This window comes from Aquarana catesbeiana, linkage group LG01 (assembly GCF_042186555.1).
Source record: "Aquarana catesbeiana isolate 2022-GZ linkage group LG01, ASM4218655v1, whole genome shotgun sequence".
In the NCBI taxonomy this organism is placed as follows: Eukaryota; Metazoa; Chordata; class Amphibia; order Anura; family Ranidae; genus Aquarana; species Aquarana catesbeiana.
The window spans coordinates 602,388,935-602,533,113 of record NC_133324.1 but is presented as its reverse complement, the minus strand read 5'-3'; the positions used below and the strand labels follow the sequence as shown (position 1 = coordinate 602,533,113).

Here is a 144,179-nt window from a genome sequence, read left to right as displayed (position 1 = left end):
ACACAAAATTCATCCTTTCTCTCTCTCCCCTCCCATCAAAAGGAGATCTGCCTTGTTTACATAGCTCTCAGTTCTGTGCGTTTTACCGACGATTGGCAGGTGCCGGAGAACATCCGGTGCCTGGCACCCGCAGATCGGCTTCTGCTGTAAATAATCACAGCAGCGGGCTGCCGCCACCATGCGTGCGCCCTCCGCAGGTGGAAGTGCAGAATCGCATGTATGTACGCAATGCTGCACAGTAAAGCCGCCCTATAGCTGTAAATCTGCTTTGGATCGGACAGCAAGTGGTTAAAACCATATCTCATCCCAAAAACAAAAATTAAATGTAATGTATGTGGTACATATGCATATTTTTTTGCCTTTATTTTTACCTGGTGATTCTACCACTACCACACTTTGTCCTAGGATGCCAACACTCCCTCACCATACTGTATTGGGACAGAAGAAGCAGGATAGGACTACGGGGAACTTCCTGTCTCCTCTTGTCTGTAACAGATGGACAGGGTCCTGTAATAGCATAGTACCCAGCATAGTATCCACAGGAAGGCAAAAAAAAAAAATAAACCCTTATAAAAAATGTTCCAATTTGCCCCAGTGGAAAAAAAAAATATTCCAGTTCCTCTAAAGCACTCAAATAATAATGTTAATATTCAGTTATATGCTATTCATTTAGCAATACATCCAGCTTTTTTTTTTTTTTTTTTAAATCAATATGTCCAGAGCTTGTTCCTGATGTAGCCTATTCCCCATTTTAACAGCTCTTACTTTGAAGAAGTTCTTCCGTATACATGGTTAAAGTTTATTTTTCTACAGAAACAAAGAGTGTCAGTTTGTTCTTTGTAGTGACCACAAAGTGAAGAACTTTGCACCAAGTTTAGTATACGGACCATTTATGTATTTATACATGGTGATCATATTCCCCCAAACACTGGCACTTCTCAAATTTTTTTAATATATAATATATATATTGTGTGTGTAAATTTGCTGTCCCCTCAAAATAACTCAACACACAGCCATTCATGTCTAAACCGCTGGCAACAAAAGTGAGTACACCCCTAAGTGAAAATGTCCAAATTGGGCCCAATTAGCCATTTTCCCTCCTCGGTGTCATGTGACTCGTTAGTGTTACAAGGTCTCAGGTGTGAATGAGGAGCACGTGTGTTAAATTTGGTGTTATCGCTCTCACTCTCTCATACTGGTCACTGGAAGTTCAACATGGCACCTCAAGGCAAAGAACTGAAAAAAGATCTGAGATCTGAAAAAAAAAGAATTGTTGCTCTACATCAGTGGTTCTCAACCTTTCTAATGCCGTGACCCCTTGATAAAACTTCCCAAATTGTGGGGACCCCTAACAGTAAAATTATTTTCGTAGCGTGGGTGTGTCAGCACCCAAGGCAAGACTAGTAATTTGCGCCCCTAACCCATGGACATTTAGCGCTCCCTGAGTCCCTTCCACTCGTACATTATTAAAACCCTTATGGTACATTTTAGAATGTACCACTCTTTCTCTGTGTTCTCCTTTCTTTCCCTTTTATCTCTCTCTATCCCAATTTCTTGTTTTTTTTTTCCCCCATCCCTCTCTCTAGCAGTCTTTCTTGTTCTTTTTCTCATTCTTTCTCTCCCTTTTTCTTTGTTCCTCCCCCTCTTTTCCTCTCCCTTCTATGTATTCTCTATTTTTATTCCTTCTCTTACTCCTTGATGGAGGGAATGGGATGAGTGGCAGTGCTGGCGGGGAGTTGGGATCAGCCAACTTAGGTTCTCTTGATGAAGGTCATCTGCTGATCTGAGAACTGTAGTGAGGACTTTTAATGGCAACTATAATCACAGGTAGTGTTACTCACTGTGTCTCCGACTTTGTGGTGTCTCATAGCAGTGACACCTATGCCGAAATCAGGAGATAAGGTCTCTTCCAGCCCCTCCCACTTCACATTCCTCACCAGTCAGCTAACCTCTAGTCTCTGCCCCCCCAGCCATGCCATGAACTGAATGGGCAGCTGCGAAGAGGCTGAGTTGAAGTCTGCGGGCTTCAGGGACAGCCCTGCTGGGCGGCCGCAAAAAGGCTGGGCGAGCGGCGCGGGCTTCAGGAACAGCCCAGGATTCGGTGACCCCTGGCAAATCATCATTCGACCCCCGAGGGGGTCCCGACCCCCAGGTTGAGAACCACTGCTCTACATAAAGATGGCCTAGGCCAGTGATGGCGAACCTTGGCACCCCAGATGTTTTGGAACTACATTTCCCATGATACTCATGCACACTGCAGTATGGTTGAGCATCATGGGAAATTTAGTATAACAGGACAGGTTCCACTCAGAACAGGCCTTGCCATAGTTAACCAAAGAAGTTGAGTGCACGTGTTCAGCGTCATATCCAGAGGTTGTCTTTCGGAAATAGATGTATGAGTGCTGCCAGAGATGTATGAGTGCTGCCAGCATTGCTGCAGAGATTAAAGGGGTGGGGGGGTCAGCCTGTCAGTGCTCAGACCATACGCCGCACACTGCATCAAATTGGTCTGCATGGCTGTCGTCCCAGAAAGAAGCCTCTTCTAAAGATGATGACTCTAGACCTAAAATCTATTGAGCATCTGTGGGGCATCCTCAAACGAACGGTGGTGGAGCGCAAGGTCTCTAACATCCACCAGCTCCGTGATGTTGTCATGGAGGAGTACTCCAGTGGCAACCTGTGAAGTGCTGGTGAACTCCATGCCCAAGAGGGTTAAGGCAGTGCTGGAAAATAATGGTCGCCACACAAAATATTGACTCTTTAGGCCCAATTTGGACATTTTCACTTAAAAAAATTAGAAAAATGTGAGGGGGGGGTGTACTCACTTTGATGAACCTTACGCAACAAGTTTTTTGCATTTACAACAAGTGATATACAGTATTTCTCTTCTTAGGGTGCTACACCAAAGGATGGCCCTAGTGCGGGCTGCACTATTGTTACTGCTTTTCTTTCCTTGGCTTTGGGACATCCTGCTCGCCAAAATGTGGCAATGACTGGAGAGGTGTCTTTGACAGGAAAAATCCTACCTGTCGGCGGTATCAAAGAAAAAACTATAGCCGTGAGTATGAGATAAAGTACCTCAAAACTTCAAATTCCCATTCTCTACTTTGTATCACTGTGACAGTAGAAACATTCTGAAGATCAGCTAATGTCTTGTGAACCTTAATGTGTCTAGTAAAATATTTTACAGTGGGAATGCAGCAGTGTTAGAAGAGACAAGCAGATCAAAGATGAGAGAACTTTGTTCCAGATATAGTAAAAAGTCAACCATACATACACACACTTGTTCTTTTTATATTGGATTATACTTAAAACTGGTTTTTAAAGTGGTTCTAAAGGCTCAAGGTTTGTCACCTTAATGTGATATTAAAGCCTTGTGTGTTTGTGTGTTTTTTTTTTTTTATATAATAAACATGTGTATATACTTACCTCCTCTGTGCAGTGGTTTTGCACAGAGAAGCCCAGATCCTCCTCTTCTCTGGTCCCTCGCCAGAGCTGCTGGCCCCTCTCTCCTGCCGAGCAGCTGGCTATGGGGGCACCCGAACCGCTGCTCTGTGTGTCCATTTAGACATGGAGCCGTGGCCCCGCCCCATCTCTCTCCTCTTTGGCTCACTGACTTTGACAGCTGCAGAAGCTAATGGTGCCTGCTGCTGTCTCGGCCAATTAGAAGGAAGAGCCTGGGACAACCAAGATTCTCGTGCAACATCGCTGGATTGAGATGAGGCCCAGGCACGTATTAGGGCAGCTGCTGCACACAGAAGGTTTTTTATCTTAATGCAGTAAGATAAAAAACCTTCTGACTTTAGAACCACTTTAATGCATTCTATGTAAAAAGCCTTCTGAGTGCAGCTCCCCCCATATACTTACCTGAGCCCCATCTTGACTCAGCGATGTGCATGAGAGCAGTGCCTCTACCGGGTTTCTCTTCTCATTAGCTCACACAGTGCTGTCAATGAGGAGAGAGCAGGGGCAGGGTGAATGGACACACAAAGCGTGGCTCTGGAGCCCCATAGCAAGAGGCTTGCTTTGGGCGGCACTTGGCAGGGGGGTGGAGCCAGGAGTGCTGACAGGGGACCCAAAAAAGAGGATCAGGGCTGCTCTGTGCAAAACCATTGCTCAGAGCAGGTAAGTATAACATGTTTCATTTTAACTCTTTCCTTCAGAATCACTTTAATTTGTGGCTATGTGCTGGCAGGCTGAATTATTCATGATTTGTTTCTTGTACATGATCTCCTACCACACCTCTACCCACCGGTGAAACAAATTGTCTCTACCTCTGCAGTTATTCTTTGTAATGTAAAAATCTGGCATTGGCAATTAAATATCTCATAAATGGCTTCACCACAGACCTTGGGCACCATAACAAAAGAAAAAGTAAATTCCCAGAATTCAGGTGTAGACATATATAGATGTTTTGGCTACCCAGCAGCAGTCAGCCTTTTTATATGGTGATATCTAGTACTTTATAATCACAGAGATGCAGCATAAAATCCAATGGCACCACATCCCAATACTACATGTATACAAAAGGAAAGGAGGCAACAAAGGCTAAGGATTTTAAAGGTGCCAAAAGAAAATCTAGGACTTTTAATTAACTCCCTGTAGACTGGTCTCTGTTTAGACCCTTTTCACACTGGGGCACTTTGCAGGCGCTACAGCACTAAAAATAGCGCCTGCAAAGCGCCCTGAAAGAGCCGCTGCTGTGTCTCCAGTGTGAAAGCCCCGAGGGCTTTCACATTGGAGCGGTGCGCTGGCAGGACGGTAAAAAAAGTCCTGCTAGCAGCTTCTTTGGAGCAGTGAAGGAGCAGTGTATACACCGCTCCTGCCCATTGAAATGAACTGGGCAGCGTGGCTATACCTCCGGCTGTAGCAGCGCTTTGCGGTGGTTTTAACCCTTTCTTGGCAGCTAGCAGGGGGTAAAACCGCCCCGCTAGCGGCCGAATACCGCCACTAAAACGGCGCTAAAAATAGCACCGTTTTACCACCAGCACCCGCACCGCCCCAGTGTGAAAGGGCTCTATGTCTGCATGCACTGGGTCCAGTCATAGAAAAAAATTGCTCATTAGGCATGTTGTTTATAATTAATTGGGAAGGGGTAGGGGAAACAAGTTCCTGGGTTAGGGTTACGATTTCAGTCAGTCTTTTAATGGCTTTTAACTCGAAGAAGAGCATGTTTATAATATATATATGTCTTTGCAGGCTAAAAGAGCCGGTGTCACCTGTATCATCCTACCATCAGAAAATAAGAAAGATTACTATGACCTGGCTGATTTCATCACTGAAGGACTAGAGGTGCATTTTGTTGAGCACTATAAAGAGATCTATGACATTGTGTTTCCAGCTCCCTGATGCCATCCTTATCCAAGATCATTCATTTCAGTGTAAACCACTGGAATAACATGCTTGATATTGCTGCTGTGCAGCCCACATTTATTATGGCTTAATTTACTCTTTGCCTTAGTGCATATGGTATTCAATTAGAAAAAAATTAATTATAAAAACATTTTAACTACAACTTTGTACTGAAGTAATGGCTATTCTGTTTCTCTCGATCACTGTGTGGTAAATGAAGAAAAGTAGGACCAAGATTGTGCTATTTATGAACCAGCATCTTAATAAATATATTCGTTTAGCCATTTTTCAGACTGTGGTAATCCTTCCTTAGTCTAACGTTTTATATATTTCTTCTGCAATACCGGTTAATTGGATAAAAAAGTATTTAACAATCACAATGTTTAGTTTACTGGGAAAGTGTGACATTATGCCACCCCCACTCCTCTTCTTTTGCTTGGATTGTGTTTGACTTGAAGCCAGTAGTTGCAGTCACAGGCTTTACCTGCATTGCCACCTGATGGGAAATGTTGGTATTATACACAATTCAGATTTAGTGGTTCTTTGTATCCATTGCTATAGGACCATGGGAAAATTCCCTAACCATGATCAGCACAGTAGATACTTTGCTGCATACTGTATGCAAATGAAAGTGACTCCTAAAACCATGATCTACACCAGTGGTGGTCCTCTTTCTTGAACCAAGAAGCCTCAAGTTAGGCCCTCAACATCACCAAAGGACTGCACTTAAAATTCTGTGAATAATCTGTGTCAGAGACAGCAGACACACAACAGGATATAGTCAAAGACTATGGGCATGGTACAAGAGATGGTCAGAGACTGTGGACATGATTCAAGAGATGGACAGAGACTGCAGATATGACACAGGAGATGTGGAGAGACTGTGAACATAATAGAGGAGATGGTCGGAGACTGCAGATGTGATACAATGTGTATCATAATACAAAAGATGGCCAGAAACTGTGGACCTCTGGTACAGGAGATCTTCAGAGACTGCAGACATGATGCAAGATATGGTCTGACTGTAGACCTGGTACAGCAGATGCTCATAGACTGCAGACAAAGTACAAGAGATGTTTAGAGACTGCAGACATGAAAAAGGAGATGTTCAGAAATTGAAAACATTATGCAAGTGATGGTCAAGACTGGGGGCATGCTACAGGAGGCTGTCAGACTGTGAACAATAATATAGGAGTTGTTTGGAGACTTCAAGACATTACATGAGATTTCTAGAAATCACTGCTATAACAAGCCAATAGGGAAATGCAGATTAGTATCTGCAGGGGCCCCTAGGGCTGCACAAAATGTGCCACACAAAAAGAGCCACAGGTTGGACACCATGGGGTTGATTTACTAAAACAAGAGCAAAATCTGGTGCAGCTGTGCATGGTAGCCAATTGGCTTCTGCACCAGATTTTGCACATTCCATTTTTAGTAAATCAACCTTGTGTCTGGACAGTGAAGTCATGTGACTTGTAATATCACAACGGCAGAGGATCAGTCAACTGCCTCAACTATAGTTGGGACAATAGCTATGTGAAAAGACCAGAAGACTACACTTAATCTGAATACAATAAAGTTCAAAATTGGGCATACAATCTTGATTAGTTATTAAGACAAATGTATAAAGTGCTGGTAAGCGTATAAAAAAAAAAGCATTTTAAAAGCATGGAACCATGGTTACATGCTGTGGGTCACTACACTTTGGGCCTGATTTACAAAACCATAAGTGTTTTTAAGAAAGCAGCCAGATTGTTGTGGGGCCAGCCTGGAATGTGACCTTTAGGTACTAAGCTCAACAATGTGGTGCTTTACAGATTTGTGTCTACTGGTAAATTCACCACAGAGCGTGGTCTAAGTCCAGAGCCATGCCATGCCATGCCTCAACACTGACCCTATCTCCTGTAGAACCATTTTTAGTAGGCTGTGCAGGTTGAACACCAGATGCTACCTCATTACTTGGACCATCAAATGTGGTCAATTTCCTGTTTATTGCCAGTTTTGCTGCAGAAAGGGCAGTTATTCCTGAAGTATTGAGTACAGACATCCACTGGATTGGGTGTTGTGTGAGCGCTCTGTACTCTGATGCTGAGCATTGAAGAAGCACCTTCCTACTGTTTGCAAGAAACATGCAGGACTCTATTCATCCCTGCTGCATGCTTCCAGTGACTCGGTCACCTTCAGCTGCCTGAACCTACACCTGCTACCCAAGCAGCTGGGTTTGTATTCTTCCGAGTCTTAGCCTATGTACACTGAGTTATGTTACCTTCCGAATTGTGATACAATGTCTGATTGTAGACAAATAGGGAACAGTCTTGCTGTACCAGGTGCCTCCAACTCACATTCCACTAAGTGTTCTGGTGCTGCATTCAGTGTGCCCCCTGAGGTTCCTAGCACTAACCGCCTAGAATTTTGCTGGAGTCTGTCTTCCTTAGATCCATCAGGAATGGATGTTCCTTCTGCTTAACCCAAGGAGAATTTCACTGCAATCATGCAGGACTTTATGGGCCAAATAGTACTGATTGCTGACTTTCATGGCAGAAGCCATAAGCAGGCTACCATGCTATGCCTTTGCCTGCAGCATCTCTATATCAGTGTTTCTCAACTCCAGTCCTCAATTTGCCCCAACAGGTCATGTTTTCAGGATTTCCCTCAGATGAAATGGCTGTGGTAATTACTAAGGCAGTGAAACTGATCAACTCACCTGTGCAAAATAATGGAAAGCCTGAAAACATGACCTGTTGGGGTGCCTTGAGGACTGGAGTTGAGAAACACTGTTCTATGTGATCTGCCTGTAGCATTTGTCTTTAAGCCTTCAGACACTGATCCTATCTGACGCTGAGTCTGTAAAGTCCTTGACAAAAGAACCTACATCTGAGGAGTGCCTGTCTTCTGCTGTTAGTCCTGAACTATAAGAGACCATCTTATCTTTTATTAATGTGGTACGTAAAGACCCCAAAACTCAAACAGCCTGTAGCCTTTGCCAGTGCCATCCCAGTCTGGGCTTCTGAAGACCACCAAGACCTTTCCAAAGCACCCATTGTTTGAAGTATTCCTTTATAAAGACTGGGAAAATATATATTTGGTGGTTTTAAGTTATTTTCTGGCATTAAAAAAATGATTTTAGCATGTTTGTGAAAATTTCAAAATTGCCCAAGTAGGTAAGTGGTTAAAGGTATAGTGGAACCTTTTGAAAGACTAGCAACTTTTTTTTTTTTTATTTACCTTCTGACTCGGTTTGCGAGTGTTGTCTCGCAAAACGAGCAGGATTCAAGCCAATAGGGTGTGCAGTACCGCATTCGGCCAGAGGTGCGGGGGAGCCGGTGACACCCGGAACGGTTCAAAGCCGTTCGGAGATACTCCATTCCGGAGTATTTTCGAGCCTTTCCGAGTTCAGCCAAGCTGTCCCCGAGTATTTCCGAGGCTCTCTGGCCCCCCCACCACCTCTGGCCATATGCGGTATTGCATGCAATAGAAGTCACTGCGGAACTAATTTATCTTTGTTTCTATTGCCTTCTATGGGGAAACTCGCTTTGATATGCGAGTGGTTTGGATTACAATCATTCTCCTGGAACAGATTATGCTCGTAATCCAAGGTTCCACTGTAATTATAAATGTGGCACTTTGAGTGACGGTGCGCACCATCGTCCGCAAAGATTTGGGTAAGCGGAAGATGTGATCCTGGTTTGTGTCGCATAAGCTGCAAAACGAATGGAAACCTGTGGAGATTTCATTACCATGTGTGACCAAAATCCGTCCTTTCTGCAAACCATCATCACAGGGGATGAGACCTGGTGCTACCAGTTCGATTCGGAATCTAAGTGGCAAGCAATGAAATGGCATTCACTCCCCTTATCCGCCGCCTGCAGACTTCTTTCTGTTTCCCCGCTTGAAGAGCATCATGAAAGGCACATGTTTTGCAGATGTGGCGGCAATCCAAGACCGTGTGACCGTGGTTCTGCGATTGATTCCTTAAGAGACATTTGCTGACCATTCACTGTTTTTTTTTTGTTTTTGTTTTTGTTTTTTTTTAAGAAACACCTTGTATAGTGATCTGTTTTGCCCCCCAATTTTTTTTTCTTTTTTTTTAGGTTAAATTTATAGTGAAGATAATGAGCTTTATTATTAAGACTTCATCCTGCCGATAAATTGTCTGATAATGTAATATTTTTATAGAGTGTATTTTTGTTTGAGACCTAGCATCCATCGATTACTTTCAGCCAAATTGAACACCTTTGTGGAGATGTACAGTTTAAAGGGTAAGTTCCCCTTTGTACACTTTTTTTTTTTCTTCTAAATTCCAGCTCCCCTATGCACCAATGTAGCATTCATGTACTTATTTTTGTAAAAAAAAAAATCAAAAAGCTTTCCTTTAAATCTACATTCACTTACTTTTCTTGTCCTAATCCATGTTTCCACTAGTAATGTCTTTCTTCCTTACAGACTGTAGGTCAGGGATATGCAATTAGTGGACCTCCAGCTGTTGCAAAACTAAAAGTCCAATCATGCCTCTGCCTCTGGGTGTCATGCTTGTGGCTGTCAGAGTCTTGCTATGCCTCATGGGAATTGTAGTTCTGCAACAGCTGGAGGTTCGCTAATTGCATATCCCTGCTGTAGGTCATGATACAGGAATGAGTTGACCAGATGACTTCATTAACACACACCCTGCATCATCCACCTTCTCATTCCCAGCTGCATGTTTCATTTAAACTGAAATGTAATCAGTGATCACCCATCTCACTAAATACACAATCAGACTGTATAGTGTATGGCCATGTTTATACACTTATAATTACTCGTTGCGCTTTCAGTGCCATTAATTCTTAATGGCACACTAAACACAGAAGCAAACACATATTTTGCCATGTGAAAGAATGAGGGGCAAATGCTGCAAAACGCACAGTAAAAAAACACGCAACCACCAAAATGTCCCATTACCAGATGTAGTGCAGCCAAATGAAATCAACAGGCTCCCCTATGTGTGTCACAGGAAAAGCGAGACACAAAATGTGCGCTCCCACTATGCTAGAAAGTGAAATTGGTGTGATAACACGAGAACAATGAGGCTCCATTCACATCTGTGCCTTTCCTTGCATTTCAGAAATGCCCTGCACCAAAAATCACAGTAAAAAACGCTCTAAGTGCCACTCTAAAAAAAAAAAAAAAAAAATTCTGAAGCTTCTTTGGGGCGATTGCTGTGTGTAGCACCATTCAGGTGGATGGGCTGCCCTATGTGTGATGAGTGAAAATGCTCCAAACTGCCTCATCTCTCCCCTTCCCTACAAAAAAACACATGTGGGAATGCGAGTTCCCGCTATGCGGAGTTGTGAACGGGGCTTACACTATGTAATCTGATTGTATATTTAGTGAGAAGGGTGATCACTGAATTGATTGCATTGGGTGGGTGGATGATGCAGGGTGTGTGCTAATGAGGTCAGCTGGTCAACTCCTTCCTGTGTCATGATCTCTAGTCTGTGAGGAAGAAAGACATTACTAATGGAAACGTGGATATAGACAAGAAAAGTAAGTGACTGAAGATTTAATGGAAAGCTTTGATATGTTTGCAAAAAAAGTACATGAATGCTATATTGTTGCATAGGGGAGCTGACATTTAGGGGAAAAAAAAGGTGAACTTACCCTTTTAAATAGTATATAGAATGATATAGTGGAGTAAGCACTTGACATGGTAAAGTGTGTTGGTGGGCTCACCTCTTCTGCTGCATTGTATGTATTTTATTGAATTTCTAAACGAAAGAAGTTGATTTTTGCTGGAGTGGATCCTATTTCCCTGCATACATTTCAGTTGAGAGTTGGACTAGCACCTAGAATTCTGGCAGTTTGTAGTGGACGGACCAGGATCATTAATATACACCGTTCAGCCATAAGAATGTGACCACTGACAAGCAAAGTGAATAACATTGATTATCTTGTGACAATGGCACCTGAAAGTATATAGCAGGGATATGCAATTAGCGGACCTCCAGCTGTTGCAAAACTACCCAAAAAGTCCCATCATGCCTCTGGGTGTCATGCTTGTAGCTGTCAGAATCTTGTTATGCTTTATGGGATTTGTAGTTCTGCAACAGCTGGAGGTCCGCTAATTGCATATCCCTGATGTATAGGATATATTAGGCAGCAAGTGAACATGTCCCTGAAGTTGACGTGTTGAAAGTAGAATGGGCAACCATAAGGATTTGAGCAACTTTGATAAAGGCAAAATTTGTAATGGGTAGACGACTGGGTCATAGCAACTCCAAAATTGTAGCACTCATAGAATGTCCCTGGTCTGCAGTGGTCAGGACCAAAAGTCATCAAAAGATGGAAAACCAGTGAACCGTTTACAGGGTCATGGATGGCCAGGCCTCATTGATGCACGTGGGGAGTAAAAGCTTGCTGTGTAAATTACTGAAAGTTTGTGTTACTAAACCCAGAATCTGCATTCACTATATCTGGTCTACCACAGTATATGGAAATGCAATTATAGTAAATATAAATACCTTTCCGCATCAGCAGTATATAGAAGCCTTGTATCAGTTCCTAGTAAAGCTTGTGGGGGTTTTCATTCTCCCCTGATCCTCTGTCTAGACAGTGCTAATTGGCCCTGTGCTGATCACATGCATTCTCCCAAGAAAAAAAACTTTCTACCACTACACACCAAACTGAGCAATGTGCAGCCCATCCCATGGCTCTGTAAATATCAGGTACATTTTTTTGGAGACTTGATCAAACAGCCTTTATACACAATGCAGAGGATTAACCCCTTAGCTTCCAGTGAGTATAAGCATGGATTTACTGCATATACAGACTGATTTTACTGTTGTGCATTTAGTAATACTTTAATGCTGGTTCAGATGGAAAGGTGTCAGAGCACACAGTGAATCAGTTTGTTGCAGATGGAGCTGTGTAGCCGCAGACCAGTTAGGTTGCCCATGCTGACTCATGTCCACAGCTCAAAGTGCCTACAGTGGGCATGTGAGCATCAGAACTGGACCACAAAGCAATAGAAGAAGGTGGTCTGGTGGAGCACTTTTTTTTTTTTTTTTTTTAACATTTGGATGACCAGGTTTCACGTACCTGGGGAAGAGATGGCACCAGGAAGCAGACAAGGCAGTGTGAGTCTGTCTAGTTGAGTCTATGCCTCCATTGTTCCAGGCTGTTTTGGCAGCAAAAGGAGGGCCTGCTCATTGGGTGGGTGATCATAATGTTGTGGCTAATTGGTGTATATTTTTAGTGTCCAGATTGTTTTTAAATTTGAACACCAACAAATTTCTGCAAACTCATGGGTGAAGATCTCATTCTACAGGATTCAGCAGCTGAGAGTTCCCCTGCCAATTTCTCACCCCTGGACACAACAGAGAGGGCTGGAACATAAAGTTCTGCCCAAGACAAGATCCTCCACAGCAAACCCCAAAAGCTTTTGGTGAATATCTAAAATTGGGATGTGTAAGTGGTAATCAGAGGAATTTCCTGATATCAATCCACTGATGCCCAGAAATCACCACCCTGGTGAAATCCCTACTGAATTTCTGTATCTTCAGGAACTTGAGACCCTGGAGGTCCAGAATAGGTTAGCTATCTGTTTGGATTGGGAAACAAACAGGTTGAAAGCCATGAGACCTCTTTCTGAGAACCTGGAGGTCTGCGTCTTCTTGCAAAACTGGGATGTAGGGGCTTTTTGCTTACCATAGGAACTCTGTAGGTGTATACAGTATGTACTATGACATACTGAAGCAGAGCATGATCCCCTCCCTTTAGAGGCTGGGCCGCAGGGCAGTATTCCAACATAACGACCCCAAACACACTTCCAAGACAACCACTGCCTTGCTATAAAAAAAAAAAAGCTGAGGGTAAAGGTGATGGGACTGATCAAGCATGTCTCCAGACTTAAACCTTATTGAGCATCTGTGGGGCATCCTCAAATGGAAGGTGGAGGGGCGCAAAGTCTCTAACATCCACCAACTCCGTGATGTCATCATGGAAGAGGACTCCAGTGGCAACCTGTGAAGCTCTGGTGAACTCCATGTCCAAGTGGGTTAAGGCAGTGCGTGAAAATAATGGTGGCCACACAAAATATTGACACTTTGGGCCCAATTTGGACATTTTCACTTAGGGGTGTACTCACTTTTGTTGCCAGCAGTTTAGACATTAATGGCTGTGTGTTGAGTTATTTTGAGGGGACATCAAATTTACACCATTATACATGCTGTACACTCACTACTTTACATTGTAGCAAAGTGCCATTTCTTCAGTGTTGTCAGATGAAAAGATAATAAAATATTTACATAAATGTGAGTACTTTTGTGAGATACTGTTTGTTACAGACATTCCAAAATTTGTTCACAAAAACAGTGCAATTTGCAGATTCGTATCACATGCGATTCAATTCTGGTGCAGCATAAACAAAAAAAAGTATCCTGCACAATTTTGGTGCGATTCAAGCCATACAGAATGAATGGTTTAAATCACACTGCTGCAGAGTTGCACGTGATTTCCACATGGATACGGTGTGCTTCCTGTTCAAATTAGGGTTGTCATGATACCACTTTAAGACCGAGTACAAGTACCGATACTTTTTTTTTTTTTCATTTTTTTTTTTTTTTTTTTTTTTGTAGGGGAGGGGGTGGACGGAGTCTGTTTTTTATTTTAATTTTTATTCTTTTTTACAATTTTTTTTATTATTATTTATTGCAATACTTTTTTTTTAATCAGCCCTGTTAGGGGGCTTTGGTGAGATATCAGGGGTCTTAAGAGAGAAAGAGACCGAGGATAGAGATTCCCTAGATCCTTTCTCTGCAGCCTCAGCTGCACTGAAAATGGATGGAGAGAAGACAGCGGCTCCTCTCCATTCATAAACTGAGATATCATAATCACAGGTTACAATGTTTCAGTTATGTGAATGGACAGAGTGATAACTGACTCTGTTCATACAGAAAAGGAAGGCGGAGGACATGGAGAGGGACAAGGAGGAAGAAAGGAGGGGGACACCAGAACGGAGGGGGCATGAAGGGGGACTGTCAGTGGTAATCGTGTGTGGGGGAGTTACAAGCACCGGTCACTGGGGGGGGGGGGGGTTGGGGAGAAATCGCTATCAGGACAACCCTAGTTCAAATCAAATGCAGTTCCCACATCAGTGTGAACTGCAACTAAGAGCTTGGCAAATATACACTGGAGGTTGCAGAGCTGCTCCCATCAGACAGAAGGATGCCTTAATGAAGGCTCCTTATCTGTGGAGGTCTTTAAAGACCAGGGCCTCATTTCAGGGATTTATTCAAGTAGGAAATGGCCGTGACAACAGCTGAAGAACCCCTTATTTTTTTTTAAGAATTCCAATGGGAACACCTTCTCTGGGTGAACCCAATCCACATATACAACTTCATGCAAGTGACATCGCACTGGAAAATATTTGGTATTGTAGGATAATTGTTAGAGACCATATGGCCATCTTTATGCCTAGTTATTACACTACTCTGTCTGTAGCAATACATGGTCTCTTTATGCGGCAAACACAAGAGTGTTGAAACACAATTTATGATCTGCATAATGTGTGAAAGGCCTTGCCACAGGTGTCATTTCCAGAAAAGAACCATTGTCTAAGAATTCCTGAGAATAATGATTACCAAAATATAACCTCATTAGGCAATTATGCTACTATATTCAGGTGAGTAGAATTGTATTAGCAAATAGGAAGTTGGAGAAGTACTGTACGTTTGTGCCCAATTGGGGTATAGTGGGAGAGACTTTTGTTTGTAGATTATTCAGGTTATTTAAATCTGTCCAGCTATGCCCTGTGCAGGCCTTGCTGTATGTACATCATGTTGTAAGTGCCTCTGGCCAACACATTTCATCCTACTAAAGCTGGCCATGGATGGATCAAGTCCATATTCTTTAAAACGTAGGCATGATGGGACAAGTCCCTTTAAATGGGAGATTTTTTGGATAACACATTTGATTACCTAACATATTCAAGGTTGAATGATGGCCATCAGCACATATAGCAGAAGGGAAAAAAATATATATGTAAACTGAAGGTAAATATTGCAGCCAGGGCTGGTTTTGGTAATTGTTAATGGGCTATTTATTTTTGTACAAATAGGAGATTGGGAGCGTTAGTAGTGACAACTCGGCAGGGCTAATACCACTCTGTCCATTAACTGTTGTCTGTTGGCCTAAAGCAGGACCTAAGAAAGTGGATTTCTGGCAGATGAGATTTTTAAGCCAGAACATTAAATTTAGAAAGGCAATTGTACAAGCTCACTGCACAGCGTTATAATAAAAAAAATACAGTTTTGAAACACACAACCCAAAATAGGGATTGATTTTTTTAAAGGTTTAATTATGGATGTCGCTTTACAGTTTAATCTTTCTTGGCTGCAGCCTTTCTCATGGCAGCCAACACATTGCTGAGTTCTTCTCTCTTTCTCTTGGCCCGGATGTGAGTTCCAATCTGAAATGAAAAAATAAATAAATTGTAAAAGCTGTAAGGACTAAAATGGTCAGATTGTCAATGAATGGCATTTTTTTTTTTAAAAAGCTGCAAACTCAGACTATACTCAACAAAATTAAGATTTTTTTTGTCATACTTACCTGTAAAATCCTTTTCTTTGAATACATCATGGGACACAGAGTTATATTCATTACCTACTGGGTTATATTTCGTCTCCTGGTGAATGGACACTGGTAGACCAAAGGTCTTCGTACAGGAAGTGATCCCCTATATAACCCTTCCCATACAGGAAATACTTCAGTTTTGTAGCAAGCACTGAATCATCAAAAAAGAGGGGGTATCTCTGTGTCCCATGATGTACTCAAAGAAAAGGATTTTACAGGTAAGTATGACGAAAAAATCCTATTTTCTTATACATCATGGGACAGAGTCAGGCCAATATTAACCACTTCCCTACCCGCGTTATAGACATATGATGTCCACAGATGGGATCTCCCATCCTGGGTGGACGTCATATGACGGCTTCGGGTTCCCGGCCGTCTAGGGGACGCGCGCCCGCCGCGTTGCTCGGAACACCTGTGCGTGTGCCCGGCGGCCACGATGGCTGCCGGGCACCCGCGATTGCCCGTTAACTGGGCCGGACCGTGGATCTGTGTGTAAACACACAGATCCACGTCCTGTCAGTTGTGAGGAGAGCGATCTGTGTTCCTAGTACAGCGGAACACTGATCGGTCTCCTCCCCTTGTACGTCCCCGCCCCCTACAGTTAGAAGCATTCCCTAGGAAACACATTTAACCCCTTGTGTCCCCCTAGTGGTTAACCCCTTCACTGCCTGTCACATTTACACAGTAATCAATGCAATTTTATAGCATTGATCGCTGTATAAATGTGAATGGTCCCAAAAATGTGTCAAAAGTGTCCGATGTGTCCGCCATAATGTCGCAGTCACGAAAAAAAAAAAAAAAAATCGCGATCGCCGCTATTACTAGTAAAAATAATTTTTTTTTAAAAAATGCCATAAATCTATCCCGTATTTTGTAGACGCTATAACTTTTGCGCAAACCAATCAATATACACTTATTGCGATTTTTTTTACCAAAAATATGTAGAAGAATACATATCGGCCGAAACTGAGGAAAAAATGTTTTTGTTTTTTTTTTAAATTGGGATATTTATTATAGCAAAAAGTAAAAAATATTGTGTTTTTTTCAAAATTGTCGCTCTTCTTTTGTTTATAGCAGAAAAAATAAAAACCGCAGAGGTGATCAAATACCACCAAAAGAAAGCTCTATTTGTGGGAAAAAAAAGGTTTGGGTACAACGTCGCACGACTGTGCAAATGTCGTTTAAAGTGCAACATCGCAGAAAACAAAAAATTGGTCTGGGAAAGAAGGGGGTGAAAATGCCCTGTATTGAACCAGTTAATTACCTACTGGGATGTCCCAGAGCAATAGCCTTGAGGGGAGGGAGACACCCTGCCAAACAATAGCCATCAGAACTTATACGGCAGCCTGCAGTACACTACAGCCGAAAGCCGAATCCTCGACTGCTCGAACATCCACTTGATAAAATTTTGTGTATGCACTGAAGACCAGGTAGCAGCCTTACAAATCTGAGCCACAGATACCCGATGGAGAAAAACCCAGGAGGTTCCTACACCCCTGGTAGAATGAGCTCTCACCCTAAAAAGGAGGAGCTTTCTGTTTCAGACCGTAGGCCTGAATGAACAATTGGCAATGGAAGTCTTGGAAGCTGCCTGTCCCTTCTTGGGTCCTTTTGGTAAAACAAAAAAGGCGTCTGAACCTCAGATCTAGACAAGTAAACCTTGACTGCCTGGACAACGTCCAAGGAATGCAGTCGTCTCCATTCCACCGAACGAGGCTGAGAGGAAAAAAGAAGGCAAAATAATGTCTCGATTTAAATGAAAGGCTGACACCACTTTTGGCAAAAAAGGATGGAACAGGTCGTAACACAACCCTGTCGTGGTGAAGGATCAAATATGGTTCCCTGCACGAAAGGGCCGCCAACTCAGACAACCCTTCTAGCCGAGGTGATGGCCACCTTGCAGACACTGGTAAAAAAAAAAAAAAACTGAAGTACTTCCTGTATGGGAAGGGTTATACAGGGGATCACTTCCTGTCTGAAGACCTTTGGTCTACTAGTGTGCATTCACCTGGAGATGAAGTATAACCCAGTAGGTAATGAATAGTAGCCTGTGTCTCATGATGTATAAAAAAAATATAGGACTTTTTATTTACTTATTTTCTTAAGAGTCCATTGAGGGACACAGGAATTCAGTTAGACCCCTTTCACACTGGGGCGGTTTGCAGGCGGTATTGCGCTAAAAATACCGCCTGCAAACCGCCCCTAAACAGCCTCCGCTGTTTGTTCAGTGTGAAAGCCCGAGGGCTTTCACACTGAAGCGGTGCGCAGGTAGGGCGGTGAAAAAAGTCCTGCAAACCGCTTTTTAGGAGCGGTGTATTCACCGCTCCTGCCCATTGAAATCAATGGGACAGCGCGGCTATAGCCGCGCTGTACGAGGGATTTTAACCGTTTTTCGGCCGCCAGCGGGGGTTAAAACGGCACCGCTAGCGGCCGAATACAGCTACAAGAACGACGGTACAGCAGCGCTAAAAATAGCGCTGTTGTACCGCCGACGCCCCCACCGCCCCAGTGTGAAAGGGGCCTTACTGAGGTTGTACTGCCACCTACAAGAGGTGGGTAGGACAATGACAAACAGAAAATTGTAAGCCAGCCCCAGTCAAACTCTCCTCTACCAATCGTGCCTTAGTTTGTCATAAGCAGTACCATGAACTTAAACAGGAGTGGGACCTGTCTCTTCCTCAATAGACTCAATTGGAAATAAACTTTCAAGTAATGTGATGGAGCACGTTGAGAATTACTGCAATTGTGTGTTAGGCCCCTTTCACACAGAGCAGATCCGTTAGACAGACTGATTGCTCAGCGGGGGAATTGCTCCGTTGATCCCTGCTGAGCAGGCGGATGACAGGTCCGTGTCTCTGCTCACTGTGCAGAGACAGACCTGTCAGACCCTGCTCTCTATGGGGAGATCGGATGAAAACGGACCACCTGTCCATTTTCATCTGATCCGCTGGATGGATGGCGAACGTATCGGCACCCGTCTGTTTTGAGCGGATCTTGTCGGATCGGATGGCAGGCGGGTGTCAGCGGACACATGTTCGCTGACATCCGCCTGCCCATACAAGTCAATGGGTGGCCCGCTTGGATCAGCCTGAAAAACGGGCAGGCGGATCCGATCATGTGAAAGGTGCCTAAAGAGTGAGTGTGCCCTTGTGGTCAAAAAGTCTTGAGTGGACATAGGAGGTCCCAGAGGACAGGGCTTAGGACTCAGCCCCACCTGATGGAGCTGAGGAAGACTAAGAAGGCTCAATAACAATGGGAGTACAGGCACTGGTTCTACCAGTGCTGCAGCAGTATGGTGCCTCCTATCACTGACTGGCAGAAAAGAATGCATGTGCGACACTCCACCCAGCAGTGGAGGTGTTAACCCTTAATGTTAAACATTACCCCAGTGAAAGTGAAACTTGCAACGGCACCCAACATGCAGCTAGTGAGGCGATTTTCAATGCCTCAAGCCCAAACAGCCTTACTAAGCGAGTCTTCAGAGGCAGGGCAACACCTGAGGCTGTGTCATAGCTCTAGACCCAAATAGTGCACTGTGCTAATTTAATCAGTACATTAAGGTCTAGAAAGCTCCTCAATGCAAAGCCAGTGCCCAAAGATCACATTCCAGACTAGGCGCATATGCCCAATCCAGCAGGATCTGGGTAAAGCCTCAAAAAGCTAGGCTGAGGAAACAGCAATCAGGATAGCTGAAATTTAGAAAGGACTAAAGAAGCCAGCATAAAATACATTTTCCTTAGCATAGCTGAAGAAAAGATGTCCATTCTCCCAGGACACTAAAACTGAGGCATGCTGGATAAAGGAAGAGATATGCAAGGGACTGGCTTATGATTATTTTGTTTGTCTGTGTCCAATCACTGTAGTTCACACAGACACCTTGGGCTGCAGCTTGGGTAGGTTGGATTTAGGTGCATATCAGCTCCTGGATGTCTTTTAGTACAGATTTCCTATAAAGGCCATCTGTCAAAGCCCCTAGCCTTACTCCTGGGCTACATATAAATTCAAGGAAATTATTGCATTTTAGTAAAAATGAGATTTAGTTTCTCTACTCTTCTCCTGGATAAAAGCATGCATTCCTAGCAGTTTCCACCCAAAACTTCACAACTGTATTCTTCATGACAAGGATTACTGCACCATTTAAAACATAACCCCATTAGATGTGTGACATGCACAGGTTAAGATAAATCTCTTACCCTTTTTTTGATGAATTTAAGAGCTCTTTTGTCCTTTGACACCTTGAGCAACTCCATGGCACGTCTTTCATATGGAGCAAAGCCACATACTTCACGGATCATGTCACGGACAAACTTGGTGTGCTTTGTCAGGCGCTGGAAGACAAATTATTGCAGACCTTATTAGACAGAATACTACTAAGCTGAAAACAAATATCAAAATGACCATTTATGAAACTGCTAAATTAAAATGGTTACCCATTGGCAGTAGGAAAAGCACAGGACTTGTCAGAAGGTTTAACAACTGGAAGGGCAATTTCATTCAGGGATCTGCAGCTGACTCAAGTTTAGGAATGAGCTTCAGGTTGAACATGCATTCAAATGCATTCCAAACAGGTGTATCCACAATTCGGCCAGTGCACCCATTCAAACCCCAGCTTCTGGTTTTAAACAAAGCAGCCAAGCTTCATACATAATGTTATTGGCCAATTATAGTCAAGGCAGGTCATCGTGATTGACAAGAATCTACATCTCTGGAGGACATGGTTGGCATTGAATACTCATCAGGGGGACATTGAATACTGTTTTTTACCCCAAATAAAGGACTTTGCCACTGAGACTTGTAACTTTTTTTTGGGAAGGAGTAATAAGAAAAAGTATAAAATGTTGGGATGACAACTGTACATGCTGACCATGTTTTATGTTAAACCTTAAAGAATAACTTCACCCTAAAGGGAAAGTTCTGCTTTATGGCCACCTCTACCGCATTTGGAATATTAAAATGGTTTTTGGGATCGGGTATTTCATTTTAAATATGTACCCGCTCCCACTTCCACTCAGATCACCTAAAAGATCCAAGTGGCAGTTCGAACCCCCCCCCTTTGCTCACAGCCTTCTGGGAGATGTCACAGGTCTCAGAAGGCTGTGAGACCGCTCACACATGCACAGTGGAAAGCTGGCAGCCAGCTTCCCACAGTAAACATGGCAGCGCTTGGCACCTGAAGACCAGCAGAGAGCCGGCCCGGTGAGCACAGCACTGGATCCTTGGATAGTTAAGTCCTAGGTAAGTGACTTAACCCTTTTCTCTCTATGGTGAAAAGCCTCCAGAAATGGCTACATTATGAAACATGGTCTAAAAGGTGGAGTTAGGCTTCACAAAAGGAACTTCCCTGGTTTCCAAAAACACAACACACATACTTTGATGAGTCTACATTTCACAGGAAATATAAGCTGGCAGATATACTATAGGGGAAGCAACTTGGAGGGAAAAAATAAAAGGGGCACATCTGATGGTCAGGATTCTACTTGAGCTTTAACTAAAAGTGAGTTCTTCTGTAGTCTAGCTTGTCCAAGGGAAATAGTCACATAGCTACATTAAAAAACCTTCGCTAGCAGGCCTAGACTTCAAATAGTCCAGCGATTATATACTGCAAAAAAGAAATTTAGGTTATATGGGCACAGTCATCTCCCCAGACTAATGCTTTCACTCACCAAGCATCTGCACCTGAAGTCAGCCCATCACCTTATATATGCCTCTGCCACAACACTACTCAGTTTCAGCAATGGAGACAAGGATACAAGTCTGCCTTTTTGCCTGCATGTGCAGGAGGTCTTTATTCATCTTACACCACATGAAAATGCTTGTTTTTCACAATCATGGAACATTGAATTTTTCTACCATCCAAGCAAAGTGTAACCAAACCCAAAAAGGAGACTGTAATTTATATACTCACCCCTCTCCTGCGAGAGTGTCTAGGCTTGGAAACATTCTTGGTCACTGGATGGCCTTTACTAAGGCCTACAGCCATTGGGTATCTGATAGCCATTCTGCGGATAAAGAAACATATTTTAGTTTTCACATAAGCGATATAAAAACACAGAATCCCTGACTTTTACAACAAGTCAATGTCACACAAAAATGGCTTACCAACATTGCAAGTGTATCCATGTAACCAACCAATCTGATGTATTCCCAAAACATACCAGATCCAGTTGACAAACTCTACCAGCACTAAAGCCAGCCATAGACTGAGCAAATTTATTTACTGTAACCAGACATGTGTTACCAGGGGAATCCATCCCCACCAAGAGAAGACAGTGATTTTTGCTAGTGGCTTTAACAGCCACCTGCAATAATCACATGTAAAATTCAGTAGGATGGTTGTACCAAAGTTGATTGATCAACTTGGGTGCATTCAGCCTGACTATACATGGTTCAAATCTTGGCTGGTTCCGGGAGATATCCTCCCTGTTGGTACATTGTATTCTAACAGCTGCAACTGCTGATGTCAAAATACACTGATCAGTGGCTGCAGCCTCCGATCAAGAACATTTTCCCCTAACAGCGGAACGCTGATCAAAAGTCGCCCAGTTCCACAGCGACACCCGTCCTGTTCTGCTTCACTTCAGTAGGGGATCTGTTCACAAATCCCCTGCTGAACAGATTGGACATCATGGCCTGTGTGAACGGACTCTTGGGAGTCCATTAACACCAGTCCCCAGCTGTTTCCTGTGCAAGCTGGTGTCAACTGTGTACCAGCGGTGAGAAGTGTAGTAATGTGCTGTGTTAACATGTTGCACGGTTTACTTTTGTTCTGTTTTTTTACACTTTGAGTGTGTACAATGATACCAGTCATTTACCGACAGGGGTGCTTACAATGATCAGCGTATATATTCATGTAAAACTTTTATATCCTAAAAAAAAACTGCTTCGTTAAAGAATAATGCCACTTTTGGGTGTTTTATGTACATTGTAGGGATTTTAACAAACCTTGTTGCAGATTCCTATCTTTTATTAGTCTGAAGAAATCCCTGTGCGTTTCTCTGTGCTGAGCGAGTCTAATGGGAGTGCTTTCATAATCAACCAGCTGCTGCAGTTTTAGGGCTCTAATGAGGAAAATTGCTAGGTCTGCATTCCTTTAGACGTGATTTGCTATTGGGAGTATCTTCCCAAAAATTAAATTTTTGTTGCAGGTGATGCCAAAAATCTGACTTGTATTTTAGTGTAGACTTCTGGGAAAATCAGTGAGCCAATTACACTAGGAAATTACATATCTGAATCTAAATCTTTTAGTGCACCCAACTACCTTCTCCCCACATTGACAATGCCAATGTCCAATGGTGTCTCTGTTGCTCCGCCATCCAGAGTGGAGACACTCTGTATATTGTTGAAGAACTACAGGACCTTGCCCATCTGTTACAGGCAAAAGGGAGTACCCAATAATCCTGTCCTGATACAGTGATCAGTGAGCGTTGTCATCCTAAGACCCCTTTCACACTTGTGCAACTTCAAAGTCACGCGATGCAGCCGCGATTTGGGATCAGTACTACTTTATATGACTTTACAGGGTTGGGGTTTACAAATGCTTTGACCCTCAGCTTGTGCTTACAAAGTCGTACTGAAATCGTCTCTATTATTCAGGTACGATTTGCATGCTACTTGAGGGTTTAACATTGAGGTCTATGGGCATCAACTCGCATGGAAGTTGGACCAAAATAGTGCAGGGACTACTTTGAAGTCGTGCCAATATAAATGGTAGTCATTGAAAATCATGGAGAATGACTTGTCATGCGATTTTGCAGTCCAAAATCGTGGGACAAGTCGTATAAGTGTGAAAGGGGCCTAAGGCTTATTAAAAGGGGGCTCCCAGATTGCGATAAGCCCCCCGCCCGCAGACCCCCGACAACCAATGGCCAGGGTTGTCGGGAAGGGGCCCTTGTCCTCATCAACATGGGGGCCAGGTGCTTCGGGGTGGGGGGGCCGGGCCCCCCTGCCCCAAAGCACCCACCCCCCACGTCGCTCGTAGCCACCCCCTTTCCTGACCGGCCAAGCTGGTGCTTGGATAAGGGTCTGGTATGGATTTTGGGGGAGACCCCACGCCGTTTTTTCGGCATGGGGGTTCCCCTTAAAATCCATACCAGACCAAAGGGCCCGGTATGCTCATGAAGGGGGAACCCATGCCGTTTTCAAAAAAAAAAAAAGAAAAAAATTGGCGTGGGGTTCCCCCTAATTATTTGGTAATCAAAGTCGCACTTCAAGTCGTGGGGAAAAGTCGGATTCACAGTCGTATAATTGTCCTGTCAAAATAGCGGCCGTGAAATCGCAGCAGAATCGTGCAACTTTGGAGTAGCACAAGTGTGAAAGGGGCCTAAGACAGGAAATGTAGTAGTGGCAGAATCACCAAATGAAAATAAATAGAAGCGGGGGTAAAGGTGTACACATTAAAACAAATGCAGTTTTTAGCTTAAAATGGTTCTAAAGGTAGGTTTACTACCTTGGCATTCTATGCAATATGGTAAAAAAAAAAAAAAAAAAAACGTATGCACGTGCCTCCCCCCTTACTAGACACACAGCCGGCTCAGGAGCGAGAACGTCTGGGGGACCACAGAAGGTGAGGCTCGGGGCTTCTCTGTGCAAAACCATTGCACAGAGCAGGTACGTAGAACACATTTTAAAATAAAAATTGTGCCTTTAACCACTTAAGCCCCGGACCATTTGGCTGGCCAAAGACCAGAGCACTTTTTGCGAATTGGCACTGCGTCGCTTTAACTGACAATTGCGCGGTCGTGCGACGTGGCTCCCAAACAAAATTTACGTCTTTTTTTCCCACAAATAGAGCTTTCTTTTGGTGGTATTTGATCGCCTCTGCCTTTTTAATTTTTTGTGCTATAAACAAAAAAATGCAACAATTTTGAAAAAAAAAAAAAAAAAAAAAAAAACAGCATTTACTTTTCGCTATAATAAATATCCCCAAAAAATATATAAAACATTTTTTTCCTTCAGTTTAGGCCGATACGTATTCTTCTACATATTTTTGGTAAAAAGAGAAAAAAAAAAAAAAAAAATAATCGCAATAAGCGTTTATTGATTGGTTTGCGCAAAAATTATAGCGTCTACAAAATAGGGGATAGTTTTATGGCATTTTTATTTTTTTACTAGCAATGGCGGCGATCAGTGATTTTTATCGTGACTGCGACATTATGGCAGACAGATCGGACACTTTTGGCGCTATTTTGGGACCATTCACATTTATACATCGATCAGTGCGATTAAAAATGCATTGATTACTGTGTAAATGTGACTGGCAGTGAAGGGGGTTAAGCGTGTTCTAGGGAGTGATGGGCTATGTGTGACACGACATTGATCACCGCTCCCGATTACAGGGAGCTGTGATCAGTGTCCTGTCATTAGGCAGAACGGGGAAATGCTTGTTTACATCAGCATTTCCCCGTTCGATGATTGCGGGTATCCCTGTGGACATTGAGTCGGCGGGACTCGCGATCACACTCACGGAGCTCGCGGCAGGGTCGTGCGCACGCGTCCACAAATTTAAAAGGGACCTACCTATACGCCCATTTGCCTGTCTGTGCCATTCTGCCGATGTAAATGTTAGTGCGGTGGTCGGCAAGCGGTTAAAATCACTACAATGCACTGTCTGCATTAAGGTAAAAAGCCCTTCAAAAGCAGCTCCCCCTAGGCCACATTTAAAGCGATTGTAAAGTCTCCTTCCTATAAAAACAACAATCATGTTATACTTACCTGCTCTTTTGCAGTGAGCCGGTAAGTATAACATGCAGCCCCCATCCTCTTCTCAGGTCCCTCCCTCCTGTTGAATTCCCCCACAGCAAACAGCTTGCCATGGGGGCACCCGAGCCAGACAGATCTGTGGCCCAGCCCCAACCCCGTCTCCTGATTGGCTGACAACAGCAGGAGCCAATGGCACCATTGCTGTGTCTCAGCCAATCAGGAGGGAGAGCCGAGACACTCACTGACATTGCTGGATAGAGATGGGGCTCAGGTATTAGAGGGGCTGCTGCACACAGGTTATGTTAATGCACAGAATGCATCAAGATAAAATAAACCTGACTTTACAACTCCTTTAAGCACTTACCTTAGCCCATCTGCAGCAGCTCTTCTCCCCTCACAAGAGACTGGGCAGCAGCTGAAGCCACTGGCTTCTGCTGCTGTCTATCAAATAAGGGGGAAACAAGACCAAGCTACACTGTGTGCTTCTACGGATGCACACAGTCCGGCTTTGGACTGAGCCTGCACAAGTGGCTTGCAATGGGGACACTTGGAGAAGAGGATATGGGCTGCTCTTTGCAAAACCATTACAGAGCAGGTAAGTAGAACAGACTTGTTATTAAAAGAAAAGAAAGCTTTACAATCATGTTAAGGAACTTCTTTTCCCAGAACACATTTGTAGCTGTGCTCCTCTAATTAAGCCTGTACTTGGAATATATAGGTCTCCATGTGTAACCTCCATGGGAAAATAACTGTTCCCCCGACATGCTGCTGCTCTTTTGGTCTCAGAAAGCTGTAATGAGGTCTGCCCTCCAGTCTACTAGTGAAGCCATTGGCCTAGTCTGGCAGGCAGCATGTTCAGGCGAGCTTTGTATTTGTACCATGCCTGCAGGACCCTGTCACCACCACCATCCCAGCATTGTCCGCTCTGCTACACTTTGCTATTATTCCTGATCTAACATCAACACACTGCGCCCATAATCACACGGCCTGACAGCCCAGTTCCCCTCCTCCACCTCCCGGTGTGATTTTAGCTGACCACACCGCGGATGGACGCGATACAACGTAGATTACAGTTGCCTCTTCCAGTCTCATACCTCTCTGCTCTGATGGCGTCCACACCGGAAGGAAGGAGCAAAACCGGAAGTTCCGTACTTTACAACGCTCCGTCTTCCTACGTACACTGTCGTAATGATGAAAGCAATGTGGGGGGGGGGGGGGAGTATAGTATGTAGTACGCAAGCGCGATAGCGAGTTCATGGTTCGTAGGCTACAACGCACGCGCGATTGATAAGACAAATTAGGGCGGCTGAATTTTACGCATGCGCGGCATATCGCCGCCTTATTTGGCACCCTGGGCTCAGGCAGTGTACTAGGTGGAGTTGCTCATTGCACATGGTTGTAGGTGCTGCTCTAGTGAGGGGAAGTAGAAGTGGAGGTTTTAGTGCTGGCAGAATGGGAAGAGAGATGGAGTCACGTTAAAAACACTTTCTATGCCTGTCCGCTCACCAAATGGTAATAGTTTTTACATCAAGGTATAAAACGGGCTCAGTGAGAAGAATGTAATTAACCTCTTCAGCCCCGGAAGATTTTACCCCCTTCCTGACCAGAGCACTTTTTGCGATTCGGCACTGCGTCACTTTGACAATTGCACGGTCGTGCGACGTTGCACCCAAACAAAATTGACGTCCTTTTTTTCCCCACAAATAGAGCTTTCTTTCGGTGGTATTTGATCACCTCTGTGATTTTTATTTTTTGCGCTATAAACAAAAAAAGAGCGACAATTTTGAAAAAAAAAACACATTTTTTTTTACTTTTTGCTATAATAAATATCCCCAATAGTATATAAAAAAAACACATTTTTTCCTCGGTTTAGGCCAATATGTATTCTTCTACATATTTTTGGTAAAAAAATCGCAATAAGCGTATATTGATTGGTTTGCGCAAAAGTTATAGCGTCTACAAAATAGAGGGTAGATTTATAGCATTTTTATTATTAATTCTTTTTTTACTAGTAATGGCGGCGATCTGCATTTTTTTATCATGACTGCAACAATATGGCGGACACGTCGGACAACTGTGACACATTTTTGGGACCGTTGGCATTAATACAGCGATCAGTGCGATTAAAAACGCAGTGGTTACTGTAAAAATTTCACTGGCAGTGAAGGGGTTAACACTAGGGGGCAGTGAAGGGGTTAAGTGTGTCCTAGTGTGTGTTCTAACTGAAGGGGGATTGGACTGTGCAGGGAAGATAACAGATCTCCCTCAGTTCCGGGTTCTCAGTGTCTCAGCAGCGATTGCGGTAGCCCGGCGGCGATCAAGACCGCTGGGCACTCGCATCAGCAGGGGGGGGGTACTCACCCCTTAGTGGCCACAGGGCGAAGCGACGTTAAATAACGGTGGCTGGTCGGCATGTGGTTAATAAAAATAAATTAGTGAAAAAAAAACAAATGATCTACTTACCTTTTTTCCATTATCTTCTGACTGGTCTCATCATATTACGGGGTCCTCTCCCAATATTCTCCAGTCGCGAATGGTCCTTGGAAATGTAGAGAGCTATGCTGACATGTCATCCCTAGCTGTACATAGTGACCAATCAGCTCCTATCTTCAGGTTGTTCAATTAAAAGAGAAGTAAAAGGATTTTTTTTTTCGGAATCATACTTACCTCGGTGGATGTAGCATTGGTCCCATGCTGCATCTGTCCCCTGGCGCCTCTACACTGAGAGACAAGCGATCAAACACCGCTGATCGCTCGGTTTTCACAGCTCCATGAGCAGAGAGCTGTAGACTGTCAGTCACAGCTCTCTGCTTCTTCTCCCTCCTCACTCATTGGAGCTCTGAGGTGTGGAGGGGGCGGCGCGGCCAGCTCAGGCTCTCAGCGGCTCGCTGAGAGGCTGAGCCAGGTGTCAGTCCATGCACCTGGCGGATCCTGACTTTCATTGTTGGGATGACGCGGTGCCTGGCCTGAAATCCATGACGTCAAGGACTTCAGCCCCCTCTCTGCTAAAAACGGGTCACAGGAGTGCAAAACTAAAGCCCCATACACAGGATAGGACTTTGTACAAACCTTCTTGTACATGACCATGCTCCCTTATGACCTCACAGTCCCAGCATGCCCCGGGACTGTGATGTCATAGGGGGGCGGGGTCACCGCCTATAAAAGTCATAGCGGAGCACCCAGACAGCATTACAGCCGGAGAGAGCGTCGTGTCAACATCAGAAGAAGAGAAAAGGGGAGAAGACGACGCAGAAGTCCGGGCCACCGCTAGCAAAAGAGCGGCAAAAGAGCAGAAGATAGAGGAGGAGCCCAGCAGAAGAACCGAACATCGGGAGAAGAGCCCGGAGAGACCCCAAAAGTCGGAAGAAGACCCCCGGAGCTGCCTAATAAATTATTTTAAAAACGTGTGTAGTGTGTTTTTTTGTTGACACTTTTTTCCCTAGGTGAATGGGTAGGGGTACGATGTACCCCATACTCATTCACATAGGATGGAGGGCTGGGATCTGGGGGCCCCCTTATTAAAGGGGCTCCCGGATTCCGATAAGTCCCCCGCCCGCAGACCCCGACAACCAACGGCCAGGGTTGTCGGGAAGAGGCCCCTGTCCTCATTAACATGGGGACAAGGTGCTTTGGGGGAGGGGGGGCCGCAGGGCGCCCCCCCTCCCCCAAAGCACCCACCCCCCATGTTGAGGGCATGCGGCCTGGTATGGCTCAGGAGGGGGGGGCGTTCGCTCGTCCCCACCCCCTTTCCTGACCGGCCGGGCTGCGTGCTCGGATAAGGGTCTGGTATGGATTGGGGGGGCCCCCACGCCGTTTTTTCGGCATAGGGGGTTCCCCTTAAAATCCATACCAGACCTAAGGGCCTGGTATGCCCCCAGAGGGGAATTCCCTCTCGCGCTCGCCGCAATAGGAAAATTTGTTTTTCCTATTGCAGCCAGCGCGAGATGTACAGTACCCTGTCGCCGAGGACCAGCGCGATGGGTTCACGCTGGAAACATTCTCGCGGCTGCGTTCTGTAGTTTGTACAAAAGTCCGATGCCTCTGTGTACACACGATCGGACTTTGCTCCATCGGACTTTTGTTGCCGGAAAGTTTGTGCGTTCGCACAGCCAACAAAAGTCCGATGGAAACAGAAAAAGTTTGTCCGATGGAGCGTAAACACGGTCGAATATTGCTCCAACATGCTCATTTGCATGTTTGTTGTCAAAAAGTCCGATTGTGTGTACGGGCCTTAAGTGATCCATAGAAGTTCAGCCAAACAAGCTTTGTCTGGACCTCTTTAAGCTTTGAAATCAAAAGCTAAAAGCTGATTGGTTGCCATGCACAGCTGCTTCAGTCTTCGTAAATTCCCCTCTATTATTGTAGAACTTTCTCATATAGGAAGGCTAAAAAAAAAGATCACCTGGTACTTACAGCTACACTAAACATTCAGGTTAAACATTTGGATACACAATACAGGCAATCATACCTTAGGCTAGGTTCTCACCTGTGCGGCCACGGTTTGCACGGGTACGAGAGCCAATTCATTAGAGTGGGCTGCCATGCCCCGTGACAAGCAGGAAAGAAGTCTCTGCACTATTTTTGAAATTGCAGCTCACATGGGAACCTTGGTTTCCAGTACAGTTGCGATTTCCAGCACGGGCAGTGCCAGCGTGTCATTAGGATTAATGCCACCCGCTCACAGGTCCCGCGTTTGTGTGGGTGGTTGCAGCTGCTGGTATTTGTGTGGGTCCCACAGCAGCACCACCTGCACAGATGTTAACCTAGCCTTAGGGGCTGTTCACACGTGTGGCTTTACTGCCACCATTCTGAAAATCAATCCACAGTGGATCGCTTTTCAAAGAATGTTTGACAGGCACCTGCTGCTTTAACAATCAAATGCTGATACACCACATGTATTTCAAGCGGTTGTGGCTTGGCTCTAATCACTTGCAGTGAAGAAAACCCCTAGTTTCCAACAGTTCCGATTTTTGCGCACACTCTCTGAACATCTTCTGTATCATGTCCGCAATCTCTGACCACATCTCCTGTATCATGTCCGCACACTCCCTGACCATCTCCTGCATCATGTCCGCACACTTTCTGACCATCTCCTGTATCATGTCCACACACTCTCTGACCATCTCCTGTATCATGTCCGCACACTCTGTGACCATCTCCTGTATCATGTCCACACACTCTCTGACCATATCCTGTATTATGTCCGCACACTCACTGACCATCTCCTGTATCATGTCCGCCCACTCCCTGACCATCTCCTGTATCATGACCGCACACTCCCTGACCATCTCCTGTATCATGTCCGCACACTCCCTGACCATCTGATGTATCATGTCTGCACACTCTCTGACCATCTCTTGTATCATGTCTGCACACTCTCTGACCATCTCTTGTATCATGTCCGCACACTCTCTGACCATCTCTTGTATCACGTCTGCAGTCTCTGAAATCTCCTGTATCATGTCCGCACACTCTCTGACCATCTCTTGTATCATATCTGCAGTCTCTGACAATCTCCTGTATCATGTTCGCACACTCTCTAACCATCTCCTGTATCACATCTGCAGTCTCTGACCATCTATTGTATCATGTCCTCACACTCTCTGACCATCTCTTGTATCACACCCGCAGTCTCTGTCCATCTCTTGTATCTGTTTGATGGGATCTGCCTGGGGGGATGGTGTTGAGAGTAACTTTTTTCTGCTGATTGTTAAACTTTCTGGAATACACATATTATTATTGTGGTGTAGGATCTGGGCCTGCTGTCCCTCCATCCCTCTTTCTTTCATTCCTTCTCTCCCCCTCCCTCTTTCTTTCCTTCTTTTGTTCCTTCTCTCTCCTTCCCTCCCTATAAATTTATTTTTCTTTCTCTCTACCTCCATCCCTCTTTCTTTCTTTCTTTCTTTCTTTCTTTCTTTCTTTCTTTCTTTCTTTCTTTCTTTCTTTCTTTCTTTCTTTCTTTCTTTCTTTCTTTCTTTCTTTCTTTCTTTCTTTCTTTCTCTTTCTTTCTTTTTTTTCTTTCTTTCTCACTCTCTTTCTTCTCCCTCCATCCCTCTCTTTCTTCTCCCTCAATTCCTCTTTCATCTCAGACTCTATTTAGCCACACCCCCTTTAAGCCACCCACACTAATTATGTTCTGCTCAAATAAGAGAATTTGATTTCATTTGTATTTCTATAGTGCTTTTCTCTCTCTGGACTCAAAGCGCAGCCATCCTGGGAGCACTCAGTTGAGCCAACTAACCACCAACATGTCTTTGGAGTGTAAGAGGAAACCGGAGTACCCATAGGAAACCTTCGCAAGCACAGAGAGAACATGCAAACTCTAGGCAGATAAGGACTAATGCAGGCCATACATGGGTCAAATTCTGAACTAATTTTCTTTCGAAAATCAGAAATTTTTGTGTTTTGTGATCCGATGCTGCCACCATTGATTTTAAAATTCAACCAACCCAAGCCTTCAATTTCACTTCATGCTACAGAAAAGAATATTGGTGGCCGGGAATCTTCTTTTTTCTGTTCTTGCCCTCATGTGCATTTCTTTTTCGATTCTATTTCTCACATCATTGATTAGAAAATCGTTAGTTTTTCCAAAAATTTGCAACATGTCTGATCATTCAAATTCGATGGCCGCACGAAAATCAGCTGTTGCTGCAGCCCACTAACGATGTGAAATTCGGACAAATATTCTTAGTTACGATTTTCAAAACAAAATTCTTTCTAAATTCTACCCATGTATGGCCAGCCTAAGAACCCCTGTACTGCAAGGCAGAAGTGCTAGGCTCTGAGGTTCTCAGAATACTACACCAAAATATAATTTTGATCAGGGGCAATAGGCTCAATTACAAAGCTTTACACAAACTCAAGCAACTCTATTTTAAGCCTTATGGCTGTCATTTTTACATCTCGTTGGACTAAACTGAAAATAACTGTCACTTTTTGAAAATCAGTGTCCTTATCCTGCTGTGCTAGCTTTGTAAATTGAGCCTAATGTGAGAAAATGTTTGTGAAGTTGTTAAAAAAAAATGGTAATCAATATTTTTTATTCAGATTTCGAAAAAAATAAACAATGATACAAACAATATATGAAACATGTTACAATTTTGAAGGTGGGGATATGTTTGGCAGGCCCTTGGTTAGAGCCACTTATTCTTTACAATAAGGGTGGGCATCCTTTTCAGTACAGTGTGCTGAAAAATGTTTTCAAAGAAATTGAGCATGCCGATTTTATAACAAATAAATGTCAACTTCACACTCTTATTCACAACAATTATTTTTTTATAAAGTAAATGCTGTAAACTACTTTAGTAGTGAGAAATTAACATCCTGCACTCTCATGCCTCAGATCAGCCCCAATTCATGCACCTTCACACCTCAAATCCCTGTCCCCCCTGCACATCTGCCCCACCACTGTAACACCCTGCACATCTGCCCCACCACTGTAACACCCTGCACATCTGCCCCACCACTGTAACACCCTGCACATCTGCCCCACCACTGTAACACCCTGCACATCTGCCCCACCACTGTAACACCCTGCACATCTGCCCCACCACTGTAACCCCCTGTACATTTGCCCCACCACTGTACCCCCTTTCTCATCTTCCCCACCACTGCACCCCTTTTCACATCTGCCCCACCACTGTACCCCCTTTCCCATCTGCCCCACCACTGTACCTCCCTGCACATATGCTCCACCGTCGTACCTCCATGCTCTTCTTTCTCACCACTGAACCATCTTCTCATCTGTCCTAACACTGAACTTATCTGCTCATCTGCCCCACCACTGTAACCCCCTTTCTCATCTGCCCCAGCACTGTACCTCCTGCACATCTGTCCCACCACTGTAACCCTCTTCTCATCTGGCCCAACACTGAACCCCCACTGCTCATCTGCCCCATCACTGTACCCCCCTGCTTTTCTGTCCCGCCGCTGAACCCCCTTCTCATCCCCCCACCACTGTACCCCCTTGTTCTTCTGTCCCACCACTGTAACCCCCCCCGCACATCTGCCCCATCAATGTACCCCCTTTTCTCATCTGCCCCACCACTGTACCCTCCTGCTCATTTGCTACACCGCTGTACCCTCCTGCTCATCTGCTCCACCGCTGTACCCTCCTGCTCATCTGCTCCATTGCTGTACCCTCCTGCTCATCTGCTCCACCGCTGTACCCTCCTGCTCATCTGCTCCACCGCTGTACCCTCCTGCTCATCTGCTCCACCGCTGTACCCTCCTGCTCATCTGCTCCACCACTGTACCCTCCTGCTCATCTGCTCCACCGCTGTACCCTCCTGCTCATCTGCTACACTGCTGTACCCTCCTGCTCATCTACTACACTGCTGTACCCTCCTGCTCATTTGCTCCACCGTTGTACCCTCTTCTCATCTATGATATGTGTGATATGCAGACACATTTACCTGTCCTGGCACACTAATCCTGCTGATTCATGCACCTCTCGCATCCAGCCCACGTGCTTGTATGTGATGTATGTGATGTCACATACAAGCATATGGAATGAATGCGCATTGATGAGCTCAGGTCAGGGGTATTTTCTGAAAACAGTGGGCCTGTGTGCAGGATCATACGTTGGGCCCTCGCAGCTGAGAAAAAGTGTGGCGCTCTGCCTCACAGGAAAAGTTGGGTGTGATTTTCATTGCGCTGAATATTGGCTGTGGCTTAAAGGGACACAGAGCGCAGGGGTTCAGTAGTAAGTGACGCAAAGGTTCAGGAATAATTTCAACAAAGTTCCCAGAAGCTCAACAGTAATTCCACAAACTGTCATCTGATTGTGGTTTTCTCAATCACAGTGAAATCCCTTCTTTCTGAGATTGGTAGTGGCAATCAAGCGACTCATCTTCCTCCAGATGGTGGGCGGGGACTGTGCACTGTGATTGGCTTTAGCAGTGGCCGATGACAGTCCTCCTCCTCCTGGAAACAGTGACCCCCCCCCCCCAGCAGAACTACACCCAACACAAAAGCTGACGATCGCAGCTATAACAAGGTTAGAATCTCTTTTACAATGAGTGGGGGCACAGTGCCTCCCCCTCAGTGCAGGTGCGGCGTGGGGAACTCTGAAATTGGAATGCATTAGTGTCTCACTGACACTTCCCTGTGCTTCTCTGCTGATGGGGAGAGAGTCGAGTGCCATCAAAAGAGGCTTCGTGAGCCGATTGCGGCACCAGTGCTGGGGGTTGCCTACTCCTACTTTACAACATAGTGTTTATATCCCTTACATTGAAGCTGGCATTTAAAAACAACACAAGTTATTGCAGCTGCATTCATTAATGCATAGGTAAACATACTAGTCTCAAATGCTTCATCAATGCTGTCTATAAAAGGAAAACTTTAATGGTTTGAGGTCAGTTTTATTTTTGGCCTCTTGCACCCATACATTTGAACAAACAGCCATACGGAGTAAAATATGCCTGTTATTGCAGGGCCTGAAAGCCACAGCTGCAGCCTAATTGTGCCCGTTGACATACATTACAGAATACGTTGTGCTTGGTCTTATGTGTGCATGCATATCAGTGGAAATGTGGGCATATATGGGTACCCATTGCATACGTGCCAAGGTTTCAAAAACGTTTTTAAGGATACCTTTTTTTCTGTGTGTCCAGACGGAGCATGTACTTTAATTAGGGGGCAGAGCATTCATTTAAAATGGCCGTGATCTCTGGGGGTCACTGAAAGAAGGACCCTAGTGCAACAAGCTCTAGCTGTTGATCTCTGTTTTTTTCAGCCACTGTGGATCAGAGACCCTCTAACACCACAGTGTGTGTAGTGAAATTTTTGTTTTGGAATGGGTTTGGCCTTGAGTTACTCCCCATCTTCCAGTTCTGGTCCCATTGTATGCCTCCATCTTGGATTGGTTCTGTGAACATCCCGGTTCAGAAATGAGGTAAACCCTGGACTCAATTCAATCTGCAAATCATTCCTCCTCCACTGAAGCATGTACATCTCCAGAGATTGAACTATTTACCCCATCCTCCAGGTTGTTTATGAACAAATTAAACAGGATTGGTCCCAGCACAGAACCCTGGGGGACCCCACTACCCACCCCTGACCATTCAGAGTACTCCCCATTTATCACCGCCCTCTGAACTCTCCCTTGTAGCCAGTTTTCAATCCATGTACTCACCCTATGGTCCTATGGTCCATGCCAACGGACCTTATCTTGTACAGTAAACGTTTATAGGGAACTGTGTCAAATGCTTTTGCAAAATCCAGATACACCACATCTACGGGCCTTCCTTTATCTAGATGGCAACTCACCTTCTCATAGAAGGTAAATAGATTGGTTTGGCAAGAACGATTCTTCATGAATCCATGCTGATTACTGCTAATGATACCGTTCTCGTTATTAAAATCTTGTATATAGTCCCTTATCATCCCCTCCAAGAGCTTGCATACTATTGATGTTAGGCTAACTGGTCTGTAAATCCCAGGGATGTATTTTGGGTCCTTTTTAAATATTGGTGCTACATTGGCTTTTCTCCAATCATCTGGTACCGTTCCATTTAGTAGACTGTCAGTAAAAATTAGGAACAATGGTCTGGCAATTAATTGACTGAGTTCCCCAAGTACCCTTGGATGCAAGTCATCTGGTCCCGGTGATTTATTAATGTTGTTTCCCAAGTCTAATTTTAATTCTGTCCTCTGTTAACCATGGAGGTGCTTCCTGTGATGTGTCATAAGGATAAACACTGCAGTTTTGTTTACTGAAGCCCCCCGATTCACTCATGAAGACTGAGGAGAAGAATACATTTAATACCTTCGCCATTTCCCATCCTTTGTAACCAGATGTCCTTCCTCATTCTTTATAGGGCCAATATGGTCTGTCCTCTCTTTTTTACTGTTTACATACTTTTTTCTGCTCTCCTCTGCTATGTGTCTTTCGTGTTCTATCTTAGCCGCCCTAATTGCACCCTTACATTTCTTGTTGCATTCTTTATAAAGTCTGAATGCTGATGATAATCCCTCAACCTTGTATTTTTTGAAGGCCTTCTCCTTTGCTTTTATATGCATTTTTACATTGGAGTTAAGCCATCCAGGACTTTTGTTCGCTCTTTTAAATTTATTACCCAATGGGATGCATTGGCTAATGCCCTTATTTAATTTGCTCTTAAAGCAAACCCATCTCTCCTCCAATATTTGTTCCTAAGATTTTATCCCAATTCATGCCTTCTAACGAGGTTCGTAGTTTAGGGAAGTTGGCTCTTTTGAAATTCAGGATCTTAGTATTCCCCTTATGTTTCCTATTTGTGTGATTTATACTGAAGCCAATTGACCTGTGATCGCTGTTTCCTAAATTGCCTCGTATTTCCGTGATCAGGTCTGTGTAGTTGGTAATCAGTAGATCCAGTAACGCTTTATTTCTAGTTGGTGTGTCTACCATCTGAACCATGAAATTGTCCTGCAAGACATTTAGGAACTGGCGAGCCTTAGACGAATGTGTGGTTCCCTCTGCCTAGTCTATATCTGGATAATTAAAATCCCCCATTATAATAACACTTCCCATCCTTGCTGCTAATCCAACTTGTGATAGGAGATCCATCCCCCCTCCCCCTAAGGTTAGGGGGCCTATAGCATACTCCCAGTAATATTTTTCCCTTAGCTTCATCCCTTTGGAGCTCTACTCATAAGGATTCCACCTCCACCCTAGCCCCCTTAGTGATGTCATTTCTCACATTCACTTGTACATTATTCTTGCTATATAGGCATACCCCTCACCCTTTTTTACCCTCTCTATCCCTGCGATAAAGGGTATACCCTTGTATGGTTGCCAGCCAATCATGAGAGCTGTTGAACCAGGTCTCTGAAATTCCCACAAAATCCAAATCCTTCTTGTACAACAGTATCTCTAGTTCACCCATCTTGTCCGCCAGTCTCCTGGCATTGATTAACTTGCCACATACTATTGCATACTATCATTGGGTGTTCCGAGATTGCAACTAGGACTTGTTACTATACTTACCTTGGGTTTATGTGCTCTAGTCAACCTAATACTAATGCCCCCAGTACTCTGCTCTGGAATATGTTCCGTGCTGACTATCTCTATCTCTGGGCCCTCATTGAGTTAATTGCATCTTCCTGTCAGGGAGTATCGGTTTACACGTACGAGATGTACGGGCAAGCAGATACACTGACAGTGTGCAGAAGACCTACATGGCATTAGCAATCTGCTGATTGCTAGTGCAATGCTTTACAGGCATTTTTTTTACCTGCAAAAAAATGTGAATTTTTTTTTTTTTAAAGTGAACTTATCCTTTAAGGCCCAAACCTGTCCGTTTTCAGGCGGGCCCGGTTGGACCACCCTTTGTTCTCTATGGGGCGGCAGATGTCAGCGGACATGTGTCCACACCCACCGGCATTCGATCAGATAAAATCCGGTAAAAGCAGACAGATGGGGATATGTTCACCATCTGTCTAGCAGATTGGATCAGATGACAGTTGGATGGAATGGGACATGCAGTCTGCTTCCATCAAACCGCTCCATAGAGAGCAGCAGGCTGGGTCTGTGTCTGCTCTGCATAGGAAAGCGGACAGGACCCGTCATCCTCCTGCTCAGCTGTGATCAGCGGAAAGAGATTCCCCGCTGAGCAGGTGGATCCACTTGGACGGATTCCACCCCGTGTGAAAGGGGCCCTAGACAAACATCTTTGTATGTGGTCCCAATGAGCTATACCCCTGAATATTACACTGTAAAAAGCAGAAAATCTTTTCTGCAATTAACAAACTCACTGAACAACACAGTTGTCTATAAATGGAGCTCCCCCAACAAACTCCCTAGGAAAAACATACAGGGGTTAATTTACTAAAACTGGAGAGTGCAAAATCTGGTGCAGCTCTGCAGAGAAACCAATCAACTTCTAGGTTTTATTGTCAAAGCTTCATTGAACAGGCTGAAGTTAGGGCCCTTTCACACGGGTGGACCGTTCAGGTCCGCCTGTCAGTTTTTTAAGCGGACCTGAACGGACGCTTCATATAGGTCTACGGAGTGACGGATGTCAGCGGTGACATGTCAGCTGACATCCGCCCCGCTCTGATCCACTAAAGTGTGACGGATGGAAACCCTATCTTTTCATCCGTCTGGCGGATCGAATGAAAACGGACTCTACAGTCCGTCTTCAGCCGATCCCCCATAGAGGAGAGCAGCGCTTTGACAGGTCCGTCCCTGCACAGTGTGCAGAGACAGACCTGTCATCTGCCTGCTCAGCGGGGATTGACGGATCAATCCCCCACTCAGCAAAGCGGAACCCGTACACGGATGCGTCCGTGTGAAAGGGCCCTTAGATGCTAATTGGCTACCATGCAGAGCTGCACTCTCTAGTTTTAGTAAATCAACCCCCTGTATGTTTTTCCTAGGGAGTTTGTTAGATGTAGGTCTAAACTTCCCAAAGAATGGGGAATCCTACCCTATGACACCCCCACACCTGGGAAACCATCCCCAAAACACAGTACAGCCAGAACTGTCTTACTGTGTTGATTTACTAACAGCAAATAGACAAAACTGCCATTTTGCAAGGGAATTTTTCCTTAGTTTAGAGAATGAGGTGAAGCTTTCAATCACATGTAAGTAAAAATACTGTTGTTATTTATTTTCCTTGCATGTGATTGGGTATTTTTTGGAAAGTGAATTGTCACCACACTCTCTAAACTAAAGGAAGATTATTTGGAAAGTTCACAGCCCATTTGCTTTTAGTAATCCAAAATATCTCCTGTCTGCAATTCATAGAAGGCTTATACATGCTACACCTTGTAGGCCCACTAGATGGAGCCATAATACCCTCACTTGTTAAAATGCTCTGCTGAAAGTGGCAATAACCCAAAGAAATGTATTAAATTGCAACTTACCTAATCTTACATGCAGTAGGTGGCATTCGTTTTCTTTTTTTAAAGCTTTTTCCTTTATTTTCACCTGTTAATCCAGCCAGTAGGTCTGTTATTAATCTTACTTTAACAGACCAAGCTGTCCACACAAAGTAGCAGTTAGACAGTTGAGACAAATGATAAACACTGCCAGGGGTGCTTACAATGGTAAGATTTTATTTATTTATGTAAAACCTTTATCCCAAAAAGAGTTCAGCTTTAATTTGTTAGTCAAATCCATCTAAATCTGCTAGCTCAACACTACCATACTCCAGACTGACAATGCTGCTGTCCAATGGTGTCTGCTTTACTTCTTCATCCAGAATGTAGACATCCTAAGACAGGAAATGTGTTAATGACATGATCACTAGAAAAAAATAATGAAGACATAAATAAAACAAAGGCAGCAGCCACATCTAATGATTTGTAAGCTGCAATATTACTATTTTGTTTGGGGACCTAATAGCTCTTTAACCTGTTATTTTATTACCCACATGCTACACCTTATGGCAGTTGTCTGTTCTTGGTTTGATTATTACCAGTCTCTTATTTACATCTATACTCTTATCTCAGAAATTACAGACAATCCAATATCTCCTTCAGTAGAACTCGCTATACTACATATGTGTATTGAAGACTTCAATAAAACACATACAGTGGGGACGGAAAGTATTCAGAATCCCTTAAATTTTTCACTCTTTGTTATATTGCAGCCATTTGCTAAAATCATTTAAGTTCATTTTTTTCCTCATTAATGTACACACAGCACCCCATATTGACAGAAAAACACAGAATTGTTGACATTTTTGCAGATTTATTAAAAAAGAAAAACTGAAATATCACATGGTCCTAAGTATTCAGACCCTTTGCTCAGTATTTAGTAGAAGCACACTTTTTTTCACACTTGGATTTGGGGATCCTCTGCCATTCCTCCTTGCAGATGCTCTCTAGTTCTGTCAGGTTCAACGGTAAACGTTGGTGGACAGCCATTTTTAGGTCTCTCCAGAGATGCTCAATTGGGTTTAAGTCAGGGCTCTGGCTGGGCCATTCAAGAACAGTCACGGAGTTGTTGTGAAGCCACTTGTTCGTTATTTTAGCTGTGTGCTTAGGGTCATTGTCTTGTTGGAAGGTAAACCTTCGGCCCAGTCTGAGGTCCTGAGCACTCTGGAGAAGGTTTACGTCCAGGATATCCCTGTACTTGGCCGCATTCATCTTTCCCTCGATTGCAACCAGTCGTCTTGTCCCTGCAGCTGAAAAACACCCCCACAGCATGATGCTGCCACCACCATGCTTCACTGTTGGGACTGTATTGGAAAGGTGATGAGCAGTGCCTGGTATTCTCCATATATACTGCTTATAATTAAGGCCAAAAAGTTCTATCTTGGTCTCATCAGACCATAGAATCTTATTTCTCACCATCTTGGAGTCTTTCAGGTGTTTTTTAGCAAACTCCATGCGGGCTTTCATGCGTCTTGCACTGAGGAGAGGCTTCTGTCGGGCCACTCTGCCATAAAGCCCCGACTGGTGGAGGGCTGCAGTGATGGTTGACTTTCTACAACTTTCTCCCATCTCCCGACTGCATCTCTGAAGCTCAGCCACAGTGATCTTTGGGTTCTTCTTTACCTCTCTCACCAAGGCTCTTCTCCCCCGATAGCTCAGTTTGCCCGGACGGCCAGCTCTAGGAAGGGTTCTGGTCGTCCCAAACGTCTTCCATTTAAGGATTATGGAGGCCACTGTGCTCTTAGGAACCTTAAGTGCAGCAGAAATTTTTTTGTAACCTTGGTAGATCTGTGCCTTGCCACAATTCTGTCTCTGAGCTCTTCAGGCAGTTCCTTTGACCTCATGATTCTCATTTTCTCTGACATGCACTGTGAGCTGTAAGGTTTTATATAGACAGGTGTGTGGCTTTCCTAATCAATTCCAATCAGTAAAATCAAGCACAGCTGGACTCAAATGAAGGTGTAGAACCATCTCAAGGATGATCAGAAGAAATGGACAGCACCTGAGTTAAATATATGAGTGTCACAGTAAAGGGTCTGAATACTTAGGACCATGTGATATTTCAGTTTTTCTTTTTTAATAAATCTGCAAAAATGTAAATAATTCTGTTTTTTTTTTTTTTTGTCAATATGGGGTGCTGTGTGTACAATAATGAGGAAAAAAAATTAACTTAAATGATTTTAGCAAATGGCTGCAATATAACAAAGAGTGAAAAATTTAAGCGGGTCTGAATACTTTCCGTCCCTACTGTACAACCATCATCACTCATATCTTGCTAGACACTAAAATGAAAGAAGAACTCCGGTCAAAAACCTTTTTCCATGTCCTTGTTGCTGATCTCCTACCTTCACCGACTATGCGATCCATCTTCTTCTTAGCTCAGTAGTTCCTTTGTAATAGCCTGATGATTTTGAGGTAAAACCGTTAATCCCCAGGGGTTTCCTGTTTGTAAAACCGGTAGCTGCTATTCCGCCTTTTCCCCCAGCTTGGGATAGCCTATTTGTAGTTCTATTTTACAGAAAGCAGGGATGTACTTCCATCCCTGCTTGCTGTAGTGGGCGGAGGGGTCTCACAGATCCCCACCCCGGTCTGTGCCGCCCATTGAGGTGGTGTCCTCCTCCTTCCTGCCTGCATTTCATGCCCCCAGTCCCTCCCGCCTGCCGGCCGCCCGTCAGCCACCTGTCACTGCTGTACAGGGAACCTTAGGAGAGCCGGCCAGATGACAGAGCAGTGATCACAGCGAGAGATCACTGCTCTGTCATCCGGTCGGCTCTCCTAACGATCCCTGCTGCACTGATGGGCACTGATAAGCTACACTGATGTGCAGAGATAAGCTGCACTGAAGAGCACTGATAAGTTACACTAATGAGCACTAATAAGCTGTACTGATGGGCACAGATACACTATATTGTCAAAAGTATTGGGGCGCCTGCCTTTACACGCACATGAACTTTAATGGCATCCCAGTCTTAGTACGTAGGGTTCAATATTGAGTTGGCCCATCCTTTGCAGCTATAACAGCTTCAACTCTTCTGGGAAGGCTGTCCAAAAGGTTTAGGAGTGTGTCTATTGGAATGTTTGAAAAATATATAAAACAACGCTAGCAGCCTATATCAAGCAATATACATCCTAATAAACGGTGCCTAATGTATCAATGTTAAGAGAAAACAAAAACATAAAATCTAAAAGTGCTCAGGTGCTTCATTGAAAAGTGCAACGGTGCTCCAAAACTTTTGAATCAGTGAAGCAGCTCAGACTGTGAAGCTGAGGATCCAATAATTTTGGTGAGTGGGGACACCAAAGGGGGAGCTGCTTCACCGATTCAAAAGTTTTGGAGCACCGTTGCACTTTTCACTGAAGCATGTACACGGGACGTTGTTCAACCTCTCCTAAATGATTTAACTTGACAACTAGAAACCGGCGTCTAAAAACGGCCATTTAGCTGTGTTTGCGTCTAGAAGCGTGTGAAAACTTTTTTTTTTAACAAGAATGAAAAACGCCTGTAAAAGAAATGTTTGGCGTTTGAAATGTCTCCAAACACAGCTTCTGAACGCATTTTTTTGGGTTCCAAAAAAAGCCTCTAAACGCAACTGCCTAGAAACCACTATAAATGACCCTGTGTACATGTACTGATAAGATAACATAGAGGAGAGTTCAAGGGGCAGTTGAAAAAAATGCCCAACTGCTCCTAAACGTCCGTTTACTAGCAGCAGTGTACATTAGATTTTATGTTTTTGTTTTCTCTTAACATTGATACATTAGGCACTGTTTATTAGGATGTATATTGCTTGATATAGGCTGCTAGCGCTGTTTTATATATTTTTCATTGCTTTAAGGTTGTAGCACCTTTGTGCAGCAGCTGCAGTCTTCCTGTTAATTTTTATTTTTTGTTTATTCATATTTCACTATTTGAGTTAACTCCAGCATGAGTTTTTGAATTAGATGTATTATGGGAATGTTTGACCATTCTTCCAGAAGCGCATTTGTGAGGTCAGGCACTGATGTTGGAGGAGAAGGCCTGGCTCCCAGTCTCTGCTCTAATTCATCCCATAGGTGTTCTATCGGGTTGAGGTCAGGACTCTGTGCAGGCCAGTCAAGTTCCTCCACCCCAAACTCGCTTATCCATGTCTTTATGGACTATTGAACACGCTTTGTATAGCGTTCAATAGTAGCAAACCTAAAGATGTGTGTAAAAGGCCTCTACAATGCGACATGCCAAAAACACACTGGACAGCTGTGAGCTGGACCTTACAGTATAGTCACTGAGATCAAAGGTAAACCTCACTGTTTCAGGAAATGTCAGTTTCCCATTCAATTTCTTGGCTTATTAAAGTGGAAGTTTAGTCAAAACATAACTAACTTTAAATCTACCTCTCTGCCACATTCTAAGCCTAATCTATCTAGCCTGGTAAAGAAAATAATCGCTATACTTACCTGCTCTGCAGTTGCTTAGTCCGCTCCCATGATGAGCTGTCAGCGGCAGCTTCAGTGTTCAGGAGAGGCAGCCGACAACAGAAGCCCCATAGTAGGTCTACGAGTGACGTCACTTTCCAGGCACTTCACAGCAGTTGTCTGTTCTAACCTGCACACCGCAGCCGCCGCTGGATACCTGAGCAGCTGCACAACAGGTAAGTATAGCGATATATATTTTTTCTTTACAGGGCTAGATAGATAAGAATTGAGAACCGAGCCATCGAACACCGCAGATGGCTCGGTTCTCACAGCTCCCCGAGCAGAGAACTGCTGACTGTCAATCAGCAGCTCTCTGCTCTGCTCTCCCGCGCTCACCGGAGCGTTAAGCTGTGGAGGGGTGGGGAATGGCCGTCTCAGGCTCTCCCAGGCTCTCAGCGGCTCGCTGAGAGGCTGAGACGGGTATCAGTCGAGGCACCTGGCTGATCCAGACTTTATTGTCATGATGACACAGTGCCTGGACTGATTCCAGTGATGTCAGCAGAGAGTGGACTTCAGGCCGCTCTCTGCTGAAAACGGGTCACAGGAGTGCAAAACGAATTGCCCTCCTGTGACCCATAGGAGAAGCCCAAGCAAACAAGCTCAGGCTGGACTTCTCCTTTAATTTATTAAATGTATTAATCAGTCACTGAAGTATATAATATATAATATTATTTTAGTTGATTTCTACTAATTTCCACTATTAAAGGAATTCTAGAAGAAGGTGAATACTTTTCGGCAGGCCTATTTATTATGTGCTTAATATTTTATCCTTTGACCAAGTTCAGTGATGAAATGCATGTTAGATACTGCACATATATAGCATTTTAGCTAGAGTGATGTTATTAGACTATTAGGCACAAGGGCTCATTGCACTGCTTTATATAAAACCTTGCTTGTGGTTGAGTTGGTTGAGCGAGGTAAATCACTTTGCTATGCCTTTGAACATGCTTCCAAGGAACTTCTCTTGGACTTTGACTTTTGTACTTAAAAATACTTCAAGACACAAATTCTATCCCCTAAAAATATGTTATGCTTCAGTATTTTCCCACCCAACTTCTTGTCGGAGAACAGAGCAGGAAGTCACATGGTACATCATGGAATGTCAGTGTGATGATCCATTCAGGCCAAGGCAACAAATTAATCACAATATCAGGAATAGTTAACTGATGTTTGTTTTTATTGCTTTGCTGCATTTTGTTTTCTCTCCAATAGATGTCTCACTAAAGACCTTTTTTTTTAAAGTGAACAAAACCTACAAGATGCCAGCTTATAGAACTGGCTATTAGTTTATTTTAAGTCGGTGTAGAATTCATTATGAGCATATAGTTACCTTTAGAAGTAAATATAATAACTAGGTCTCTCTTTAACCAAATTAAACATAAGTGTACAAACTGTACAAGGTAACAGATAATTGTGTTTTCAAAATGTGGCCCTCAAAGACTAATGGTGCCCATAAACTAGACGAAAAATCGTTTGAAAATCTGTCATTTGAGCAGTTTGTTCGTTTTTTTACCCAGTTAATGGGCACAAATCGAAAATCAGTTGTGACGTTTTTGAACCAAAAAATGTAAGGAAAGGTTTGGAAAACTTCTGCTGAAGGGAAGTAAATTGAAAGGTTAATGTGTTTCTTGCCCAATAAAAACTGAACTGTTGATACTGCACATATGTGACCCAGAAGCAAAAAACAAACAAGAAATCAATTCATTTATGTCCAATGAACGATTTGTCTTTAAAAATTTAGTCATTACATGATGGCAATATCATCTGCTCTTATGACCGTGTGTTCGTCTTTCAAAAACGCATTTGAACAATTTTTCGACTGGTGTATGGCTACCATTAGAGACTTAATCTAGGGTCCAGTGTAGATCCAGCTGAAGTCACTCCCCCATTAGATCATAATAACTTTCTTCAAATACAGATGTATCACCCCTGCCCTGGGCTAGCTAAAGTTAGTAAAATACTGTAGCTCTGCTCTATCTACCTGAGTTGCAATTCATATTTCAGGTCTGTTTGGGCTTTCCCTAAGCCTCGTGGTTGATTGCTCCTGTCTGCTTGTGGAAGAATGTTCCAGCAACAGTGTGGGAGGATCAGTCCCTGGTTTATAAATTATAATCTTATCTTAGCCAATTTGACTCACTTAAATGGGCTGCCCCACGTGCGACGAATGCCCCAAAGAAGTTTTAGAACCTTTTTTGGATTGGAGCATTATGCATCTTTTCACTCTGCGTTTTGGCACATTTGCTGCAGTTTCTGAAACTGGAAGCAAAATGCACATTTTCTCTCCACTTTGTTCAAGAAATGCCAAGTGGGAATGGAGCCTAAAACAGTATTACTGTATGTGCACTATATCCTTTAGTGAATAGTAGTGGGTCAAATGTTTAATTAAGCTTTTAACATCTTTAATTTTTTTAAAGGAAAATATATCATGTTTGCAAAGTTTAATCAAAGAATGTATGTTTATTGCATTGCTTAGCAACAGATTTTTTACCTAAAAGCAGAAGAGGAAGTTTCAAAATGCAAAAAGAGACAAAACCACAGCACTTGCATGATATTTTAACCACAAGATTCTCTACTTCAGTAATATGTGGTTACCGACATCATGATTCAGACTTCACTTACTAGCCTACTTGATTTTTACTGTCTGACTGTACATCTTCCATTATCATAATTAATTTTTCTATACTAGGTATATATATATATATATATATATATATATATATATATATATAATCCAATGAAAGTCTTAGGAGCAAAGCTACATTTTAGACAACAAAATCCTAATTAACAAGAATTCAACTACAGGTGAGTCTAATTATTCATGAAACAGGTGTCCAGCAGACAGTTGATTATAAAAGGGCATTACTTAACAAAGAAAACCCCTTCCCATTTCATGCTGTCAGCAATGGCACCACATGGAAGAGAAATGTCACAAGACCTGAGAAAGAAAATAATTGCTTTACACAAGAAAGCTGAAGGCTACAAGAAAATCAGCAAAGCTTTACTTATCAGTCAAAATACTGTAGCAGAAGTAACAAAAATTTAACAAAGATGGAACTGCAACCATCTCACAGAGACGTCCAGGCCGTCCACGGAAGTTTCCACCTCGACAGGAGCGTAATTTGATAAGAAGGTTTGAAGAAAATCGCCATGAAAGTTCACTGCAGTTGGCTAAAGAAGTAGAAAGCCAAACTGGGGTGATTGTTTCCAGTGACACAATACAGCGTACACTGCAGAGGAATGGCATGCATGGGTGTCGTCCACAAAGGAAGCCTCTCCTAAAGCCCATGCACAAAAATGCCTGCCTAAAATTTGCCAAGGCCCATGCTGAAAGAGAAGAAGACTACTGGGACTCTGTACTCTGGAGTGATTAAACCAAGATAAATGTTTTTGAAACTGATGGCTTCAAAACTGTATGGTGTCGCAAAGGTGAGGAATACAAATAAAAACACATGGTGCCTACAGTGAAACATGGTGGTGGCAGCGTCCTTCTGTGGGGCTGCATGAGTGCTGCTGGTGTCGGGGAGCTGCATTTCATTGATGGTATCATGGATTCACAGATATACTGCTCTGTATTGAAAGAGAAGATGCTACCATCACTCCGTGCCCTTGATCGTCGTGCACTTTTCCAACATGACAATAATCCAAAACACACATCTAAGGCCACTGTTGAGCTAAACAAATGTTCTATAAAACTCAGTTTTGTCAAAATTTTGGAACTTGTTCTTGTGTTCATTGAGATATTGATTAAAATCATATTTTTCAAAAGAAGTGTATTCATCATTTACTGTATGCTGAGCAATATATATATATATATATATATATATATATATATATATATATACACACACATGTTAGATCTATACAGGCTTTATACACAGTTGACTCTTTAGGCACAGCTTGCTTTTACTGAATGCAAGTAAATTTAGAAAATGTATTAACATGAATGGTGAACATACTGTACACTGTGCATACTGTAATGCCTCAGAGACAGCACCCTCATTAACACAGTGCATAAGTCCTGTGTATTGTAAAGACAATATGCCTTTATATTGCAAACCAAATGGCAGATTACACACAGTCAATTGATACACAAAACCAGGGATCTCCAAACTACGGCCCTCTAGCTGTTGCGGAACTACATGTCCCATGAGGCATTGTAAAACTCTGATATTCACAGACATGACTAGGCATGATGGGAATCGTAGTTTCTAAACAACTGGAGGGCCATAGTTTGGAGACCCTTGCGGCTAACAGGCAGTCTTCTTAAATGTATTTGGCAGTCCTCATGATGACAATGGTTTAAGCATTAGAACACTGACAAAGCAATTTTATGTACAGTAGAAATGGTTAGAACCTATGTTTGGGGTACAGGCAGAAGAAGCACCAGATCTTCTATTATATTAATAATATTAAAATTATTTAATGAGTTAGTCATTCTTAACCGGTTACCGACCGGGTCACGCAGATAAACTGCGGCAGAATGGCTCTCCTGGGCAAAATCCTGTATGGGTACGTCCTTCCCTTAAGTGGCCGCCAGACCCGATGCGCGTGGCCAGTGTGCACAGTCGCCAGCCACGCGCCAGCAGGGCAGAGGAGACATATCATTTGTTCCTTCTAAGTACAAACATTGATATGTCTCCTCACCTAGTCAGTCCTATCCCCATACCATTAGAACACGCTGAGGGAACACACATTTAACCCTTTGATCGCCCCCTAGTGTTAACCCCTTGCCTGCCAGTGACATTTGCACAGTAATCAGTGCATATGTATAGCGTTTCTTCATTGGTTCAAGCTGTCATGTGTTGTTGGACTCAACATTTATATAGGAAGGTCTCACATGTCCCATCTGGGGTGCCAATTGAAATAAATCCTGAAATCAAAATAAATTCTAAACTAAATATTATCTCTATCTGAGGTGTATTCCCTCTATTTATTCCATAAATGTATTCATTTGTCTACTCCTATAATTAGCTAGTCTAATAAAACTCTGATAGTTACTGTTGATAGCACAATAACATAAGGTTAGTTATGAAAACAAACACACTGCTTAGTAAAACAACGTCTTATTTATTTCCCAAGAAAATAGGAAAACTCTAACATGAAAATACTAAAGGAAGATATTTCAAAGCATAAAACAGCAAAAAACATCAAATATACTTATCGCAAAGCTGTCCTTTAGATACAGTATCCTCAGCTGGGCTAGAGATGGTAACAGAGAGAGTGAGCTCTATCTCAGGCAGCCCTTTTATACTTCAATCATACACCATCCAGACCCAACCCCATTGCCATCCCATCTAGACTTTTGACGAATCACAGTATTTACGGTGCAGTCCTCCTCAATAAATTATATTACTGTCCGTCCTGTTGTATTGGCCTCTAGGGGCAGCATTGTCCATGTATCATGTCTCCGTATCCCAGGTCAATCTTCAAAGCCTGTTGGTCCTTTGATCTTTGTAACCCACCTTCATCAATTATCCCAGTAGCCAAGGACCTCTTCAAAGCTTGCTTGCATAGCGTTATAACATCAGACGGTCCAGAGCCAAGCTTTTGTTCAGCCTTGATGGAGGCCTGATCTCTTCTTTCAGATATGCTATAAAGCTTTGATGTGCAACTTCTTACATCCCAGACAGCCCCCAAGAATGCAAAGGTCTGGTATAGCCATCGTTCATATTTCAAACACCTCTTGTATCATGAACTAAAACATGTTGCCTTCCAACAGCACTGATCGCTTTATAAATGTCAATGGTCCCAAAAATGTGTCAAAAGTGTCCGATCTGTCCGTCGCAATGTCACAGTACCGCTAAAAATTGCAGATCACCGCTATTACTAGTAAAAAATAATAAAAATGCCATAAATCTTTCCCATAGTTTGTAGACGCTATAACTTTTGCGCAAACTAATCAATATACGCTTATTGCAATTTTTTTTTTACCAAAAATATGTAGAAGAATATATATCAGCCTAAACTGATGAAGAAATGTGTTTTTTTTTAAATTTGGGGGATATTTATTATAACACAAAAAATAAAAACCGCAGAGGTGATCAAATACAACCAAAAAAAAGTGATATTTGTGGGGAAAAAAAGGACGCAAATTTAGTTTGGGTACAGCAATGCTTGACCACGCAATTGTCAGTTAAATCGACACAGTGCCAAATTGTAAAAAGTGCTCTGGACAGGAAGGGGGTAAAATCTTCCGGGGCTGAAGTGGTTAAAGGGGTTGTAAACCCTCCTTTTTTTACTTACCTACTACTTTTTTTTCATACTTATCTCCACTGTGCAATTTGTTTTGCACAGTGTGGTCCCGAACCTCGTCTTCTGGGGTCCCCTGACGGCGCTCACGGCTCCTCCTCACAGCGGTAAACCCCCTGGGAGAAGCGCTCTCCTGGGGGTTACCTTGTGGGGGCGCTCTCGAGTCCAGCATTTGCGTGCATAGACACAGAAGCCGGACTTGGACCCACCCCCGGTGCCCATGTCATTGGATTTGATTAACAGTAGTGGGAGCCAATGGCTGCCCTGCTATCAATCTACCCAATCAAGAGCCGAGAACCCCAAGTAGAGAGGTACAGCGCATGTCCGTCGAGGGAACAAATGAGGTTAAGGTGAGTAAAACGGAGGGGCTGGGGGGCAGTCAGTATCAGAAGTTTTTTCATCTTAATGCATAGGATGCATTAAGGTGAAAAAACATAAGGTTTTACAACCCCTTTAACAGTGAACATTAGTTCTGTGTTGAGAATGATAGCTGTCTCAATAATTATGATAAATAGCTTTAGTCAGTCAACTCACTTTTACTAAAGTACCCTCAAACCAAGGGGTTCCTGAGAGAAATCTAAATATATGTAAGAAGCAGTAAAAGTGCCACACCAGTGATGATAGTTCTGAGTGTTTTTATATTGAATCAGTAGAATAAGCGATGCAATCCATTGCGGGGGCTCAAACATTCCCCTTTTAACAGGGCTACAACATAAATGAAAAAATATGTATATAACATAAAAGATGTCAGGACTTCATGGTTTAAAAGTCTAATTCCAACAGTAATTTCATGTTATACAATAAATCAAAATTAAATTAAAAAAAGTCTATAAAAAACACAAATTGTAATGATATCATATAGGTAAATACTATAATCTTTATAACATGCAATGGGGTATTGCTAATAGAGTATGTATTAATGCTATCTGTTTCCCCATTGAGGAGCATTCCCCTAATTTCTTGTCTCATAGGTTCTGTCACAAACTGACTCACAGCAAAAATCTGGAAGAAGTTCTAATCCTTTTCCACTCTGTTAAAAAGGTGATTGTATTACTGTTTTTGTCTCATGTTTGTGAAGGGATCTCCCGTCACTTCCTGGGGGTTTTCTGTGTGGCTGAAGTTGAAAGCATAGAATATAGCAGGGAGATTCCATTCCTGTTGAGTGTGAGTCTCATATGCATTTTTGTTCATAGTGTGTTAGGGTGTGTAATAAAGTGTTTTATTTGAAGATATTGAAATATTTCTGTGTTTGGGATTTCAGACTCAACTTGGAGTTATTGAAAATACTTCAATTCATCTCTCTTAAGCAAATTGTGTATATGTCATAAGTGGTTTACAGAGCAACAATGGGTCACCTACCTAACTAGTATTTTACACTGTCCAAACTTTCCTTGCATGTTTCAAGATCTGTTACACAAAATACGCATTATCTGTAGGGTTGAGCCAAGGAGGATCAATAATGAGAAGAGGGTCACAGTCCATGACCCTAAGAGAAACCCACATAGGTTTTTGTATTTATTATGATATTTGGGAAGTTGTGCTAGTAGGGCTGCTAAACACAACTTGGTAAAGTTTAGAAGCCCCAAACCCCTTTGCAGTCCGCTGAAAGGGTCTTCCAACTAAGATGGGGTCTACAACTACCCCAGACAAAGTGCAATATTGGCCTCTAAAAAGTTCTCAGGAAATATGCAGATATGCTTTGAGGAGTTAGGAAATATTAATAATAGCTGTTTTGACCAGCCAAAATAATCTATCTATGCCATGTGGTGAGCTTGTGTTTCGGTTTTTGCATGAGTGGGGTAGTTGAGAATATACAGTCATACAGTATGAGTTGGTCATGTGGATCCTTAAATAGGGAAGAGTGTTTGTGGTGCATTGAAAGTCGGTTGTAGGCCTGCTGAAAGTGAAGGACTGTCTGTGGTGGAAGACCTTAGATTTGTGGTTGCTGATGTGTAGGTCTGATATGGGTCAGATTAGGTCAGTACCTTCAGAAAGTTAGGTAGAGCAGTGATAGAGTTGCTGACATAAAGTATGATATAATCGACAAATAGGCTAAGTTTATGTTGTGTGTTTGAGATAATGATCCCAGCCAAGGGTTTGATAGCAGGTGCCAAAATAAGTGGTAAGAGTGGGCACCCCTGATTAAGAAAGAGACCAGTTTTAATCAAAATTATTTTAAGTAGACATGTAGAAGCATACAGAGAGGATATCCAGGTGCAGATGTGTAGACCAAGGCCCCATTTAGGGAAGACATAAGAAAGGTAAGACCAGGACTCCAAACTGAAAGGAATTGTAAAGGCAGAATGTTTTTTTATCTTAATGCATTCTATGAAAACCTTCTGTGTGTAGCAGCCCCGCCAGCACCACCCTAATTACCTACCTGAGTCCCTTCTCTCTCCAGCGATGTCCACGAACCCCTCAGCCATCCAGGACACTACTCCTGTTTGGCTGAGACAGAGCAGCTGCTGTCAAAGTCAGTCAGCCAATCAGGGGAGAGAGGGGGCAGGGACAGGTCAGGGGCTCCGTGTCTGAATGGATACACGAAGCTCTGACTCAGCTTGGGTGCCCCCTGTAGCAAGCTGCTGGCTGAGGGGTGCTCAAAGGAGGGAGGGGCTAGAAACAGCAAAGAGGGACCCGAGAAGAGGAGGATCCAGGCTGCTCTGTGCAAAACCAACTGCAGAGAAGAGGTAAGTATAACATGTTTGTTATTTAAAAAAAAAAATGAGCCTTTACAATCACTTGAAGGCTTTTTTAATATCAAGTGAGAAGAGGAAAGCCGATATTTGTTCATACTTTGCATTGAACATTGTGAACAAGGTGCTTTATCTGGTGGACTGACTGCAGCACCGCATCAATCTTTTCCAGTAGAATTTGCTAGTCACCTCCAGGGCTTACAGGATTGTTTTCGATTCCTGCTTTATTTTCAGGCCTATACTAAGAATCATTTATGAGAGCTAGGGACTCTTGTAACTTCAGATTCAGCTTAACCACTTGACGACCGCCTCACGCCGATGTACGTCGGCAAAGTGGCACGGACAGGCAAAATCACGTACAGGGTACGTGATTTGCCTTCCGCGGGTGGGGGGTCCGATCGGACCCCCCCCCGGTGCCCGAGGCGGTCGTCTTTTGTCCAGCGGCGATCGGTGATGAGGGGGAGACCATCCGTTCGTGGCCCCCCCCTCGCGATCGCCGCCGGCCAATGAAAACACTCCTTTGCTGCTGTATGCTAAACAGCAGCAAAGGAAGTGATGTCATCTCCCCTCGGGTCGGTATTTTCCGTTCCGGCCCGAGGAGAGAAGACATCAATGTGAGTGCACAACACACTACACACACAGTAGAACATGCCAGGCACACAAAACACCCCGATCCCCCCCCCGATCGCCCCCCGATCCCCCCCCAATCACCCCCCCCCCCTGTCACAAACTGACACCAGCAGTTTTTTTTTTTTTTTTTTTCTGATTACTGCATAGTGTCAGTTTGTGACAGTTACAGTGTTGGGACAGTGAGTATTACCCCCCTTTAGGTCTAGGGTACCCCCCTAACCCCCCCTAATAAAGTTTTAACCCCTTGATCACCCCCTGTCACCAGTGTCACTAAGCGATCATTTTTCTGATCGCTGTATTAGTGTCGCTGGTGACGCTAGTTAGTGAGGTAAATATTTAGGTTCGCCGTCAGCGTTTTATAGCGTCAGGGACCCCCATATACTACCTAATAAATGTTTTAACCCCTTGATTGCCCCCTAGTTAACCCTTTCACCACTGATCACCGTATAACTGTTACGGTTGACGCTGGTTAGTTTGTTTATTTTTTATAGTGTCAGGGCACCCGCCGTTTATTACCAAATAAAGGTTTAGCCCCCTGATCGCCCGGCGGTGATATGCGTCGCCCCAGGCAGCGTCAGATTAGCGCCAGTACCGCTAACACCCACGCACGCAGCATACGCCTCCCTTAGTGGTATAGTATCTGTACGGATCAATATCTGATCCGATCAGATCTATACTAGCGTCCCCAGCAGTTTAGGGTTCCCAAAAACGCAGTGTTAGCGGGATCAGCCCAGATACCTGCTAGCACCTGCGTTTTGTGCCTCCGCCCAGCCCACCCAAGTGCAGTATCGATCGATCACTGTCACTTACAAAACACTAAACGCATAACTGCAGCGTTCGCAGAGTCAGGCCTGATCCCTGCGATCGCTAACAGTTTTTTTGGTAGCATTTTGGTGAACTAGCAAGCACCAGCCCCAGGCGTCAGATTAGCGCCAGTACCGCTAACACCCACGCACGCAGCATACGCCTCCCTTAGTGGTATACCTGATACCTGCTAGCACCTGCGTTTTGCCCCTCCGCCCGGCCCAGCCCAGCCCACCCAAGTGCAGTATCGATCGATCACTGACACTTACAAAACACTAAACGCATAACTGCAGCGTTCGCAGAGTCAGGCCTGATCCCTGCGATCGCTAACAGTTTTTTTTGTAGCGTTTTGGTGAACTGGCAAGCACCAGCCCCAGGCAGCGTCAGATTAGCGCCAGTACCGCTAACACCCACGCACGCACCGTACACCTCCCTTAGTGGTATAGTATCTGATCGCATCAATATCTGATCCGATCAGATCTATACTAGCGTCACCAGCAGTTTAGGGTTCCCAAAAACGCAGTGTTAGCGGGATCAGCCCAGATACCTGCTAGCACCTGCGTTTTGCCCCTCCGCCCGGCCCGGCCCAGCCCACCCAAGTGCAGTATCGATCGATCACTGTCACTTACAAAACACTAAACGCATAACTGCAGCGTTCGCAGAGTCAGGCCTGATCCCTGCGATCGCTAACGTTTTTTGGTAGCGTTTTGGTGAACTGGCAAGCGCCAGCGGCCTAGTACACCCCGGTCGTAGTCAAACCAGCACTGCAGTAACACTTGGTGACGTGGCGAGTCCCATAAGTGCAGTTGAAGCTGGTGAGGTGGCAAGCACAAGTAGTGTCCCGCTGCCACCAAAAAGACAAACACAGGCCCATCGTGCCCATAGTGCCCTTCCTGCTGCATTCGCCAATCCTAATTGGGAACCCACCGCTTCTGCAGCGCCCGTACTTCCCCCATTCACATCCCCAACCAAATGCAGTCGGCTGCATGAGAGGCATTTTTATGTCCTCCCGAGTACCCCTACCCAACGAACCCCCAAAAAAGATGTCGTGTCTGCAGCAAGCGCGGATATAGGCGTGACACCCGCTATTATTGTCCCTCCTGTCCTGACAATCCTGGTCTTTGCATTGGTGAATGTTTTGAACGCTACCATTCACTAGTTGAGTATTAGCGTAGGGTACAGCATTGCACAGACTAGGCACACTTTCACAGGGTCTCCCAAGATGCCATCGCATTTTGAGAGACCCGAACCTGGAACCGGTTACAGTTATAAAAGTTAGTTACAAAAAAAGTGTAAAAAAAAAAAAAAAATATGAAATAAAAAAAAATAGTTGTTGTTTTATTGTTCTCTCTCTCTCTATTCTCTCTCTCTATTGTTCTGCTCTTTTTTACTGTATTCTATTCTGCAATGTTTTATTGTTATTGTTATTGTTATTATGTTTTATCATGTTTGTTTTTCAGGTGTGTAATTATTTACACTTTACTGTGCTTTATTGTTAACCATTGTTAACCATTTTTTTGTCTTCAGGTACGCCATTCACGACTTTGAGTGGTTATACCAGAATGATGCCTGCAGGTTTAGGTATCATCTTGGTATCATTCTTTTCAGCCAGCGGTCGGCTTTCATGTAAAAGCAATCCTAGCGGCTAATTAGCCTCTAGACTGCTTTTACAAGCCGTGGGAGGGAATGCCCCCCCCCCCACCGTCTTCCGTGTTTTTCTCTGGCTCTCCTGTCTCAACAGGGAACCTGAGAATGCAGCCGGTGATTCAGCCAGCTGACCATAGAGCTGATCAGAGACCAGAGTGGCTCCAAACATCTCTATGGCCTAAGAAACCGGAAGCTACGAGTATTTCATGACTTAGATTTCGCCGGATGTAAATAGCGCCATTGGGAAATTGGGGAAGCATTTTATCACACCGATCTTGGTGTGGTCAGATGCTTTGAGGGCAGAGGAGAGATCTAGGGTCTAATAGACCACAATTTTTTCAAAAAAGAGTACCTGTCACTACCTATTGCTATCATAGGGGATATTTACATTCCCCGAGATAACAATAAAAATGATTAAAAAAAAAAATATGAAAGGAACAGTTTAAAAGTAAGATTAAAAAAGCAAAAAAATAATAAAGAAAAAAAAAAAAAAACACCCCTGTCGCCCCCTGCTCTCGCGCTAAGGCGAACGCAAGCGGCGGTCTGTCGTCAAACATAAACAGCAATTGCACCATGCATGTGAGGTATCACCGCGAAGGCCAGATCGAGGGCAGTAATTTTTCCAGTAGACCTCCTCTGTAAATCTAAAGTGGTAACCTGTAAAGGCTTTTGAAGGCTTTTAAACATGTATTTATTTTGTTGCCACTGCACGTTTGTGCGCAATTTTAAAGCATGTCATGTTTGGTATCCATGTACTCGGCCTAAGATCATCTTTTTTATTTCATCAAACATTTGGGCAATATAGCGTGTTTTAGTGCATTAAAATTAAAAAAAGTGTGTTTTTTCCCCAAAAAATGCGTTTGAAAAATCGCTGCGCAATTACTGTGTGAAAAAAAAAAATGAAACACCCACCATTTTAATCTGTAGGGCATTTGCTTTAAAAAAATATATAATGTTTGGGGGTTCAAAGTAATTTTTTTGCAAAAAAAAAAAACTTTTTCATGTAAACAATAAGTGTCAGAAAGGGCTTTGTCTTCAAGTGGTTAGAAGAGTGGGTGATGTGTGACATAAGCTTCTAAATGTTGTGCATAAAATGCCAGGACAGTTCAAAACCCCCCCAAATGACCCCATTTTGGAAAGTAGACACCCCAAGCTATTTGCTGAGAGGCATGTCGAGTCCATGGAATATTTTATATTGCGACACAAGTTGCGGGAAAGAGACAAATTTTTTTTTTTTTTTTTTTTTTTTGCACAAAGTTGTCACTAAATGATATATTGCTCAAACATGCCATGGAAATATGTGAAATTACACCCCAAAATACATTCTGCTGCTTCTCCTGAGTACGGGGATACCACATGTGTGAGACTTTTTGGGAGCCTAGCCGCGTACAGGACCCCGAAAACCAAGCACCGCCTTCAGGCTTTCTAAGGGCGTGAATTTTTGATTTCACTCTTCACTGCCTATCACAGTTTCGGAGGCCATGGAATGCTCAGGTGGCACAAAACCCCCCCAAATGACCCCATTTTGGAAAGTAGACACCCCAAGCTATTTGCTGAGAGGTATAGTGAGTATTTTGCAGACCTCACTTTTTGTCACAAAGTTTTGAAAATTGAAAAAAGAAAAAAAAAAAATGTTTTTTCTTGTCTTTCTTCATTTTCAAAAACAAATGAGAGCTGCAAAATACTCACCATGCCTTTCAGCAAATAGCTTGGGGTGTCTACTTTCCAAAATGGGGTCATTTGGGGGGGTTTTGTGCCACCTGGGCATTCCATGGCCTCCGAAACTGTGATAGGCAGTAAAGAGTGAAATCAAAAATTTTCACCCTTAGAAATCCTGAAGGCAGTGATTGGTTTTCGGGGCCCCGTACGCGGCTAGGCTCCCAAAAAGTCCCACACATGTGGTATCCCCATACTCAGGAGAAGCAGCTAAATGTATTTTGGGGTGCAATTCCACATATGCCCATGGCCTGTGTGAGCAATATATCATTTAGTGACAACTTTATGAAAAAAAAAAAAAAAAAAAGTGTCACTTTCCCGCAACTTGTGTCAAAATATAAAATATTCCATGGACTCAATATGCCTCTCAGCAAATAGCTTGGGGTGTCTACTTTCCAAAATGGGGTCATTTTGGGGGGTTTTGTGCCACCTGGGCATTCCATGGCCTCCGAAACTGTGATAGGCAGTGAAGAGTGAAAGCAAAAATTTACACCCTTAGAAATCCTGAAGGCGGTGATTGGTTTTCGGGGCCCCGTACGCGGCTAGGCTCCCAAAAAGTCCCACACATGTGGTATCCCCATACTCAGGAGAAGCAGCTAAATGTATTTTGGGGTGCAATTCCACATAGGCCCATGGCCTGTGTGAGCAATATATCATTTAGTGACGACTTTTTGTAAATATTTTTTTTTTTTTTTTTTTTTGTCATTTTTCAATCACTTGGGACAAAAAAAATAAATATTCAATGGGTTCAACATGCCTCTCAGCAATTTCCTTGGGGTGTCTACTTTCCAAAATGGGGTCATTTGGGGGGGTTTTGTACTGCCCTGCCATTTTAGCACCTCAAGAAATGACATAGGCAGTCATAAACTAAAAGCTGTGTAAATTCCAGAAAATGTACCCTAGTTTGTAGACGCTATAACTTTTGCGCAAACCAATAAATATACGCTTATTGACATTTTTTTTACCAAAGACATGTGGCCGAATACATTTTGGCCTAAATGTATGACTAAAATTTAGTTTATTGGATTTTTTTTATAACAAAAAGTAGAAAATATCATTTTTTTTCAAAATTTTCGGTCTTTTTCCGTTTATAGCGCAAAAAATAAAAACCGCAGAGGTGATCAAATACCATCAAAAGAAAGCTCTATTTGTGGGAAGAAAAGGACGCAAATTTCGTTTGGGTACAGCATTGCATGACCGCGCAATTAGCAGTTAAAGCGACGCAGTGCCAAATTGGAAAAAGACCTCTGGTCCTTAGGCAGCATAATGGTCCGGGGCTCAAGTGGTTAATATTGAAGTGATCAGAACTGTGCACTGTACCAAAGACCAGATGGACTCTACTTAAAGTGGAACTTCAGTCATTTTTTCAACTTTCTATCTATTAAATCTTCTGCCCTTGTTGTTTTAACTTTTGATAGTAAAACATTTTTTTTTCTACCAGTAAATACCTTATACAGCCCACTTCCTGTTTCTTGTCTGGTAAAAAGCCTAGGCTTAAGACATCATGCACAGCTCTCACTCTCGTGAGAGTTTGCCAGGAAGGGATTGGGATGAGTCAAAAGAGGGCTAATGAGAGCTGCAGAGCTGGAGGTGTGCCTTTGTGTGTCTGTAAAAATCCAGGAAGTGAACAGGCAGCAGCTTCAGCTGCCCACAGTTAAAATGGATGCAGCCAGACTCAGTGGAGAGAGATTTTTGCAGCATATTTCGCAAGTACAGAATAACCACATATGTAAAATAATATGCAAAGTGATTGGAGGGAAGCTTCAGAATGGCAAAAATGTTTTTATTGCAAATTATGTTAGCAGACTGCAGTTCCTCTTTAAGTAATTTTAAACCTTTTTATTTTACTGTTCCCTATGTGTGTTTTGTGATACCTTTTCTGTAAATATTTCCTGCACCATTTTTCTCTTCTTTTCATTAAGCAATATTTAAAGTTATTGTAAAGGGATTTTTAAAAAAAATAATAAAACATGTCATACTTACCTGCTCTATGCAATGGTTTTGCACAGAGTATCCCTGATCCTCCTCTTCTTGAGTCCCCCACTGGTGCTCCCAGCTTCTCCCTTCTTCCTAGCGCCCCCATAGCAAGCCACTTGCATATGGGGGGCTAATGCTGGCATAATCCCAAGGTGGGAAGTGTGTGTCCATTGACACACACAGAGAGGCTCGCCCCTGCCCCCCCCCACTCTCTCCCCACAGGCTGTGACTGACAGCAGCAGGAGCCAATGGCCTCCAGCTGCTGCCTGCATGTCCAGTGAGGATAGAGAGAGGAGAGAGCCACTGCTCTTGGGCACTGCATTAGATTAAGATCGGCCCAGGGTATATGTATGTATACGTATATGGGTATATGTGTGTATCAAGTATATGGGGATGAGGGGGGGGACCCCGAGGGAAGCTGAATATAGAAGGTTTTTTACCCTAAAAGTGAGAGTAAACTCCCATGCATGATTTTTACCTGTAAGCCTATAGTAAGACTTACTTATAGGTACAGTAAATATCTCCTAAACGTGCACCGTTCAGGAGATATTTACTTTACATGCAAAGACACATAGCGGAGGAGAGCAAAAAAAATCCCAAGAAATTCTTTAAGTATGTAAACAGTAAAAAAGGGAGGACAGACCATATTGGCCCCATAAAGAATGAAGAAGGACATCTGGTTACAAAGGATGGGGAGATGCAAAGGTATTGAATTTATTCTTCTCCTCAGTCTTCACGAGTGAATCGGGGGGCTTCAGTAACCAAAACTGCAGTGTTTATCCTCATGACACAACACAGGAAGCACCTACATGGTTAACAGAGGACGGAATTAAAATTAGACTTGAGAAACTTAACATTAATAAATCACCGGGACCAGATGGCTTGCATCCGAGGGTACTTAGGGAACTCAGTCAGGTGATTGCCAGACCGTTGTTCCTAATTTTTACAGACAGTCTATTGACTGGAATGGTACCAGCTGATTGGAGAAAAGCCAATGTAGCACCAATATTTAAAAAGGGCCCAAAAAACATCCCTGGGAATTACAGACCAGTTAGCCTAACATCAATAGTATGTAAACTCTTGGAGGGGATGATAAGGAACTATATACAAGATTTTAGTAATAAGAATGATATCATTAGCAGTAATCAGCATGGATTCATGAAGAATCGTTCTTGCCAAACCAATCTATTAACCTTCTATGAGGAGGTGAGTTGCCATCTAGATAAAGGAAGGCCCGTAGATGTGGTGTATCTGGATTTTGCAAAAGCATTTGACACAGTTCCCCATAAACGTTTACTGTACAAAATAAGGTGCGTTGGCATGGACCATAGGGTAAGTACATGGATTGAAAACTGGCTACAAGGGCGTGTTCAGAGGGTGGTGATAAATGGGGAGTACTCAGAATGGTCAGGGGTGGGTAGTGGGGTTCCCCAGGGTTCTGTGCTGGGACCAATCCTATTTAATTTGTTCATAAACAACCTGGAGGATGGGATAAACAGTTCAATCTCTGTATTTGCAGACGATACTAAGCTAAGTAGGGCAATAACTTCTCCGCAGGATGTGGAAACCTTGCAAAAAGACCTGAACAAATTAATGGGGTGGGCGACTACATGGCAAATGAGGTTCAATGTAGAAAAATGTAAAATAATGCATTTGGGTGGCAAAAATATGAATGCAATCTATACACTGGGGGGAGAACCTCTGGGGGAATCTAGGATGGAAAAGGACCTGGGGGTCCTAGTGGATGATAGGCTCAGCAATGGCATGCAATGCCAAGCTGCTGCTAATAAAGCAAACAGAATATTGGCATGCATTAAAAGGGGGATCAACTGCAGAGATAAAACGATAATTCTCCCGCTCTACAAGACTCTGGTCCGCCCGCACCTGGAGTATGCTGTCCAGTTCTGGGCACCAGTCCTCAGGAGGGACGTACTGGAAATGGAGCGAGTACAAAGAAGGGCAACAAAGCTAATAAAGGGTCTGGAGGATCTTAGTTATGAGGAAAGGTTGCGAGCACTGAACTTATTCTCTCTGGAGAAGAGATGCTTGAGAGGGGATATGATTTCAATTTACAAATACTGTACTGGTGACCCCACAATAGGGATAAAACTTTTTCGCAGAAGAGAGTTTAATAAGACTCGTGGCCACTCATTACAATTAGAAGAAAAGAGGTTTAACCTTAAACTACGTAGAGGGTTCTTTACTGTAAGAGCGGCAAGGATGTGGAATTCCCTTCCACAGGCGGTGGTCTCAGCGGGGAGCATTGATAGCTTCAAGAAACTATTAGATAATCACCTGAATGACCGCAATATACAGGGATATGTAATGTAATACTGACACATAATCACACACATAGGTTGGACTTGATGGACTTGTGTCTTTTTTCAACCTCACCTACTATGTAACTATGTAACTATGTAACTATGTAAGGAAGACCAGGTGAAGATGGAAACGCCTTCAGCGGTGTCAGATGCATACTAGCACATTATGGCATTGCCTTGGAGGATTTAAAGAAAAAGAGAGAAAAAAAAATGTTTTTACCTTAATGAGGAGAATGCATTAAGATAAAATAAACTCTGCCTTTACAACCACTTTAAAAATCATTAGGCAGAATCTCTGAGTGCTATAGCTAGAAGTGAAAGAGCTCTACCTTTCTGAAGGAACTCTGCTAAATTCCTGTCTGGCAGAGAGTGAATGTTTTAAGGGTCAGAATCTCAACAGCTGATGCTGTGAATGGTGTGTGCGTGTCTGTTAACATACATGATGGTGGCTGCTGTGTATATATGTAAAGGGTTAAATGCTCGGTTGACCTGCCCCAATGATGGTAATCCTGCTGGTGCTGAGATTGTTGTCTTACAGGTAAAAAAAATCTCAGTGCAGGGTTTGTGTACAACCCAATCAGCACCAATGATATCTAAATAGTTGCCTTTTTTTTTTTTTGCTTTTTAACTTTTATAGACACTTTCTTGTCTGCATCGCAGGTGGGGCTCTTCTTCTGTGATTTAAAAAAAATGCAGGATTTCTGGCAGGGCTGAAGTGCTAGCTGGAATCATTTCCTCTGTATACTTCACAGCTAAATATCTAAACTTACCTGATATACTGTAGTTTGTCAACTTAAATTTTATAGTGTGAGTATTTTTGCAGCAGACTTTCCAACTTCATATTTGAACAAACCAACCGGAATTAGAAGTACCATTTACATACTATGTACTAGTGAAATACCGTAATATTTGTAATATTTTTATGCAGAGAATTCTGTTTTTTTTTTTTTTTCTACTAACGTAAATATATCTGCAAAACAATCCATGAACTCCCAAAAGGATAAGTGCTCTGAATGAAAACTATGTCCATCTGTTGAACAAAAAACAGATGTACAGGAATCCAGGGGCCCTTTTAGGGAAGACTGCCAGGCAACTCAATATAACATATTCACTTGTCCTGAAACACAGCTCTTAAATCAGCCTATTTTTTTATTTATATCAATAAATGTTAATTTTTTCCAGCCAAATAAATAAGGAGATGCTTTGTGATAACTCTTAATATGTTAGAAAGTTGGAAACAGCATGTCATGGCTAAAGATTCTGAAAGTAAAATGAAGAATAAAATTGTACAAAGAAAGCGTAGCGTGTGCTCTAAGACTGTTTAGAAACGTGATGCTATAAGCAATTTGTGTAATTCCAATAGTTTGTGTTTTTGCTGCCTCCCACCCCCTTGTTGGCTGTGTCTATTCTCCCTGGTAAACCTCAGTCTATACAAGCACAAATTCATATGTCCCAACATGGCCTGTACCATTCAAGTGCCTAGTGTTCAGTACCATATGTCATTTATCATTGTTTAGGGGAAACACGTGTTGTATGACATTTCACTGCAAAATCAACAGGTGGCTTTAAAGCTAAGCAAGGGGAAGACTTTTGCTAGACATGTATTTGGCAGTGATGTACGGTATATATAAATAATATGTATGACGATTAAACTCTCAGTTTCTACATTGCACAAAGATTGTCCTGCTTTGAGACAACAATCTAAGCACCAGCTTTTTCCACATGTTTAACCACTTCAGCCCCGGAAGATCTTACCCCCTTCCTGACCAGAGCACTTTTTGCGAAACGGCACCGCGTCGTTTAACTGACAATGGCGCGGTTGTGCGACGTTGCGCCCAAACAAAATTGACCTCCTTTTTTTCCCACAAATAGAGCTTTCTTTTGGTGGTATTTGATCACCTCTGCGGTTTTTATTTGTTACGCTATAAACAAAAAAAGAGCGACAATTTTGAAAAAAAAAACAATATTTTTTACTTTTTGCTATAATAAATATCCCCAAAAAATATATAAAAAAACTTTTTTTTCCCCTCAGTTTAGGCCGATATGTAAATCAATAGTGAATAATTCCGCGCCACATATAAGAATAGTGAAAAAATTGTAAAAAAATATAAAAAATTATATATATATAAAAATATATATATATATATATTGAAGTGAAGCAGCTACACCCTTAAGCAAAAAATGGGAAAACCCATAAATGCATAAATGTGAAGGGAAAGGGGTTGGGGAGCGCTAGATATTTAAACCAAGAAAATATTGGTACATATAAGATGAAAAAAATTCCCTTAAATGAAATTAAATTCAAATAAAAATAAATTCAAATAAAAATAATAGTAATAATAATACCAGCCTGCCTATATATCTAATGTGAACAAAATTCAAAAGTGCACAAGGATAACTGTACAATCGTGACATAAAGTGTCAAAAAATATAAAATAATTGTGTATCAAATATGAATTAACATCAATAACAGAGTCCATCAAAAATTGGTGTAAAATCCTGATGTAAATCTTTGATAACAAAAACGTGAGCAGCAAAATCCCTTCACCATCACTGAAAAGACCACACCAATGTGCTCATGGAAATGGGTGTCCGCTTACCAGATGGAGTTGACCAATTTAATTAAAAAAAGGTCAAATAGGCTTTAGCAAGATATTGCTTGCTGCAATGGAGAAATATATACCAGACTCTTGTCCTCACATCACAGGATCTCACGCATGGGATATAAAATAGATGGAGAGGAACCGAACATAGTGTAACACCATTTATTTAAAATGAAAATTAAAACAGAACATAGCCAAATGGCTACTCACATAGAAGGTGCCATCGCCCGGCACTGGGGCTGGAAAGCGTGTCTAAGGATGGAGGAATCCAATCTATGGGAGAAGTTTCCCAGATGATCTCGGCAACGGCGTGCGTTCCACCCTCGACGGACGGACGAACCACGGAGGCCGGAAGTGATGTAATTGCGTGACCAAGTACCGCCTCGACGTACGTTTCGTTTTACACGTCTTCAGGAAGCGTACTTGGTCACTAAGGAGACGATTTAAATAGAGTTGGAGATTTGCATAAAGGGGAGGGGTTGAATGCTTCACAGCCTCAGCGCCGTTCATAGAACACCGTACAACCATCTCACATAGCAGTTTACATGACAAAAAATAAATTAGCCTTTACAAATGATTTATAAAGTAAGAATAATCTTATATATTGTTTCAAAAAGATGGCATATTCCGCCTAACATTCACAAATAATAGTGAATATACCTCAATATAAATTAAATGGGGAACCAGCTAAAAGTAACTAAAACCCAGCAGTATAAAGAAAAAATTATTATTAAAATTAAAAAAATATAAAAAAATATAAAATTAAAAAATAAAAAATAAATGATGATTTATGTATTCTTCTACATATTTTTGGTAAAAAAAAAAAAAAATCGCAATAAGCATTTATTGATTATATATATTTATATATATATATACCGTATTTATCGGCATATAACACGTGCCAGCGTATAACACGCACCCCAAGTTTAGGAGGGAATTTTAAGAAAAAAAACTTTTTAAGGAAAAATTACATTTAAATGCCCATGAATGCAGCCTTGTGTCATCTGCAGCCTTGTAGTGTCATTTGCAGCCTTTCAGTGTCATTTGCAGCCTTGTAGTGTCATTTGCAGCCTTTCAGTGTCATTTGCAGCCTTGTAGTGTCACTTGCAGCCTTTCAGTGTCATTTGCAGCCTTGTTGTGTCATCTGCAGCCTTGTGTCATCTGCAGCCTTGTGTCATCTGCAGCCTTGTTGTGTCATCTGCAGCCTTGTTGTGTCATTTGCAGCCTTGCCCAGTGACACTGCAGCCTTGTGTCATCTGCAGCCTTGTTGTGTCATCTGCAGCCTTGTGTCATCTGCAGCCTTGCCCAGTGACACTGCAGCCTTGCCGTGTCACTGCAGTTTTTAAAAATGGCACCGCCGATAGACACAGAGCCGGTCCTGTGTCTCTCGGCGGCTCTCGGCTGCTTTCGGCTCCTCTCGTAGTCCTGTGGGCGGAGTCGAGTGCCGCCGACATTCATACATAGCCGAGTGTACTCGGCTAGGTTCGGCTAGCTCCGCTCACAGTCACGCCCAGTCCCTGTGTTATGTCCATCTTAGGGCGGGGCTGTGAGTGGAGCTAGCCAAACCTAGCCGAGTACACTCGGCTATGTATGAATGTCGGCGGCGCTCGCTCCTCCGCTCACAGTCAGCGGGGGATCGGTGTATAACACGCACCCGCGATTTTCCCCTGATTTTAAGGGGAAAAAAGTGCGTGTTATACGCCGATAAATACGGTATATACACATACTGTTCCCACAAAGTTAGGAGCATGAAATTGTCCAAAATGTCTTAGTATGCTGATGCCTTAAGAGTTCTCTTCCCTGGAATGAAGGGGCCAAGCCCAACCCCTGAAAAGAAAAAAACCCACACCGTAATCCCCCCTCCACCAAATGATTTGGATCAGTGCACAAACCAAGGTCCATAAAGACATGGATGAGCGAGTTTAGGGTGGAGGAACTTGACTGGCCTACACTGAGTCCTGACCTCAACCCGATAGAACACCTTTGGGATGAATTAGAGCGGAGACTGTGAGCCAGGCCTTCTTGTCCAACATCAGTGACTCACCTCACAAATGCGCTTCTGGAAGAATGGTCAAACATTCCCATAGACACTCTCCTAAACCTTGTGGACAGCCTTCCCAGAAGAGTTGAAGCTGTTATAGCTGCAGAGGGTGGACCCTATGGAATAAGACTAGGATGCCATTAAATTTCATGTGCGTGTAAAGGCAGGTGTCACAATACTTTTGGAAATATATTGTGTATGTATATATATATATACACTACCGTTCAAAAGTTTGGGGTCACATTGAAATGTCCTTATTTTTGAAGGAAAAGCACTGTACTTTTAAATGAAGCTAACTTTAAACTAGTCCTAACTTTAAACAAATATACTCTATACATTGCTAATGTGGTAAATGACTATTCTAACTGCAAATGTCTAGTTTTTGGTGCAATATCTACATAGGTGTATAGAGGCCCATTTCCAGCAACTATCACTCCAGTGTTCTAATGGTACAATGTGTTTGCTCATTGGCTCAGAAGGCTAATTGATGATTAGCAAACCCTTGTGCAATCATGTTCACACATCTAAAAACAGTCTAGCTCCTTCCAGAAGCTACAAAACTGACCTTCCTGTGAGCAGATTGAGTTTCTGGAGCATCACATTTGTGGGGTCAATTAAACGCTCAAAATGGCCAGAAAAAGAGAACTTTCATCTGAAACTCGACAGTCTATTCTTGTTCTTAGAAATGAAGGCTATTCCATGCGAGAAATTGCAAAGAAATTGAAGATTTCCTACAACGGTGTGTACTACTCCCTTCAGAGGACAGCACAAACAGGCTCTAACCAGAGTAGAAAAAGAAGTGGGAGGCCGCGTTGCACAACTAAGCAAGAAGATAAGCACATTAGAGTCTCTAGTTTGAGAAACAGACGCCTCACAGGTCCCCAACTGGCATCTTCATTAAATAGTACCCGCAAAACACCAGTGTCAACATCTACAGTGAAGAGGCGGCTGCGGGATTTTGGGCTTCAGGGCAGAGTGGCAAAGAAAAAGCCATATCTGAGACTGGCCAATAAAAGAAAAAGATTAAGATGGGCAAAAGAACACAGACATTGGACAGAGGAAGACTGGAAAAAAGTGTTGTGGACGGATGAATCCAAGTTTGAGGTGTTTGGATCACAAAGAAGAACGTTTGTGAGACGCAGAACAAATGAAAAGATGCTGGAAGAATGCCTGACGCCATCTGTTAAGCATGGTGGAGGTAATGTGATGGTCTGGGGTTGCTTTGGTGCTGGTAAGGTGGGAGCTTTGTACAGGGTAAAAGGGATTCTGAATAAGGAAGGCTATCACTCCATTTTGCAACGCCATGCCATACCCAGTGGACAGCGCTTGATTGGAGCCAATTTCATCCTACAACAGGACAATGACCCTAAACACACCTCCAAATTGTGCAAGAACTATTTACAGCAGAAGCAGGCAGCTGGTATTCTATCGGTAATGGAGTGGCCAGCACAGTCACCAGATCTGAACCCCATTGAGCTGTTGTGGGAGCAGCTTGACCGTATGGTACGCCAGAAGTGCCCATCCAACCAATCCAACTTGTGGGAGCTGCTTCTAGAAGCGTGGGGTGCAATTTCTCCAGCTTACCTCAATAAATTAACAGCTAGAATGCCAAAGGTGTGCAATGCTGTAATTGCTGCAAAAGGAGGATTCTTTGATGAAAGCAAAGTTTGATGTAAAAACAATGTTATTTCAAATACAAATCATTATTTCTAACCTTGTCAATGTCTTGACTCTATTTTCTATTCATTTCACAACGTATGGTGGTGAATAAGTGTGACTTTTCATGGAAAACACAAAATTGTTTGGGTGACCCCAAACTTTTGAACGGTAGTGTACACATATATATATATATACACACACACACACACACACACACACAGATCTATCTATCTATCTATAATCCTAAACACTACACACTTTAAAAAAAACACAAAAATTTTAGGTAATTTAAATTATAGAAAACCTGGGCTACAAAAATTCAAGCCGTCATCTCTTGAGAAAGCTAGATGCCATGCTGTCATGCTGATTTATTGGTTTCCTTACTTTAGGAGTCATTGACCTGAAACAAGTTTGCAGTTTTCACTTTACTTGTATCATACCTGGTAAACAAAATGCAGATGTACTAATGTGCATAATTGTGACGATGGGACTCCAAATAAATAAGCAGATTCGGTAATGGAGCAGTAGCATTGTAAATTCTATCACAGCTGCACAGTTTGTAGTAAAACAGTTGGTAGTAGTACTCGGAAATGAACCACAGTTGACACCAACCAAAACATTTGGCTTTTCTGTAACTTGGGTCTGCATAGTTCACTTGCAGTCAATGGTGTTTAATAAAACACCTGCCAGCCTAAGAAACAGTTCACTTAGCAACACATAATTGTTTCTCTGTTGTAAAACAACACACGCCTCTAATCGGTCTGGCAATTAAATGGTTTCCTTTCGAGCCCTCCCCTTGGCATGATTACACTACCAAGCCCTCCTTCTCCCTCCCGCAGCTGTCTCAGTGTGCTTCTATCCCTTTCAAAAAGGCGCCAAGATTCAAACCAAAATATCCTGACATTCACAGTCTTGGCTCTGCTCCCATCTGCAAATCTCATTATCAGAAAAATGCTGGGAATTGTTATTTCTACCTTCAGGAATATTTCTACTTGTTAATATGCCCACATTTCTGTGTTTTCCAGACTTGAAATATTAAAACTACTCATTTAAAATGCATAGCAAAATTAATATGTCTTTTACTCTGGCTAAAAAAGCAAAGCCATTCAGCTGGGAGTCTGAGTCTACAAGATACTTTGCAGTTATTGTTCAATCATTATCCATTTTTAGTAAACATTGTAAAATAATAATTTATGATGTAACCTATTTTGAGGGCATGGGGCTGATGTATGAAAGGCATGTTGAGGAAAATGAATTGTTGCCCAAAGCATCCAATCGGTTTCCAAGTACTAATTGTCTACATGTTTCATTAATCAGATCTAAGCTAGGCACACACTATCATTTTTTTTTTTACCCAGTGGGATGAGCGAAAAAGCAATGAGGAGCTTGAGAGGAGCCTCTGTACTATCTATCCAATGTTAGTACAGCGATCTCCCCTGTTAAGGGGGGCACAACTCTTTGGGCACACCTCCATGGGAATGTGGCTGCTACCCCCCTCTATTATTTTTGCAGGAAGTGCATGGTGTTTTAAGAATTTCAGAGGTATCCCAGATGGGCTATAAAAGCCAATGGGAACACCTAGGATTATTATGAGATGTTGGCCCAAAGGTATTTAAGGCAGCTGGATCTGGTTCTGGTCCTCATTGGACCTTCAAGCAAAAGGAGGTGACGTCTATCGTCCGTGGAGTCTCTGCATCGTCCCTGCAGGATGCCCCCACCTGGGGGAGAATTGCAGCTGGAACAGCCACCACACCGAGAGCTGCACCTGGTCCCAGGATTCAGGAGGATGTGCAAGTGTCTCCTGGTAAATTACCTCATGTATCTGTGCTTTCTAATTTGATTGTTTCTTTGGCTAAAGTAGTGCAGTCTTTGTCTGGTGCACAGGTGGTGCCATGCTGCCAGTGGATGTCGTGCTGGTAATACGCGCTCTGCAGCCACTCCAGGGCTAACAGTTACTGGCACTTGTAAAGCAGCTGCGCAGACGCATGTGCCAGAGGTGTGTTATAAGGAGACTTTGCCTTGTGAGGTTTCTCCTCTGGGGTTTCACCTGCCTGCTGCTTTAACCACTTGCCGACTGCCGCACACACATATACGTCAGCAGAATGGCTCATACAGGCAAATGGGCGTACCTGTACTTCCCTTTGAATTTGCTGCCTCACGGGAGCGTGCCCGCGGGTCCCGCAAACTCGATGTTCGCCGGCGGCCCACGATCGTGAGACAGAGAGGCAGAACGGGGAGATGTAAACAAGGATTTGGAGGGACTTCCCTGATTTGGAGCAATGTCCCTCTGTCCCTTATTCCACCTCATTTGTCCCTCATTTTGGTCTGATCTATATACAGTTGTGAAAAAGTATTTGCCCCCTTCCTGATTTTTAATTTTTTTGCATATTTCTCACACTTAAATGATTCAGATCATCAAACAAATTTTAATACTACACAAAAATAACCTGAGTAAAACCAAGATGCAGTTTTTAAATTATTATTTAATTGATTAAGGGAAAATAGCTGTTCAAACCTGCCTGGCCCTATGTGAAAAAGTAATTGCCCCCTCCCATGTTGAATCATGAATGAACTGTGATTAACCACAATTTTGTGGAAAGCTGAGTTAAATTTCACTTGCCACACCCAGGCCTGATTATTGCCAGACCTTTTGAATCAAGAAATCACATAAATAGAAGCTGTCTGACATGAAGCATGCTAACAGATCACAAAAAAGCCACACATCATGCCACAATCTAAAAAAATTCAAGAACAGATTAGGAACAAAGTAATGTACATGTATCAGTCTAGGAAGGGTTTCAAAGTTATTTCTAAGGCTTTGGAACTCCAGTGAACCACGGGGAGAGCCATTATCCACAAATGGAGATAACTTGGAACAATGGTGAACCTTCCCAGGAGTGGCTGGCCTACAAAAATTACTCCAAGAGCATGACGGCGACTCATCCAGGAGGTCATAAAAGAACCCAGAACAACATCTAGAGAACGGCAGGCCTCAGTTGCCTCAGGTAAGATCAGTGTTCATGATTCAACAATAAGAAAGAGACTGGGCAAAAATGGCATCTATTGGAGAGTTCCAAGGCCAAAGCCACTGCTGACAAAAAAAGAACACAAAGGCTCATCTCACATTTACCAAAAAACATCTTGATTATCCCTAAGACTTTTAAGCAAATATTCTGTAGACTGATGAGACAAAAATGTTACTTTTTGGAAGGTGTGCATCCCATTACATCTGTCATAAAACGAATACAGCATTTCATAACAAGATCATCATACCAACAGTCAGACATGGTGGTGGTAGCGTGATGATCTGGGGCTGCTTTGCAGCTCCAGGACCTGGACGACTTACCATAATTGATGGAACCATGAATTCTGAGCTCTACCAGAAAATCCTAAAGGACAGTGTCTATCAGTTTGTGACCTCAAGCTTAAGTGCACTTGGGTTATGAAGCAGGATAATGATCCGAAACACAACAGCAAGTCTACCTCCAAATGGTTCAAACAAAGCAAATTTTATGTTTTGGAGTGGCCTAGTCAAAGCACAGACTTAAATCCAATTGAGATGCTGTATCACGACCTTACACAGGCTGTTCATGCTGGAAAACCCTCCAATGTGGCTGAATTAAAACAATTCTGTAAAGAAGAGTGGGCCAATATTGCTTCACATGTGAAAGACTCATTGCCAGTTATTGCAAACGCTTGATTGCAGTTGTTGCCACGAAGGGTGGCACAACCAGTTATTGGGATTAGGGGGGCAATTACTTTTTCACATGAAGCCAGGCAGGTTTGGACAGCTTTTTTGCCTTAATAAATGAAACCGTCATTTAAAAACTGCATTTTGTATTTACTCAAGTTATCTTTGTGTAATAATAAAATTTGTTTGATGATCTGAGTCATTTAAGTGTGACAAATATGCATAAAAAAAAATAAAAATAGGAAAGGGGGCAAATACTTTTTCACACAAATGTAGTTGTATATAAAATGCACTTTTTATCTTTTAAAAAGTGTATCCCAGTGCTAAACCTGTCATCCAATTTCTAAATTGCTGCGTTTGTACATTGTAAAAGCCAATATAAAGGAATAGTAGTGGTAAAAAAAGTCCTTGTGGATTTAATTAACCTTTTTTTTGGTTAATTCTCCTTTAAGAGGGTGTGGCAGGGGGCATGTCCCATGCCTACATACATTTGTTAGTAGATGTCCCTCATTCCCATCTCAAAATGTTGGGAGGTATGTATACATTTGGTCAGGGCCGATCCTAGGGTCACAGACGCCTGGGTGCAGAAATATTTCTGGCGCCCCCACATGGGCGTGGCCATCTTACCAACTCCTCCCCTTTACAAATGATTCTATGGCAACGACTCAAATACAGAGCTGCTCCCCTAAGAAGTCTTTGTTACCCTGAAATCCTCCCATGATCTCTTAACAATAAAGAAAATACAGGAAGAGAGAACACTAATGAGACCTGGAGAGGAGTCTCTCTGATGCACACAGAGAGGGCTTCTGTTAGAAAGAGTCCCCAGACATAATACAGGATACGGTCAAAGACTGCAGACATGATACAAGAGATGGTCAGAGACTGCAGACATAATACAGGAGATGGTCAGAGACTGCAGACATGATACAGGAGATGATCAGAGACTGCAGACATAGTACAGGAGATGATCAGAGACTGCAGACATGATACAGGAGATGATCAGAGACTGCAGACATAATACAGCATACGGTCAAAGACTGTAGACATGATACAGGAGATGGTCAGAGACTGCAGACATAGCACAGGAGATGATCAGAGACTGCAGACATGGTACAGGAGATGATCAGAGACTGTAGACATGATACAAGAGACAGTCAGAGACTGCAGACATGGTACAGAAGCTGGTCAGAGATTGCAGACATGATACAAGAAATGGTCAGAGACTGCAGACATAGTACAGGAGATGATCAGAGACTGCAGACATGATAGAAGAGACAGTCAGAGACTGTAGACATGATACAAGAGACAGTCAGAGACTGCAGACATAGTACAGGAGATGGTCAGAGACTGCAGACATGGTACAGGAGTTGGTCAGAGACTGCAGACATAATACAGGAGATGATCAGAGACTGCAGACATGGTACAGGAGATGATCAGAGACTGCAGACATGGTACAGGAGATGATCAGAGACTGCAGACATAGTACAGGAGATGATCAGAGACTGCAGACATGATACAAGAGATGGTCAGAGACTGCAGACATAATACAGGAGATGGTCAGAGACTACAGACAAGATAGAATAGATGGTCAGAGACTGTAGACATGATACAAGAGACAGTCAGACACTGCAGACATGGTACAGAAGCTGGTCAGAGATTGCAGACATGATATAAGAGATGGTCAGAGACTGCAGACATGATACAAGGGATGGTCAGAGACTGCAGACATGATACAGGAGATGGTCAGAGACTGCCGACATGATACATGAGATGGTCAGAGACTGCAGACATGATACAAGAGATGGTCAGAGACTGCAGACATGATACAAGAGATGGTCAGAGACTGCAGACATGGTACAGGAGATGGTCAGAGACTGCAGACATTATACAAGAGATGGTCAGAGACTGCAGACATGATACAAGAGATGGTCAGAGATTGCAGACATGGTACAGGAGATGGTCAGAGACTGAAGACATGATACAGGAGAAGGTCAGAGACTGAAGACATGATACAAGAGAAGGTCAGAGACTGCAGACATGATACAAGAGAAGGTCAGAGACTGCAGACATTATACAAGAGATGGTCAGAGACTGCAGATATAATACAGGAGATGGTCAGAGACTGCAGTTCCTATGGACTTTAGTAAATAATGGCCGATCGGCCCTCTCACCTGATCCAGCGATGGTTTCTCTGATCAGGAGTCTGCTCACTCTGAATTGCCCGTGGCGACTCCACTGGGTAGCAGCCAGATCTGTATTCTGGCAGTGACTCCATTCCTTTCTCCGCCAGGGATGGCGCTAGGCTGTTTGTCTTTCCCTCTGGTGGCGCAGGGCAGTGGGGTTCCCTCTATGATGGTGTTCCCTCAGCACTGCCCTCTCCCTCTGGAGTCCTGGGTGTACTTCCCTGAAAGCTTTCTCAGGCTCCTGTATCTCTCTCCCATTCAGCTGAGCCTGCTGTGTGGGCTGCAGTTTCCGTGTTACAGTGGGGCTGCCAGTCCTCGGGACTACATGTCCCACAATCCTCTTCTCTGCTCCTTTTTCTATTCTATTTTTTCCCTGGCTGATATGAAGGCGGGGGAAGAAACATAGTGGGAGGCTGTGCTGGCCAGCGCCACCCACTAGTATAGCAGTGCACGTGCGGAGGAGAGGGAGAGGGAGGGGAAGGGGCAAAAGAAGAGCCCGCAGCTGCAGTGACGTCACTAGGGTTGGTGTCACCAGGTGCGGTATAACATGGTGTCACCCCCCTTCCACCAACTTTAGTTGCCCCTCAGTACAGACCCCCCTCCACTAAGTATAGACCCCCCTTCGTCAGTGCAGACCCCCCACTAAGTATAAACCCCTCTCTCAGTACAGACCCCCCCTTCATCAGTATAGACCCCCCCAGGACAAACCCCCCCCCTCCATTAGTAGACCCCCACCAGGACAACCCCCCCTCCATTAGTACAGATCCCCCCCAGGACAAAGCCCCCTCCATTAGTACAGACCCCCCACAGGACAACCCCCCCCTTCATTAGTACAGACCCCCCAGGACAACCCCCCTCCATTAGTACAGACCCCCAGGACAAACCCCCCCTCTATTAGTACAGACCCCCCAGGACAAACCCCCTCCACTAGTACAGACCCCCACAGGACAAATCCCTCCTTCATTAGTACAGACCCATCAGGACAAACCCCCCCTCCATTAGTACAGACCCCCCAGGACAAACCCCCTCCATTACTACAGACCCCCCAGGAGAATCCCCCTCCACTAGTACAGACCCCCACAGGACAAATCCCTCCTTCATTAGTACAGACCCCCCAGGACAAACCCCCCCTCCATTAGTACAGACCCCCACCAGGACAAACCCCCCTCCATTAGTACAGACCCCCACCAGGACAAACCCCCTCCATTAGTACAGACCCCCCAGGACAACCCCCCCTCCATTAGTACAGACCCCCCCGGACAAACACCCCCCCTCCATTAGTACAGACCCCCCAAGAACAAACCCCCTCCATTAGTACAGACCCCGCAGGACAAATCCCCCCTCCATTAGTACAGACCCCCCCCCAGGACAAATCCCCAGTCCATTAGTACAGACCCCACCAGGACAAATCCCCTTCATTAGTACAGACCCCCCCAGGACAACCCCCCTCCATTAGTACAGACCCCAAAGGACAACCCCCCTCCATTAGTACAGACCCCCCAGGACAAACCCCCCCTCCATTAGTACAGACCCCCTTAGGGCAAACCCCCCTCCATTAACCCCCCCAGGACAAACCCCCCCTCCATTAGTACAGACCCCCAGGACAAATCCCTCCATTAGTACAGACCCCCCCAAGACAACCCCCCTCCATTAGTACAGACCCCCCAAGACAACCCCCCCTCCATTAGTACAGACCCCCCAGGACAACTCCCCCTCCATTAGTACAGGCCCCTCCCAGGAAAACTCCCCCTCCATTAGTACAGACCCCCCAGGACAAACCCCCCTCCATTAACCCCCCCAGGACAAACTCCCTCCATTAGTACAGACCAGGCAGCAGCTTAGGCGGGAGTGAGGGACAGAGGAGGAGAGAACCTGTGTCAAGCTGCAGGCACGGGCCGCCCCCCGCCCGCAGCGAAGTCACTGCGCGGCTGGTCTCTCTCAACACAGAGACCAGCCGCTCCGATCTCCGGCGGCTGCTCTCCTTTGACAGGAGGAGGAGGAGGAGGAGGGAGGGGGGACGGCCCGGCTCTAGCAGTGTGAAACACAGCGGCCGCTCCGCGGCGGTGACCTGCAAACAGAGCTACTTCTGGACACGGAGGGGAGGAGGATGAGGGAGGGGAGCACTCTGGTGCTGCAGCGCCCCCACCTCTCTGGCGCCTGGGTGCACTACACCCCGTGCACCCGCCTGGGATCGGCCCTGCATTTGGTTTGATGCCCCTACCGAGAGTATCGATCTGGAGAAGAAGTTCTACTTGATCTGTTTTGCTACCTACCTTTTGTGTGGGACCTGCTTGCATGACTACCTGTTAGCTCAGGAATCCATGCTTTGAGGTGAGCGTAGAACTTGTATCGAAAGTGGAGGGTCTGTCACCATTATTGAAATTGCTGATCTACACCGGTGGAGCCACTTTTTCATCTTTCTGGGATTTGTTGTTCACCAGCATTTTGGACTGTTTTATTTCTTGATTGTGCCGCACTTCTTATATTTTTATCATTTGTTATTGATTTTTGTAAAAAACTTTTAGTGTCCAGCTTGCATTTTGGGGGGTTTTAGTATTTTTTTGCGCTGATTGCACCTTCTATTTACATATTTTTGCCACCACTGTACTACCCTGCACATCTGCCCCACCTATGTACCCCCTGCTCCTCTGCCCCACCGCTGTAACCCCCTGCTCATTTGTCCCACCAATGTACCCCCCCCTGTACATCTGCCACACCTCTGTAGCCCCTGCTCTTCTTCCCAACCACTGTAACCCCCTGCTCATCTGTCCTACCAATGCACCTCCTTTCACATCTGCCCCACCGCTGTAACCCCCTGCTCTTCTGCCCCACCGCTGAACCCAATTCTCATCTGCCCCCAACACTGAACCACCCCTGCTCATCTTTCTCATCACTGTAACCCTCTTCTCATCTGGCCCAACACTGAACACCCCCCCCCCCCCCGCTCATCTGTCCCACTACTCTAACCCCCTGGTTTTCTGTCCCACCACTAAACTCCCTTCTCATCTCTCCCACCACTGTACCTCCTGCACACCTGCCCTACCACTGTACCCCTTTGCTCTTCTGTCTCACCACTCTAACCCCCCTGCTCATCTGCCCCATCAATGTACCCCTTTTTTCATCTGCCCCACCACTGTACCTCCCTCCACATCTGCTCCACCGCCATATCCCCATGCTCTTCTGTCTCACTACTGAATCACCTTCTCATCTGTCCTAACACTGAACCCATCTGCTCATCTGCCCCACCACTGTAACCCGCTTTCTCATCTGCCCCACCAATGTACCTCCTGCACATCTGTCTCACCTCTGTACCCCCCTGCTCTCCTGCCCCACAACTGTAACCCCTGCTCATCTGTCCCACCAATACACCTCCTTCCACATCTGCCCCACTGCTCTACCCCCCTGCTTTTCTGCCCCACCACTGAACCTTGTTCTCATCTGCCCCAACATTGAACCCCCCTGCTCTTCTGTCCCACCAATGTAACCCCCCTGCTCTTCTGTCCCACTGCTGAACCCCCTTCTCATCTCTTCCACCACTGTACCTCCCTGCACATCTGCCCCACCGCTGTACCCTCCTGCTCTTCTGTCCCACCTCTGAACCCCTCCTGCTCATTTTCCCCACCGCTGTACCCTGCTGCTCATCTGCTCCACCGCTGTACCCTCTTCGCATCTATGATATGCAGAGTGGTGAAAGGAAGCAGAGATGAGACACATCTACCTGTCCTGGCACACTCTTCCTTCTGATCCACCTCTCGCATCCAGCCCATATGCTTGTATGTGATGTCCGTGATGTCACATACAAGCATCTGACATGGATACGCAATGATGAGCTCAGGTCAGGGGCATTTTCTGAAAGCAGTGGGCCTGTGTGCAGGATCATAAGTTGAGCCCCTGTCGCTGAGAAAAAGCGTCTCAGAAAGAAGGAATTTCACTGTGATTGAGAAAACCACAATCAGATGACAGTTTGTGGAATTACTGTTGAGCTCTGCGCCACAGGAAAAGTTGGGTGTAATTTTCATTGCTCTGAATACTGGCTCTGGCTTAAAGGGACACAGAGTGCCGGGGTTCAGTAGTAAGTGACGCAAAGGTTCAGGAATAATTTCAACAAAGTTCCCAGAAGCTCAACAGTAATTCCACAAACTGTCATCTGATTGTGGTTTTCTCAATCACAGTGAAATTCCTTCTTTCTGAGATTAGTAGTGGCAACCAAGTGAGTCATCTTCCTCCAGATGGTGGACGGGGCTAGCAGGACTGTGATTGGCTTTAGCAGTGGCCAATGACAGCCCTCCTCCTCCTGGAAACAGGGACCGCCCCCCCCCCCTCCAGCAGAACTGCACCCAATCTCTTTCCCATCACAAAAGCTGACGATCGCAGCTACAGCAAAGTTAGAGAACCAAACAATGTTTCCCATCTTTTACAATGTTTTGCCTGCGCAGTACCAACTACTGTCAGCCGCCGGAGATAGCCGAAGCTCAAACGCTTCAATCAGCTGTACACGGCGCCTGCGCTCTGGGTCCAGATTCCTTCCCCACCATCCAAGTGGACCTAGAGGGGGAATCTAAAAGAGCCGAGCGCAGCGAGGCTGTGCCCGAAGCGTGGCGAGCGAAGCGAGCCCGCGAGGGGCCCTCTTACAGGCGCCGTGTACAGCTGATTTTCAGCTGTTCCGCTTCGGCTATTTCCGCCGGATCGTACTGCGCATGCGCAGTAGAGTGAGGAACTTATCCGCCGAGCGGAACTTATTCGGCAGAACACCGGCAAAAGAGGCTTTGCGTAGTGCTTGTGGCCAGAGCCGTCTTTAATATTGATTGGACCCTGGCCAAAAAATTTCTTTCCCCCCCCCCCATGCAATTTCACTCTCCATCTGCTTTGCGACATACACTAAATAGCAGCTAGTCTTAAAATCAGTTTACTGTATCAGATCAGGCAGCAATTTGATTGGTTGCCAGTGGTTACAGCATATCATTACTGCTTACTGACTGGTTGCTAGAGGTTACAGCATACATTACGGCTCACTGATTACTTGGTAGGGGTTACAGCAAATGATTTCTGCTTGTTAATTGGTTACTAGAGATTACTGTACAGTAATACTGCTCACTGATTGGTTGCTAGAGGTTACAGCACATCATCTCCTCACTGCAGGGGGGACATGATATACATATGAATGCCGCCTTTATTTACATATCAATGCCACCGGCTGCAGCTATTTACTTATGAATGCCGCCGCTATTTATGAATGCCGGTTATTTACATAAAAACACAGGGTCTGCAGGTGATTCATCTGTACATAATAGGGCAGAGCTGGGCAGCATTAGTACCACCACTTCACACTGAGATATCGGGACACAGCACAGGACTAAAACTTTAAGGGACAAGGGAATTTAAACTGGGATAGCTGGCAAGTATTGAGGCAGCTGCTTTGGGCCCCACAACAATGACAGGGCCCAGGGCAGCTGCCCCTTTTGCCCTGCCTTAAAGACGGCCCTGCTTGTGGCACCCGTGCTGGGGGTTGCCTAGCCCTGTGCTAGATCTTTCGCACAGACCAATTAATATACACTTGTTTGTTTTTTGTTTTTTCACCAAAGACGTGTAGCAGAATGCATTTTGGTCTAAATTTATGAAGAAATTTTTGATTTTTTGTTTTTCATTGGATGTTTTATAAACAAAAGTAGAAAATATATATATATATATATATAGATATATATATATATCTATATATATATATAGCGCTGGTAGATTTATGATCTACCATCTGATAGGTAAATTTAGTGAATTGCTCGTTAAGGGAGTTAGATTTGCCTCTGTTCCAGCTTGGCTGACGTTGGGTGTGGTTCCACACTGAGCCGGTGGGTGTCGTTGTCACCATCGGCTGGTGTTCGAAGGGCAACGTGTCAAAGCGTATGGGTGCTCCTCTGTCCCGGAGACAACTCGGTGGAGGTGGTCCTCTGAGTTGCATTCTGGGAGAGGGTATTTATGGGACAGACGCCATGTTTTGGGGTTTGTTTTACAGCCACCTGCTGGCCCTCCTGGCCGACAGGTATGCGTTGGAGTGCTACCTCGTGGTCCTCCGTTCCGGAGCCCCACGTCGCTGCGGCGCGTAGGTGGGCCCAGAGGCATGTCTGGGGCCTACCACAGCAGCCGAGGAATGGTCCTGAACGGTCTATCCTGAGTGAAGAAGCTGGACAACCGAGAAGATCCCAGGGGAGGACCCCTCATGGAAGGATCACGCAGAGTGCTGGTCTGGAGAGGGGCCTGGTGACTCGGTTGTAGGACGTATCCTAAAGTGGTTCTACAGCATAGTACTGCCGGGTTGGCTTAGAGGTCCAAGTACTGTGTCTGACATTCACCGCAAAATTTAATACATCCTGTGGCAGAGGATCGTACGAATTTATTTCAATCAAGTCTGTGGCAGAGACTTTTGTTCATGCTACGTACTGGCTGCTAGGCAAGTGAGCGAGGCCTATCCAGGCGAGCAAAGATTGTGTCCCACAAGGGGATTACAATATTCAACTTTAAAGGATGTTCTCAAGAATCCTAAAGAAAGGTATTTGAGCTTCCCTGCAGCTTCCCTCCTGCCTCTTTCCTGCTACTTCCTTTGTTACTTGGTTCAATAAAGCATTGAAAACGTACTCAAGTGTTTGGTGCTTTTATCGTCCAGAGGTAAACTTAACGGAACCCTAGACCCGGTGCCGGTGAAACAGGGGTGTCAAGAGTGAAGGTAACAAGCCCGCTTAAACCAGCAGCTCCGCTGAGAGTTAGTGCTACATATAAAACATCTGTATTTATTTATTTTTATTGTGTAAACAAAAAAAAAGAAACCAGAGGTGATCAAATACCACTGAAAGAAAGATTTGTGTGGAAAAAAAAAAAAAAGATATAAATGTAATTTGTGTACAGTGTTGCATGACAATGCAATTGCTAGTTAACCGTTCATGACAGATTTACTGTGGCAGGGTGGCCGCTCTGTGCCAGATCACATAACTAGGACATACATTTTATTTGTATAAGAAATTAAAGGTTTTTGGATGATGGACTTTTTAGGCATAACACATTCTTATAAAAAAATGCCTAAAAAGTCCATCATCAAAAAACCTTTAATTTCTTCTACTTTAAATATCGGGACGTGGCAAAATAATTTTAACCTAGTGTCGTATCCACAGTACCACTCTGTAGAGATATGGAAAAAAATTAACTATATACATTTTATTTGGGTACAGCGTTGCACAACTGCGCAATTGTCAGTTAAATTAACACAGTTAATTAACGGTCTGGTCATGAAGGGGAGCTGAAGTGGTTAAATGAGAAATACAGGCAAAGCTGTACTTTTCCTGTGGATCACAGGAGTGCAGTTCGTTTTGTACTCCTGTGACCTGTTTTCAGCAGACAGAGGGCTGAAGCCCAATGTCGGCTGATGTCACAGAGCCAGTCCAGGCTCAGGCAAGATCAAGACAATGGAGTTGGGATCCGCCCACATGCCTGGACCTACACCCGGCTCAGCACGCCAAGCTGGACACTCCCACCCCCTCCACAGCCCAGCGCTCCAGTGAGCAAGAAGGAGGCAGAGCAGAGACTGTGACTGACATTCACCTGCTCGCTACTCACAAAGCTGTTATGCCCCGTACACACGGTCGGATTTTCCGACGGAAAATGTGTGATAGGACCTTGTTGTCGGAAATCCCGACCGTGTTTAGGCTCCATCACACATTTTCCATCGGATTTTCCGACACACAAAGTTTGAGAGCAGGATATAAAATTTTCCGACAACAAAATCCGTTGTCGGAAATTCCGATCGTGTGTACACAAATCCGATGGACAAAGTGCCACGCATGGTCAGAATAAATAAAGAGATGAAAGCTATTGGCCACTGCCCCGTTTATAGTCCCGACGTACGTGTTTTACGTCACCGCGTTCAGAACGATCGGATTTTCCGACAACTTTGTGTGACCGTGTGTATGCAAGACAAGTTTGAGCCAAAATCCGTCAGAAAAAATCCTAGGATTTTGTTGTCGGAATGTCCGAACAAAGTCCGACCGTGTGTACGGGGCATTAGAACTGAGTGTTTGATCGCTCGGTTCTCAGTGCAGAGGCGCTGGGGAACAGTTGCAGCATCGAAACGATGCGGCGTCCACCTAGGCAAGTATGAATCTAAATTTAAAAAAATGAATACATCTCTTTAAGGCTGGGTACACACCATTGCAAACTGGATGTGGGTTGTCTGCATCCAATTTGTAATAGCAGGAGATCTCTATGGAGCCGGTTCACATATCTCCGCAGCGGGTTCGGTGTGTTTTGCTGTGCGTCTTTTGGTCTGAATTCAGCCCAAAATTCGGGCTGAAATCGGACCTGAAACGGTGAACGGGGACGCACCGAACTCCTGCTGTGAGCGGCATGCGACCCCAGCATTAAAGTAGCGCAGTGCTAAATAGCAAAACAAGAAAAAAAGGCCATGAAGTGGGTAAAACCTTCCACAGGTCAGGTGGTTAATCAGACAATTCTTCATGTGCTTTTGATGCTGAGATTTTAGTAGAACAAAAAGGTGTGAACAGGGCTGAGAAAAAAAAAAAAGGAAGGAGCACACCATGTTTGCTCAGTGGAACTTCTACAACCTCCAGAGCTAGCTATAAATTGTCAGGAACGGTTTTCTTGGGGAAAACTAACGTTGCTGAATACTCCACACGACCACATTTTACACGGCAAGCAGGGTGCAGCAGACTGTGCACTGAGGTTTTCTGCTCCACTATAACCCGCCTAAAGCCAGAACGGTGCCAGTAAATCCATAGACACGCACAAAGACAGTAACAAAAGCCGACTGCAAAAATAGTAAAACACCAAAACACAGCTCTAAACGAGCGCCTCTGCCGTCAGCCATAAAATGGCCGCATGCCAGTCCCACCAGGCCGCCACTCCCCTTCAATGTTCGAACCCTCCTAATGTGCCATCTTTAAAAAGGGCAAGATGGGGAACGAGAAGACATCCGCACTCTCTCAAACACCACACATGTGCCCTCACAAAACATGGCCGCACCAGCGTAGCGCATGGCCCTGACATCACTCGTGTCCCCTCTCCGGGATTGGACGGCGCTGATCACTCCCGCCATTGAATGAAAAGTGACCGTTGTCTGGGGAGAAAGGAGCACCGGGCCGACTCTTGTGTGTCATATTAACTGCTTGGCGGGAAGTCCCCGATAGAAACATGGCTACGTCCACCCCCAGCCAAAAGGCGCCCGTTTCGTCGCAGTCCCCGGCTCGGGGCGCTCGCACCCCTCTCTCCCCAACTCGTATCACCCGCCTGCAGGAGAAGGAAGAACTGCGGCACCTCAATGACCGCCTGGCGGTCTATATAGACCGGGTCCGGTCTCTGGAGCTGGAGAATGACCGGCTGATGGTGAAGATCTCCGAGAAGGAGGAGGTCACCACCCGGGAGGTGAGTGTCAGGGGACCCGGGAGGTGAGTGTTAGGGGACCCGGGAGGTAAGTGTCACTGTCAGGGCTCTGCTGTACTCTACATGGCAGTCTATTGATCACAGGAGTGGGGGAGGGGGGCATTGTCCTCAGGCTGGGAGGAGGAACTCCATCCACCTTCATTCAAACTTCACCACTTCTCATCACAGATCACAAGAAAAAGATTTGTTTTATCGGTTAGTCAGCTTCTCAGCCTGTAATACGGCTCCAATACAATGACTGTGATACTTTGACTGACCGTTACTCTGTCAATGTGATCAAATTCATTGATCTTATCCATCTATTTTTGGGATATGTATGTATGTGTGTGTGTATATATATGTATATGTATATATATATATATATATATATATATATTGTTTTTTTTTTTTTTTTTTACCTTTGGAAAAAAAACAGATTTCTTTGCCACTGTGCCATCAAATGTTTTGCTTTTTTGCACAGTCCCATGCGTCACATTTTAGGGCAATCCTGTTGGTTTCAGTGAAGTGCAGGCACAATTTTTAAAATTGACGCTGCACCAAAACGCACGGTACCATGCATTTTGGCAGGTGTCAATAGGTATGCATAGGGGTGCTGTTAAGGATTAATGTTGCCATGCACATCTGCAAAAGGTAGCACAATTTTGCACCCATTCCCGCACCTGAGACCTGAAAGCAGATCTAAACTTTCCTATCCTTTTACAGACTAGGAAGCTGCTTTTGTTTGATCTGCAGTCGTCATGGTGTTGTACATGTGATCAGTTTTGACACCAGCCATTTGATGGCTTGACGGTTCAGTTGACAGTCACAAGCAACTGTGACAGTTCTTCACAGCATGGCTTTAAAGCAGAACTTTACCCCTAACTTGATAAAAAAATAAATAAAAAATATGTTCTTTTGCCAGAATATACATTCCACGTTAAAGTGGTTGTAAGGGTTGTTGTTGTGTTTTTTTTTTTTTTTTTTTTTTTTTAATAAGCATCATACTTACCTCCACTGTGCAGCTCATTTTGCACAGTGTGGCCCCGATACATCCTCTTCTGGGGTCCCTCGGCGGCTCTCGCGGCTCCTCCCCACATTAGGTAACCCCCTAGGAGAAGCGCTCTCCCGAGGGGGTTACCTTGCGGGCGCGCTCCCGAGTCCAGCGTTAGACATCCATAGCTGCCGAATGTATGACTCGGCCCTGGTGCCCACGTCATTGGATTTGATTGACAGCAGCAGGAGCCAATGGCTGCGCTGCTGTCAATCTATCCAATCAAGAGCAGAGAACCCCGGGCAGAGGAAGAGCGCGTCTCTACCGGGTGAAGTTCCAGGGCTCAGGTAAGTAAAACGGGGGGCTGGGGGGGCCGGTTACTGCTAAGTGTTTTTTTACCTTAATGCCTATGATGCATTAAGGTGAAGAAAAACGAGGGTTTATAACCCCTTTAATAGTAATACCAAAATTAATGTGCTGTAAATTGCCTCCAGCGTCGCTCCAGTTTTCTCTTGCTGAAGGCTACTATTTTGCTGAAGCCCTGAAGAGCAGTAAATCATAAAGCGGAACTAAACATATCAATGTTCTTTAGCAAGGAACATGCATTAATAATTATTATGCTACCAAAATGAGTGCGTGTTGTAAATTGCCTCCAGCATTGCTCCTGTTTCTTCTTGCTGGAGGCTGCCATTTTGCTGAAGCCCAAAGCCCCAGCTGTAAATCATAAAGTGGAACTAAACAGTTTGATTTGATTTTGTCCTAAACCCAACTGTCAAACCATGAAATGTCTGGTGTCCTAACTGATCATGTGTGCAGCACCGTTGCAGTTCAAACAATAGCAGCGTCCTTGGTCCTAAAGGATAGGAGGGTTTAATTCCGATTTAAGGCTGTCAGCACATCAGCCTCTACAAACTCAGCAGTGCCTAAAATTGAGAGCCACTGAGCATGTGCAGAACAGGGTGAGAGTGTATTATTGGATTTTAAACAGTATAGGCACTTGTATTTAATGTTTTACATAGCTATACCTGCCAAAGGGCCTGAAGTGATTTAGCAGTACTTCATTTTCTGACTAAAGTTCCACTTTAATTCCTGGAATCTGTCAGGATTGCCAACTGTCACATTTGCTTGTGTTCTCAACCAAACTATCAAACAATCAAATGGCTGGTTTCATAACTGATCACATGTGCAGCATCATGGCAGTTGCAGTTCAAACAGAAGCAGCTTCCTTGCGGGTAAGGACTCATTCACATCATGGTGCAGAGACATCAGTTTTTCTGCAAGCGTTCTGCAAGAGCACCAACAAAAAAACAATTGTTCTCTGTGTCCTGTTCACACCACAAAATGTGGATTTTGCACAGGAATCTTCAGTGTATATGCAGTATTCTGCACATGCAAAAAACTGACACAACCACAACATTGGTATGAATAGGGCACATAACTGACAAGCATGAAAACTGATGTCTTTGCAAATCTGCGCAGTTTTCCCTTCAGTTTTCATGCACGTATGATGTGAATGAGCCCTTAAGGATAGGGGGGTTTAGTTCCGTTTTAGGACTGTCAGTAGATTGGCCTCTACACACTCGGCAGTGACTAAAAATGTGCAGAGCCAGATGAGAAGGTGTATTGCTGGATTTTTAAGCCTGAAGTGTTCTAGCAGGGCTAAGTTTTCTGATGGGGGGCACTTAAAAATGTGGTGTCCCCCCCCGTCACTTTTATTGCTGTCACAAAGTATGTAAATATCCCTTATGAAAGCAGTAGGCAGTGATAGATACTCTTTATGATCTGGGGTCTATTAGACCTCAGATGTCTCCACACCAAGATCAATTCAAATTCAGAGCCTCGTTGGAGATGGACAGTTTTGGGGTGGCTTTTCGTGCAATAAATGGTGCGAAAAGTCAATGTGATTATCCAATCATGTAAAAATCGAATTCCCGATCACTTTAAGGCTGGGTTCACACACAATTCGCATAGGTCTGACAGCAGGGAGTCCGGTGCATCCCTATTCTCCGTTTTTCAGGGATGAATCGGGTCTGAATTTTTTCCTGAATTCGGACTTGAGATGGAGTCAGACACCCAGGACCTCTGTGCAATCCGCTCTGCAGCCACCACAGAGATGTGTGAACCGGCTCCATTGAGAGGCGGGCACAATCTCCTGTAATGCGAATTGGATGCAGAGAAACCCACATCCAATTTGCATAAGTATGAACCCAGCCTGAATCCCTAATAATGTGTACATGAAATAAGTAAACATGAATTTGATTTTCACGTGATTGGGCAATTGCAGTGAATTTCCACACATGATAGTGTGAGGATTCACAAGTCTTTTAGATCAGCCTCTATGAGCAGGTCTAATGGTGGTTCACATGAAGGGTTTGTGCTTTGACAGGCTTTACTTGTCATAAAACAGCAGGTTTCTGGTGTGGAGGCTGGTGGTTGTCTATTGTTGGTACATTTTAAGATCACCACTTGCCAGAGAGAAGGCTCAACTTAAGGTGTCGTTGACATGCTGTAGTTTGGTGCTTGGTCTTTGTTCTCTTTGACAGCTACTTCTATGGGGCATTGTCTGGTGGGATTTAACACCAATCGCACGTCTGTTGTTCTGGCTGAATTTACTTAATACAGGACATCTTGTTACAAAAAAAAGTTCTCCCTCTGGACCTATTTACACCACACTGTATGTGTCCTCTGTGCTTGTGTTTTACAAATACACAGCAATAATTTTTTTTTTTTTTTTTTTTTTTTTTTTTTTTTTTTTTAATCCTGGCCTTTGTTTTTTGGTTTTTTGTTTTTTGTTTTTTTTTTGTTTTTTGTGCATCAATGCAAATTTTATCAAACCGAACTGCAAACAATTCCATAGTATCAGGGGCTTCAAAGCTTTACTCAAGGAAAATTCTGATAAAATACATAGGTATTTTATTTTCTGTTCAGTCCCTGCACTTTGCATAGCTAGGTAGATGATACTAATTAGAATAAAAGTAGTACAGCCAAAGCTCATTTGGCTGTACTTCTCCTGTGGATCACAGGAATGCAGTTCATTCTGCACTCCTGTGACCCGTTTTCGGCCTGCAGTGGACTAAAGCCCACTGTCACCTGGTGTCACAGAGCTGGTCCTGGCTGTGGGGAAAGATTGCAACCATATGGTTTGGATCCACCCAGGAGCCTGGACCAGCACCTGGCTCAGCCTATCAGCTGTGTCGCTGGGAGACTGAGGCAGCTACTCCCTTCCCTCCCTAGCCTGGTGCTCCAGTGAGTGCTGGAAGGGCAGAGCAGAGAGCTGGTGACTAACAGTTATGGCTCTCTGCTCAGAGCAGCAGGAAGAACTAAGTGATCAGCTGTGTTTGATTTCTCAGTTTTCTGCCTAAGAGCTGACGGGGGACAGATTTAGCAATGGATTGATGCTGCATCCACCTAGGTAAATGACAAACTTCTGTTTTAAAGCAAGTCTGTATATTGCACATAGAAGCTGTACCTGTAAAGTTTGCCATACACTGTATACTCTCCTTTATATCTACTATTAACTATGTAGTACCTGTCAGATTTGGGTGTGTTGTCCTAGTTTTGGTAAATCTAAAGATTGTACTTTGCTGTAAAATTTAGATTGTATAGTGTATGGTCACCTTTTAAGCAAGTGAATACTTGCTGCCCGCACTATCAACTTTTGAGCCAGAGAAATCCATGGCTGAAGTCTTCTGCAAAAATTTAAAATCTTTGGGTAGTGCTTGATCTCCTGGTCCATCGCAGTCCTGACCTAGTTCCTCCTGCCAAGTTCCACAACATTACGGTGTCGTGTAGTAATATGGAGATCGATGGGAGGTCTTTGTAAAGCAGGGTGGATATAAATCAATGATTTAAAAAAAAAAAAATATATAGAATTTTTGGAATTTAAATAGTTTGATTTAAAAAAAATATTTTAATAAAATGCTTTTGGAGTAAAAAGCCATCTAAAGATGGTTTTCTATTTAAGATACATTAATAATTTAGTTTATTCAGCATGAAATGGAGCTTGGTTATGTAGCATGAGGCTGTATATTCTGCAATATCTACATTTTTGGTAAACACGCTCAATGAATCCAAGCTCTGCAAGCTGAGATAACATGCACTGCATTGATGCATTCACACAATTTCACAATAACCATGAGTTAAACCAAAGTTTAGGAATATTCCTTTATCCCATTGTTTTGCAAATCTATGTACACTACAAACTGTATGATTGAATCAGTTCTGATATCGCTGTTTTACTAACCTGACAGCTTATTTTTCAAAATGGGAAACCTTCATTTTGTTTGCAAATAAAGGTTCTAACTATCCGCAAGAATTAGTCCTTACATTTAAAGAGCACGTATCATTTCAGATCCATCATGGCAGCGCCTGTTAGCGGGCATCCACTCACCTGCTGCCGCTACATCCCTCACCCTGTTGTGTCACTACTGCATCACCAGCCATCCCATTAAAGTGAATGGGACTGTCAGTGAGTCAACAGCAGGTCAGAGGAGGAGCCGCTGTGTGACAGAGATGACAGTTGCTCCTAAAAATTATGATTTAAATTGAGTTGCTTTAAATCAAGCCTTTTTACTAGTGATTTAAATCGAATTCACCCTTTTGTAAAGCCAGACAATTTGACATCTAGCATTCTCAGGAAATGCAGTATGGCAGATTCCATATTATTTTAACAGCAGGTGTAGCTCATTACACTGTACAGACCTCTGAACCCACGTTTAAAGAATGGGTCTGTTTTTGTGCCTGGGTTAATCCGAGCATTTAGGTGCATACAGGGATAGATGTGTACCCCTGGATGTAGTTTCCATCTGTTCCTTTATGCATGTAAATGCTTGTATGTGTGCTTAAGCACCCTACAATCGCAGCCTTTCATTGATTGATTTTTTTTTTTTTTTTTTTTATAGGTGGCTGTACACAATCCCTTTTCACTCCTGGCTGCATAATTTATTATATTGCAGCTTACCAATTCTTAGATGTGGTGGTTATATTAGTTTTCTATATTAGGCTTGCTTTCTTCTATTTTCACCTGTTGATCTGGGCTGACCAAGTAAGTCACCACTGACAGGGGTGCTTACAATAATCTGCTTTTATTTATGGAAAACCTTTATCCTGAAGGGAAGAAAACTGTTTGCTGTAACTGATTTTTAAAGTGTAAGCTGCCATTTGCTAGTGTATTTAATTGGTTGTAAAGGCTAATAATGCATTATCTGCATAAACCTTCCAAGATTAGGTCCCCCAGCCCCCCTAATACTTAAATCTCGATCCAGCGCTGTGCCCAAGAGCAGCATTGTCAGTCTCTCTCTCTGGCGTTCTCAATAGAGATACATTCTTGACTATTTAAAAAAAAAAAAAAAACAGCAAAACGGACATTTTTAAATGTCGCTTACTATCTGTCAAGTTAAATTGTTCAAGAGAGGTTTTAAAACGTCCCGTGTACATTAAGCCTAAAAATAACAAAATGTTAAACTTGCCTGCTCTGCGGTGGTTTTGCACAGAGTAGCCCCAATCCTCCTCCTCCTTGGGTCCCTCGCCGGTGCTCCTGGTCCTTCCCTCGTGTCGAGTGCCCCCACAGCAAGCAGCTTGCTATGGGGGCACCCGAGCCGAATCTCTGTCTCCATTCAGACTGAGCCATGGTTCAGCCCTGCCCCCTCCCTCATTGGTTAACTGACAGCAGTGGGAACCAATCAGGAGGGAGAGTCCCGGACAGCCGAGGCATTTGTGCAGATCGCTGGACCAAGTTTGAGGCTCAGGTAAGTATGAGGGGGGCTGCTGCACACTGAAGGCTTTTTATCTTAAGCCCCAAGCTGGCTTTGTTGCTGTCCAAATGTGCCCCCTGTGCTCATTCATCCAGAGTTGTCTCAGTAATACAGGTCTGCACTACTGGAAGATCACCAGGTAAAAACTGAGCGAAAAAAGCCTTAGAAAACGAATGCAGCCACCCCATCTAGCGATTGGTAAACTGCAATATGATTTTTAGTTTTAGGTTTAATGCCGTTTTAAGTACACATGTGCCCAGACTATGGACAAACTAGTTGCTTATTTTAACAAACAGTAAAAGTGTAATAAAACAACCCATCCCTGACCTCTCTAGGGTCTTTTAACCACTTGCCCACTGGGCAAGACCAAACCAGACCAATTTTCAGCTTGCAGTACTCACATTTTGAATACAATTACTCAGTCATACAACACTGTACCCATATGAAATTTTTGTCCTTTTTTCACAAAAATAGAGCTTTCTTTTGGTGATATTTATTTGCCACTCGGTTTTTTATTTTTTGCGCTATAAATGGAAGAAAAAACCCCAACAATTTTGTTTTAAAAAATGCATTTTTCTTTGTTATAAAATTTTGCAAGTTTAGTAATTTTTCTTCATAAATTTGGCCGAAATTTATGCTGCTACATATCTGGTAAAAATAACCCAAATAAGTGCATATTGCGATACCACATGTGTGAGACTTTTACACAGCCTGGCCGCAGAGGCCCAACACGCAGAGAGCACCATCAGATGTTTTAGGGTAATACAGTAAATTTCAAATTAATTTGACTACCTATTACACTTTTATATAGCATGGATGAGCCATGTATGGAGCATGGATGTGGATGGATGAGCCAGGGATGGAGGATGGATGGGCACAGATCAGCGCTCTGGGCACTTTAGATCCAGGCCACAGGCGCCACTGCACCGGCTCCCTCCTCTCCTCACGCACTGTACCGATCGGTGTGAGGAGAGGGGTGGAGCCGATCTGGACATGCTCTGGTTTGTTTACAAGTCATTACTCCATCATTGGATTGAGTGATCGTGTTGTAAAGGGCCGCTGTCATTGAACCTTTATGCCGAGCCGTGATGCGCCGGGTCTGGGAGACCTGACGGTCACGGACATTCCCGAGTGAGTGATTCTGGAAGGACGTTATTCCACGCCCTCCCAGAATTATCCGACCGCGCTGTAGCCATCATTCGGCTATGGCCCAGTCGGCAACTGGTTAATTTGACCAACGATTCTATCAGCGTTTTAAATTTGGGGGGTTTCAGCTTAAAGTTATACTAAAGTCTTATTTTAAAACAAAAAAACAAAAATGTTATATTTGCCTGTTCTGTGTAATGGTTTTGCACAGTGCAGCCCAGATCCTCCTCTTCTCGGGTCCCTTGCTGGCGTTCCTCCCTCCTGCCAGGTGCCCCCACAGCAAGCCGCTTGCTGTGGGGGCATCCATGAAGGCGTGCTCCCAACCCATGGCTATGTATGTCCATTCACATGCAGAGCTGCTGTTTGGCCCCGCCCCCTCCCTGTCCTGTTTGGCTCACTGGCTGTGATTGACAGCTATTGGCTACCGCTGTTGCCGAAAGCCCATTAGGATTGCGAGTCCCCAGAGAGGCGAGGCTCTCGTGGACATCGCCCAATCGAGAGGGGCTCAGGTAATTATTGGGGGCTGCTTGTGCGCACAGAAGGTGTTGTGTTTTTTTTTTTTCCTTCATGCATAGAATGCAGCAGTCATCTACATACAGTGCTGTGTTCTGGGAGCGGGGCAGGATTTTAGTGAAAAAAAAAAAAAAAAAAAAAAAAAAGCACATATTCCCGATGACTTGTTTTCTCTTTTGTGTGTTGAAAGGCTGTCATTCTTTGGCTAAGTAGGGTGATTTTTGTTTATATTACATTTTATTGTGCACATTACCTACTGGTTACATTTTGGTGCCCTTCATTACTATTTTAACTACTATAATTATTTTTTTCAACTTTGGAATTTTAGGTCAGTGTAATCAAAGACCTGTACGAGGCTGAGCTTGCTGATGCTCGAAAAGTTTTGGATGAAACTGCGAAACACCGAGCCAGGCTACAGATAGAGCTGGGGAAGTATCGGTCTGACTTTGATGAGCTAACGAAAAAGTAAGTGTCCTTCTTTTGAAGATTGAGAAGCTAGATTTCATTGGTTTATGTAGGTTATCATATGGGTATTTATTTAAAAGTGAACTCCAGACAAAACATGTAGCATGTTAGGGGACTTGTGTAGATGGGCTTTTGCACACTTAAGACAAATTCTGAAATCTCAAACAAGTCTGCAAATGCAAAATCTGCTTGAAGCAGGTCAAATGCACCCATCAATGTTTTCTGAATGGCTTCAAATGGTGTCTCCGATTGATACATTGACACAGGCTGCATATTTTATTTTTGCCCTTGTCATTTGCTTGAATAGACCAAACCACCCTATAATGTAAAATCTCGGATTACTAGTACATTGATGTTTTGGGGTCTCTTAAATCCTATTATTTTTAAAGGAGAAGTACAGATAAATCTCATTTGGCTGTACTTCTTCTGTGGATTACAGGAGTTCGTTCTGCACTCCTGTGACCTGTTTTCAGCAGACAGCGGGCTTCACAGAGCCGGTCCAGGCTCGGGCAAGATCGCGACGATGGTGTCCGGATCTGCTGACATGCCTGGACCCGCTCAGCCTCTCAGCAAGGTTCTCAGTGTTTATAGGCGCTGGGGGACACATGCAGCATTGGACCGATGCTGCATACAACTAGGTAAATATAAAACTTAAAAAAAAAAAAAAAAAGTTCTTATGATGTACTGCCTTTTTAATGTCCTCTGTGAACTCCGTAACCTTTCCTCCTTTTTTTTTTTTTTTTTCCCCTTCTCTTTTTTCCATTGGTATGCAGCAAGCAGTGCACTTTAGTTGCAATCATGCACACTACACATCCCATAGTTCATAGTCCCTAGTTCACCTCGGGAGTAACCAAGAGAGTTTGGCTATGTTCCTACAAATAGTGGGAATGTAGCCACCCTGTAACAAAAGGTTTTGTAACTAACCGTGGAATACATACTTGAATAGAACTAAGTTTTTTGGAGGATGCACCTGTCTTTAAAGCGGAACTTCACCCAAAATGTTTTTCACCCTGTCCTTTAGAGCTATCCTCTGCACCTTGAGTATTCCCAAGGAAGGGGGTGGTGAGATTTTTGCATTTGATACTCTGGGCCTGCATACCTGCTGCGGCCATTATAAAGAGGTGGTTCAATTTTGGGGGCCTGTACTCTGTTGGCTAAGGCATTTTTTTATTTTCTTGGAGGAAGTTCAAAAAATTGTTTCCTAAAAAGTAAACGCGTACATTGTATGATCAACAATTGTGCAAGGCATGAGAAATTTGTCCTGTACATAATTTTTATACTGTAATAATTACAGGGATGGAATGGTCATAAAGAGAAAATGTAGCCAGACTAAGTGGTTCCCATCTCCTGATTTTAGAAAAGGGATAACGTGAGGGGAGGGAATAGGTAAGCGAAGAAGGTTGCTGCACAAAGTCAGTCTTCCTTCTCCCCAGAGGAGGCATACAGCCAGTTTAACATTCCTGTAGATTGATCCCTTTCATTGTCTGAACTGTACGATTTGGGCACTAAACAACCTATGTAGCTGGAGCTTGGCTGAGTTGGAATTTCCTGTTTGATCACTTTACTCTCACATGGTAAGCCTGGTCAAAGAATGTCCTCCTCCCTCTAAAGCAGTCACCAGACTGTACATCTGATTCTGATTTATGTCTACATATCTGACTGCCATCTTGTGATTTGGGCGTGGAATGTATAGAATTTCTCAGAGTGTGTGATTTTTTTTTTTTTTTTATTTTTTTTTTTTTTCTTGTGCACGATTCCATTGTGAGTTAAGAAGCCTGCTTGCTGCATTTTTGGCCAGTTAAAAGAAAAAAAAAAAAAAAAAAAGCACTAAAAAAACACCTCCCAGTTTCAAATGCATTAATGCACGTGTTTATGTTTTTGATGCGGTTTTTGATTCGCATGACCTATGAAATCCCATAAGCACAGCATGGTAAAATCTGTGTGAATTTGTGGCACAATCAGCGAGTTTCGGTACCATGACTGAATGCTGATAACAGTTTTTGGCCGAAATTTCGGTGCATCTCTAAAAATAAGTATTTGATTCCCAAGCAAAACATGACTTGGTACTTGGAGAAGCACTTGTTGGCAAGCACAGAGGTAAGATGTTTCTTGTAGTTGGTTACCAGGTTTGCACACATCACAGGAGGGATTTTGGTCCACTCTTTACAGATCTCCTCTAAATCTTAAGGACCGAGTCTTTTTTATTTAATATATATATATATATATATATATATATATATATATATTATGGCGGTCGTTGCAATACTTTCTGTCACACTGTATTTGCGCAGGGGTCTTACAAGCCCACTTTTTTAAATTAAAAAATAAGTAAACAGTAAAGTTGGCCCAATTTATTTTTTTTTATATTGTGAAAGATAATGTTACGCCTAGTAAATTGATACCCAACATGTCACGCTTCAAAATTGTGCCCGCTTGTGGAATGGCGACAAACTTTTACCCTTAAAAATCTTCATAGGCAATGTTTAAAATATTCTACAAGTTGCATATTTTGAGTTACAGAAGAGTTCTAGGGCTAGAATTATTGCTCTCGCTCTACCGATCGCGGCGATACAGCACATGTGTGGTTGGAACACCGTTTTCATATGCAGGCGTTGCTCACGTATGTGTTCGCTTCTGCACACGAGCTTGGCAGGACGGGTCACATTTTTTTTTTTTTTTTTCTTATTTATTTGACCTTTTTATTTTTACACTGTTCCTTTTTTTTTTTTTTTTTTTTTTTTTTAAATTGTCACTTTTCCTATTGCAAGGAATGTAAACATCCATTGTAATAGAAAAAAAAGCATGACAGGACCTCTTAAATATGAAATCTGGGGTAAAAAAGACCTCAGATCTAATATTTACTCTAAAATGCAATTAAAAAAAAGGCCCTTTAAGAGCTATGGGCGGAAGTGACGTTTTGACGTCGCTTCCGCCCTGCAATTGTATGGAGACAGGTGGGGGCAATCTTCCCCCTGACTTGTCTCCATATCAAGCCATATATGTCCATATCCGCCTCCGGTAAGCTGCAGAGGGCACCGGAGAGCCGCAGGAGGTGGGCCTTCTCCCGCCGCTGATAAAGGTGCTCTCGCGGCGAATCCGCCGCAGAGACCACTTTTATCTGAAACTGGACCGCTCACTGAAGAAGATACCGGGGTTATAATAGCTATCTACTGCCAAAACAATATCCTTCTTCAAAGTGCCGACGTATATCGGCGTGAGCCGGTCAGGAAGTGGCTAAGGTTTTTTGCTGACGCTTGGCAACTCGAAGCTTCAGCTCCCTCCATAAATTTTATATAGGATTAAGGTCTGGAGACTGGCTATGCCACTCCATGACCCTAATGTGCTTTTTGAGCCACTCCACTCCTGTGATGGCGCAAGAATTGGGTCTAAACTGGTGTCTAGAGGTGTATGCAATGGGGATTATTTGAGATCTGAAAGTGCTGAAATTGGGGTGATCTGAAGTGTGAAGATGCAGGATTTGGCATGATGTGAGGGTGTAGGAATTGGAGTCATCGGAGATCTAATGGTTCAGCAATTTGGGGGGGGGGGGGAATCTGATGTGTGAAGGTAATTGGGATTGATCTGAGGTGTGAAGGTGCAGGAATTGGGGTGATCTGCAGAAGTCCTTGGCTGCAGTGTTGCCAACCTACCAGATTGAAATTTACTGACAGCCACATTTTTACTGGCATTTCCAAAAGTTGCAAAATGTTTTTTTAAGGGCAAATTTCAGTATTTAGGCTACAAACAAGTACAATATGCAATTAGCAATGTGATTTAAGGTAGATATTAAGGCAAAAAAACATATTTCTTATTTTATTTTCGATATAGTAAGTATATAGCTCAGGGACAGGACTCAGGAGAGCAAGACCATAGAATGGGCAGAAAATACACATGCATTGACTCTGTCACTGACAGCAGTGTGCAGCAGCACAGATGACACCTCACCGACCCATCTCCTGAGTCACAGTGACAGTTACTCTCCACGCCAGGTGGTCCCTTCAGTACATTCCAGTTGAAACGGCACTGACAGTCCTTCTCCTGTCCCACAGACCTGCACATGAGGCTCAGGCTGCTCCGCTGGGCTCCCTTGACCATGACACCAGGCATTTCCTCCACCAGACCCGCCCCTCCACTGTAGCAGGCACTTGGCCGGTCTCGGCATGCGCAGTTCTGAGCTGAGCATCACAGCCATATTTTTTTACTGGCAACCTTTTCCTGTTACTGGCAGGAGAAAAGTGGCCTTTTTTTTTTTTTTTTTTTTTTTTTTTTTTTTTTTACTGTCTGCCAGTAAAAATACTGACGGTTGGCAACACTGCTTGGCTGGCATATTCATTTAAACCTTCCTGTACATGCCTTGCAGCACACACCTTTTGAAACAAGGGTAGGTTATCATTTATCTTTGGAAGCACAATGTTAATCCTTTACTATTTATTCAAGTAACGTTTTCTTTTTCGTCATTGAGAGTGTGAAATTGACTTTTATTTTTTTATAACTGGCACTCCCAATTTCCTTTTAAAAGGTTGCCTACCCCTGGTCTAAGGTTTTGCTTGCTTCCTCATAAAAAGAAATGTAATTTGTTTGACAACGTCCGTCTTTGAGTCCATGCTTAAAAGTCTGTTGCTTAAAATGTTATGTTTTCTAACAAACTCATCTATGTGGTCTTTTATTAAGCACTTGCCGCCCGCCATATAGCAGAATGACGGCGGCAAAGTGGTTTCAATATCCTGACTGGGCGTCATATGACGTCCTCAGGATATTAAGCCGATGCGCGCCCCCGGGGGCGCGCATCGTGGCGATCGTTGTTGCGGTGTGTCAGTCTGACATGCCGCAACTCCGATCTAGGTAAAGAGTCTCTGACGGAGACTCTTTACCACGTGATCAGCTGTGTCCAATCACGGCTGATCACAATGTAAATAGGAAGAGCCGGTGATCGGCTTTTCCTCACTCGTGTCTGACAGACGCAAGTAGAGGAGAGCCGATCGGCTGCTTTCCTGACGGGGGGTCTGTGCTTATTATTTATCAGCACAGCCCCCCCTCGGATGCCGCCCAGGACCACCAGGATGGCCACCAGGTATGCCCCCCCCCCTAGACCTCCCAGGGAAATACTAATCTGTGCCCAGGCAGCTGCCAATCAGTGCCCACTCACAATGCCCATCAGTGCCGCCTATCAGTGCCCAGCAGTGCCGCCTATAAGTGCCACCCATAAAAACCCATCTTTGCAGCCTTTCAGTGCCAATCAGTGTCGTCTATCAGTGCCCACCTGTGCCACCCATGAGTGCCCATCAGTGCCACCTATCAATGCCCATCAGTGCTGCCTACCTGTGCCCGTCAGTACCTGCTCATTGGTGCCACCTCATCGATGCCACCTTATCAGTGCCCATCAGTGAAAGAGAAAACGTACTTATTTACAAAATTTTATAACAGAAACAAAAGCAAAACTTTTATTTTTTTTCAAAATTTTCGGTGTTTTTTTATTTGTTTAGCAAAAAATAAAAACCGCAGAGGTGATCAAATACCACCAAAAGAAAGCTCTATTTGTGGGAAAAAAATGATAAAAATTTAGTTTGGGTACAGTGAAGGATGACCGCGCAATTGTCATTCAAACTGCGACAGCACTGAAAGCTGAAAATTGGTCTGGGCAGGAAGGTGTATAAGTGCCCTGTATTGAAGTGGTTAAACACCCCAGTATCTTTCTGACAATAGATGTTAAACGAACAGGTCTGTGTCTTTGCATGCATCACCATAGCATACCACCACCCATTTGTATGTATGGATATGTACAGTGGCAAGAAAGTATGTAAATCCCTTGAAATTAACTGTGACTTGCCATAAAATGTGATCTGATTCTTATCTAAGTTACAACAATAGACAAACGCACTTAAAGGGTTTGTAAACCCTTGTTTAAAAAAAATAAATAAATAACAAACATGTCATACTTGACTCCACTGTGCTTTTAGTTTTGCACAGAGTGGCCCTGAACCTCCTCTTCTGGGGTCCCCCGGTGGTGGCTCCTCCCCGCATCTAGTGTCCACGTTGGAGAAGCGCTCTCCTTGGTGGATACCTGTGCGGGCGCGCTCCCGATTCTGTGTCCATTCACACAGAATGCAGGACGCGGCCCTGCCCCCCTGGTGCTGTGTCATTGGATTTGATTGACGGCAGCATGAGTCAATGGCCAACTCTTGCACAAGTGTGAATGGCCAACTCTTACACTCCAGAACCCCCCCCCCCCCCCGAAAGGTGCCAAATGTGGCACCAGAGGGGGGGAGGAAGCAGATAAGCGGATGTTCCACTTTCGGGTACAACTTCACTTTAAGCACATTGTGTTTTGTCAATTGTGACTTAGATGAGGGTCAGATTACGTGTAATGGCAAATTACTGCATAAAAGCAGTTACTTCCAAGGGGTTCCCATACTTTTTCTTATTAGAATGTATGTATGAATGCATGTAGAAGACTTGTGCATATTATGTTTTATATAGACGTGAATATTTAATATACAAATTTACTTTTTATTAACCCATTCTGGTCGCTATACCTCACCTAATTTATCTTGAACTCTTGGTGGTATGCTTGAAGAGCTCAGCCATGTTGAGGTGATTTGTTTGAATAAAAAGTTTCAAAAATTTTATTCATCCCATTTTTAAAGAGTCGTCAGTGAAAACCCCAAAACTTCTGCAGGTAAAAAGTGCAGACCTCCCAGAGATGATTGTATTTACCTTCCAACCTGACGTGATTGATGAGCTCCTCTGACAGGCAAAGCTCTAACACTCCAGGCAGTGTGGAAGCTTGCCAATAACCCCATCTATTAAGGGCTACTTAACTGGTCAGTAGGAATGTGCGGAAAGTTAGAAGTAACTGGCAAGCCATCAGTTTTAGATTTTTTTTTATTTTTTTTTATTCTGCATTTAATTAGCAGTGTGTGATTTTAAATCTGAATTCTGGGAGAAGCCGCACAAGGCAAACATTGGCTGTATAACATGCTGATAGAATGAGAGCAGAGTAAGCGTGACATGAACTCATCAGTGTGGTTCTTTTTTTTTTTTTTTTTTTTTTTTTATTTTATTTTTCATTGTCCATTCAAAGGTGGAAGACCAGAAAGTGATACTAGCAGAGAAACATCAGGTCCCCCTCCTTTCTAGACAGTGCTCTGATGTGGGGCAGAGCTGTGTACGTCTCAGGACTGGAGGGTCAGAGATGCAGATATTACAGTAACTGCTCCCATCTTTGTACTTCTTCTCTTGTATTTAGCTGTTCGCCTGAAGTTCAGTTTTTAAATGTTTGTAATCTGCCAGCGTGCTGTCGGATGTTGTATTGTAGCAGACTGACAACTGGTCATCGCTATGTAGTATACCTACACATAGCTGCTAGTAAAATGCTGATCCTCATGGATGTTGGCTTCTTGCAGCTGTTTGGCATATTGCACCAAATGGTTCCTACAAAAGCAGCTTTTTGTTTTCACACCGAAAAGCATTCTTAAGCAAACTTGACCAAGCAACAGCTGGTAGCTTTGAGAAGAATGCTTGTGTGTGTGTGTATATAGGTAGAATGATTATGTATTCTAAATCAAGCATTTTAAACATTTGATAGGCAGTTGTGATGTAACAATGCCTATTGATGTCTTGCATAAAAAAACAAAAAAAAACAAAAAACGATTAACACATCGTAAAAATCATTCTATAGTGCAGTGCTTTTCAACTTTTATTTTTTTTTCAGTTAAGGCACCCTTTGGAATTGCGCACAGTCCTGGTGCACACCAGTCCAAGCGCTCCTTTACACAAGGTGGAGCATCTGAGTGCAAGTGTTTTTTTTTTTTTTTTTTTTTTTTTTGTGTGTGCTTCCACATGTTGCATTTTTGAATGGGCTCTGCTATGCTCATGGAACACGCAGAAAAGTTGCTAGCATGATTTTTTAAATCGCGTCCCACCAAATTGCGTGGTACTGTGGTGTTTTAATGGGTGCAAACATACATGCAGTTGGTGAATGCGTGGTGGTGCCATTTAAAAATGAATGGCACCCGTACGCATCTGCAAAATGCAGTGGGAAAACGCACAATTTAACACACATTGCCAAACTGTAGAAAGCCCTAAAATGTCGTTTTGTAAGGCAGAGTTAAGTGTCTGTGGGTTGTAAATCAGACCCTCGGAAGGGGGAAGTAATCAAGCCCTGTATAGTCACATCATGAAATGGTTACTTGGTTAACTTTTGTTTACAGTAGGGTGGAAACTTCTTGACATAAATTATAAAAATAGTTGCCAACTACTTTCATAATCAATTACTTGGTCAGCTGATTAGTTGACCTGCATACAGAATGCTTTATTTGTTTACATATCAGGAAATGCAGTGCAGCACATATATACAGCTTCAACTATACTCTCCTTGCGTCTGGCAGTGGACCCCCCTGGAACTCTCTGCCGGTCGCTGACTGTTTCAGGCAGCTGGCTTTCGGGTGTCGGCTGTTGTCATTGGCTGTGCTGAAATGACGTCACTCCCGCTCCTGCATGGGAGTTTTGACAGGTTCGGCATTACAGGTTGGACAGGCCAGTAAGTAGCTTTAATGTAGAAGAGACAAATGTCTCCTCTGTTTTAAAAATACTGCCTGTCCACTAATTTTTATAGTGGAGCCTAAAGTTCCACTTTAATGCATTTAGGGTGAAAAACCTTATGTGACCAGCTACCTTGCTGCTGCTGGGCACAGTTTGTCTGCATCAGACGTCGTCATCTGTCCCTAGCCACAGGTAATCGCTGGCTGTGCAAACAGTTATGGATAGCTCCGCATCTACAGCTCTTCATAACACCTATGATTCTAGCCACAGAAATCCGTAGATTCTTGTCACTGGAATCTGCTGCGTGTGCTAAGTGCCAGTTTTCATGCATGCTTTTAAATACTTGCAGAATGACAAGTTGCTGCTGAGAGGGGTGGACTGTGCTTGCCTAGATCAGCAATATGATACTTTTTAGATGAATTGCTGCACAGTTCCTATAGCTTCAGAGGTCAGTGCGGGCTTGTTTTGCTGCTGCTTGTTCGGAATATGTATGTACTTGAATATTCATAGCCTGGCCCAAAGGCTTGCTTTAGATGTTGTTTTTATTAAAACATTTATAACTTGTCTTTGTGGCCATTCCTCCCTCTCCTCGGCATACAATACTTGAGCAAGAGGCACTCAGGGAAGAAAATGCTGCTTTGGCGATTTATTTTAAAGCTGTTGTAAACCCAAATTTTTTTTATTTTTTCTAAAGTATAAAACCTAATCTGTTCAAAGTACATAACATAAACAGTGCTCTGGATGAAAAACCAAAGTCAGTTGAACACAGGATGGATGACACATTTTCCACAGTATCCCCCAAAGGTGTAATCTCACCTGGTAGATTGACCCTCACTACAAAGGACAAACTTGCATGAAGGACACAGAATCTCCAATTCTGTCAGATGGATTCAATTGTCATTCAGCACACTGATCAGGATTTTGCTCCCCAGCTCTGTTCAGTGGTTCACATAGACTCTTAGCCTCAAGCACCAAGATGCCCTTTGGATGCCTTCCTGTCAGTAGCTTGATAACTATCTCGGCAGACTGGATGGCAGTGGATGCAATACAGACCACTAAATCCCCAAGCTGGGCAATGATGCATGTAGAATAGATCACACTGCCTCTAGATGTTTTTGCACTGATAGCACTACTTCTAGGGTCAGGCGAAAGGGAATGTAGCACACTGAGGCTTCCCTCTCCAGCCTGCACTTCCCTTTCCAGTCTTCTCCTGTGTGCCTCTCTCCCCACTGCAACTTTTCTTTTCTTTTTTTTTCGGTTCTTCTTGCTCTGGACCTCGTCATTTTTCTGTTACATTTGGTTTTATTTTAGGAAAAGTAATATATCAGAAACCATACTTTTATATATAGATCCGGGGAGGGGGGGCAGCAAACGGGGCAATTGCAACACCCCCACCCCCGAAAATATTATAGACTCCAAGGATTTCTCCCTCTGCCACCTCACCAGATTTAAGTTTGGAGAAGCATCTAGATGCAGCTGCAGGGACTTTATTTCTGATTCCCCTGTCTCTTCGCTGATATATTCAATGGGCCCCAGCAGTTCATTTAGAGGGGCCCAGGCAGTGGCATTGCTATGGGGGTGTAGACCGCGGTGATACCAGGTATGCCGCTACACACTGTAGTATTGGCAGAGCTGCAGCAGAGCGGTGTGAGTGTGCCCAGCGTACTTCTGCCTTTCTAAGCAGTCCCTTCCCTGTCAGGTGGAGTGATCTCCTCCACCGGACAGGTGCTCCCTAGTCCCGGCTGGCATGACATCACGATTCAGAGGTCGGGAGCATGGGATTGAAGACAAGATGCTGCCGACCTGTAGCCAGAGCCCATGTGAACTGCAAGTGAGTGATCACTTAACTGCCTTAACACAACACTGCCTTGGTTGTCTTAGCTGTGTGAAATGGTTAACACTTTGGGGGGGTTCATTCAGTTACAATGGTAATTGTAATACGCAGCATGGAGGGGGTTAATATACTCACTGATGAATCACTGAAAATGTATTAACCCCTTTGTGCTGCATTAGTGGTAGTGGCACCATCAGTGTTTAAGTAAACCCTTTTATGCTGCAGCATGATGAGTTTAAAAAAACACTGCCACTAATACAGCACAAAGGGGTTAATACATTTTTCACTAGTCACTAATGCATCAGTGAGTATATTTACTCCCTCCATGCTACATATTACAATTACCAATCACCATTATCATCATGAGCCACAGCACCTGTATTGTGTGATTATCATAACGATGATATAGAATGACAGTGAAATTTAGACCTCATTCACACAGGGGGCATGCATCTAAAATGCGGGGCAGTCCTTTATTGGTTGGGGATGCATAAAGTGTTGCATATATCCCTGTGCCGGCATCTCATTTATGTCCACTGACACACACAGCTATTGTGTCCCAATATGTCGTGTGTGTGGGTCCCAGAATGCATGCAGGGTGCATTCAGGGACCCGCACCAGCATGTCATATTGGGGATATAGCAGCTTTGTCAGTGCAGCCATGTGTCAGAATACAGATAAATGGGATGCCGGCATGGGGATGCATTTAACACTTTAAAACAATGTCACTGTTTTAAACAAGGCTAGGACTGTATGATATGTTAAATACAGTTCTATAAGGTGCACCTTATTTTCTGGCAGTGCTCCTCCCGAGATTAGACTCTGGTTCCGCCCCTGTATAGATCCCTAACTCCCCCTTACAATATGTCAGCTTTCTGTGTAGTTCAGAGGTAGGCAGCCTTTGAGAGATGGAGATCTACTTGAACAACACTGATGAAGTCAAAGATCACCAGGCACAGCTGTTCACTGGTGACAGTGGCGCTGGGGGCGGGAGGGAGAGAGAAGGAGCAGGACATAGAAAGCGTGGCGGAGGAGGCTTGAGGGTGAGAGGAGACAAGGATCGGCACTTAGAAGACGGAGGTCGGCGGTGCGGGAACCTGTTCGCAGTCTACCTGTCACCTGCCTGCGGTCGACAGGTGGACTGTGGTTGACGGGTTGCCAACCCCCGGTGTAGTTAATCTTATAAAGATACTTCAGCGCGATAAGTGAAAAAACAGATCTCTTCTTGATTTTGTATGTCACATCTGGAAACGAGCCCTTGGGTGTCAATTCCTGGACTGCATATTAGATTTTCAATCATTGATTTTTTTTGGCTGCAGACTCTAGGTTTTCAGTTCCTTGTCTTGCATTTGTTCACCAAGCTCCATTTAATCCAGTGTTGTTGCTCTGCCATTGCTGAATGGAGTTTCCAGTGTTTGTGTTACAAATAAGTAAAAAACGTGAATTGTTTTGCTATCCCATTTTATAGTACTTACATTTTTTTTTTTTTTTTTTTTTTATCTTTTCCTTTCAGTTTTAAGAAAAAAGATGCTGAGCTGGTTAGTGCACAACATCGCAATAAGGACCTGGAGGCATTGCATTTCCGGAGCGAGGCAGAGCTTACAACCACCCTAGAGGACAAGAGGAAGCTGGAGGCAGAAGTGGCTGATTTGCGCGCTCAACTTGCTAAGGTATACAGTTGATTTGTGTAGGTAGTCTGCAGATGGCGAGAAGCAGACCTGTTTTATGAGGACAATTGAGAACTACATTAATCAGTCATTTTAAAATATTTCCACTTTTGCAGTCAAATTAGGAAACGCCCACTTTACGCATATACACAGCATAATTAAAAAATTGCAGCTTACCTTTTTTATATGTTTTATTCTGGACATTTGAGCATTGAATTATCCTACTAGTTCTTTGAGTGGGCTGGACAGCTGTTTCCCCTTAACAAATGTGAGAAATAGGCTTGGTCCAGAAGTGGTTAATTATCAATTGTAAACTAGAATTGAACATGGTCTGTCCTAACATAGGGTTGAAGGTGTAGAAGCTAGACATCTTGCATTGCATGTTAACAGGAGGGACTCCTCCTCCTTAGAACAGGTTTATTCTACAATTGTTCAAAAATCCTTAGTCAGCTGTGAGGCCTTCACATGAGAAACATTTTAAAAGGTAAATGTGTGTGGTGTGTGTTTTTTTTTTTTTTTTTTTTATATATATATATATATAGTGAGGTTTTCTCAAATTTTGATCTATTTATTTAGTGTTTACCTTTTTTTTGTTTGTTTTTGTTTTTTCTCTAAATCCTACAAATTTTGAGGATTAGCCACAAAGCAGTGAATTTTAACAGCTGCAATAACTACAAACATTGTAAAGTACTGCATAGCAAGAAGCGGAGCCTAATTTTTTTTCTAGGCAAATATGGCTTCCCACGTGTACGCATGAATTGCAAACTACTCCATAAACAAGTGTTTAAAAATAAATAATCTTCGGTAGTGTTGCCACAATTAGCTGCTTCTGTGTCTGCTCATTGAAAGACTTCAAAGTAGAAAATGATCTGTACATCTGATTTTTTTTTTTTTTTTTTTTTTTTTTTTTTTTTTAGGCCGAAGATGGTCATGCTGTTGCTAAGAAGCAGCTGGAAAAGGAAACTTTGATGCGTGTTGATATGGAGAACCGCTGCCAGAGTCTGCAGGAAGAGCTTGAGTTCAGAAAAAATGTATATGAAGAGGTAAGGAGATTCCATATAGTGTTGGGAAGGAGTTAGTGTTACCTGCTAAAGCTGTATTTAACTTTCTCTTGGTTACAGGAATGCAGAGAAACCAGGAAACGCCACGAGCGCAGCTACGTGGAAGTGGACAGGGGTAACGGATATGACTATGAATCCAAACTGGCACAAGCTCTAGATGAGCTCAGGAAACAGCACGACGAGCAAGTAAGGCTCTACAAAGAAGAGCTGGAACAAACCTATCAAGCCAAGGTAATGCGATTTAACTATGATTGAGTAGTAGTATCTGTGGTGGTGGTAGTATCAGTGGTATCACCTGTCTGGAATGTATTTAATGCCTAATCATGTTTTTTTTTTTTTTTAATGGTTTGCTTAGGCCAAGCTGGCCCAAACAAACTATTTCCTTTCTAATTGCTGCACCCACTGTCAGTACTTCAAAAACTGTATATAGCATCTGCTGTATACATTGCAGTGTTTTGGGAACTTCCTGTGTGCTGTCAGGCTGAGTTATTCATCACAAAAAAAAATTGTATTTTATAAATGAATACAAGGCTTCCTCTGCCTGGCTGAAGTGGAGATCGTGATGCCATCTGTCCACCTTAGCCAATCAGAGGAAGCCTCGTATTCATTGATAAAAAGCCAGTGGCCTTGCCAGTCAGGAAAACCTGACTTTAGTTGTAATTGGGGAAGAAGACCTCACAAGGGGCGGCACTTATATTCATTGCGAAGCATCCCTTGTGCTCCTAGCTGGTCTCTTAGTTGAAATTCAAAGTCTTCTGCCCCGCACCCTTCCTCCATACCCCCACGGCTGTAATTCAGTGCTGCAGTAGTTAATATGAGCCCAGCCAGCAGCACATGGGACACTGAGTTGAATGTAAGTACTGTCCCTTGTGCTGCTTTATAAAGAAAAAAACCTAAGCTTAGGCTTTAACGGTCCTGCTGTGACAGACATATGGGGACTGACTGATTTTTGCCTCCATAAAACACAGGGTGTCTGGCTATATCTGCCTTCTGCACTTCTGAAGCATGTATCTGCAGCAAGTATGCACCACATCAGAATTCTATGTTGCTTTAGTTGTTCAGAATCAGTAACTTGTAGATTTACTGAAGCCAATTGGTTATCCTGACAGCCAGATAGAGACAAAAAAGATTACCAGTGCTTCTGTTTAATGAAGACTGGCTGCAAACATCTATATAACTGTGTGAATTCTGACTCTGGGAGAGGGATTCTATCCACTGACGGATGAAAAACAGACAGCAATTCATTTCTATAGGCAAACCTTTTTTTAAACGGAACAAGGCTCTATCCAGGTTCATTTAAACGGACTGGAAAAACGCCTTGTCCCCCATATTGGTGAGGACAAGGGCTACTTGCACACAGCCCTGGCCTGGTGGGTGCGGGGGGTAACTTATCGGAATCCGAAAACCCCCTTTACCAAGGGAGCCCCAAGCTACATAGTACCCCTACTCATTCTTCAAAAAAGCAGTAGTGAATAAAAACACAACACAGTTTGCCAAGTTACTTAATGAGAAAAAATTCCCCCCAATTTTTACAAAAACTTTTTTTTTTTTTTTTGTTTACAATAGATTTTTAATCAAAAGTTTAGGACACAAACAGTATCGTAAAGATATAGAAAGATCCATGCACCCTCAAGGTTAACCAAGTGTCAGATCATTGTAAATATAATACTAAAACCAATTGTAAAAGGTTAATCCAACCAAATTGGGCTACTGCTTGCCCAGGGCATATAATAAGATAATTATAATTACTCTGTGTAACCTAAACCAATCAGAAACCTTACTTCAAAAACATCCCTGCAACAGAAAATGGGAAGGTCTCCCCCAATGGGGTTTTTTAGTCATTACATTTGTTTAAAAAAAAATTATTTTGAAATTGTAACAGATATTATAAGCACACATAAACACTTAAAATATGAGCTCCGGTCAGAGAAATGCGTAAGTATTCAATTTTACAATATTGTAATCATACAGCAGCGGTTATCAATATTTAAAAATATTTAAAATGTCGAAATCAATATTTAGACATGCGTGGTCAGTCTTCCTCAGGAGTTTAATTACAGTAGCAGTCAAGAAATATGTACAATCCATTTATATATATCAACAGTAAATTTTCATAATGTAAAATCCCTCATATATCTACAAGGGCAAATGACAAAAACATCATATTTACCAATGAAGGCTACACACAGAAAATCTCCTGACTGGGGTTCCTTTAAAAGTCCGTCGGCAATCCTGTGCCCTCATGCGGTACACGCTCCAAGAAGGGAGATCCACTCACATGTGGCTAATAAGAAGCCACACTAATTGCAGCTGAAAGCGAGCGGAAAGAAGGGATCCCAAGTACCTGCAGTGAAGGTCCCAGTAATTATTTTGTAATTTGCCATAACTTGTATTATAGGTTGATAAGAGTCATGATGTTTAAAATATAATAATGAATTTATATGAGAATTGTAATGATGGGAAAAGTTTGATATATTAGTTATCATAAAATGTCAAAAGATATCGTGTGATAAATAAGTGTACCTAAAATAGTCAAGTGTAATGAAAATTGGGCAAAATATATATGTAGTGACTAACAAATGTGAGAGGTGACGTGTGAATAAAAAATGTGTGTTCGAAAAACCAAAGTAAGAAGAGATGTGAGTGTAAATGTGAACAAAAGAGGAAGAAAGAAATGGTGCTGGTGAGAATTTTAAACAGCAGAACTAAAGTCAGTGTAATGACAGAAAAGAGTGAATGTGCGAAAACAAAAATGATGTGTGTGGGTGAACAAAATATGAAAATCTATCTGATGTCAATTAATTGCTAAAAATTGATGAACGTGACTATAAAGTGAACAAGTTTTATTTTGGAAGTAAAGTGTTTAGAATCTTAGACCAATCCCAACTACTGCAACAGTTGATCCAACAGTAACGCAGTAGCATAACCAGAGATGGGAGCACTTATCACAAAGGTTGATCAAGGCACTTTACCTAGCTCCCATATTGACAAGAAAAAGCAGGAGTCCGTTCCCTCAACCCAGGCCCACGACCACCTAATTCCAGGAGCTATGGAGCTTGAAAGTATTTAATCCATGGGGGCCACACTTTTTCGAATCTGGCTTTTGTCGTTGAGTTTGCTGGTCATTGACCATGATCCAGGAAAATTTGTTTTACTAATGCAACATTGACCACTAGAGATTTCCATGCTTGCGCTATAGTAATTTTAGCTGGCGAGAAAATGGGGGGTGGGGGGGGGAATGAGTTCTGAGATATCAAGGGATCTCGTCCAGCAAGTCCGCAAACAGTGCAGTTTTAGGATTTTTAGTTATGTTTTGTCCTGTCACTGAAGAAACCACGGTGAATATTCTGATCCAAAAGCAGTGGATCTTTGGACAGGACCACCAGACATGGAACATAGTACCCTCTCGCCCGCCCACTCTCTGAAGAAAAGGTGTGAAGTCCCAGGGTACAATCTTGCCAGCTTCGCCGGGACCAGGTACCATCTGGACAGCACCTTGTAATTTGCTTCCACCTAGGAAATATTGAGTATTCCTTTGTGCACCATGGTTGACCACTGCACCCATACCTCCTTCTCTATAGTTTTGCCCAGGTCTAAATCCCCTTGCCATTTGGTATGAGGGCATAGTCCGTTGACTATTGAAGAGGACATAGACCTCCGAGAATCCCAATCCAACCCCCGCCCCCCCCCCCCCCCCCCCCCCCAAGGTTCTAGTGGTTATGTCCATCTGATCTGTACTCAGGGATTCTATTAAATGAATAATTTGATGCAGGCAAAAGGTTTCTGTCTGGGGCATATGTAGCGTGTCCAGAAAACAAGACCGTTGCTTAATCTCTTTGTGATCTATGAAGTGTGCTTTCCTGTAAAGGCCTTTTGCTAACCCACCACATGAATTGTTGGGGATTCTGTCCATTCTGTCATTCTTGTTCAATTGAGTTATAGACAGAGATTTAGTTAATGCGAAACAGTGTGGAAATGTCCTGAGTGAGTTTAACTCTAAGATAAGGAAGTACTTGTGTACACCCATTTAATTTCTTTAATGTCAACTTTTTTGTTTACTTTCTGCTCTCAGTAGGAATCCCCCACTGACCGCAGGGATTAATCATGGTTGTTAATGAATCTGGCAGGCAAATGTAAAAACCGATGAACTGATGTGAACTGAACTTGTGTAAAAACTGATGTAAGCTGATCTCGTGTGTTTTTCTTTTTCTTTTTTTTTTTTTTTCTTTGCAAAAACTTGACTGAATGGGGTGATGCTTGTATGAAAAGGAGCCTTATTCTACAAAAAAAAATATGTACACAGACTAGATTTCTGGTGGTTTTATTACAAAGTTATTTCTTATTTCAGTTGGACAATATTAAGCGTTCCTCTGACCATACTGACCAAGCTGCTGAGGCTGCCCGTGAGGAGCTGATGGAAGCACGAATGAGGATTGAGTCACTTGGTTATCAGCTCTCTGGTCTTCAAAAGCAGGTACAGTACACTAAAAGAAATACTGTGCATGGTTTTTCCTATTCAGTTATAGTTGCCCATTTCATTTTCTTTGTGGTGCCTAGTACAGCACATTCATGACCGTTAAAACAGTTTTGCTTACAGTGTTACTAAACCCGCAACAGTAAAATCAGTGCGTATATGCAGTAAAGCATACTTTTTATACTTGCTGTAGATCCTAAGGGGTTAATCCTCTGCATTGTGTAAAAAGGCTGCTTGATCCTGTATGCACAGATCCTCCTCTTCCTCTGACTCGAGAACAGGTCCGGATAAGACAGTTACTGGAGTCAGATTGCACATGCTCAGTTTGGTGTGTATTGCTAGAGCGTTATCTTTTTCTTGGGAGAGTGCATGTGATCAGCACATGGCCAATCGGCACATTCCAGACAGAGTCAGGGGTCCTGATGAGACAGCTCATTGCAGTATGAAAACTCCTACAAGCTTTAACCAGGAACTGATAGAAGTCACAAGACTGCAATATACTACTGATGAGAAAAGGTATTTAGCAGGTTATATTTACTAAAACGATTGCACTTCCATGTACTGTGGGAGACCAGATATATTGAATGCAGACTCCTGGGTTTAGTAACACTTTAAGTATTATTAAGCTGAACTATTCCAGTACATAAATAATTTTATGGTTAAAGGCATTGTATAATTTCAAATGGTTTGGTTAATTGTAACAAAGTTTTAGGGCCAGATCACACCATAGAAGTGCAGTCCGGATGTGTTCCAGATGCTTTTCTGCATGCATGTTCTTTATGCAGTCCAGTGAATATCGTCCCGTCCCCCGTCCCCCCCCCCCCCTTTTTTTTTTTTTTTTTTTTCTTTTTTTTTCTTTTTTTTACCTTAACCACTTACAGCCCAAGGCCGTCGTATGACGTCCTTGACTTCCAGTGGGAATATCTGAATGATGCCTGCAGCTACAGGCATCATTCATATATCCTTGTTTTCAGCTGGCGAATCTGTGCACCATAAGAACGATCATAGCAGCAGTTCCACCGCTTGATTGTTCCCCCGCCCCGCAGCTCTCCGGTCTTTCTCTGGGCTCTCCCGTGCCATCGGGGACCCAGATAAAGAATCGGCCGCCGCTGGATGACGGCCATAGAGATTTACGGTGACCAGATGGTCACCAGTCACCTCTATGACTGTCGGAGGCCCGGGCGCGGCGAAATGATGTCATGTGCAGGCTACGATTCTAAATAAAGCCGCGATTGCGGCTGGTAAGCATGAGATCGTGAATTTTTTTTTTTTTCATGCTTTCCAGCCAGGAGGAGAGATGTGGGGTCTTATTGACCCCGCATCTCTCCAAAAAGAGGACCTGTCACACACCATTCCTATTACAAGGGATGTTTACGTTCCTTGTAATAGGAATAAAAGTGATCAAAAAACTGTAAATGAGAAAGTATAAAATAAATAATAAAAAAAAGTTTATAAAACGACCCTGTACCCGGTAGCAAATGCATGCGCAAGTCCCGCCCACATATGAACACCGTTCAAACCACACTTGTGAGGTATCGCGGTGTGCGTTAGAGTGCGAGCAATAATTCTCGCACTAGACCTCCTCTGTAACTCTAAACTGATAACCTGTAAAAAAAAAATTTAAAGTGCCGTCTGTGGAGACTTTTAGTACCAAAGTTTGGCTCCATTCCATGATAGTTCGCAATTTTAAAGCGTAACATGTTGAATATGTATTTACTCGGCGTAACATCTTTCACATTATACAAAAAACTGGGCTAACTTTACTGTTTTGTTTTTTCATTCATGAAACCGTTTTTATACACCCCCCCCCCCCCCCAAAAAAAAAGCGTTTGAAAAATTGTTGCGCAAATACCGTGCGAGATAAAAAGTGGCAACGACCACCATTTTATTCCCTCGGGTGTCTTTTAAAAAAACATATATAATGTTAGGGGGTTCTGAGTAATTGATTTTTACATGTAGGAGAGGAGTGCCAGAATAGGCCCGGTATGGAAGTGGTTAAATAAGGACATGTGTGTTCTTGCGTGTTTTTGGTGTGTTTTTTATAGCGTGACAGTGCAGGAAAAATGCAGCATTTTTCTTTTTTTTTTTTGCACTGCAAGCATGGTGTGAACTATGCCATTGAAAACCATATAACCTACTTTCCAATCCATTTTTGATGCAGAAAAAAAACGCACTTTGCTGCATGTGGTGTGAACTGTGGCCCTTAGTGTAATTATATTTTGTGTTTTTGTTTTGCTCTACTTTGCAATGATGAGGTCACATGCTGCAGTTTATAGTCTCATGGCTGATTGATTCCCCTACATTCATGTATTTCTGCAGCTAGCCTGTCCCTAGTCACTAAAGGGCTAGGCAACTTCTTGTTCTGGGTCACACAGAGCTAAAGGTGAACTTGCCATTTTAATAGAGTGGTTTGTTTACAGGTGAATACGGCAGAGGATCGTATCCGTGAACTAGAGGAATTACTGTCCAGTGATCGTGAGAAGTACCGGAAAATGCTGGATAGTAAAGAGAAAGAGATAGCAGCAATGAGGGACCAAATACAGCAACAACTGACAGAATACCAGGAACTACTAGATGTTAAATATGCTCTCGATATGGAGATTAGTGCCTACCGCAAGCTTCTAGAGGGAGAGGAGGAGAGGTCAGTCCTTTTTATGTTAAAATGTATATTTGAATATGGGATGTAAGATAAAAATCTCCACAACTAGATTCACACTAGTGCAGTGTGATAGAGATATATATATATATATATATATATATATATATATATATATATATATATATATATATATATATATATATATATATATATATATATATATATATATATATATAAATATAAATTTTTTAAAATCTAATTTTCAGTGCGATTTTGTGCAGCTGCAGTGTGACCTGGTGCGTGTGTTTTTTTTTTTTTTTTTTTTTTTTTTTTTTTACTAATGCATGTTTTACTATAATAAACGCACATTTTTGACAAGTCTTCTATTCAAAAAAAAAAAAAAAAATCCGCTGGTGAGTGTCAAGCGGGCGGTGGGATTTTATTTTCCCTGAAGTTAATGCATCATCCTTCACAATGAACGCTGGCAGCCGATCAAGGTGAATGATGAAGCATTAAAGCATATGTAACCCCTGACCTTGTGAAACAATGCATTCTGTTTACAATAGAAATGAATGGCAAAACTTTTGTGTATAGATATAAAAAAAAAAAGCATTATAAATGCTGTGTGGTTTATTATTATTTTTTATTTTTTTTAAGCTAGAGAACTGACCCTGGTGTGCCCTCCTGCTTAGTGTGGTCAGTTTTTAAAAGGAAAGCAGGGGCACTGGCAGGAACACAAGGGATTTTACACACAGGAAGCAATACAAAGAGAACAGGATACTTTTCATACGAGTACATGGTTCAGCAGGAACATATCAGGAATATGAAATGTTGGGATAACATTATCATCTCATTTATTTATTTATTTTTTTTTTATCCACTCCCTTGTAGGGTTTTCCATTTCTTGCCAGTGTCTTGGTATCAGACTTTTGGCTGCGTTGATCAATAAGCATTGTTTTATTACACTTGTTACTCCATGGAATAAGCACGTCCAAGGCTCTTCTAGTATTTCTATATCAGTGATCTCTTTTATTAATTGCAAAACCTCTTTCCAGCATTTTTTTATTTTTGAACAGTCCCACCAAATGTGGCTCATAGTTCCCACTTCTTTACATCCTCGCCAACAATATGGTATTTTCCCAGTTTGATATTTATATGCTTTATCCGTCATCTTACCAGATATTTATAATTGATTTCAACTGTTAGTATCTACCGCAGAACTATGTACCATTCTCAAAATTTTTCCTAAGTGTTCATCATTCCCTTATGCTCCCAGTTCTTTTTCCCATTATTTTATATATGGCAGGATTACCAGTCCATCCATTGCCACCAATATTTTATAGATCCAAGATATACCATTTCTTGTATTCGTTGCTATACACAAGCACTCCAAAGGTAATACATCTCCTGATCTTATTGGTTGTGGCAATGTTGTAACAAAATGCTTCAACTGGAAACATATTCTTTAACATCAGGGAACATTTTTGTTTTTTAATTCTTTTTTGAATACAGTCGTCAAGTAAGACAGTTTTCTAACACACAGCATCGGTATGCATAGAATTACACCACAAAACACAATCTGCTGCTCCTCCTGAGTATACTTTTTCACAGCCTAGCCACATACACATGGAGAGACCCAAAATCCAAGAGCACCTTCAGGCTATCTAGGGGCATCAATTGCACATCTAAGGGACATTGGGACTGCAATAAATTTGTAATTTTTTTTTTTTTCCCTTTACTGTCACCAGTGCAGTGTTGACATTGTGTCAGGATTTTTTTTTTTTTCAGCGATTGCTTATTAGTCAGTCAGACTGTTCAAAGGTTTCATTCATGAAACCTTGTTTACTACTGCAGTGCTGTGACTCATCACAGCTCTCACATATAGATCACAAAGTAGTATACTGACAGCCTCGCTCACATCAGCTTGGTACAATGCTTGTGATCTGCTGTGTCTGGCAGACACAGCAGTCACAGTTCCCACCTACACGTCAGCGCTGCTCCAGTCCAGCCATATATAGTGGCTGGACAGGAAACAGTTAAAATCCATACCAGACTGAAGGGGAATGTAATACTTTCCTTGTAGGAGAGAAAAGCCTGGTATGGATTTTAGGGGGGAACTGCGCTTCCCCTTTTTTTTTTTTTTTTTTGTGGGGTCCCCTTCAAAATCCATACCTCACCAGAATGGCAGACACGCACACTTTCTTTTTTTATGTCGGCTACATTCTTCTGCTGTCAGTGAGGATGAGTCACTAATTGTAAGGGTGTCGGTGGGTGCTGGCTCCTTAACCAGCACAAGTTGCACACAAAAATGCATGTACATGCAATTTTGATGTGCTTACATTGAAGTTTATGGTCCACAAAATCACACAGCATTGTGCCAAAGTAGCACAGGACACTTCCTAAGTCCCATAGCAACTGCATTGATGTGAACGGGCACCATTGGAAGCAATGTTCTTTTTGTTATGTGATTCAGTGCAACCCAAATTGCATCAGTGTGAACCAGACTGTATTTAACTTTGTTTGCTTCCAAGTATACTATTGGCATGAACAATTTTCTTTTTGTTTTGATGACTGTTCTATATTCAATTGAAAGGTTGAAACTGTCACCAAGTCCCCAATCTCGTGTTACGGTGTCAAGGGCCACCTCAAGCAGCAGCTCCTCTACTGCCCGCCAGTCTCGTAGCAAGAGAAAACGTGTTGAAGTAGAAGAAAGTGTAGAAGGTTCCACAATAAAGTCATCAAGCAGTTGGACCAGGCATGCCTCTCGTGAGATGAACACTGATGCTGAAGAGGAGGGCACTGGTGATAGAGGAAGCAGCAGCAAATTTCATGTATCGCAACAATCCTCTGCAACCGGCAGTATCTCTATAGAGGAATGTGGGAATGAGGGAAATTTTATTCACCTGAAGAATAGCTCTGACAAGGTAATTTTTTCCAGTACAATTGTGTGAGATAACAGATCTGGATTAGGGTGACTATGACATGGGTTGAAGGAACACATTTACTGAATACTGATCTATTTTACTTTTAAAAGCTGCTGAATCTTTGCCTTCAAAAAGTTTTCATAGATAACATTTTGGCATGTCATGAAAATAAATTAAGGGATTTGATAGTACATGGCTTTAGCCAAACACTAACCATGAGTGAAAAATGTTTGTGTTCTCATTCATATTCTCTGAAAAATGGTCAAGAAATCATAAATTCTGCCAGGGTATGTAAACTTATGAGCACAACTGTATATAGGTTCAAGCTCTACTTATTAACAGTGATTCTTAGACTGATTTAAATGCTGCCATCTTTAGGGGATTGGACACTAGAAAAAGATTTTGCTGGTAATGGCACCCCCACCCCCATAGTGTACACACATTATCCCTGCCTACTCCATGAATCTCCAGTTATTTGTTTTGTTTTTTCTTGTGTGATGGACCCCTTCTTCTGTTGGAGAGGATTTTTTACCAGGTTTCCTTCTTGCTTTGATGGATGCTTCTTTCAAGGTAAAACTGCCTTTTGCATTATGGCTTACTAGCAGTTTCTGGATTGATGTATACTGTGGGAACTATACCCAGGCGCCACAACAGTAGGACTTGCCTGTAATGTTTGTTTTGGGCATTGGATACTGTGGCATGTGGTGCAGGTGTTGGGCTGTGGTCTATTGCACCCAGACCCTCAAGAGCCCTTCGGGGGTGTGTGGGGTGTATGACCACAAAGAGGGGCGAAGCTTGGACCTGAGAAGGGACCAGTGACCTGGACAAGTTAAGACTGTTTCCCTGTACTTTCACATACCGGCTCCTGTCTACACATCTTGTTGGATATGTAGTAGATTTTGCACTATATTCTTTTTATCTTTTAAGATATTCTTCAGTTGCATGCACACAAGCGGGTTTGAAGGCACAGGTTATGGTGTAATCTACTGAGTTTTTTTGTTGTCCGTAATGTTATGGTCGTGCTTACTTAGCATTATCGGTACCGTTGTTATAACATTTATTTATTTATTTATTTTTAATTGGCAGGCTTTTCTTCCACCTCATTATCAGAAGTACCTGTCTGACTAGTGACATAGTGATCATAAGATTTGGGACTGCACAGTTTCCTGCTGCCATTTTTCAACAATGCTGCTTCTCCACCCTCTGATTATTTCTAGACGTTACAATCTAAACTGTCTAGTGCATTTCCATTTGTAGAAAGCAAGGGGAACGCTGACTTTACTAGAGGCTTCAGATGACTATTCATTGACAGAATTTTGTAAAATTAGTGGCTTCCTGCCACACGTTGCTCCTAGTTTCTGGATAGATGCACATAATTCTGCTCATGCCCCACATATTCTGCCAAGTGCAAAAATAGAGGGCTACTCCTAGAAAGCCTTTCCCTGTTCTTGATCAATCTGATTGGGCCTGATATGATTGTCCAACTCAGATGTTTCCTCCTCCTGATAGATTTGATGCCTTATATCATGTTGAAGGGGAATTTAAGAAGAAATGGACCATTCCCCATGTGGACCTGGCTATTCTTGCACTTAATCAATCTACCGTTTGCATTGATGGCATTCTGTCCTTTTAAAAATTAAGTTGATAGGCGTTTGGAGACTTTTAAGTCTTCCTTAGCCTTGGCAGCTCAAGCACAGCAATAGGCTATTGCTACTTTGTCGATTTTGCCTCGACCGGTCTGAACTGAAGAAATCAATAGTGAACCTTTCTTTACCTATAGATTATCCTAATTTTGCTGCAGGATTACAGCTCTTGCCCTAAGCACTATTATCATCTTGTTTTTATGGTTTATAGGCTAACTCCACCTTTTGGCCCATGGTACATGTTACACCCTTATTTAAACTTCCCAAAATCATAACCTTTTTCACTCAATGGATGTTGCTTCATACTCAAGAAAAACATCTCTTCTAATCATTACAGTGCTGGTCTCCTGTAGAATTGTCACTACGTCTACCTCAGCTGGGTGGCTCTTACCTGGTCTTCTATAGACTATACCTCTCAGGCAAAAAAGGCTGAGGTTCTTGCAGCCCTGGATGATGACACTACCCCTTGTCAGGCTTCTCCTGTTGATCTTGTACTGGTTGAGAACATCTGGATCTAATCCTGATATCATTTTAGTTATACTCCTTTCTGCTCAACTATACCCCCCCCCCCCCCCATCACTGATCTATGCTTCCATTGGCACTCTTTTTTGGTTGCATCTCCATGAGAATTGGAAAGTTCTTCTGATGGACTTTGGCTTTCAACCCTCAGTCTCTGCCCTGAGTTTCAATATGCCCTTCTTCATCTCAGGGTCATGGATCACCAGATTGCCTGTTTTACAAGCAGGGTAGCCCTTCTGCTGTGGCGTCCTCAAAAGAATTTTGCCTTGGCACTAGTCAACTTCTTTGCCAACCTACCACTGGAAAAGGTCTCGTTACCCCAGTTCCCAGCAACTTTTCCTCCATGCGCTAGTGTCTCCATGAGATCTGTAGGTACCTTGCAACTTACATGTCTATCTCACCAAGCATCTTCCATTTTGTGACTCTTGCCCAGAAATCTTCCAGTGTGTCTAATTCCCTGATACCTCTAGGTTGGGTATGCAGATCTCTCTCATTGCCCCCCCCCCCCCCCCCCCCCCATACTGTGTAATAGTTCATGTCAGGTTCTTGCCTATTGTGATGATGGGGAACCCCCTTCCTAATAATTGTTCCCATTCTTCATCCTGCATCTTCAGTTTAGAATTGCAAAACACCTAGCTCTTAATACCCAGTATACCCTCTTCCTAACACCTTGGCTTAGCACCTGCGGTCCTTTCCCTTCTGCAAGAAATTACTCTTCTTTGTCAACATTGTGACTTGCTGTACTTTTCTGCGGCCTTCCTCAGGTGCTCTTGCACACACAGTGCCCTTCCCTTATGCTCAAATGGTTACTCTCTTTTTATAAGGACCTCTATAAAAATGGTACCGCCTTTTCTTCATTAACCCTAGCAGCAGTAGTTCTGCCTTGGCCCACTCTGTTCTTCTCAGGGTTCCCACTTTTCTTACACTAAATGGGGACAAAGTATCCTGAAAGCCAGTACTTCTTCCTTTCCCATGTTTTTTTTTTTTTATTGGCCTGGAAGGCAAGTTAAACACTTTCGATCACCTTACGGGCGAGTCCAATACTGTCATCTGTTTGTTTGCCTTGTGTTCCCTTGCCTGTTTGACGCCACTTCTATTCCTTGCAGGGAGCTCTTTATATGAATTTTCTCTTTTTTCCTCCACCCAGCTGGGTGGTTATTTTGCCTTTCTTGCAGGGCTGCTGTACCCATTCCTCCAAGAGATTTGGGCTACTTACAGTATCTAGTGTCGGGCTTTCTCAAGGGTTGCAGGGCCATTGCCTGTTCTTATTTTCATATTTTCAGATCATTCTTGGACAGTTGGGTATTTGAGCCTCTGCTATTCCCTGCTTCAGCTACAAGGTGTTTCTGCTGTTATCTTTCTGGGTTCATTGGCCCCTCTCGTTCTTTCTGTGGGCCTCTTGCTGCAGTTTTGTTGTCCACCCCTTGCTTTTGTTGTTTGTGGACATCCCATGGTCTAAGAATCCACTCCTCCTGTGTCCTGCATGATTGGGATAGTAGGAGTTTTGATGTACCTTTTTTAAAATTCCATATCTTGGAGTACAGGACACAGGTCTTTCCTCTCTTCCTCAGTGATCTCCTTATTGCTTACTAAAGAAACTGGATCCTTATGGAGTTATGGTTATGTTAGGGTTATATACAGGTACACTGAGGGGCGGTTCCCAGCAAAGCTCATGAGTGTTCAGTCATTTGAAGGTAGCGACCTATAACCCACGGTCTACGAATCTACGAAGTCCTGTGTCCTGAACTGCACACTATATGTAAATTACATGTGAACACTCCTTTAATTGTTTTGCAATCACTAACTAGATGTAGTAATTTATTGTACTAAGTTATGTTGTGAGATGGTGTGGGGTTTCTATCTCATAATTTTTATTTTTTTTTTTCATTTTTTTTTTTTTTTTTTTTTTTTTTTTTTTTTTTTTTTGGGTAATGAAGGAATAATAATTATATTTTCTGTTACCTCCTAGGATCAGTCTCTAGGTAGCTGGAGACTAAAAGTGAAAATTGGGGACAAGGAAGAAATTGTATACAAGTTCACACCAAAGTATGTGCTTAAAGCAGAGCAGTCTGTTAAGGTAAGTTGTGGGGGAAGATCCTGTTTCATTTAATAATTAATGCCTTAGATGTTTTGTGCATCTTCAATGTACTACAACACACTGTAGCATTTAGTATTAAAGCGATTTGTAAAGGTATACGTTAAAAAAAAAAAAAAAAACAAACGTACATTTCTATACTTAACCGCTTGCCGCCCGCCGCCATATAGCAATATGACGTCGGCAAGTGGTTGCGATATCCTGACCGGACGTAATATGTCATGACTTTGCAAACAATATGCAAATGGCTGTACAGTTGTGATTGTAGAAAAATCCTCTGTCAAAAGGAATGCAGATGGGTACTCTTACTGGATATGGTGGACCCGCTTACCGAACAGTAGTGGGTCAATTGGGCTTATGTGGGCCTGGTGCCACGGGGTTAGGACTGGCAGGAAAACGATCACTCCAAACAGGATGGTTCGACTCCTCATCCGTGATGGTCCAGCCGAAGATCCTGGATCCTTGTGACTCTCCAACGAGATATAAACCTCCACCCTATGGGGGAGCAGTCTGGAGGTTGTTGATGTGTAAAAATTGAATTCAATTGGACCGAGATAAAAAGAGAAAATGGAGTAAAAAAAAAAAACGGAAGGTATTTAAAAAAAAAAAAATGCAGTACATCAAAGGTAAATGTTTACAAGTACTGCTGATCACAAGTATGAATACATAAAAAGCAATGTGGGGAGCAAGCGGAACAAGGGGCTTGTTTTTAATAATATATATGTATGTATATGTATATAATAAAAATATATATATATATATATATATATATATAATATATTTCTCTATTTAAAACATGCACATTATTCTCTAACTATTCACAAAGTCCTCTAAAAGTGATCCCCAGCAACCATTCGAACAATGCTCAAGGGAATGCTAACCAAAAAATGCTTGCCACACGGAGCCAATGGTAGCTTCCTGGAATTGGGCAGTGCTTGCTGCTCTCTACCATGGGCTCCATGTGGCGACCATTTTTTGGCCAGGATCCCCCTTGATAGACAGTGCTCAATCTGGAGGACTGGTTGAATGGCTTCCTCTAGAGTGGATTGATATTGAATGCCATTTACCAATGGCATTCTGGTGAGTGCATATTGGTGAAGGAAGAGCACGAGTCACTTTATACATTCTTGTTGCTACACTGGGAAGTGTCACTTTTAGAAGACTACTTAGATTTTGTTATGTTTTTTTCACTTTTGGACATTCTGGTCTTTATGGACACTCTCTATAATCAGGTGATACAGTGGGGAAAAAAGTATTTAGTCAGCCACCAATTGTGCAAGTTCTCCCACTTAAAAAGATGAGGCCTGTAATTGTCATCATAGGTATACCTCAACTATGAGAGACAAAATATGGAAACAAATCCAGACAATCACATTGTCCGATTTGGAAAGAATTTATTTGCATATTATGGTGGAAAATAAGTATTTTGTCAATATCAAAAGTTCATCTCAATACTTTTTTATATATCCTTTGTTGGCAATGACAGAGGTCAAATGTTTTCTGTAAGTCTTCACAAGGTTGTCACACACTGTTGCTGGTATGTTGGCCCATTCCTCCATGCAGATCACCTCTAGAGCAGTGATGTTTTGGGGCTGTCGCTGGGCAACACGGACTTTCAACTCCCTCCAAAGGTTTTCTATGGGGTTGAGATCTGGAGACTGGCTAGGCCACTCCAGGACCTTGAAATGCTTCTTACGAAGCCACTCCTTCGTTGCCCGGGTGGTGTGTTTGGGATCATTGTCATGCTGAAAGACCCAGCCACGTTTCATCCTCAATGCCCTTGCTGATGGGAGGAGGTTTGCACTCAAAATCTCACGATACATGGTCCCATTCATTCTTTCATGTACACGGATCAGTCGTCCTGTTCCCTTTGCAGAGAAACAGCCCCAAAGCATGATGCTGTCACCCCCATGCTTCAAAGTAGGTATGGTGTTCTTTGGTTGCAACTCAGCATTCTCTCTCCTCCAAACACGACAAGTTATGTTTCTACCAAACAGTTCTACTTTGGTTTTATCTGACCATATGACATTCGCCCAACCCTCTTCTGGATCAGCCAAATGCTCTCTAGCAAACCTCAGACGGGCCCGGACATGTACTGGCTTAAGCAGGGGGGACACGTCTGGCACTGCAGGATCTGAGTCCCTGGCGGCGTAGTGTGTTACTGATGGTAGCCTTTGTTACGTTGGTCCCAGCTCTCTGCAGGTCATTCACTAGGTCCCCCCGTGTGGTTCTGGGATTTTTGCTCACCGTTCTTGTGATCGTTTTGACCCCACGGGGTGAGATCTTGCGTGGAGCCCCAGTTTGAGGGAGATTATCAGTGGTCTTGTATGTCTTCCATTTTCTAATTATTGCTCCCACAGTTGATTTCTTCACACCAAGCTGCTTGCCTATTGCAGATTCAGTCTTCCCAGCCTGGTGCAGGTCTACAATTTTGTTTCTGGTGTCCTTCGACAGCTCTTTGGTCTTCACCATAGTGGAGTTTGGAGTGTGACTGTTTGAGGTTGTGGACAGGTGTCTTTTATACTGATAACAAGTTCAAACAGGTGCCATTAATACAGGTAATGAGTGGAGGACAGAGGAGCCTCTTAAAGAAGAAGATACAGGTCTGTGAGAGCCAGAAATCTTGCTTGTTTGTAGGTGACTAAATACTTCTTTTCCATCATAATTTGCAAATAAATTCTTTCAAAAATCAGACAATGTGATTGTCTGGATTTGTTTTCACATTTTGTCTCTCATATATATTGATAAGGACAGAAATAGTCAGCAGAGAGCACCACATCCCATATCAAACCACCTTTTATAAACCCCCCATCCCGGCGGCATCTGACCTGACGCCCCCGGGATGGGGGGTTTATAATGCGTTTTTTTTACACCGCACACTGCTCTGCTACCGGCATCACACTACAGGGAGTATGTGGATTGCTCCCAAGCATGCCTGCCTTCTGATATTCACAAAAGCTGCTGCATTGAAAAGACTCCTTTCTCTACTCAATCCCTAATATTGTACACCAGGGCTTTCTCATTACATATAAATTCATCTCGGTTACGGTCTTCATTAATTGCTGGGAGGTGTCCTTCACTTTGAGCAATTCATCCTTTGATTCTATCTAAGGATTATACAAAACTTTATATCCCTCTGTGGCCATACCAAGACAGGGGAACCCACTTTATGAGAGCCTGTACTGTGAAAATGCTGTAGCAAATTATTCAAGTTTAATACATTGTTTGAATACGACAACCTGAGCTTACTACAATCATTGCCACAAACTCCTGAAGAAGCTCGCACTAGAGCAAAACATGTCGAGCGGAAGATTGTCATGGAATTAAGAAGCTCTGTCTGTCTTTATGTGCCCTTGAATGAATTATTGATCTATTTGTACCATTTTTTTTATGAAGATGTCTCGCTTGTAAGGACAACATGGTTTTAAAAATTAATTTCTAATAAAAATTATGGATTTTTAATAAAAATACTGTACAGATTTATCTACTGTGTCTACTATACAGTTAAAAGCACCTTAAAAGTCCCCTGGGGTGTTTGCTTTAAACCCCCTTCCCTGGCATTTTGCATTTTTACTTTTGTCTCTCATAGTTGAGGTATACCTATGATGACAATTACAGGCCTCTCTCCTCTCTTTAATTAAGTGGGGGAACTTGCACAATTGGTGTGTGTGTGTGTATATATATATATATATATATAATTTTTTTTTTTTGTTTGTTTTTTAATCTGGTAATAGTGCTGATGTTCTATTTTCATTGGATAACAAGTGATTATCAAAGTAAGCCCTTAGGAACCAGCTGAACTGTTTCAACATACATGGGGGGGTGACATTTTGTGATCACATAGGATTTTTATAGCATTAATTGGCAATTACCCAAAAGACCTTTTGCATAAGATTATGCAGGTATAGCAATATCAAAGTGCACTGCCAGTGCTGGACCTAGAGAGTGCTGCCATGTCACATTCCACCACTTGTCTGTAATGAGGTAAATATTACAGTTTTTTTATTGGTTAGGAAATGTTTTATAATTATTATTTCACCTTTTACACTTCTTGTAGATCTATAGTGCTGATGCTGGAGTACCACATAGCCCTCCTTCTGTGTTGGTTTGGAAAAACCAAAGTTCTTGGGGAACTGACAGCAACACCAGGTTCTGTCTGGTGAACAATGAAGATGAGGTCAGTTTGATTTAATTTTAGTGCTGTGTAATATACATCTATCATTTTGTTAATTTTAGATTTTTTTTTTTTTTTCTTTTCTTTTTGTGGAGCTGGTATATGAATATTAAAAAAGAAAGCTATATTTCTTAGATGTACAGAACACAGGATCTTTTAGTCTTTTAATTACCTGAAGCTAGCTGCATATAACCAATGGTTAAACAATGGCAAAAGGGAAAGTTGTTTTTTTTTTTTTTTTTTTTTTGTGTAATTTTATACTGTTGTGATTGCTATATACCACATCAGAAACTTATTTGCTGCCCTTTTCAGTCCATTCATTTCATCACTTGCATAAACCATTTGAAAGCTATAAAAGTCAGTCACACAAACCCATCCATATCAATTTATTTTGTGTGCGTGAAAATTATATGACCATTATTTGATTTGGTAATGCCTCAGAATGAATGCAGAACAAATGCCGTAGTGTGAGCTGCCATCCCAGCACCATATATGGCAAATGTAACCACTGGTTGTATTCGCAGCAGGTTTTTTTCATATTGTTAGAAGTTGTTTGCAGTTTGAATTATTTCATTGTGTGAAGTTGGAATTCCTTGCTTTTCCAACAGGAAGTGGCAGTGAGAATTGTATCGAGGTCGGTCCTCACCACTGTAGAGGAAGATGAAGAAGAGGAGGAGGAAGAAGAAGCTGACTTTGGGGAGGAAGATCTTTTTCATCAGCAGGTAATTTGCCAAAATGACTATTTTCACAAGGTAAAATATAGTGTATTTTTGGCATTATTGCTCTATAGATGCATTTTTTGATCACAGAATCCTGATCTTTTGGAATGAGGGTGTTGGTGGAATTGTGGTGTGTGTGTTTATTAGAGTTGTCCCGATACTAGTATCGGTATCGGCACCGATACCGAGCATTTGCCCAAGTACTTGTACTCGGGCAAATGCTCCCGATGCTTCCCCCGATACCTGGAAGACAGCTGTGATCGGCGCGTGGGGGAGTTACAAGCTTCTCCCCCAGCGGCTTTCACCAGCTTTAATGACATACAGCGGTGATCGCTCACCGCTGACTGTCACTGCATCCTCCTCCGTGCCCCCTCCTTTCCTCTGTGCCTCTCCGCTGTCCCCCTCCGTTCTGCTCTCCTTATCTGTCCCCTCCGTTCTGCTCTCCTTATCTGTCCCCTCCGTTCTGCTCTCCTTATCTGTCCCCTCCGTTCTGCTCTCCTTATCTGTCCCCTCCGTTCTGCTCTCCTTATCTGTCCCCTCCGTTCTGCTCTCCTTATCTGTCCCCTCCGTTCTGCTCTCCTCCTTATCTGTCCCCTCCGTTCTGCTCTCCTCCTTATCTGTCCCCTCCGTTCTGCTCTCCTCCTTATCTGTCCCCTCCGTTCTGCTCTCCTCCTTATCTGTCCCCTCCGTTCTGCTCTCCTCCTTATCTGTCCCCTCCGTTCTGCTCTCCTCCTTATCTGTCCCCTCCGTTCTGCTCTCCTCCTTATCTGTCCCCTCCGTTCTGCTCTCCTCCTTATCTGTCCCCTCCGTTCTGCTCTCCTCCTTATCTGTCCCCTCCGTTCCTCAGTCCCCCTCCTCCTTCCTTTGTGTATGGATAGAGTCAGCTGACTCTGTCCATTCACAATAACTGAAACATTGTAATCTCCTGTGATTACGATGTGTCAGTTTATGAATGGAGAGAAGCTGCTGTCTTCTCTCCATTCATTCTCAGTGCAGCTGAGGCTGCAGAGAAAGGGACAGGGGAATCTCTATCCTCTGTCTCTTTCTCTGTCTCAAGGGGGAGATATCAGAGGTCTGTTAAGACCCCTGATATCTCACCAAAGTCCCCCAAAAGGGCTGATTAAAAAAAAAACAAAGAATAAAAAAAATATTATTGTAAAAAATAAAAGTTGATAATAAAAAAAAAAAAACACACATACACCGTTCACACCCCCCCCCCCCCCAAAAAAGCAAGCACCGTTAAAAAAAAAAAAAAAAAAAAAAAAAACACTGTCGCGTGACATTTAAAAAAAAAGTATCGGTAATCGGTATCGGCGAGTACTTGAAAGAAAGTATCGGTACTTGTACTCGGTCCTAAAAAAGTGGTATCGGGACAACCCTAGTGTTTATTATTATTTTTTTTTTTTTTTTTTTTAAACAATAGTTTTATAGTGGTGGAAACCCTAGAGTTACTACTTGATATAACAAACACTCCAAGCAGTAGAGTGAATATCAAATTAAAATCTGTACTGTGTAAAGATCTTAAAGAGAAACTGCAGTCTGCTCACATAATTTGTAATAAAAACATCTTTGCCATTCTGAAGCTTCCCTCCAACCACTTTGCATATTTTATATATACTGTGATTCTGTACTTGCCAAATATATGCTGCAGAAATCTCCCTCCACGGAGTCTGGCTGCAACCATTTTAACTGTGGGCAGCTGAAGCTGCTTCCTGTTCACTTCCTGGATTTACACACAGGCACACCTCCAGCTTTGCAGCTCTCATTTGTCCTTTTATGACTAATTCCCCCCTCCCTTCCTGGCAACTCTTAGAGTGAGGGAGAGCTGTGCATGATGTCATAAGCCTAGGTTTTTTACCAGACAAGAAACAGGAAGTGGGCTGTATAAGGTATTTACTGGCAGAAAAAAAAAGTTTTACTATCCAAGGTTAAATTAACAAGGGCAGAAGATTTAGAAGATGGAATGTTGAAAAAAATTACTGAAGTTCCGCTTTAAGTGATTATAAGAAACTATGAAACCGACTACTTGGCTTTCCAGAATTTTCCTTTCCTGGTGCCTATGCATGGCAGCATATACAGGTGGTTGATGCGTTGCCCTCATCCAACCCACTGGATCGTTAGAACTCGAAAAAAATGGTGCGGTGGGTTGCTGTTCAACCTTTTACAAACTGGAGGGAAATAAAGGGTAGGTAAGTTGCCATGAATAGGCCTAAATGGCAGCATACACACACAACTCTCCATGTGGGAAGAAAAATGTACCTACCAAATTTTGTTTAAATTGGGAAACCATATTCCGTTGCTGTTAAAATAAGGTCAAACTTGTGGGATCCACACTGTAGTTGGAGATAAAGGTTGAGAAGAATGAGACACTCTAGCGAATGCTGCCCAGGCCGATGATATTCTCCTGGTCAAATGACCTCTCACTGTTCAGCGAACCACCTTGCCACTAGCAAGTGGGCTTTTTTAAATTACACGTACAACCCAACTCGGTATGCTGGTGATGATGTTGCCTGGCCTTTTCTTTGCCCTGCTCGTATAATAAGCCTGCAGAGTGCATTTTAGACAGGTAACTTTTTATAGTTCTGGATACATCAGATTAATGAAGCTTCAAGGAATTTGTTTATCTGGAAATGCTGGCAACCCCCAGTCTTGATTTGTAGTGGAATATAGTCAGCACTTTTTGGGAAAATTTGTGTATTTGCTGCAAAACAACCCTGTCGGGGTTGAACGCGTTTTAGGGATCAGATCTTCCTAAAGCCTCAATTTCTGAGACTGTGCCAAAGTAATGGCTACCAAAAAAGGCATAAAGACAGTAATGTTTTCCAAAGTGCAAAGCTCAGTAGGGGTTAATGGAGTGGAGGAGAGGCAATTCAATACTAAGGAGAGATGCCACTTTAACCACTTCCTGCCCGACTTATAGCAAAATGACGGCTGGGCAGGACTTTCTTCGATACAGGTGCACATCAAATGACGTCCTCCCGGATTGCACCTGGGGCTGCGTTTCGGCACGATCAGTCTACCGGCTCAGTGTAAGAGGAGCACCAAAACAGGAATTCTTCCTAAATATTTTTTCCATACTTTTTTGTAAGTTTGGTTTTTTTTTTTTTTGGTTAATGATTTTCTTGCACAAAGCAAAGTATCAACCGTATGGAAGGAGCAATCTAGGCATCTAGGCCTTTTAGCCTTTTCTGCTCAATCTCGATGCTTTAACATGACCGTTACTTCTGCTGTTTGAGCTTTTTCTCTAGGTGAACTGGAAACACATAGAAGGGTCCTGGGACCCACTTGGCAGTGTTCCAGAACATTTCTTCTTTGACAGGGTATTTGTAAACTAGTGGTTTGTGCTCCCTGTGGATTCACTTGTGATCTATAGTAAAAAACACCACCAAAAAATCGAAGTTGTGCTTGCTTTTCGGGACTTGACTAAGAGTGTTGAATTCCGTTCCTTGGGTCCCAGCTTGAATTGACTGGATTTGCTGTCTCTATTCTGTGTTCAGAGTGAGTAGGATCCTTCTGCCACCGGTGGAGTGGGGCCTTGTTTCATAGAATGTCTGGAGCCTTGTGCTTTAGTTGTCTCGCATGGGACTGATTTCTGCGACTTAGATGTTGCAAGACCTGCACCTTTGGGAAGGTGTGGGAGTTTTCCCTGTGATGGGACAAGTGACCTGTTCCCCACACTGGATGACGCTGAGACTGCTTCTCTTGACCACACCATCTCCTTTAGATGTGGCATTACAATTTAACTCTCCTCAACCAGTAGTTTCTTCTCCAGAGAGATGTTTGCGTGCCTGGGTGCACACAATATCTGCTGCTAATTGAGGGCAATGCAGGGTCCTCCACACAGCTCCTGCTGGAATCCTGCTGCAGGTACTCCCTGCTGGGGATGGGCTATGTCCAGAAGCCTTCATGGTTCTCCTTCCCTGGCTGATCAGCAGGTTTTTGAGAGAGCTTTGCTGGAGCCCTTCCTCAGTTCTGATTATTATTATTATTATTATTTTTATTTATTTATTTTTTTTTTTATCAAGTCAGTTTTTCCAAGGTCCCTGTCCCTCACTCCATGGCTGTGGATGCTTCTTTGGACCAGGGAGCACAGTGCTTAGAACAATGTTTTTGTTCCAGGTTAGGCAGGTCATGCAGGTTTCATCTATCGGGCCCGAGAGACACCCCCTGATGTTTTTAGTGGACAAGTTTTTTCTTGTTCTGCTCGCTGAGGTAATTGTGCACCAGTCTGGAGTTGTAATATACCTTCATCCCAGTGTACCTTTTTATAGGGATATGTTTTGTGCACCCTACCTCCCTTATACAGTCATGTTGACTTCAGGGTTTGCGCACCTAAACTGTTACCAGTCTTGGTTCTTTGACTATCCATGGGAATTTTTGCTCTGTGAAGTGCTCATTTTTCTTAGGCACCTCGTGTGACATGGGTTGTCTTGAGGGGGCAACGTCACTCCTAAGGTGGAACTTTAATCAGGAATTTAAGTATTAACAAATTTGCTTCTTGCTGACCCCTTTTATATGTAAAACATTTGAAATAAGTATCCTATACTATTTGAAATCTAGCAGTTTCCTTTTTCATTCTGTTCTGCGGAGCCTCAGTAGTTTTCGGCACTTTGCTGAAAATCATATCCACGGGGCAATCACTAGATTGGTCTGCTGACAGCATGAGGAAAGGAGGAAACTACAGGAATACGAGGCATTCTTGATTCAACGCTGTCTTGTCTGCAGCAGCTCTTCTCCCCTCTTTCTGGTCTCACAAGCTTTGCTGATGGCAGCAGCAGTCATTGGCGGCTGCTGCTGCTGTCAATCAGATCCTGTAAGGACGGGGTGGGGCCAAACTGCGCTATGTTTATAGATGCACACTCTGGAGCCAGCCCGCACGAGTGCAGGCTTGCTACGTGGGCACTGGTAGAAGAGGAGCAGAGAGCACTGGCGGGGGACCCCAGAAGAGGAGGTCTAGGGCCATTCTGTGCAAAACAATTGCACAGAGCTTGTGAGTATTAACATGTTTGTTCATTTTAGGAAAAATAAAATTAGGTTTAGAACCGCTTTTAATGGTTCCCCATACGTGCCCTTAGCTTCTCCACTGGTGAGAATCTGCAGCTGAGGAACTTTGGCCCCTCGAGTGACCTTCCACAAAATAATATATTTTACTGAGTTCATAGAGAAACACAAATTTTTTTTTTTTTTGTTTTTTGTTTTTTTGTTTTGTTTTTTTTTTGTTTGGTTCTCCTAGGTTCTGACCTCCTGTGGGCTGCAGTTTAACCCAAATGTTTTTAAATGTGTGACAATTGACTACTAACAGATGTAAAAATCTGTATTGCATAGTTTTGGAAAAAAATTAAGGTTAAAATTAAGAGTATTAATTACACACTTATAATTCTTTGTTTCCTTTCCCTATAGGGTGATCCTCGACCAAAATCAACAAGCTGTTCTGTGATGTAATTATCCAGCATTGTTCTTTATTTTACTGCCGGTGCCACTGAAATCTATTTTTATACCTATGAAAATTGTTATTTTCTTTTAAGGTATCTTTTAGTTATTTCATGTAAACAGCAATCTACTGCCAGTCATGTTTCCAAAAGCTTTTTTTTCTGATTTTATAAACACTATTTCCCAGGTCAGGGAATACGTATTTTTTTTTTTTTTTTCTTTTTTTACTTTTAATATGGCAGAGATACAGTTTTAATGTGTGGCTGCACGAAAGGGTGCATTTATTTTATTGGTTATTTTCTACGTGGCTAACGGTGCCGCTTAAAGAATAGTTAACGTAGTTCGAAGACTTTTTAAACCTGTTACCTAAAGGTAATGTTTTGTAACATGTTCAGGACAAAGGTTTTCATGCAATAGACATAGCATAAGTATCCATGGCTCTGAAGCTGTTCACCTCTGTTATTTCAATAACACAAAATTACATTGTAGGTGACCAGGAAAAAACAACGAATATTGCTGAGACATGGTAGTTTTTATTATATGAAACTGTTGTGGTATATTTGCTTCCAGAAAGCAAAAATGTACATGTTTGTTTTCCCATAACCTGGCCGGGGGGGGGAGAAAGCTCAACTACAGATTTTATAAAAGCAGCTGTTGGTAAATGTTTTGTAGTCCTTGAAGATTGTTTAAATGACCATTATTCACATTTGTATGCTGCCTGTGGGTTCTTGCCTAGCACATAGGCAAAGCTTTGACCATTAATAAAAGAAATGCTGAGCTTGACCATTATTGGTATGTAAAGGGTGAACAAATGTCTGTCTTAGTTTATTTGTTAAATTAAGTTTTATTGTATTAGGCTGAATAATCTGTCACTATGTTGTGGACTGGCACTTTGTTTCTGCATTGCATAATACTGTTTTCTTAGATCAAACAAACATATTTGAAGTAACATAAAGCATTGTTTGCACTGAAGAGCACATTGCATTTGATGTGTTCTTTCATGCTTTTTCTGATCATGGAAAAACTGCCTTTCAAACCAGTCACTTGGGATAATGGTATTGCATAGGTTTTTGTATAGCTCTGCCCTTTCTACAATATTAATGCAATTTCAAACCATTGTAATGGTTAATATGTTTGTGTGTGTTCAGGTTATTTCCTTTTAAGTTGAAGGGGGAAAAAATAGATTTGGTAAACACTCAGGAGTTAAAATTGAACCTTTTGCTTTACCCATGTAGGGAAAAAGCAACAGGTTCACTTTAATATTGACTCCTCAAGCTGCTTATATTAGTCTTCCATCATTCACCTGCAGTAAGTAAGAAGTAGCCTTGTGTAAGCTGAGCCTTTAGTTGGCTATGGGCATTTTTTTTTTTCCAGCCAGTTTGGAGGTTGCTGGACCAGCCAAATATTGATCAGTGTATGGCCATCTTTACATAGGGATGAAGAGACTGTCTACCCCCTATTTATGTAAAAAAAAAAACAAAAAACAAAACACTGAGTGCCTAATTGGCCAGTTTCCAAGCACCTATTACATGGGACATGCATGTCTTTCCCATATCTCAAACACATGTGGTTTGAGCTACAGGGCAGTGAAGAAAAGGCAAGTATAAGCAGCTGAAGGAGGAACAGTAAACTTAACCTTTTATGTACCCTGCATATACAAAGTACAATTTTACCCTAATGTGTTTTTCTGTAAATTTCTATTACTATACATAGCAGCATAGTACTAGGAATGTCTTATTCTTCAGTGCTGTTGTCAAGACGTATATTAAACATGTTAGTATGCGGAACCCATTGCACTGTTGTAACCGTTTTACTTAAAGATATCTCCATTATTTCCAATTTAAAGAGTTTGCATTCATAGCAAAACTGCTTGCTTCTAATTGCAGAGTGGAGAGATGTGGCTTGCTTTTGGCAATAGAGGGCCGACTTACCCACTCTATGATGGAAATGATAGGGGGTGACTTGTATTGAAGGTTCTTAACTGATGTGTGCATGTTTGCATGTTAACAACATTCTCCCTCTTCTAATGACTTTGCTTTTAACTAAGGTTGGGGGCCCCAGAGCCTTGAGCCTTCCAGAACCTGCTTCTGAAAGTTTAAAGCTCTTTTAAAACTTTACAGGCAGAGATTCCTATGAAAAATAGGAAATTTGCACCTTCCATGTTAGTTGAAATCTTGCTATTTAAAGTGAATATGTGGTTTTAATATGTAACATGTTTTCTGATCCCCTGGCCTATCGGGCCGCTTACACTTGCCTTCCCTTTCTCCACTACTGCCCTTTTCAACTGCTAGGGACAAAGAAAAATACCCTGTACTTCCCAGGTATGGGCACATGGGTCTTTTTCTCATGTCAGTGCTGAATAGCCACCTTTGCACCTATTGCTATTATAAAGGGAGGTCTAAGCCATGACCTAAAGCTTATATGGGACTACCTCCTGGCTCCCAGCAACTAACTGGAGCAGCAACAATGTAAGGTATGTGTAGCTGGGGTAGGTGGTTTCACCTTCAGCAAAATCACATGTTCATATTAAACTTCCTTAGGGGAGCTTTTTGTTACAAAACCATGATTATGCTAAAGTTAATTTATTAATCATGAGAATTTTTCAAAACTGAATAAGAAGTTATTTCCCTACCAAATTCTGTTTATAATTGTTCCTTTTATATACTGTCAAATTACATTTACAAAAACCTGCAATAAATGTTTGTTCAATCAAGCAGACAGTGTGTAATTTGTTTAAAAGGACTAGTCACAGTTGCTTGTGTGAGAAGGCTGTCCTAGAATCTGCCACTTGTCACCTTGTGGCCTAAACTCCCATCAGTTTTTTTCACATCGATATTGTTTCATGACATATTTAACATTTGTCTGTAGCCTACTGATGTGATTTGCTTTAGTGTGAGAAAAATGCTCTACTAACCTGCCTATGCTCAGCTGCCATTAATATTTTCATTAGGTGAGAAATGTGCGTTCCACCTTGACTAACCCAAAGGAATACAACATTTTTATTGCAGCTAAAAATCCTAGTCTGGTTACTCTGCGTGCACAAAAAAATTGTTATTGCATTAGGTAAAAATGGAAGGGCTATGCCTTCCTTGCTATTGGAAAAAGCAAGATATTTATTTTGTATTTACACTATCATTTTTACAAGGCTATACACACCTTTATTGCTACAGGGTCACCACATTTGTTTTGAAGAAATGTAAATGTTAGGACTCTCCAGTATCTCAATGGAAATGTGCTTGTACATAACATGTGAGCATGTGTTTTCTTCCAAATCCTTTATCACTTCAATCTGAGGGGAATTCTAGGGTGTCAAATAAATACAGCTTTGTCAATAAGTTTGCGCCACAGTTTTGTCTGTGGTACTTAAAAACAATTAGTTGTTGCCTGATCAGACGGGTAAAATGAAGAAATTGGGAGCTTAAGCAATGTAAGACTTTATCCCAAATTCAGGCAAAACTTTTGTGTGTGAAAGGGTTAGAATCCGTCAAGTTTTAAATGCTGTTTCCCCATAAGAGGTTTTCTCTTCTTTCCCTGTTATGAGATCAATCTCCAGGATAGGAATTGAGGGTATTCTCCCACCAGGACACTTGGCAATAAAATCTCCAGTCTCCACTGGAGAGGATTCCCCTCACTTCCTGTCTATCAGACTTGTGTCAGACAGAATGGTAAGTGAGGGGAAATCTCCCAAATGGAGGACACAACCATAAAAGTCGTATAGCAATTTATACTGTAAGCTTTAGGCATGCTAACCAAATTTTAAATATGATTTGGCTGGTGATTGAATTAAAAGCACTTGATTTAACAGGTCCCATATTACACTGATTTTTTTTTTTTTTTTTTTTTTTAATTTATTTTTTCCCCACTGTGAATAAAGCTCATACTGTGACAGTTGTATCCATTTTAGTGCAGCTATATAAAATCTAAAAATAACATAAAAAATGTGAAGAACCTTATATTGGTTGTCCTTATTTTATTACCGAAGGCAAAAAATACATTTAGTACAGTTTTTTTTTTTTGGGGGGGGGGTGCAGGTCTATAACTTGCTTGAACATATTAATGTTCATGAGACTCTACAATTCTGGAAAATCTGTTGTAGAGCAAATTTTTTTTTTTTTCTTTTTTTTTTGTGCGAGAGGCCTCTGATGGAAGCAGGCTTGTCCTGACCTGGTCTATATGCTTTTTTGGGACAGTGACTTCAGGGAAGCTGAATGGGTTCAGCTTTCACTAACTTATAACTAGTATGCAATCTCTCAGTTGGGATGTGGCAGCTTCCTACAGTGTCTTAAACTGGTTGTAAACTTCAGACTTGAACAATGAACACCGCACATCCTTCTATAGTGTGTGCTAGTCTGGATCCAAAGCACCGAGTCTGCTTCTTCGCTGATCTCTGTCGAAGTGACCCGTGCAGACACTTTCCCAACACAACAGCCTAGAGGGAGACTTCCCACCCTCCTCCAGCACACAGCAGGAGACTCAGACTTACCTCTGTGTATTTTATAATGAGTCTGTGTAAAGGGGTGTGGGTGTATGTGTCCTTTTCCAATCAGCTGTCCAATATTGGGGAACACTGCTCTATGGTCTGCAGTGTGTGACATCAAATCCTGACTCCCACTGCTAGAGCTGAGAAAATAAAATTCTTTTTTGATCTGTGTGTATTTAGAACAATATACAAAAGAAATGTCTGCAGATATAGATGCAACTTACTGTGTGTAGGAGGATTTGTGTAATCTCTGTATCACCTGAGGCCAGTCATTTCACTGGGTATATGTTCGAGTTTACAACCACTTTAATACTAGTTTAGTAGGCTTGGTGACAGAAATGCTTTTAAGGCAAACTTTCTGCCAGTTTTGATTGATCTTTATGCATCTTTACACATAGGAATATATTAAGCAGAAACTGATCAGTTCATATGTCCAGGTTTACCTCTGCGCCAGTTCCTAAACCTCTGAATTTTACTTTCTTCAATGGGGAAAATTGGGTCACAATACCATTGTTTGATTAGTACACACTTGTGTGTTTTTTGTTTTTTTTTATCCATCTCTGAATACTTTAGAAGACTTGCCATACTTTATCCATGTCTTATTGTTTCATGTTCTGCAGATGGGGAATTTAGGAATTTTAGTTTAACATCCTAATTTGTACATACCAGCAATCGTCCTTCACACCCACTGTTGATACATTTTTCAATCGTGGCACGATATAAGGCACACAAGCCAGGATTTCCTCTGATCAATATATACAGTATTTATACACTGTATAATTATGTCTAAGTTGAACTCCCCCCCCCCCCCCAGGAGCTTTCATGTATAATAGGCAAGACGAGCTAAAGAGGACAAAATGACACATACTACTGTTTTTGTTTTAAATTAACAATTTTATATTCATACTACTTACATTTATTATGTGAACCTTAAGTAAACCGAATGCTTCAAGCTGCACTTGATCACATGAAAAAATAAAAAGCTGCTTGCTCTATGCTAGAAAATGCATGCTTTCACTAATTACACATTTAATCACACGCATCCGCAGTGAATAAGACTTTGAAACTTGTACTTTTTTTTTTTTTTTTTTTTTTAATGATCCAACCTAAAGGCTTACTGTGTTTTTAAGGTAAATTATACAATGTTTTCCTTCACTATGTGTAGAAAATCTGAAAATAATAAAGTGTAATGAAACTAAATACCTGGCTAATAAGCTCTCGATAAAAGGCTATCACCTGATTCTCTCACACCCACACCTGTAAGAAGACTACTGCAGAACTAGTTTGCAATTTGTCTCAGACAGTGACAGCTTTCATCATAGGCTACTTACAGGTATTTAGCTTAAAGATTCAGGAGACAATTGTGATGCTGTGGTGACTTGCATAATTAGCAGACATAGTAGATGAGTGCCTGTTTTCACCAAATGTTTGTTTTGAATCTGCACTTGTTATCAATTTGTTTACCCCTAGTGCAGGGAAGCCTTTGTGTGCCCTAGGCTACAAATAGAGCACTTATAGCCCAGCATGACACACAGGACTAGTGTGTTTAGCCCATTAGAAGAACAACCCTGAAATCCTACTGGAGCTGTGCAAAGTCTACAGGACACGCTAGGCCTCCAGACGCTGCATGCATTTCATGTGCAGCTTGCCTGTAAGGCAACAACGTGGGGCTGGTGATCTGTAGCTATAGAACGTTAATGGATTTCCTCAAAGCAAAAAAAAAAAAAAAAAAAATATAAACATTTTTTTTTTTTTTAGAATGTTAAGTATTTTCTTTAAAAAAAAAAAAAATGTTAAATGTATTTCACAAGTATGTTCATCCACAACTGATATTTCGATGATGCTCCAGCTTGGCAAATGTGTTGTGTGTGTTGTTTTTTTTTTTTTTTTTTTTCTTCTCCCCCCCCCCCCCCCTTCCTTTGGCATCTCACTGTTCTGCTGCAGGGAGGGTTACACACACTGCATTCACTATTTTTTTTTTTTAAAAAAGACTCCTGAGCAGAGGTATTACCAATTGAGTCTAGAGATGAAATATTCAGTTTTGGGTGGACAGATTATTTTAAGGAAACTTGTGCTCAGGAGAAATGCAGCACTTTAGGTCACAGACCTGGGACATGCATGCAGTCAGTTGAAGCACCCTATATTTGAATGTCATAGATCACTTGATGCGGGACACGATACTGTAAGCAATGAAAGCCAGGCAACGATTTTTTTCTGGGAAGAAACCCAAAAAGGTTGGCTTCATAATCCTTTTGTCCAGGTTTCCTTTAATGTATGCAAATATAAATGAATACATGTTTTAATCTTAAATGCTATGGCTTTGGATTGTAAACTCTTCAAATCCATTGGGTGTAAAAATAACACCAAATGTATACACAAATGTATTTATCAAAATGTAAAGCAGCAAAACTCTATGCTATGGTAATCAGATGAAAATATTTTGATGGATGCACAGATGGACTCTTCCAGCATAAATAACTGACCAGTAATCTCTAGACACCATTTTTAAAAATTGGTGTTAATGTTCCAGTCTGCCTCCCAATAATGGAAAACATATATTTTAGAAATGGAGAATATATCTTATTTGTTGTCCTGCATTTTAAAGCACAAGCTGGATGCATAGACAAAAAAAAAAAAATTTTCAAGAGGATTTTTTTTTTCTTACTACATTGCCATATGTTTGGCTAACGTTCTGCATGCTGCATCTGGGTCCATTGAACTGCCATTTGCCACTCTTAAGTCAACTTATATGAACTTATCCCAAACAAATTAACCCTTGAACTATTTTGGGAACCAGATCTAAGGCATTTCAGGATTTCAAGTAGAGATCTTTTTTTCTACCATGGTCATGACGACCACAATTGGCATTATGCCAAGCTGACCTTTTATTTGTGTAAGGCCCCATACACACTATTAAATTTTTTGCAGATTGTCTTCAGATTTACCAAAACCATGTAGTACAAGGGCCTACCTGATTGCATACAAATTGTAACTCTTAAGGTTTGACCTCATATTATATGGGTTTGGTAAATCTGAAGGAAAAAATCTGCAGAAAATCTAATGGTGTGTATGGGGCTTAAGTGTAGAGTTACATGGGTGATATTTTAGTAGCACAGTGCCGCTCCTAAAATCACTAGGAGTAGCATTCATTCACAAACCAGGTGGACCGGGCCTTGTGTATAAACAACCTAAGAAAACATTTAGTAGTGAATAAGTTCTCATGATGGCACAGTATTTAACAGCTTGCTGCATAATGCTACTTGTGTAGCTTTCAACATACAAAGCCATTTGTTCCAACTGTTTTATTCACTACTCCTTAGTAGTACTCTTGACTTTTATTTGGTGCTGAGGGCACTATTGCTCCCATTGATATGTCACCATTCTGCCAAATGACAACAATGGGGCACCATTTCTCCCATTGACACCAACAATGGGGCACTGTTACTTTCCCGCTGGCCATGGTCCAGCCCCCCCCCCCAAAAGTCTGCAGAACAATAAACTGGCCCATTTGTTTAGAAACATTGGAGACCCCTAGTCTATACCAAAGACAAATCCAGGAGGCAGTGTGGGTGACACTTAGTTCTGAGTTTTCCACTTGTATGTATGGAAAATCAAGCATAGACCTGTAACACTGTTTAGCTTTAACCGCTTCCCAACTGCCTCACGACTATATACGTCGGCAGAAGGGCATGTAAAGGCAGAATCACATACCTGTACATTGCCCTTTAAGAGACGGCTTGCAGGAGCTTCGTAAGCGTGATCGCGGGTCCCGTGGACTCTATGTCCGCGGGGATACCTGCGATCGTCTCACGGAGAGGAAGAACGGGGAAATGCTTGTTTACATCAGCATTTCCCCGTTCTGCCTAGTGACACTAACACTGATCACCGCTCCCTGTAATCGGGAGCGGTGATCAGTGTTGTCACACACAACCCCTCCCCCCACAGTTAGAATCACTCCCTAGGACACGCTTAACCCCTACAACACCAACTAGTGGTTAACCCCTTCACTACCAGTCACATTTACACAGTAATCAATGCATTTTTAATTGCACTGATTGCTGTATAAATGTGAATGGTCCCAAAGTTGCACAAAAAGTGTCTGATCTGTCTGCCATAATGTCAGTCATGGTAAAAATTGCTGATCGCCACCATTCCTAATAAAAAATTATTAATAAAAATGCCGTAAAACTATCCCCTATTTTGTAAACGCTATAACTTTTGTGCAAACCAGTCAAACACTTATTGCAAATTTTTTTTTTTTTTCCTTACCAAAAATATGTAGAAGAATACGTATCGACCTAAACTGAGAAAAAAAATGTTTTTTTATATATTTTTGGGGGATATTTATTATAGCAAAAAGTATTTTTTTGATTTATAGCGCAAAAAATAAAAACCGCAGAGGTGATCAAATGCCACCAAAAGAAAACTCTATTTGTGGGGAAAAAAGGACGTCCATTTTGTTTGGGAACCACGTCGCACGATCTCACAATTGTCAGTTAAACAACGCAGTGCCGAATCGCAAAAAGTGCTCTGGTCTTTGGCCAGCTAAATGGTCTGGGGCTTAAGTGGTTAAGAGTGATTTTCAGAGAGAAATGTGGAGGCTGCCCTTGCTGACTTCTCATTGTGTAAATGCTGGAAGCTTGGCTCTCGTGCTGACCCTCTGGATTCAATATTTTGAATCGCTAACTTAGTATGCAGATTCTGGACCTCTAACTTTCCTGTTCTGCATACATTGGTCAGCGACTTGCAGTACAGAAGCCAGAGGTCAGTAAAATGGTCAGGCAGCCAGCAATGGGAACATCCATGTTTCTCTAAAAAAAGGTTCAACTGCGGGAAAGTCAATGTGGTCTTGTCTGTGACAATGACAAAAATGTATCTACACTAGGTTAAAGGCTAAGTTCTACCTATTTGGAGCATGTTACATGTTCCACCTGTATTTAGGCCGCTGGCAGGCAGCTTGCAGATCTGAATGAACTGCAAGGGTGCTGAGAAGTGCCCTTGTAGTTCACAAGCCCTGAAGCTTTCATACTGACAGCTGTATGGAGATAGACTTCAGTCTGCAGAAGCCTAAAATGCACCTGTGATCCACTGATTATGGGTACAATGCTTTCCAGGCTCCTGCAGGAAAAAAAATTGTACAGTGCAGTACAATTGTACAGTAAAGTGCACATTTTTGTGCAAAAAAAATATGTGCAGTTATTTTCTAAAAAGGTCAATGTATCCTTTTAAAGAAGGTGTCTGTTTCAAAGCCATTTTTCATGGGTGACTCAACATTCAACTTGTGTGCACTCATTTTCAGACAAATATTAACAGTCTTAATAAAATGAATGGTGCAAAATAATGTAGACCAGTTGCATTCGGCATTCATTTGGATTCCATGGGGTTGATTTTAGTAGAACTGGAAAGTGCAAAACAGGCACCCGACAGGCCATTTTTTGGGGATATGGCACTGCATTACTTTAACTGACAATGGACCGCTGTATCCAAATAACATTTGTCCTTTTTTTTTCCCCACAAATAGAGCTTTCCTTTGGTGCCATTTGATCACCTCATCCGTGTTTTTTTTTTTTTTTTTTTGAACTGTAAGCACAAAAGACTGAAAATTAAAAAAAAAAAAAAAAAAAAAAAAAAATTAAATTTACTTTCTGCTTTAAAACCTATCCAATAAAAAAAAAACCTGAAAAATCTAATTTCTTCATTTCAGGCCAATATGTATTCGGGTACATGGTTTTTGGTAAAAAAAAAAAATCCCAATAAGCGTATATTGATTGGCTTGCGCAAAAGTTATCGCGTCTCCAAACTATGCGATATATTTTTTTTTTTTTACTAGTAATGGCAGCGATGAGCGACTTATAGCAGGACATTGGGGTGGACAGTCGGAAACTGACCCTTTTTAGGGACCGGCGACACTAATACAGTGATCAGTGCTAAAAATATGCACCGTCACTGTACTAATGACACTGGCTGGGAAGGGGTTAAACATCAGGGGCGATCAAAGGGTTAACTGTGTGCCTAGCCAGTGTTTGTGTACAGTGGTAGGTGCTTTTACTAGGGGAAGACATGTATCCTAGTCCCTGCTTTGTAAAGACACAGGATCCACGTCTTCCCTGCTGTCAGAACAGCGATCTGCCTCGTTTACATAGGCAGACCACCATTCTGCCTCTGTGCTGGATGATCAGGGGTGCCAGCAGACATAGGGTCCACAGATCAGCTCTCCCTGTGTATAATCACAGCAGGAGCTGGCCTGCGGGGCTCGTGCGCACCCCCTACCCAGAAGTGTTGGATCACGCACTAGGTACGTGATCCGGCACAGCAGTGCCATCTAATATAAGTTGTACGGTCAGCAAGTGGTTATTTGAACAAGCAGAATTTAGAAGCTTATTGGCTACAATGCACAGCTACATCAGATTTTGCACTCTTCAGTATTAGTAAAACCAACTCTTGTTTCATTTAAGGAGAAACTTGATTACCTAGTCTGTGCAACTGCTCTGCTTTTGTTTGTGTTTGTTTTTTTTACATCAGTATGTATACTGGCAAGTGCTCCGTCAATTAATATCTTTTTGAAGCATAAGTCAATTTATAGAAACACTAGTTTTAGAATTGTTTTGTTTTCAGCCTGTCTTAGTTATACTACATTTTTAAATATAATTTGAATAAGCAAATTGTATATCTAGACTTTATCATTTATCCTTATGTTATTTTTATATGCATGGCAATGGTTTTCCATTATTTCAGATTTGTAATATACATTGTAAGACTGGAGCAATATTTTCTTTTGTACAACATTCTTCAATAAAACTTCTTGTGCTTTATAAAAAAAAGACTGTTTTATTGCCCTGTGTATATTTTTTAAATAGGGATTAAAGATTACCTCTAGTCAGATGTAAAAGCATCCCTTTGGTCCAGTTGGCTATTTATCAAGAAAATCATTAAATGTGGGTTTTAATGCACAGTAAAACTGGGTACACACTGTCTGAAAATCTAAGGCACATGCTGTAAAACCAGCATCCGAGGGAAAAAAAAAAAAAAAAATCATCCCCGCTGGTAACTGTATTCTGGTGGGTAGGGGGAAGTACCCCTGTAAGAATGCAATTGCACAGTGGAGGAGATTGCTGTACCAACAAAACTTGTATTGGTAGAGCGATCGCTCATTGCAGTAAAATGTCTGTTGCCGCACAGTGTGAATTAGCCCTTAGGCCGGCCATAGACGGTTCAATTCTCTCAGCTGGTTCAGCCAGAACCGTCCGAGATTCGAAATATGTTGCAGGCTGAATGTACCAAATTGATCCATCGATCAAGTTTGGTTCAACCAATCTGCTGGATTTTACATTCAATTATTGCTAGAGGCTGGTATAGCCTTCAGATGTGCAGTGTAAGGGCCTGCCTAACTGCATACAAATTGAAAGTGTTTAGCTGTGACCTCATAATATATGGTAAATCTAAGGCCCCCTTGACATGGGTTTTGCGATCAGGTCCGCCTGTCTGTTTTTCAGGCAGACCTGATCAGGCCCTCCATTCACCTATATAGGGCAGCGGATGTCAGCGGTGACATATCTGCTGACACCCACTGTTATCCGATTCTGTCTGAAATCCAGATGGATGGAAACCCTGTTTTCCATCCGTTGATAAGATGAAAATGGACTGCCTGTTTTCATCCAATCTACTCATAGACGAGAGTGAAATCCGCTAGGCGGACAAGCCTGTGTGAAAGGACCCTAAGGGAAAATTGTACAAGCAATTTGTATAATGTATGACCAGCCCTAGACCCATTGCTTTTCACAATGATGCCAATCTAACACTGGGAGCTTGCTAACAGGAGGAAAAAGCAGAATGATGCACTACTGGGTAGGGTGGGAACTGTAAATTGACAAGCTGTGCTGCTTATTTATACTATAATATTGATGACACCCACTTTGCTATTTAATTGGGGGGGGGGGGGGGGTGTCAAAAGATATAGAAAGTTCTCAACTTTCCAATTTTATAGGAACAGACACAACAACATACTTTCAGCATCTTTCAAAATAATTGTTCAGTGCATTTGAAGTTTTAAATTTTATTTCAGAACCATGCTTACTTAAATATTATATTAATTGTAGGACAGTACATAGTCGGGCTCGTGTTGTGTTTTTTTTTTTTTTTTTTTTTTTTATTGGGATCTAAAGTGAAATGCATGCAAAGCGTTTAGTGCCACCTGCAGAACATTTCTTGTCTGTCAGGCTGGGTTCACACGACTGTTGTGCGACTATCATCGGTCCTACTTCTGACTTGAATGAACAAGATAAGATTTTTCTCCGACTTTGAGATAGTACAACTTTGTCCTTTTGACCAATCAAAACAATCCGTGTGACATAAATTCCTTTTACTGCTGCTGTAATCACCATGTTGGATGTCACAAGTTGGATGGTTAGGACAAGGCTCCTGCTTTGGTCTGACTTCAATAATATTCAATGGGCTGAAGTAGGACCAAAGTAGTGCAGAAACCTTTTTCAAAGTCGTACCGACTTGTGTCAGACCAGTTAAGACGGCTCTCATAGGGAATCATTGATTTACACACGTCGTGCGACATGTGCTCCCAAAGTTGGAGCGTATGTTGTACAAGTGTGAACCCGGCCTAAAGCATACAAAACATAGTACAGTGTTTTTTTTATACAGTGTAAAAAATTCTGGTGAATACCACGCTGTCAGCAAACATAGAACTACAGCCAGCACAACAAATGACAATTGAAAATAACTGGTTATATATAAAAAGTGCGGTGCTAAATAAGACTGGTCTTGGACCGTATATTAATGACTAATCTTAAACACTCTGAACATGTGCAAACATAATTAAATATACACAAAATGAAGAGTGCAAAATTAATAAAATTTGAATTTAAAGTCCATACTGTGAAAAGTGAGTGACAAGAAACAGTCCAGAAATTATATAAAAGAAGCAAAAGTGTTGATCCAGGTGAGTGGATATCAACCTCTAAATATAAAAAAAATGCTGCGTGAAGATAGAATAGTGGGAGAAACCACCACCGATAAAACTGAGGCTTACCAGAGCATATGGACTCAAAAAGGCATATACCAGATGAGTCGCCAGAGCTTTGTGGTGACAATGCACCGATACAAAGGAACGTCAACGTTTAAGGATGTTTAACACCGGAAGATGGTATTCATACTTTCCTCCAGGGGACACACATAACAGGGGAAAACTGAGATAGGATTCGTTGCATGGGTTCACAGGTTAACCATAAATAAAATAAAAATTCCACATAGTGTGAATCCTTTTAACAGGAACATTTATTTAAAAGGTGATAGGAAACACTCACATTTGAGTAGATACAACAATTGCTTGCATGACTGGAATATTAACGCAGTGGCATCAGTAGGCTCGCGCTGATGCGTTTCATCTGAGACCAATAACCATTTTTGGTACCAAATACCTAGAATCCCAACTGTATTATTTACCTAGGATCCACAAAGATCCCTTATGCCCTCCAGGATGCCCAATCGTGAGTGGCATAGATTCTGTGACTTCACGTATTGGTCGCTATCTAG

General features: G+C 42.7%; 3 protein-coding genes across 3 annotated transcripts in view; 2 read left to right on the top strand and 1 right to left on the bottom strand.

Annotated features, from left to right (window-relative positions):
* Positions 1–5,638, top strand: part of LONP1 (lon peptidase 1, mitochondrial) — a 42,202-nt gene extending 36,564 nt beyond the window's left edge. The window contains exons 17-18 of the mRNA XM_073598900.1: positions 2,894–3,058; positions 5,200–5,638. Coding sequence (XP_073455001.1) covers positions 2,894–3,058; positions 5,200–5,349 — 315 coding nt within the window. The 3' untranslated portion in view covers positions 5,350–5,638. The remainder of the gene's footprint in view (positions 1–2,893; positions 3,059–5,199) is intronic.
* Positions 5,639–15,664: 10,026 nt separating this feature from the next.
* On the bottom strand, positions 15,665–26,887 carry RPL36 (ribosomal protein L36). Its single transcript, XM_073598889.1, has 4 exons — positions 26,754–26,887; positions 21,866–21,959; positions 20,154–20,288; positions 15,665–15,796 (listed from the first exon to the last, which is right to left on the bottom strand). The coding sequence occupies exons 2-4, from the start codon at positions 21,956–21,958 to the stop codon at positions 15,707–15,709; spliced, it is 318 nt and encodes a 105-aa protein (XP_073454990.1). The 5' UTR covers position 21,959; positions 26,754–26,887; the 3' UTR covers positions 15,665–15,706.
* Positions 26,888–83,201: 56,314 nt separating this feature from the next.
* On the top strand, positions 83,202–140,273 carry LMNB2 (lamin B2). The gene is made up of 12 exons (XM_073598883.1): positions 83,202–83,611; positions 92,340–92,476; positions 104,365–104,521; positions 105,436–105,561; positions 105,640–105,810; positions 109,928–110,053; positions 112,474–112,694; positions 115,246–115,576; positions 119,708–119,815; positions 123,891–124,010; positions 124,616–124,729; positions 130,127–140,273. Exons 1-12 carry the CDS (start codon positions 83,381–83,383, stop codon positions 130,166–130,168), a joined length of 1,884 nt encoding a protein of 627 aa, XP_073454984.1. The 5' UTR covers positions 83,202–83,380; the 3' UTR covers positions 130,169–140,273.
* Positions 140,274–144,179: the final 3,906 nt, after the last annotated feature.

Excerpts from the sequence above, each read along its gene's own strand:
- LMNB2 (XM_073598883.1), top strand. The coding sequence starts at position 83,381 with ATGGCTACGTCCACCCCCAGCCAAAAGGCGCCCGTTTCGTCGCAGTCC. Across the intron at positions 112,695-115,245 it reads CTAGAGGGAGAGGAGGAGAG|GTTGAAACTGTCACCAAGTC; the intron begins GTCAGTCCTTTT and ends TTCAATTGAAAG. Across the intron at positions 119,816-123,890 it reads AAGCAGAGCAGTCTGTTAAG|ATCTATAGTGCTGATGCTGG; the intron begins GTAAGTTGTGGG and ends CACTTCTTGTAG.
- RPL36 (XM_073598889.1), bottom strand. The coding sequence starts at position 21,958 with ATGGCTATCAGATACCCAATGGCTGTAGGCCTTAGTAAAGGCCATCCA. Across the intron at positions 20,289-21,865 it reads GACACTCTCGCAGGAGAGGG|CGCCTGACAAAGCACACCAA; the intron begins GTGAGTATATAA and ends TTTGTCTTCCAG. Across the intron at positions 15,797-20,153 it reads TTAAATTCATCAAAAAAAGG|ATTGGAACTCACATCCGGGC; the intron begins GTAAGAGATTTA and ends TTTTCATTTCAG.